The following is a 144,179-nucleotide window of genomic DNA, read 5'->3' as shown; positions in this document are numbered from 1 at the left end:
TACTGATTCCCAGAGACTGCGCTGGTATGTACTGTACTGTAATGCTGCCACATCACTGTAAATGCTGTTATTGCCAGTGAAGCAAATGAAAGGAGATGTAACCTGATGGAACCCATATGAATATTATGCTGGAGAGAAGAAAAAGAAGGTAAATGTTACTGTCGTGATAACCCTGTCTGAACTGTGAATAAACTGCTTGCTTATGTGATGAGAAGGCCTGGCGTGACAATGCTTTTTTAAAATCACTGATGGACCTGGCGCTGCCCGGCTATCACAACTTGGCGTCCGCGAACAGGATCGGTACCGAAGATTTATTTGACAATTTGGGGAAACCTTTATTGGGAGGGGCCCATGAAAGCCACCTATCTCTTTTGACCCAGCGAACTAGGGGAGACAAGGGCCGGCACGGGCAGGTTCTAAGTGTTTGGCACAATTGCCAGAAGATGTTAGAACATTCATGATCATCTGTGACCCAGGACTGTAATTCACAGGAAATAGGCAGCAGTATATGTGATTTGTATTTCATGTGATGTTTTGCATGCCATGTTTTTCTGCTCATGTGATTGTTATATTGTGTGTTTGCATGCCATGATTTTCTGTTCATGTGATTGTTATACTGTGTGTGATGTATACTGCAATTATGCTTGTTTATTGTGTGTTATGTTTTGACCTTGCTGTAGAGTATACAGTAAGAGACTGTTCCTTGCAAGACTTTTTGCAAGCTCATAGTTATATTGCGTGGGGACACGCAAGATTTTAGCAGGGGTGTATGTGGCATACTGGAATGTTAGGAGACGAGATATTGGAAAGTTCCAAAAGCCATTTAATTCTTATCAGTGAGTGGGGGAGTTTTATGGCCCCAAAACCAGTTCTGGCAGACCCTGCCACATGTAGGGGTTTAGGACAGGAAGTGCAGGGGGATTTTAGCAAAAGGAACAAAGCACAGGACAGTTCAGTGGGAGCTGAGGTCTGAGGATGGAGGGCACAGGCTAGTGTCCAGGAGAAACGCAGTCCGGGGACTGTGGAACAAGCATGGTCCGCAGTCCCTGGCATGATGGAGAGAAGAGCAGCGTGTGGGTGTTGCTATGAAGAGAGGGAGAGCCCATATCTGCAGTGTAACAGGAGAGCCAGCAGCTTCAGTGAGAGATGGAGAGTGCAGTGTGAGAGCCACAGTATGCAGAGTACAGTGGAAGGAACCAGGAACAAAGGACCTTCAGGTGTACCCAGAAGCAGGACGGGAGGTGTGAGTCTGCGGGAGAGGACGAGCTGGGTGAGTGATAGGAAATCACATTTGACGGAAGGCCCCCAGTAACATGTCCATGAGAGATCCCGTTTAGATAGAGCCCCTAGCGAATGGGGGAGAGCACACTGAAATGAATCTCAGTTTGCGGAAGCCGCACTACTGATTCCCAGAGACTGCGCTGGTATGTACTGTACTGTAATGCTGCCACATCACTGTAAATGCTGTTATTGCCAGTGAAGCAAATGAAAGGAGATGTAACCTGATGGAACCCATCAGAGCCGGCCATAGGCATAGGCAAACTAGGCAGTTGCCTAGGGCATTTGATATGCCTAGGGGCATCAGCAGCTTCTGCTGATTAAAATGATATGCGGCATGCCTATATTCTGTGTGTAGCATTTCGTATGCAGATACAGCCGCAGTCACACACAGAAGATAGGCATGCTGCATATCAATTTAATCAGCAGAAGCTGCTTGTGCATCCTAGCTACATTGCAATGCAAATAAGATGCATTTTCATTAAAAAAATGTGCCCGACATTAGCATTGAGGCAAGATTTATGAGGACACATCTGTATCCAAGCAGAGGCAGAGGTCACAGTGTTAGTGGCAGTGTGAGTGCTGTGTGCATGTGAGTGGGTTGGTTGTGCTGTAGTGTTCGGAATATGTGTAAGGAGCATTATGTGTGTCATATAAAAATGCATTAATAATGTGCAACATATGTGTTAAGGGGCACTATGTGTGTCATTATGTGTATAAGGGGATTAATAATGTGCGGCATATGTGTAAGGGACATTATGTGTAAAAGGGCATTAATAAAGGTTGTCATAATGTGTAAGGCGCATTATGTTTATAAGGACATTAATAATGTGTCTCATGTGTAAGGGGCATTACTGTGTGGAATTGTGTATAAATGCATTACTAATTTGTGGCATTATGTGTATAAGGTGCTCTACTATGTGGCATTGCATATAGAAAGGGCACTACTGTGTCGTCTAATGTGAATAATGAGCAATAGGGTGTGGTGTAATGTGAATAAGGGGCTCTACTGTGAGGAGTAACGTTTATAAGGTAAAGTGATACTACTGTGGGATGTAATATGAATTATGGACACTATCGCATGATCAAATGTGAATAAAGTTGCAGTACTGTGTGGCGTAATTGGAATTGGGGTTACTATTGTGTGGCCATGCCCCTTGCCAGCAAAAACACCCCCCTTTTTGGGCTGTGCGCCAAATGTGCAAACTGTTCCTATTTAAAATATAGGGGGTACAAACACCAAAATAAGGACTGCTATGGGTGAGGGGTGATGGTGCTGGGAAAGAGGTGCAAGGTCAGAGGCGGAACCAGCGGTGGTGCTAGGGGGCACCAGCCAAAATCTTGCCTAGGGCATCATATTGGTTAGGGCCGGCTCTGGAACCCATATGAATATTATACTGGAGAGAAGAAAAAGAAGGTAAATGTTACTGTCGTGATAACCCTGTCTGAACTGTGAATAAACTGCTTGCTTATGTGATGAGAAGGTCTGAACTGTGAATAAACTGCTTGCTTATGTGATGAGAAGGCCTGGCGTGACAATGCTTTTTTAAAATCACTGATGGACCTGGCGCTGCCCGGCTATCACAACTTGGCGTCCGCGAACAGGATCGGTACCGAAGATTTATTTGACAATTTGGGGAAACCTTTATTGGGAGGGGCCCATGAAAGCCACCTATCTCTTTTGACCCAGCGAACTAGGGGAGACAAGGGCCGGCACGGGCAGGTTCTAAGTGTTTGGCACAATTGCCAGAAGATGTTAGAACATTCATGATCATCTGGGACCCAGGACTGTAATTCACAGGAAATAGGCAGCAGTATATGTGATTTGTATTTCATGTGATGTTTTGCATGCCATGTTTTTCTGCTCATGTGATTGTTATATTGTGTGTTTGCATGCCATGATTTTCTGTTCATGTGATTGTTATACTGTGTGTGATGTATACTGCAATTATGCTTGTTTATTGTGTGTTATGTTTTGACCTTGCTGTAGAGTATACAGTAAGAGACTGTTCCTTGCAAGACTTTTTGCAAGCTCATAGTTATATTGCGTGGGGACACGCAAGATTTTAGCAGGGGTGTATGTGGCATACTGGAATGTTAGGAGACGAGATATTGGAAAGTTCCAAAAGCCATTTAATTCTTATCAGTGAGTGGGGGAGTTTTTATGGCCCCAAAACCAGTTCTGGCAGACCCTGCCACATGTAGGGGTTTAGGACAGGAAGTGCAGGGGGATTTTAGCAAAAGGAACAAAGCACAGGACAGTTCAGTGGGAGCTGAGGTCTGAGGATGGAGGGCACAGGCTAGTGTCCAGGAGAAACGCAGTCCGGGGACTGTGGAACAAGCATGGTCCACAGTCCCTGGCATGATGGAGAGAAGAGCAGCGTGTGGGTGTTGCTATGAAGAGAGGGAGAGCCCATATCTGCAGCGTAACTGGAGAGCCAGCAACTTCAGTGAGTGATGGAGAGTGCAGTGTGAGAGCCACAGTATGCAGAGTACAGTGGAAGGAACCAGGAACAAAGGACCTTCAGGTGTACCCAGAAGCAGGACGGGAGGTGTGAGTCTGCGGGAGAGGACGAGCTGGGTGAGTGATAGGAAATCACGTTTGGCGGAAGGCCCCCAGTAACGTGTCCATGAGAGATCCCGTTTAGATAGAGCCCCTAGCGAATGGGGGAGAGCACACTGAAATGAATCTCAGTTTGCGGAAGCCGCACTACTGATTTCCAGAGACTGCGCTGGTATGTACTGTACTGTAATGCTGCCACATCACTGTAAATGCTGTTATTGCCAGTGAAGCAAATGAAAGGAGATGTAACCTGATGGAACCCATATGAATATTATGCTGGAGAAAAGAAAAAGAAGTTAAATGTTACTGTCGTGATAACCCTGTCTGAACTGTGAATAAACTGCTTGCTTATGTGATGAGAAGGCCTGGCGTGACAATGCTTTTTTAAAATCACTGATGGACCTGGCGCTGCCCGGCTATCACATCTGCACATGTTATATCTGCTCCTCCCCCCCCCCCCCCCTCTACTGTGCACATGGTTTTGCCCATCCATTAGAGAAAAACTTTGCTGCTGCGATCAGATCTGAAGTAGGCCTTAAGCCTTGGAGAATTGTGGAGAGGGATCCAGTACCAACCAATCAGTTCATAGCTGTTATATTTCAAGCACAGCCTGTAACATGGCAGTTAGGAGCTGATTGACTCTCTCTACTGTATCACTCTCCAATGCTTAGTACATCTCCACTTATATTCCTTATCACACACTAGGGATATTATTTTTTTTCCAGAAGCCAATTAACTTGTCAGTATGTTTTTGGATTGTGGGAGAAAATCAGAGTACCCGGAGGAAACCCACATAATCGCAGGTAGAAAGTACAAACTCCACACAGTAATTACCTTGGTGGGAATCAAACCCAAGACATTAGCGCTGTAAAGCAGTAATGCTAACCAGTACAGCTACTATGCTGCCCACATATAAATGCTGAGTACTTACAGGAGTTTATGCATATATAACTAGTGTATTATTTATAGGATCTTGTTTATAGAGAGACTTTTTCTCAAAGAAGCAACCAACCAATAGATTGTTGCTTTCATGAGCTCACTGGAGACAAGAAAATCAAATTCAAATATATTGAGTTTTAGGCAACTGTGTAATGCACGCACAGCAACTCTAGACATCATAGGGGGTCATTTTGAGTTGATCGCACGTAGCAACTTTTTGCTGCTCGTTCGATCAACTACACGCCGCTTATGGTGGAGGGCTTTTTTGAATAGCAAGGCTGCGAACACTTGTGCAGCCCTGCTGTGCAAAAAAAGTTTTGTGTAGAAGTAGACCAGGGTAGGAGTTACTTACCCTGTGCGATCGATCCAGCGATGCAGGTCCCAGAATTGACGTCAGACATCCGACCTCCAAAAGTTTGGACACTCCTGTGTTCGCCGCACCATTCCCAGAAAACGATCAGTTGACGCCCCGGAATGCCTTCCTCCTGTCAATTTCTTGCGGTTGCCGCTGCAACAGCATTGCTGCCCGGCAACGGCTGTCACCATGCAATGCCATGCCTGCGTGATGCAGCCGCCACGCATGCGCATTTCCAATGCGATCGCACAGCTGTGAAGAAGTGCAGCATGCGATCGGGTTGGAATGACCCCCATAGTACACTGCATAAAAAGGCTGAATGCAGATTAGGTTAGTAGTCAAATATGACTAATCAGATGTGGAACATGCTAGCAGTGAACCGCATGTCAGGGATAGCCATCGACCAATGTTGATGATGATTGATGGTTATCTGTCATGAATCACTGCTGACTTAACAGCACTAAAGGCCCTGGGCAAAGAAATGCACTGGGGACACTGTCCACTAATTTATGGGAATGTTTTTTTGTTTGTTTGTTTTTTAAATAATTACTTACCCCTCCTGCGGTCATGCACTGTCTCTTCACATACTTCCAATGTCTGTCCGCACTCTGATTGCTGGATAGCTCCAACCATCCACCAATCAGCAAGCTGACAAGCTATTCACTGTCTGGTCTGCAGACTGGAGGTGGTAAAGAATGCTGTACTTTGATTGGTGGATAACTCCAGCCAATCAGCAAGGTGATAGCCATTTGGTGTCTTTCTGCAGCCTGGAGGCAGATAGAGAATGCTGCCTGGCCACTTTGATTGGGTGTAATTAACAATCAGAGCAGCCTGGCAGCATTCTCTACCTGCCTTCCAAAAAGCTCCAAAGGCACCAGCCAGGGAGGCAGATGACCTCTGGCCAAGCCACTCCTGCTCAAAGGCCCGTAGAATTGTGGGGCCCTGGGTATTTGGGGTGTGGTATTGAAAGTCGACAGTAACTAGGTCGACAATGTCTAGGTCGACCACTATTGGTCGACAGTAACTAGGTCCATGCCTGTACATTAAGATGGTCCTGCTAACAATGGCTGTGAAGCAGTGTTTTTTTGTTTGTTTGTTTGATAGACTTTCCATATTAGCTCACAATTTGCCTTTTCCCACAGCAGGGTTTTCCTCTGATGGGTGCAAATGCAAACCATCAGCACTTTCATGATATTGATGTTATTCATCAATAACTGACCCACTGATGGCCATTCCTACCCCAAATTTGGGTGTAGTATGCTATGCCAGTGGCCGGGATTCCGGCAGCCAGCATACCGGTGCCGGGATCCCGACCGCCGGCATACCGGCAGCTGGGCGAGCGCAAATGAGTCCCTTGCGGGCTCAATGCGCTTGCCACACTGCAGGGCATGGTGGAGCGACATGCTATTTATTCTCCCTTCAGGGGGGTCGTGGACCCTCAAGAGGGAGAATAGTTGTCAGTATGCCGGGTGTCGGGATTCCGGCGCCGGTATACTGAGCGCTGGGATCCCAACAGCCGGCATACCGAATACCACCCCCCAAATTTAAGTTTAGGGAAAGTCTTGTCAATGTGACACTCTTCTGAGGATATGCAGGGACAGTGAATGTGCATTGAGCTCCTATTTTGGGCTCCACTGGACATGCAGGTGCCAGGATCGAGCGTATGAATATATGTAAGCAGACATTTTGTTAGGCTTGCACAGAACCATTTTGTTACAAAAACGTACGTCCATCCAGCACAGCTTCAGTCACACAGACAGCAGCCATGTAAAGTGCTGTATATCGCACTGCTGTAAATAACTGCAGATAAATACGGTGCTTCAGACTCTTTGTGCCATCTTATAAATAAAAGATATTAATAATAATAAACCTGAAATAAAAACTGCACTCCACATTCAACACTTGTTTTTTGTATTTTTAAAAATGTCCATTGTTTCAATATGTATCAACCCTTTTGTGTGCCTGGCCAAACTCAGTGCTGTGTGTAAATATTTTGGAGATTAGTAATTATACCGCAGGGAATAGTCCATTATCCAGTGGTTATTTTGGACACTGTAACGATGTTACTGAGACTTTTCCATCTGGACTGAGCTGGCTCTTTACCAGACTTTTGTATCACATGAAAGAACGGCGGATGCATGGAACAAATACTTAAACATGTCAAGGTCATGCAAAGTGCTATATATACTGGCAGACCTGTCCATTTGCCATTTATATAAAATGTACTAAATAGTGGATTTTTTTCATGGATTCACACAATTTAGGAAAGGTAAAATTGAATTATTATTCTATATGTAAAACAGAAGTTAATATTGGAGGTAATTTACAAAACTGAAAAATCGGGGCCAGCAGTGCAAAAAGCCAGGGTCAGGCAGGGAGGGGTTAAGCATTGGGAGGGAGGGGCACTAAAGACAGGGGGCCCGGGGGAAGAGGGGGTGTATATTAGATTGTGCATACCTCCCAACATGAGGGACAACATGCTCTCTACCTGGTCTTCCCTCTTAATATGTGATTGGTGTCACGTGTTAAACCAATTATTTCATAAGAAAGGTACTGTAATTGCAATCATAAATTAAGAGGGAAGACCAGGTAGAGAGCATTTTGTACCTCCTGGAATGTTGGGAGGTATGGATTGTGTATATTACATTTAAACCAATGGTGTATATTAGGTTTAAAGTAATAGTTTAATAATGCCTGAGTACTCCACCTAATTGAGAGACAACTATTTTATAAACATTTCTTGTAGTGAAACAAAGACAACTTAAAAAAAAACCTTAAAATACACATATAAAATAAAATCTATAATTTATCTTGTCATATGCAAGAATAGCAGTAGCCTCTGTACTCCTAATGCACTAGGAGGACTCTCATTAGATGACCGTTTCACAGGGGGGGTCAGAGCGAACGGGTCCCTACTGCGCATGTGCCTTTGTGCATCTGCGCATGCGGCACAGCCGACGGCCGTGGCAGGACAGCGATCGCCATTGATTGACAGGCAGAGGCGATCAATGGGCGAGAGGGGGCGAAACGACGGCGTTTGGCCGCCATTTCGTAGGCGCGGTCCGGCCAACGCAGGCGTGGCCGGACCGAACGGGGGAGGGCCACAGCGGCTGCGTGACGTCATACGCAGCCGCTGCGGGCCAGGGAGCGAGGAGTAGCTCCTGGCCAGCTCGCTAAAGCTGCGCTGGCCGGGAGTTACTCCTGAAGTGCAAAGGCATCGCCGCTGTGCGATGCCTTTGCACTTCTGTGAGGGGGGGCTGGACTGACATGGCCCCGTGCCGGGTGTCCCCCCGCATGTCAGGAAAGTTGATCGTAGCTGTGCAAAATTTTGCACAGCTACGATCAACTCGGAATGACCCCCAGGCAAGGAGGAGGATAAGCTGGGATCCCTTGGTACTTCACAGCTCCCCCCCCCCCTCCCCTCGCTCTCCTATCTCTCCTCTCAAGGGCATAGCCAGAACTTTGTGGTCTCCATAGCAACATTTTGAAGGGCCCCCGTCCCAATGCTTCTAGAGAGACACTTCTGTGCAGCAGTTGTTAATTTTATGCCCTATAATAGTGCCCTAGTTCATTTTCTGAACCATAGTAGAGCCTTATTTAATGTTATGCCCCATAGTAGTGCCCTAGCTTCTTTTAAGAATCGCAGGAGTGCTTAAGTTCACCCTGTGTCACATTTCAGAGCTGCCAGTACACATTATGCCGCACAGTACCCCCAATTCACATTATGACATATAGTGCTCCCCGTTCATATTGTGCCTCATTACAGTGCCCCGGTTCATATTATATATTACAATGCCCTCCGGTTAATTTTATACCACACTACAATGAGCAGATCCAGGGGCATTCCTAGATATATTGCAGGCCCCAAGAAAAAAAATTGAAAGGACCTCTACATACCACCCAATGGCGAAAATGTATGTAACACATGTAACTTTGACAGGAAAGATGGGCCCCTCTCAGCTCTGGGCCCCATAGCAGCTGCACTTCCTGCACCCATGGTAGCTACGCCCTTGTCTCCTCTGGTATGGTAGCTCCATTGGTAGCTCATGAAACCTGACACTTCTGTGTCTCTGCTTGCACTGCCTACTGTCCTGCTCGCATTCTGGCTGCCTGGTTCTGCTGCTGCACAAGAGGGAGAGCTAGTAATGTCAGTGTGCTCAGGCTGCGACGCCTCCCCTAATCTGTCTATAGGGCCAGGAAGTTTGCATTGGAAGACAGAGACCCTTGCCTGGCCACACCTACAAAATGGGGGTGGCACAACTCCATTTTGAAAAACACTGCCCTGAGTTTCCCCTGTCCCGCCCCCAAACAGCCGCAGGATGTCAACCATGCTGCAGCTTGGTAGAAAGTTCAGTAAGTAGCTTGATATAATATGTTTACCCCACAAAATATTTTTTGACATGCTGAATAAACAGTCAAAAATCCAGCAAAACATTAATAAGATTAACAGACTACTGGCCTACACAAAGGATGCACAGTTCTGAAAAATATTAAGGCGGTAAGCTCCACTACCATCATGGATATTCAAATGAATGATTGAAACATAACTGTCCGTTCTAATACATGGCTTTTTTGGGGATAATCATTAGAGAATTGTGGCTGTTGCACTATGGGTGGCATAGTGGATAGCAAAACTGCCTCACAGCTCTAAAGTCTAGGGTTAGATTTCCACCAAGGATCTAACTGTGTGTAGTTTTTATGTTCTCCCTGTGTTTGCATGGGTTGGGTCTGGCTTTCTTCCATAATCTAAGAACATATTGGTAAATTAATTGGATTCTGAAAAAAAAAATTAAACCTAGTGTGTACGTGTGACATGCGGAATGGGAATATAGATTGTAAACTCCACTGGGGTACGGACTGATATGAATGACTAAATATTCTTTGCAAAATATATATGTGTGCTATATACATGACTGTTAATTATATTTTTCAATGTTTACATCTGGTAAATACATTTTTTCTGCATAAAGACAAATATTATTTTTATTGCCCATGGTGATTATTAATGTTATAAACAATTAAGAGCAACGTGCATACTATATACCCCAATAGCCACTATTCTTTGCTTTTGGAGAGTGACTTTACAACTGTTGTTTAGTAACTATTAGCTGCAATGCTTGGCATTTACTTTTTTTCTCTCTGTCTCCACCACATCAGTTTATCTCCATCTCTCTCCCTCCACACTCTCTCTCTCTCTCTCTCTCTCTCTCTCTCTCTCTCTTTCTCTCCAAAACACTTTCTTACCATCTCTCTCCTCTCTTCAGTGGTGTCGAGGGGGAGGCAAATACTATTTACCCAGGACATATGCAGGGGCCCAGTTCCCACTGCTCTGCCCAGTATCCAGACTCTAGGTCAACAGCACTTAGGTCGATGCCTATTGGTCGACAGTGACTAGGTCAACACCAGAAATAGGCCAACATGGCCATTAGGTCGACATGAGTTTTTCAAAATGTTTTTTGTTTTTTTTACTTTTTCATACTTTACGATCCACGTGGACTACAATTGGGAACGGTAACCTGCCGGAAGCATGGCGAGGGGGCACGTTGTACTAATTGGGGTTCCCGGTCACTTTACAAAGAAATAAAAAAAAAAAAAAAACATAAAAAACCTTTTTCCATGTCGACCTTGTTCACGTCAACCTAATGGCTGTGTCAACCTAATGTCTGTCGACCTAGACACTGTCGACCCTAAGTCCCATACCCGCTCTGCCCACTACCGCTGACTACACCTGTATAGCAACACAGACAAGCAGCACATTGAGCAGTGAGAGAGAGGAGACTACTGCAGCAGCAGTCACCTCTCACTGCCCACTACACTGCTGGGCTGCGATGTTATGCAGGCACGGCCAGTGGTAGTGGGCAGAGAAGAAGTGTGTCCCCCAAAGCCACCCTTCACTCCCTTGGAGCCACGCTGCTAGTTCTACCTCTGACCCTGCACCCCTTTGCCAGCACCAACACCCCTCACCAGGGACGTGCAGTCAGGGGAGGCAGGGGAGGCAGTGCCTCCCCTGTCATTAATGAGTAAGATAATACAAAGAAGATGCATATGACACATATTCTGTGTCATATGTATCTTCTTAATATTATTCTTAGGATTGCTCCCCTCTGTATGTGTTTGGGAGGCACCGATCGTTGTCACTGGGGAAAGAATGGGGAGCGGGGGGCGGGCACGGGCGGGGACTAGCCTTGGGCTGTAAAAGCCCATTGAAAATATATGGGAAAGCGGCACCATTAGAGGTGCCGCTTTCATACAGGGACGTGCTTTCAACCTATGAAAGCACGTCCCTGTCAGTGAGGCCACAGTGATTGGCCAGCGGATCCGTCACTGGATCCGCTGTCAATCACTGTGTGGGCGACGCTGGCGGAGGAGGTGCGGGCGGCTGGATGCGGCGATGGTGCGGGCGGCGGGATGCGGCGGTGGTGCGGGTTGCGGCGGCGGTGCGGCGCGGAAATGTACCTTTATCCAGCAGAGTTTGGCAGCGGAGCGGTTCCAGTTTCAAAAATGGCGCCTCAGTGTCATTTTTTAAATTCAAGATGGCCGCCGCGAGCCAATCACGGCTCGCCGCGTCATCGCCCCGCCCCCTCGGCTGACTTATATAAGTCAGCGCGAGGCGGAGGAGAGTCAGTCCGACGGCAGAGGAGGAGCTGTGAAGAGCTCCTGAAGAAAGAAGACGCTGCAAGTCCTGGCTGGGCGGCGGCTATGCAAAAGAGCTTAGCAGCCGCCGCCCACCAGGTGAAGAAGACGCTGGAAGCCCTGGGGAGGTGGTGCCCCCCCCCAGGTGAAGACGCCGGAAGCCCTGGGAAGGCGGCGGCCACGCAAAAGAGCTTAAAGGCCGCCGCCCCCAGGTGAAGGTCCGGTTTAATAAAGCTTATTTTCAAGACGTGTGGTGTTTTTATTTTAATATTTTCTTTACAGGTGGACTACAGGTGCCAGCGGGCCTTTTATGTCCGGGCATGCTGGCACTTGTGGTTATCCAAGTGCCAGCATGCTGGGGCAGGCTTGCTGGGACCTGTAGGCTACCTGTAAAGAACAATATTACTATTCTTTGCAGGTGGACTACAGGTGCCAGCAGGCCCTTTATGTCCGGGCATGCTGGCACTTGTGGTTCTCCAAGTGCCAGCATGCTGGGGCAGGCTTGCTGGGACCTGTAGGCCACCTGTAAAGAACAATATTAACACAATGAACCCCGCACCCACCGCCACCAGGGGTGCGGGGCATAGCACTGGGCTATCAGCCCAGTGCTGGTTATTGCTCGGGAGGGGGGACCCCATTTTTATTTTTTGGGGTTCCCACTTTCCGAGGAATTCCAACCCTGGGCTGACTGGCTGGGGGGGCAGATTAATGTTATGGCAGGGGGACCCCATACTGAGTGTCTCCCCTGCTATGGCATTACTCCCCCTGGCTGGTTCTGCCTAGTGCTGGTTTTACTGATGTGTCGGGGGACCACACTTTTTTTTTTTTCGGGAGGGGGGGGGGGTTTGGAGGGCTTGTTAGCTGCCAGTGCCTCCCCAACCAGTGACCTCACCGCACGTCACTGCCCCTCACCCATAGCAGTCCTCATTTTTGGTGCTCCTACTCCCTATATTTTAAAAAGAAACAGTGCACACAATTAGCATACAGCTCAAAAAAGGGCATGTTCTTGCTGGGAAAGGGCATGGCCACACAACAGTACCCCCAATTCAAATTACGCCCACAAGGTAGTGCAACTTTATTCACATTAAATCATGCGATAGTGTCCCTTATTCACATCATATATTTTACATCATATAGTAGTACCACTTTACCTTATATACGTTACTACTCAGAGTATTGCCCCTTATTCACATTACATCACACAGTATTGCTCCTTATTCACATTACACCATACCATATTGCTCTTTATTTACATGAGACCACACAGTGCCCTTTCTATATGTTACACCACACATTAGAGCACCTAATACACAAAATGCCACACATTAGTAATACATTTATACACATAATACCACACAGTAATGTCCCTTACACATATGACACACATTATTAATGTCCTTATAAACATACACTGTGGCTGTATCTGTATACGAAATGCTACATTACAGTGATTTCCAGGAATAAACTGTAATATAACATTTCGTATGCAGCTACAGCCACAGTCACTCACAGAATATAAGCATGCCACATATCATTTAATTCAGCAGAAGCTGCTTCTGTCCCTAGGCATGCTAAATGCCCTAGGTATTTGCCTAGTTTGCCTATGCCTAGGGTCGACTCTGTTCGGGCCCATCAGAGCTCTTGTGGCCCTGACTCTCTCCCCCTTTTCTCTCTTTCTCACCAGCCCTCTTCTTCCTCTCTTCCTTGAATCACTGGCACTGGTGGAAGAGTGAGACAGTCCCAACAAAAATCGGAACAGTTGGGATGTATGATACTGCATTCTAGTCTCCTTAGCTGATAAGGGGTGTGTTCACTGCATTTTAGTGATATTTAGCTCATATGACCCTAGCCATGTGGTGCTACATCTTAAATATTTAAATGTATATTAATGCCCAGATTTATCAAGCCTTAAGGAGAGAGTAATTGCACGGTGAAAAGGTACCAACTAACCAGCTTCTAACTGTCATTTTTCAAACACAGCCTGTAACATGGCAATTAGGAGCCAATTATTGGTTGGTACTTTAGGCTTGATAAATCCCTCCCTTACCCCCCCCCCTTCCTTGGCATGCGACACATACCTGCAGAGGCAAGCTGTCACCAGACAATCACTGCTGCTTCAACCGGCAGGTCAGCCCAGTTCGAAATACGTGAGAGGAGCTGCAGCTCCCCCTACATGCAGCCAGTCAGCCCAGCAGCCTCTCAATATAAGGAGGCAACTCTGCGCCGATTGATCGACGTGCAGGGGGGTTTACAGCTACTCGGAAACACCCCCCCTGCGTGCACGTGTGCCCGCAGCCCTGAAAAGGTAGATGACTCTCCCACATTCCGCCCGTTTCCTGCTGAGGAGGGCAGGATGGGGCTAAAAATCCCTGAAATATCGGCAGCTACGTGAAGGGAGAGGGAATCACGCCAATTAGCCCCACCCCCTACCTGGGGACCCACAAATCACTGGCATTTCCCCATCTTACGTGCGCAGCCTAATGACATCAGAGTCCGCCCCCATCCCGCGAAGTATCCTGTTGCGTCCATTCTCCGGGCTTCTCCCGAAGAGGAAACATAAAAGATAGATAAGTATGCATACCATATACTTGTCCAGCATTATCTTGTACAGTAAGTCGCTAGTTTCTTGTTCTTATCATTTGTTTTTGTACTTTGTTAGGCGCTGCAGAACCCTTGTGGTGCCATATAAATAAAGGATAATAATAATATAAAATATGCATTTAGGTACGCTGCATTCACATAAAAAATGTGTACGCTTCCATCCTAAAAAAATACTCTTAAAAAACATAAAATATTTTATTAACATAAACCATACCTGTCTACGTATTCATCTCCCCGCCCTGCAGGTAGCCAGTGGTCAAGGGTGGGGAAAATGACATCATCATGGCCCCGCCCTCCTGTCATGATGACTCTGTTTGTCCCATCCATTCCACTTAAATCGGAAGCAGAGCCAGCCTTAGGCATAGGCAAACTAGGCAAATGCCTAGGGCATTTGGTATGCTTAGGGGCACCAGCAGCTTCTGCTGATTAAAATGATATGCAGCATGCCTATATTCTGTGTGTGATTGCGGCTGTATCTGCATACGACATACTACATTGCAGTGTATTCCTGGAAATCACTGTAATGTAGCATTTCGCATGCAGATACAGCCACAGTCACACACAGAATATAGGCATGCTGCTTATTATTTTAATCAGCAGAAGCTGCTTGTGCATCCTAGCCACATAGTAATGCAAATAAGATGCATTTTTAGAAACAAAAGGCGCCAGATGTTAGCAAAGCTGCCAGATGACACATGCCAGGCATCTCCTGCAGAACTGGAGGCGGTGCTAGGGGGCACCAGCCAAAATCTTGCCTAGGGCATCATATTGGTTAGGGCCGGCTCTGATCGGAAGTGTCTATGGTGGAGAAAGGTGGCCTCCTCCGTAGGGACTCCCTTAATTTCATGAGACTCACAGACTTTCCTGAAGTATGAATGAAACTCTCCCTGATACCTGCTCTGTGTCTGTGGTGATAACAGAACTAAAAACGTTTAAAAGAAAAAAAAACTTTGTTCTTGATAAAGCATTTTTTTATGATTGAATAATAAAGAATGTAATATTATATATGTAAAAAGTGTTTTAACCATGAGAAATGCAGCAGATGAGACATCGGTTTTCAAGCATGTCTTAGATACAGCGTATATAACTGTGACCTAATATAGTCAAAAGGCAGCAGCATTACAGTGACGAACATGTTATAGTACTGAACACAATGCAATTACAGTTTGGATCCCGTTCAGCAGTTTATTCTGCAAACGGATTCTGTGGCTGGCTGTATTCTAAAATATAGTCTTGCTACATCCCTTGTGCGTATGAATCCACCAGCTACAGAAAACGCCTTGTTTTTGTCTTACTGAATCTTAATATGCAGCTATAGGTTATTCAAGTTCACATCCAACCAGTCCCCACCTGGAGCATTGCGTCCTATTGTGACCTTAGTATAGGGGAAGCTATGGGAAGTATGTGTGCCGAGAGAGGGTTCTACAGCTCCAGATAATATCCTTGTGTTATTTGGCATGTCTTACTTCTGTTTGGCTGGGTTTTACACCAACCTTATCAACAGGAGTTGCTCCTGTCCGGTTCTGAATAAAGTCAAATGCTCATGGGATGAATTAGAAAAACATCATGCAAAGAAAGGTTCACTGTGTTCCACTTTATATCTGTTATATCGCAGCATAAAGTAAATATGGCCAGATATTTCTCACACAGGATGTTTACAGGTGTTTCCTTTTGTAATCCACCCAGAAAATGATATATCCTATGGATATAATAAAACTTAGCATGGAGGATGTGTTCTATAGGCAATTGCCTATTGTTTAGATCATTTAAACGATGCTATATTGGTGCATGTTTCAAAAATGCAGGAAATTCAAAATATGCATTTATGGGTGTAACTGAAACACTGCTACTGCAGATGTCGTGTACTAAAATAATTATTGGGAAATGTTAGAAACTGAGGGGCACATGTATTAAGCCTGGAGAAGTGATAAAGCGGAAGGTGATAACGCAACCAGCCAATCAGCTCCTAACTGTCAAGTTACAGGCTGGGTTTGAAAAATGACAGGTGCTGACTGGCTTATGCGTTATTACCTTCCACTTTATTACTTCTCCAGGCTTAATGCATCTGCCCCTGTCAGTAGCGGATCTTGCCACGGGCAAGCAGGACTGTTGCCCGGGGTGCCGCCTTCTGAAGGGCGCCGGCGCCTTCCAGAGGGCGCCGCACCATGGCAAGATCCGCTACTGCTGTGCCCCCTGCTGCCCGCTGTGTCGCGCGTCTAGTTCCCCTTCGTGTAGAGGACCTTTACTGTGCGGTGCGCGATGACGTCATCGCGCACCGCACAGCAAAGGTCCTCTCCACGAAGGGAACTAGACGCGTAGCGTCTAGTTTCCCTTCGTGGAGAGGACCTTTGCTGTACGGTGCACGATTACGTCATCGTGCATCGCACAGCATTTCAGCGGCGCTACTACTGTACAGGGGGCGTAACTGATCACGCCCCCTGTATGAAGCCACTCCCCTATTTCCCGCCCGGGGCTCAAAAAGCCCTAGAACCGGCCCTGGCCCCTGTATTGTATGTGTAACAGCCCAGGGTTGGCAGGTATGTCTAAGTGGATGAAAGAGGTATCACAGATGTTAGGTGGATACGTGACAGACCTTAGTCAAAAAGACTTGAGGCTGTAGTTGCAGCAAGTCTTTTCGAATATGATGCCACAAGCTTGGCACACCTATCTTTGGGCAGTTTTGCCCATTCCTCTTTGCAGCACCTCTCAAGCTCCATCAGCTTGGATGGGAAGCGTCGGTGCACAGCCATTTTCAGATCTCTCCAGAGATGTTCAATTGGATTCAAGTCTGGCTGCATCAACAAAGTATAGAGCAAAAGGCTGTGAATACTTATATACATGTGATTTCTTAGTTGTTTATTTGCAAAAATCTAAAAAAAAAACACAACTTTTCACGTTGTCATTATAGGGTTTTGTGTGTAGAATTTTGAGGAAAAAAATTAATTTATTCCATTTTGGAACAAGGCTATAACATAACAATATGTGGAAAAAGTGAAACGCTGTGAATACTTTCTGGATTCACTGTACAGTATATCAATGTCTAAGTAAGCTGCATCAAATGCAGCTTACTTAGTAGTAAGGGTTCCTTGGGTAAATATACTCAGTACTTTCCATGTAAAGTAAATTCATTTCAGTTGCACTTACAACTCCTCCTTAAAGGTCACTAAAATATGTCTTTCAGCTGTTCTTGAACAGAGGGTGTCATTCTGACCCGTTCGCATGCTGCTTTTTTTCGCAGCCGTGCGAACGGGTCCGTAATGCGCATGCGCAGCAACCGCAATGCGCAGGCACGTCGCTGCCCGGCGACGGGGAACGCAGCACAGCAACTGAATTAAAGAAGAAAATTATCGCTGCCGCGATTGCACTGTGATTGACAGGAGGAAGGCATTCCGGGGTGGCAACTGACCGTTTTCTGGAAGTGGAGTGGAAAACGCAGGCGTGTCCAGGCGTTTGGAGGGCGGATGTCTGATGTCAATTCCGGGACCTGACAGGCTGAAGTGAACGCAGTGGGTGAGTAAGTCAGGACCTACTCCTAAACTGCACAGAATGTTTTTGCATAGTTCGGCTGCACAAGATATCGCAGCCTTGCTATGCAAAAATACACTCCCCCATAGGCGGCGTCTAGTTAATCGCACGGGCTGCAAAAAGTTGCAGGGTGCGATCAACTCGCAATGACCCCCACAGTTTGTTTGACTTAATAGCTGTTTTCAAGCAGGGACTGGTTTGAAAGGTGTTGCTTTGAAGTACTGAATGACACTGCTTTTTCCCTTTACAATGCACAGGGATTGGTATCAGGAGACCGCCGGTCACCATACCAATGCCGGGATCCCGTCAGTCAAATGGCCGTTGGGGGGGGCGAGCGCAACTAAGCCCCTTGAGGGCTCACTGAGCTCATCACAGGTTCTATTCCCACTATATTGGTGTCATGGACACCCAGGAGTGGGAATAGTCCCTGTCAGTAGTCAGTGTTCGGGATGCCGGCATTGGTATTGTGACCGGCAGTCTCCTGATTGCCGGTCACATAACCGCATCTCATGCAAAGCATGTGACAGATGGACACTTGGGCGTGGCACTTTGTTTGCCTGTTGCTCACAACAATAACAGTCTCTGTGTACTCACTCAGACCTTCTGTGGTAGATGTACTCAATAGCTGGACCTGTCTCAGTGGTTCCTTGCTGCATAAGATGGCTGCGGCGTCTGCGCCTTTCAGTATGCCTGGCGGTGTCAGGTCCCCGGCTGCGACGTTTCACCCGGTTCTCTGTACTCCGGTAGCACCCTGCTGCTTTTGCTCTGCAGCACTACTCTCACCACCCAGCATGACCACATGGTTTGCATCCATTACTCCGCTCCTCACTCAGTCGGGGGAATTCAAATGTTTGAAAAGTCGGTTGGGTGTCTGTTTTTTCCTGTCTATTAGATAGGAAAAAACAGACATCCAACTGACTTTTCAAACATTTGAATTTCCCAAAATGTGTCCAGCACCGCCAATCACTTCCATCAGACTCCACTCCTCCTTCTCCTTCTCCTTCCCACAAGGCTCCTCTGCTCCCAGATTCCCCTGTCCAATCAGCGCTCTCCAAAAGAACATGTCCAGGGTCCGTCTTTAACCCCTGCTGCACCAGCAGTTCACCTTTTCCGGCTGCAGACAGTGTAAATCAGCTTTAAAGGGACACACACACCTCTTTCCTGGGTGCCACATATGTATACAGCATGTAATGTATACAAGAAAATCAGTGGCGGATCTTGCCACAGGCAAGCGGTACTTTTGCCCGGGCGCTGCCTTCCGGAGGGCGCCGCACCAGGGCAAGATCCGCCACTGTGCCCCACGCAGTGCCCCGCTGTGCCCCCCGCTTTGAAGGGAACCAGACGCGTAGCGTCTAGTTTCCCTTCATTAAGAGGACCTTAATTGTGCGGTGCGCGATGACGTCATCGCGCACCGCACAGCAAAGGTCCTCTCCATAAATAGAAACTAGACGCTACGGTCTAGTTTCCCTTCATGTAGAGGACCTTTGCTGTGCGGTGCGCGATGACGTCATCGCGCACCGCACAGCATAGTGGCACAGACACTAGGGGTCATAATTGACCTCTAGTGTCTATGCTGTTCTATGGGAGAGACGTAATAACGTCTCTCCCATAGATCGAGGAGAGGAGAGAAGAAGAGCGGCGCCGGCGGAGGAGGTCTGCAGCAGTCTGGATCAGGAACGGGGATGGTAAGTATACTTTTTTTTATTTTATTTTTTCTTTCAGCGTCGCTACAGGGGGCATAAATGGGGGCGTAACTGACCATGCCCCCATTTGAAGCCACGCCCCTATGCTTTGCCCGGGGCGCCACAAGGCCAAGAACCGGCCCTGAAGAAAATATAATGTAAACAAGAAAAATATGCTACTATAACCCTTCACTCCCTACATTTTACTGTGATATTTGTATTTCTTACTTTGACCCTTGCAAATAACTTTTTAGGAGTTTGTATGACTGGTCTCTTACAACTATTAACAGTGTGCCACAATGGACAAATGGGCAGCTGTAGTTTTAAATAGCCACTGAAATGTAAGCAAATGCAACACAGCCAGACCTACAGGGCTTCTGCCACTAACCTCACAAGACTGCAGTTAAAATGCCGGCTATGGGATCCCAGCGTTCAGGATACTGACGCTGAAATCCCGACAGCCAACAATGCCGGCAGCCGGAATCCAGGGCTATTACCACTCGTCCTGCTGCCGGCATTCTGGCGGGCGGGATGCCGCTGACAAGATATTGACAACTGGCATCCCGTACGCTGGTAAAACGTATGTAATCTAACTCACAGGCCAGAATAGTTTTGTCAGGCAAGGCCTGGTCAGGTGCAATGATGCCACACAACAAATGATGCTGACGTCAGCACTATATATGGAAAGGGAGTAGTACTGACATTAGAAAAGCCTGATCAGGGGGTACATTTACTAAAATTCAATTTTGAGATCACTTTTATAACTCTACAAAATCATCTGAAATCAATTCTATTTGATTTTCTAAATCCCTGAAAAAAAATCCCTCATTTACTAAAAATCGATTATGCATTAGATTTTCAAATTTTCATGTTTAGAAGGGATTTTGGGTTGAGATTTTGAAAGCCCTTTCAAAATCGAACCTCAAATCCCCATTAAAATCCCCAGCAAAATGGAATGCAAAATCGAATAGAACTTCCTCATTGCTTCCTATTGGTCCAAATGTATCACACGCACACTAAAGGGTAAGCTCTCTTTTTACTAGAGATGAGCGGGTTTAGTTTTACTCGGATTTACTCGGATCTTCTTATTGGCTCTCGGAAGTCACGTGTTTTGGTTAGCCAATAATTCTGGCGTTCAGAACCCAGTAAATCCGAACCCGCTCATCTCTACTTTACTTTGTATTATATTTGAAAGCCTAACTGATGATTTAAAGTGTGTTGTTTTTTTAAAATACTTACAGCTGAAATAGTTGGCAATAAGTTTAGGCCAAATCTGCCTTCCTGCCTGCCTTCTACTTTCTGTGCTCACATAGGGGGTCATTCCGAGTTGATCGCTAGCTGCTTTCATTCGGTGCGTAGCGTTCAGGCAAAAAAATCGGCACTTCTGCGCATGCGTATGCGGCGCAATGCGCACACGCGTCGTACTATTACAACGAACTATGTAGTTTCACACAAGGTCTAGCGAAGCTTTTCAGTCGCACTGCTGGCCGCAGAGTGATTGACAGGAAGAGGGCGTTTCTGGGTGTCAACTGGCCATTTTCAGGGAGTGTTTGGAAAAACGCAGGAGTACCAGGAAAAACGCAGGCGTGGCTGGCCGAACGCAGGGCATGTTTGTGACGTCAAAACAGGAACTGAATAGTCTGAAGTGATCGCAAGCGCTGAGTAGGTCTGAAGCTACTCTGAAACTGCACAAAAATATTTCTCATACGTCCTAGAGAATGCTGGGGTCCACTTCATGACCATGGGGTATAGACGGTTCCGCAGGAGCCATGGGCACTCTTAAGACTTTTCAATGGGTGTGAAATGGCTCCTCCCTCTATGCCCCTCCTCCAGACCTCAGTTTTAGAAATGTGCCCAGGCAGACTGGATGCACTATGAGGAGCTCTACTGAGCTTCTCTGAAAAGACTTATGTTAGGATTTTTATTTTCAGGGAGAACTGCTGGCAACAGACTCCCTGCTTCGTGGGACTGAGGGGGCAGAACTTCCTGAAGAGTTTCATGGCTCTGCTTCTGGCTGAGAGGACACCATTAGCTCCTGAAGGGAACTGAACGCTAGCCATGCCTAGATGCTCACTCCCACAGCACGCCGTCACCCCCTTCACAGAGCCAGAAGTCAGAAGACAGGTGAGTAGAAGAAGACAGATCTTCTATCAAGAAAAGTGACGGCTGAGGTACAGCGCAGCTGGCGGGAGCGCAGCGCACCAGTGCTGCCCACACAAACAGGCACTGCAGGGTGCAGGGCGCGGGGGGGGGGGGGGGGGGCGCAATGGCAGCAAAAACACTTCTATAAACTGGCAAAAATGGGGCATAAGATGCCCAGGCACAGCCCTACCCCTGCCAGTATAAATATTCTGAAAATTTTCTGAGGTAAAAAGGGCAGAGCTTCTTCCTCAGGCAGCCAGCACACTGCTCAGTGCCATGTTCTCTCTCCTCAGGCTGCAGAGATATCGCTGGTCCTCCTTCACTTCTGACTACAAGTATCATGGTGCAAAACGGGGGGGGGCACAAGCGAATTTGGGGGGTCATTCCGAGTTGTTCGCTCGCAAGGCGATTTTAGCAGAGTTACACACGCTAAGCCTCCGCCTACTGGGAGTGAATCTTAGCTTCTTAAAATTGCGAACGATGTATTCGCAATATTGCGATTACAAACTACTTAGCAGTTTCAGAGTAGCTTCAGACTTACTCGGCATCTGCGATCAGTTCAGTGCTTGTCGTTCCTGGTTTGACGTCACAAACACACCCAGCGTTCGCCCAGACACTCCCCCGTTTCTCCAGCCACTCCCGCGTTTTTTCCGGAAACGGTAGCGTTTTTATCCACACGCCCATAAAACGCTGTGTTTCCGCCCAGTAACACCCATTTCCTGTCAATCACATTACGATCGCCGGAGCGAAGAAAAAGCCGTGAGTAAAAAAACTATCTTCATAGCAAAATTACTTGGCGCAGTCGCAGTGCGAACATTGCGCATGCGTACTAAGCAGAAAAACGCTGCGATGCGAAGAAAATTACAGAGCGAACGACTCGGAATGACCCCCTTGGTGTTTTACAAGTGTGTTTTACTGTGTAAAAAGAGCTGCATGTCAGTGGGCATTCTGTGTTCACAGGCATTAGATACTGGCGCTGGGGTTGTGAACTGGCTGCTCCTAAACTGTGTCCCTCTGACAGATTTTACTGTGGGTCTGTCCCCTATAAGTCCCAGTGTGTCTGTGTGTGTGTTGTACACGTGTGTAGGACATGTCAGAGGCAGGGAGTTCCTCCCCGGATGAAACGATTTTAGGGACACAGAAGTGTAATGTGGGTGGCGCTGCCGGCACACCAAGAGCCTGCATGGGTGAAAGAAATACATGATAGTATGCATCATATCAATAGGAGATTAGATAAGTCTGAATCTCATGCTGAGTGCTGGAGAAAATCTGTGGAAGATGTGATTTTTCAGGGCTCTGTTCTTCCATCAGCAGGCGACCCCTCTGGGTCACATAAGAGACCATTTGCGAATATTGTGAATACTAATACCGACACGGACACTGATTCTTGTGTCGACGATAGTGACGCCAGAGAAATAGATCATAAATTGTCAAAAAATATACAATATATGATTGTGGCAATAAGGGAAGTTCTGGAAGTCACGGAAGCCACTCCTGTACCTCAGGAGAAGGCTTATTTCTATAAAGAAAAGAAATCTAAGGTCACTTTCCCTCCTTCCCACGAGCTTAATACACTCTTTGAAGGGATGTGGGTGAATCCCGAAAATAAATTTCGTATTCCCAAGAGAATTCAGATAGCTTATCCTTTCCCGGTGGAGGACAGGAAAAAATGGGAGTCCCCACTGTGTTAGACAGTGCACTGTACAGGTTGACAGAGAAGGTAATTCTCCCTGCACCTGGCACGGCTTCACTAAAAGAGCCGGCAGACCGAAAGATGGAAACTACATTGAAATCCATTTATGTTGCCAATGGTACGCTGCTCGGGACCACAATTGCTTGCGCGTGGGTGAGCCGCGCTATTGAAAAATGGTCAGAAAGCGTGTCATCAGAAATTGACACGATTGATAAAGATGAGATACTCCTTAAGTTAGGGAATATCAAAGACGCTGCCGCATACATGCTAAAAGCGATGAAAGATATTGGACTCTTGAGTTCACAAGCCGCTACCATGGCAGTATCGGCGGGCGTTGTGGATTCGCCAGTGGAACGCGGATGCAGATTCCAAAAGAAATGTGGAGGCTCTCCCATATAAAGGTGAGGCCTTATTTGGCGATGGACTGGATGAGTTAGTCTCGGCGGCTACCGCAGGTAAGTCAACATTTTTACCCTCTGCGCCTGCACCAGCAAAAAAGACATATCACCCGCACATGCAGTCCTTTCGGCCCAATAAATACAAAAAAGCGAGAGGTTCCCCCTTCTTTGCGGGTAGGGGAAGGGGAAAGGGAAAGAAGTCCACAGCAGCTTCAGGTTCCCAGGAGCAGAAGTCTACCCCTACTTCTGCCAAATCTTCAGCATGACGCTGGGGCTCCCCTAGCGGGAGGCCGCTCGGGTGGGGGCACGTCTCAAACTGTTCAGCCAAGGTTGGATTCTGTCTGGCCTGGGTGTTGCAAATAGTGTCCCAGGGATACAAGCTGGAGTTTCAAGGCGTTCCCCCATGCCGATTTTTCAAATCGACCTTGCCAGCGTCTCTTCCAGAAAGGGAAGCAGTAACATCGGCAATCCAAAAATTATGTCAGGATCAGGTCATAGTCCTGGTACCTTTGTCACAACAAGGGGAGGGGTTTTATTCAAGCTTTTTTGTAGTTCCGAAGCCTGACGGCTCGGTCAGACCAATCCTAAACCTGAAAAATCTGAGTCTCTACTTGAAACGATTCAAGTTCAAAATGGAATCACTGAGGGCAGTGATTTCCAGTCTGGAGGAGGGGGACTACATGGTGTCGGTAGACATAAAAGATGCTTACCTGCATGTTCCCATTTATCCTCCTCACCAGGCTTATCTGAGATTCGCGGTTCAGGATTGCCATTACCAATTCCAGACGTTACCTTTCGGTCTCTCCATGGCGCCGAGGGTATTCAACAAGGTGATGGTGGAGATGATGGTTCTCCTGCGTCAAAAAGGAGCCAATATAATTCCTTATCTAGACGATCTCCTGATAAAGGCGAGATCCAGGGAGCAGTTGTTACAATACATCACACTCTCCCTGTCAATACTCCAACAACACGGTTGGATCATAAATTATCCAAAATCACAGTTAGAACCGACGACAAGATTGTCTTTTCTTGGGATGATTCTGGACACAGAAGTTCAGAGAGTATTTCTTCCGGTGGAAAAGGCTCTGAAAATCCAGAGAATGGTAAAACAGATATTGAAACCATCGAGTGTGTCGATCCATCAGTGCATTCGGTTGTTGGGGAAGATGGTGGCGGCCTACGAAGCCATACAGTTTGGCAGGTTCCATGCTAGGGTATTCCAGTGGGACCTGTTGGACAAGTGGTCGGGATCCCACCTACACATGCACCGGAAGATAATCCTGTCGTCAAAAGTAAGGATTTCGCTCCTGTGGTGGCTACACAGTTCTCACCTACTAGAGGGACGCAGGTTCGGGATTCAGGACTGGGTCCTGTAACCACGGATGCAAGTCTCCGAGGCTGGGGAGCTGTCACTCAGGGAGAAAACTTCCAGGGAAAATGGTCAAGTCAGGAAGCCTGCCTTCACATAAACGTGCTGGAATTGAGAGCCATTTACAACGGCCTTCAACAAGCGGTACATCTTCTTCAAGATCATCCCGTGCAGATCTACTCGGACAATGTAACAGCAGTCGCGTACATAAACAGGCAGGGCGGAACAAAAAACAGAGCGGCAATGGCAGAGGTGAAGAAGATCCTCCTCTGGGCAGAAAGACAAGTAAAGACTCTGTCCGCAATTTTCATTCCGGGAATAGACAACTGGGAAGCAGACTTCCTCAGCAGACACGATCTCCATCCAGGAGAGTGGGGCCTACACCAAGAAGCCTTCACAGAGGTGACAAGTCTTTGGGGAGTTCCTCAAGTAGACATGATGGCATCTCGTCTCAACAAGAAGCTTCAGAAATATTGTTCCAGGTCAAGAGACCCTCAAGCAATAGCAGTGGATGCGCTGGTGGCCCAGTGGGTGTTCCGGTCGGTGTATGTCTTCCCTCCACTTCCGCTGATCCCAAAAGTGCTCAGGATCATAAGAAGAACAAGAGTTCGAGCAATCTTCATTGCCCCAGACTGGCCAAGGATGGCTTGGTACCCAGATCTTCAGGAGTTGCTCATAGAAGATCCTTGGCCTCTTCCTCTTCGCGAGGACCTGCTGCAGCAGGGGCCGTGCGTGTATCAAGACTTACCGCAGCTATGTTTGACGGCATGGCTGTTGAGCGCCGGATCCTAGCCCGAAAGGGTGTTCCCAAGGAAGTCATCTCCACCCTTATTCAGGCCAGGAAAGGAGTAACGTCGAAACATTACCACCGTATTTGGAGAAAATATGTGTCTTGGTGTGAATCCAAGAAGGCTCCTATGGAAGAGTTTCAGTTGGAACGTTATCTCCATTTTCTGCAGGCTGGTGTGGAGGCAGGCCTACGATTGGGATCAATCAAGGTCCAGATTTTGGCTACCGACGTCGGTGAAGGCCCATTCCACTAGGAAGGTGGGCTAATCCTGGGCGGCTACCCGGGGGGGTCTCGGCATTGCAACTTTGCTAAGCAGCTACTTGGTCGGGGTCAAACACATTTACTAAATTCTACAAGTTTGACACCTTGGCCGATGAAGACCTCAAGTTCGGTCAATCGGTGCTGCAGGGTCATCCGCACTCTCCCGCCCGTACTGGAGCTTTGGTATAAACCCCATGGTCATGAAGTGGACCCCAGCATCCTCTAGGACGTATGAGAAAACAGGATTTTGATACCTACCGGTAAATCCTTTTCTTCTAGTCCGTAGAGGATGCTGGGCGCCCGTCCCAGTGCGTACTTTACCTGCAGTTTTGTTATTAGAGTTACACAAGTTGTGTTACATTAGTTTCAGCATGTTGCTGTAATTGGTTCATGCCTGTTGGCGTGTGTTCTGTTGAATGCCATGTTGTGCGGCATGGTTGAGGTGTGAGCTGGTATGTATCTCACCACTAGTTTAAGGTAAATCCTTTCCTCGATGTGTCATCTCCCTGGGCACAGTTCCTATAACTGAGGTCTGGAGGAGGGGCATAGAGGGAGGAGCCAGTTCACACCCATTGAAAAGTCTTAAGAGTGCCCATGGCTCCTGCGGAACCGTCTATACCCCATGGTCATGAAGTGGACCCCAGCATCCTCTACAGACTAGGAGAAAAGGATTTACGGGTAGGTATCAAAATCCTGTTTTTGTAGCCGCTCTGCGATCCTTTCGTTCGCACTTCGGCTAAGCTAAAATACACTCCCAGTGGGAGGCAGCATAGCATTTGCACGGCTGCTAAAAACTGCTAGCGAGCGATCAGCTCGGAGTGACCACCATAGGGCCTAATTCAGAGTTGATCGCAGCAGCAAATTTGTTAGCAATTGGGCAAAGCCATATGCACTGCAGGGGGGCAGATATAACATGTGCAGAGAGAGTTAGATTTGGGTGGGGCATGTTCAAACTGAAATCTAAATTGCAGTGTAAAAATAAAGCAGCCAGTATTTACCCTGCACAGAAACAAAATAACCCACCCAAATCTAACTCTCTCTGCAAATGTTATATCTGCTCCCCCTGCAGTGCACATGGTTTTACCCAACTGCTAACAAATTTGCTGCTGCGATCAACTCTGAATTACCCCCATAGTCAGTTGTTGGTAACAAAACCTCTGCTTGCTCCCTGTGTATTGCATAATCTTGGGGGAGTGGTTTATTTAATGCATGATGATGTAATAGACGGCATCAGACCACAATATTGGACACTTTTGCCTAATGATATAACATTATATGCTTCCTAAATTATCTATTTTTAATAGACCAAAGGTGCATTCTATCATGGATTGAGTAGCTATATATATAGTAATATACCCAACAACCTTTCCTCTGGCATTTGACACCTCAAATTTTGCCGGCAGTGATGATTTGCTGAGGATGTAGGCATCATGGCACGAACCAGGATAGCCAGTTACAACACTCATGAATTTAAGTTTCATTATATCATCCGACAAGTGTCATATACTGTGCGACACTGCTATCTATTGCACATTCATGGACTAGGGGGGTGATTCAGACCGGATAGCTGGGCTGCTAAAATTGTTGTCCTGCGATCAGATAGTCACCGCCCAAGGGGAGTGTATATTTGCCATGCAAGTGTGCGATCGCATGTGTACGCTGAGCTGCCAAAAAATCCCTCAGTCAGCGGACAGCTGCAAATCCATTCGCAGCTCACTCACCATTGAATGATTTTTCCTGTGTGTGCAGTGTGTGCGCAGCCCAGGACTTACTCCTACAGTGTGATGAGAACAGGCTGATCAGGTCTTGAGAACACCTGCGTTTTCCCTGACACTCCCAGTAAACGGTCAGTTACCACCCACAAACGGCCTCTTCCTGTCAATCACCTTACGAACGCCCGTGCAAATGAAATTTTCGCACCAGCCTGTCGCTGACCAGCGATGCCTGTTGTTGTTGGCCAACGCACATGCCCAATCTATTGCTGATCGCTCGCTGTGCGAAAGCGCACCGCAGAGATCAGGTCTGAATCACCCCCCAGGTATGATGCACATTGGTATAAAAATTTGCAGTTTTCAACTTATGAAATTGCTGATGTTGCTCTGATTATTGCTCCTAGGGTCCCTTAGTCAGGTGGTAATTTGCATACTCCAGGTAGGTGTACAACATACCATAACCTAGGACAGCTATTATTCCCACAGTCACACTGCTTCACATGCATTTGGATACTTAAAAAGTCATCACAATCAATTCCCTAGCAATAGAATGATGTTTAGAAGCTCAAATCGAATATCTAACTTCATTCTATTCATTTGGGAGTTTCAAATTTCATTTAGAGTTCTATTTCAGATCGAACTTTAGTAAATGAGAGGATTCTATATTGGTCTATGGGAAAACATCAATGTTTTTTAGAAATTCGATTTCTGTTGGAATGTGAGTTGAATGCTTTAGAATTGATTTGACATTCAATTTTGCCTTTAGTAAATATCTTCAATCAAAATTTAATGGAAATCGAATGCCAAAATCCCTTCTAAATCAAAATCGAACGATAGTAAATTTTGCCCCATGTTACTGGACAGGGTTCTCTAACATGTCTACTCTTTATACCGAATGCATAAAAAACACACACATACAGACCCATTTTTATTCATGACTCCCAAATACACCATATTCATCACTTTATTAAATACTGTGTAAAATGAAATCTTCTCTATTTCTAAGTCCAAATACTGTAGGAAAAGAAAAATTCCAACAAATAATGACCCACACGCACAACACAGAGCAGGATGCTAGAGCCCTGTGCCGACCCTGCAGAGGGGGCCGGACTGCTCCGACAGCTTTTACACCCTTTACAGGGTGTGTGCCTGGAATATCCTTTGGTTGCTCCAGGCAGCAGTGCTACTGGCCAGAAGGTGCCAATCCAGGCACATTGCTAGCCAGATGCATGGGCCATGTGATAGCTATGGTCCTCCACCCATGGATATAGCACTGCTCGCACACCCATCCCCACAGCCCCGCACTCGCCAACTACAGAAAGAAAAAAAATCAACATGGGGACATGCAGGGCTGCCGAGGCCTAGTGTGGGATGTAGCCTTGGAAGGGAAGAGGCCATGCTTAATCATGTGATATTTCCTATAGGGATGGACATCGGAAGTCCATAATCAAATAATGGCTAGGCTTCCACCATTAAACCTTTTAATGCGATGGAAAAAAGTAGTGAAAAGATTTGCACATGCACAAATAATTTTGCTTGCGCAATACCCCTGTAGCGCGGATGGCAGGGGGCAGGATAGAGGATGGGACTGGGAGTAGGGCGCGGAGAAGTCAGAGATGTGACCTTTTCAGACCCTACACATTTCTTGATCGTCAAAGGCTGTCTCTGTCTGCCTCCAACAATCAAGATGCCCAATGCAAAAAGCTGCAGCAGGGACGGCACAGCTGTCAGCATTTTTTTTTTTTTTTAAAGGTAAACATCAAAACACCATTGGATCACTACCATTAGGTAGCGGCAAACTTTGGAATGCTGCCATCAAATGGTAAAAACAATACCATCACCAAAAACCATTGATGGTCTGCAAACATTGACCATTGATGTTCACCCCTAATTTCCTATGATGTAACCTACTGCAAAGTGTAGTCATGGCATCACATGTGTGTGTGTGTGGGGGGGGGGGGGGGGATTTACCCCTCCCCTGCACTCCCAGCCCCCCTAGACAGTGTCAGGAGGCTTAGAGTAATGGTTCTTTATTCTGCAGCAGAAATGCCCCACCTTTTCCATGCAGCAGAGTACAGGTACTAGTGACAGTCAGTTGTGTTCTTTGATGACTTGTAGCTTGAGGTCTGCTTAGATGTTTGCTGTAGAACTCTTATACATTCCATTTTAGCCATTCAAATTGTTGAGAAGTTTGCAAATGTCCAAAATACACCTGGGTGGTGAAACCCTCCAACCATACTTGCCTATTCCTGAATTTTGGTGAGCTCCTTCAGACTCCCAGGAGGCTACACTAAACACTCCAGTTTCTGCCCACTTACTCAAGGCCAATGGGATCATTACCACATTTCATTGATCTTTCACATGGCCAAGCACCCATCCCCTGTATCTCCTACTTCTGACTCCGCCTATGGGATTTCCCTGACATTATCTGTATGTAAAATGTTCTGCATGTGAAAATTATATGGTTTCCATATATTATAAGCCAACTGTTATCAAACTATGCTCTGAGTATCAGCTAATCACATTCTCACACATCAACTGTACAGTGGATTTTTCTTTTTTAAATCCAGTTAATTTTGTAGCAGGAAGGAAAGTTTCCATAAAAATGTCACAGGTCGCGTAGCTTGCCTTGTGGGAAAACAAGATCTGCAACATCTGTTAGTTTTCCTCTTTCACTAAAGTGCCTTTTCCTGCACATAAATAAAAGACAATGAGCATCTATGACATTTAAGATGCAAATTACAAGTGTTCCACTACATGGTATTCTCAATCCAGTGTCAGGAAACTAGGAACAGGAAAAGGCGGTGGCACCCAGAATCTGCACACCATGGGTGGGTTATTTTAGATTTGGGTGGGTTATTTTATTTCTGTGCAGGGTAAATACTGGCTGCTTTATTTTTACACTGCAAATTAGATTGCAGATTGAACACACCCCACCCAAATCTAACTCTCTCTGCACATGTTATATCTGCCTCCCCTGCAGTGCACATGGTTTTGCCCAATTGCTAACAAAAATCCTGCTGCGATCAACTTGGAATTACCCCCCAAGTGAGAGGGAATGTGAGTGGAAAAGGCTGGAGCAGAGCTTCTGAGAGCTTTGTAGGGGTGAGAGTAGAAGTAGAACATAGAGTGGGATAGGGAGCCAGTGAAGTGACTGGTAGGTACTGAGACAGCAGAGGTAGAATTAAAGGACAGATCTACAGTAGACAGTAGGTTGAATTAACTGGTTTCCTCTACCTATTAAAAAAATAAAGCAACTCAAATTGTCAGTAGCAACACGACAGAATATATTATCAGCAAACAACTTGACTGGGGCACTTAGAATATTGCTCCCAAACACGGTACTCAAGGCACCCTAACATTCCAGGTCTTAAGTATATCGATGGCTCAACACAGGCAGTTACATCAAATTGACTGAGATACTAATTAAGTCACCCGTGGCCCAGTATGGATATTCATAAAACCTGTGCTGTTAGGTTCCCAAGTGTGGTCCTCAAGGCAACCTATAAAATACCCCAAGCCATACATATGTGGCAAATGTTTATGGACAGAATATACATGCATGGTACTTATTTAGCCATTATTTTCCCAGTCGCATAGCCGTTAATTTGTCCTAATTTTAATGTGAGAATTGAAATCATGTCCCAGATCCACACTCTCATGTTGCATTAGCCCAGGGGTAGCCATCCCTGGTCCTCGAGCGCTACCAACAGTTAACGTTTTCCAGGTCTCCTAACAGAATCACAAATGAAGTTAATGGCTCCACCTGTGGATCTTTTAAAATGTGTCAGTGAGTAATAACTACACTTGCGCATCTGCTAGGTGAGCTGGGAAACGTGAGCTGTTGGTAGTGCTTGAGGACCAAGGTTGGCTACTCTTGCATTAGCCAGGTTACAGTCATTAGGATGACATGTACCAAGTCAACATGGAAAAAGGTTTTCCACTTTTTTGTTTCTTAATTTTTTTTTTTAACTTTCATACTTGACGATCCACGTGGACTACAACTGGAAACGGTAACCTGTGCTGAGCACAGTGGTAGCAGAGCGAGGCACCTTGCCCGAAGCATGGCGAGCAAAGAGAGCCATGCGAGGGGACACAGTGCACTAATTGGGGTTCCCCGTCACTTTACGGCGAAAACAAGACCAAAAACCATATGTCGACCTAATGACCCATACCACCTCCAAAAAAAATAAAAAATATCAGGACAGGCACAGTGAAAAATAGTAACTGAGGAGTTTTACAGACGCTTCCTTTTACACCAGTATAATGTAAACATGTGCTGTATGGGGAAGTGTGGATGCCCAGAATTCCCCATTTGCAACTTGTGCAAGTCAGTATAATTTTCTATGCTTTTGACAGTGACAGACAGAACTACAGTGAAATACAAAAAGCCGAGTAAACTATGTACTGGCAGAATTGTGATTACGTTGGGGAGTTTGCTAAATATTTGTACACTGTACTTAATCTCTCTAGTAATATATACACACAGACACCATGCGCTGCTTGGCCCATGTTGAACACAGGAGTACGAGTACATGGTGTGCAATGGGATCGGTATGAAATACCTTCAATCAAAATCCAGACGGTCGAAATCCCGACAGCAATTGACAGGCGGTCAAAATCCTGACATTTAAAATGCCGACATGCATTTCTTTTTTGTGTTTATGTCAACATAGACACCATGTAAGTGTACCACTGCGCTCGTCCTGCTTCGGGCACGGTGCCTCGCTTCGCTCGGCCCACTTTTATATTCCCCTCCAGGTCCACTGGGATGGTAAAGTATGAACAAGCCGGTTTCAATGAAAAACTCATATTGCCATTTTGACCTAGCCAGTATTTTAAATGTCAGTATTTTGTCCATGTTGGGATTTTGACAGTCAGTCAATTGCTGTCGGGATTTTGATTGGAGGTAAATTGACTGCATCCCTTTGCAATTACTAATTCTCTAACATTACACTCTATACAAAAAGAGTCAGACATGGGGCATTACAGCTTCCGTTGCATAGTAGTTTTAAATATGGGATAGATACTCGTGGCACAAAACCAAGCTTTGAACTTTTGGCAAATGAGATCAGTGAAGTAGTGCAACGAATGATAAATCCTGCCAACGCAGCCCCCTCCCCTCTCAAAGGGTTAGCTCCAGAGCCAAATGCATACTACCCAGTAATCCAGGGCGGAGCCAGAACCTTGTGGGCCCCATAGCAACATTTGAAGGGGGCCCCCATCCCAATGCTTCTAGAGAGACTTCTCTGCAGCAGTTAAGGTTATGCCCTAGTTCATTTTCTGAACCATAGTAGAGCTTCATTTAATGTTATGCCCCATAGTAGTGCCCTAGTTTCTTTTATGAATCGCAGTAGTGCTTAAGTTCACCCTGTCATATTTCAGTACCCCCAATTCACATTATGATAAAAGCAAATTACACTTACCGATAATTTCATTTCTCCGCGGTACTTCATGGCAGCCCTTACTCTTGGGAATTGTATCCCATTCCTAAACTTAGACAGGGAATCCTCTCAACACTTTAGGACCACCCACCTTGGGTATATAGCCCTGCTCCTCCCCTTCCTCCATTAGTCTTTTGAGTGTCTCCTGTGACCAGGCTATATTTATACTTTACTAAGGGAGGGTATATTGTAGGCTGCCATGAAGTACCTCGGAGAAATGAAATTATCGGTAAGTATAATTTGCTTTTTTTCTCCTACACTACTTCATGGCAGCCCTTACTCTTGGGATATACCAACACTCAATATAGGGAGGGCAATAAAAAAATACCACAGACATCTTGTCAATGCTGAAAATTATAATTTGTTTAATTCAACGCTGCATCAAAGACACGTTTTCCAAAGTGTGCCTCAATAACATCCACCGCATAATGACTGGAGAATGTATGCATAGAAGACCATGTGGCTGCTGCACATATATCCTTCGCCGAAAGCCTTGCCTTCTTAGCCCAGGAAGCTGCCATGGCCCTGGTAGAGAGTGTGCCTTTAGCTGCTCCGGAACCTCCTGACCATTCTGTTTGTAAATAAACGCCAGGAGTTCTGTGATCCATCTGGAGATGGTCTGTTTCGTAGGTTTCTCACCCTTCCTTGCACCTGAATATAACACAAACAGGTGTTTCGTCTTACGGAACTCTTTCACTCTGTCCAGATACACTGAAATTGCTCCGATTAGTTCCAAACTATGCATTTTCTTCTCCTCCTCATTCTGCGGCTGTGGGTAGAATGATGGTAACACGATGTCCTGATTCAAATGGAAATCAGGCACTACTTTGGGCAAAAAAAATCTGGATTAGTCCTTAACACAAGTCTACCCAGAAGGAAATTAAGGTAGGGCTCCTCCGACCACAGGGCCTGTAGCTCTCCAACTCTTCTGGCTGATGTAATGGCTACCAGGAACACTACTTTCCAAGTTAGAAATTTAACCGAGACGTCCTGCAATGGCTCAAACAGAGACATTAATGAATTTAAAACTAAATTCAGATCCCACGGAGCGACCACCGACCTGAAGCGAGGTCTTATCCTTTTAATTGCCCGACAGAACTTCCTCACTAAGCTCTCATCAGATAATCTTCTCTCCAATAGGACACTTAGTGCTGCTATCTGGACCTTGATGGTAGATACCGCCAGTCCCTTCTCAAATCCATCAAACAAGAATTGAAGGACCTGCGATGTCTCTGCTTTCTGTGGGTTAAATCTTGAGCCCGACCAGGAAATTAAAGTTTTCCAGACTCTATAGTAGATCTTAGAGGATAACTTGCTGATTCAGTCGAGAAAGAAGGTAACAACTTGCTCAGACAACCCTTTATCTCTCAATTGCCGTTCAATTTCCATGCCGTCAAATGCAGTTGTCGCAAATTCGGGTGCAGCAATGGACCCCGAGGCAACAGGTCCGTTATTAGTGGCAACGTCAAAGGTTCCCCTGCTGCCATCCTCAGTACTGAAGGAAACCACGCTCTCTTCGGCCAATATGGAAGAACTATTATGACCTGCGCCCTCTCTTCTCTGATCTTCCTTAGAATACGTGCAATCATTGGAAACGGAGGAAAAACATATGCTAGTCTGAACCTCCATGGGAGAGAAAAGACATCCACCCCGCTTGATCCTGGGAGATGATATCAGGAGAAGAACAGAGGAACCTTCGTATTGATGTGTGTGGCCATCAGATCCACCTGTGGCTGGCCGAACCTCTGTACAATCTGATTGAACACTGCGTCGTTCAATTCCCACTCTCCTGGTAACACCTCTTGTCTGCTGAGGAAATCTGCCACATAATTGTCTACTCCGGGAACATGTAGTGCTGATAGGAATTCGAGATGACGTTCCGCCCAATGAAGTATGTTTGATACCTCTTCCATTAATACATGACTTCTGGTGCCTCCTTGCCGATTGAGATAGGCTACCACTGCTACATTGTCTGAAAATATCCTGAGATGTTTCCCCTGTAACTGCTTCTGGAAATATTTCATCGCCTTCCACACAGCTCTCATTTCCCTGTGGTTTGAGGATAATCTTCTCTCCTCGTGGTTCCACCTTCCTTGGCAGTTCTGTTGCAACAGGTGCGCCCCCCAACCGACTGCACTTGCATCTGTTGTTAGAATGAGGAAGTGACGATCCGACAAAGTCGTCTTCCTGTCGACCAGTTCTGTTTCCATCCACCAGCCTAGGGAACGTTTTGCCCCTTGGCTTAACCTTATGCGATGATTCAGTGAATAACGTCTCCGACAATAGCCTAGTATCTCTAGCTGAAGGCCCCTCATCCGCCATCTCGCCCACGGGACCACGTCTATGGAGGAGGCCATCATACCCAAAAGGCTCATCCCCTGACGCAGAGTCACACTGTTGCATTCTCTTAGCAAAGAATGCCAGATTCCGAATCTTCGAGCATCTTTCTTCTGAAAGACCTATTGTATAATTGGCAGTATCCACCTGTACTCCGAGAAACTGAATTTCTTGTCTTGGTTCTAGTTGACTTTTCTTCCAATTTATTAACCAGCCATGTTCTTGTAGGATCTGCAGGGTCACTTCTAACGCCATCTTTACTTCCTGTTTTGACTCTCCGCACACTAGTAGATCGTCAAGATATGCCCAAATTGCAATTCTTTGACCTCTTATTACGGTTACCAGTGCCGACAGCACCTTGGTAAATATCCTTGGAGACGACTTCAGACCGAAAGGGAGGCATGTGAACTGAAAATGCTTGCCCATGACAGAAAACCTCAGGTATCTTCTGTGCCGTGTGTGTACCGGCACATGAAAGTAAGCATCCTTTAGGTCTATGGACGCTAGGAAATCCTCTTTCCTTACCGCTGACAGAATGGATTTCATCGTCTCCATACGAAATTTTATCGTCTTTACATAATTGTTGAGCTGTCTGAGATCTAGTATCGTTCTGAAATCTCCCGACGCCTTTATCAGAAAAATTCTGGAATAAAATCCCCTCTTTCTTTCTGAAGGCGGAACAGGCTCTACCGCATTCACCTGGATCAATTTTTCCAAACTGTCTTCCAGAGCCTTTAGTTCCAGACTCGCAGCTGGGCTTCTTGAACTCACAAATTTGTCCCTCTTTGGAACTTCGAAGAACTCTATCCGGTATCCCTGAGATATCACATCCAGTACCCAAGTGTCCTGAATTGAATACTGCCAGAGACTGGCAAACTTCTGGAGCCTGGCTCCCACCGGAAAGGATACCGGAACTCTGCGACAGTCATTGTCTTCGTCCACCTCTCCTATAGGCCTGGCGAAAGGACTGCCTATTCGTCCCCGAGGAATACCTTCCCATATAAGCTCGCCCTGGCCTATAACTTCTCGCTTCCTTAAATTGTTGCTTAGAAGGAAACGGAAATGTATTCCTCTTGTCCTGAGGCAGCCTCGCTGACTTACCCCCTGACATATTTTGTATAATAGCCTCAAGCTTATTTCCAAATAACAGGGAACCCTCATACGGTAATGACACCAACCGGTTCTTGGAATGCATGTCCGCCGACCATGATCTAAGCCACAAAGCTCTTCTAGCCATAACACCAGCCGCCATGGATTTTGCTGCGAAATCTAACACATCCAAAGAAGCTTCGCACAGATACTCTATGCCCTTGAGCATAATACCCAGGCTTCTCTGCAAATATTGCCTTGAGATTTTCTCTTCAACATCTGTGGACAACACTGATCCCCAAACTCTCAAAGCTCTGGAAACAGATGCAACAGCCACACCGGATCTTAAGGATACTGCCGAGGACATATGTAATTTTTTCAGCGCACTCTCCATACGCTTATCCATGCCATCCTTAAGGACAGCTCCGTCCTCTAACAGAATCGTAGTTTTAGACACTATTTCTGCCACTGCCGCATCAATCTTAGGCACTGTGCACCAGCCCAGAAATTGCTCATCTTCTACCGGAAACATCCGATCCACTCGTTTAATACTTCCAAGTCTCTTATCGATGTTTTGCCACTCCTTAGACACTACATCCTTCAATGCTCTGTGAACTGGAAAATATCTGCTCCTTTTGGACTTATCTCCAAACAAAACATCCTTAACTTCATCTCCTTTATCCTTTTGCCTATAGTTCATAGTCTTAAATATATTCTTTAAGAGACTGTCAACGAGATCCAAATTAAACTCGCTAACTTCCTCCTTCTCTTCTGACCCAGAACTAGAGGAAACCTGATAATCAGCATACAAAAGAGGCTGACTCGTCCTGAGAGTCAATACTAGCCAGGGATCTAGATCTCTTATTTCCCTGCAAATCAGCCAGCTGTTCTCTCGTAACAAAAGACCTCTTCATCCAGTCCTTTAATTCCTGAATCTGACTGGTTTGACTGGCCTGCTGAAAGTCACTCTGTATACAGTCCTCACAGAACTTCACATTCTCAGTAGAAGAAAAGATCTTATCACATGCTGCACATTGTATATCCATATGCCTCTTCTTGCATAGCCTCTTCTTAGGAGGAGACACTAAAAAATGCAGTAGCACTACATTAAAATCCTAACCACGCAGAAAAAAAATCAAAACCTGAAAAAAAGAACATATCCTCTATGAGGACTTACCTCTTCCGGGCACTCATCGGCTTATGGGGAGAAGGCTCTCTATCCATCCTGCTGGTAAGCATACACCTGCCCAGCTCATAGGAGACTCTCACTCCTAGTGTGCAGCGCCATTATTTAAGCTCCAAAAAGAATCATAGAGAGCGGCGCTGAGCAGACCGTCCCAGCCTACAGGACGGCCGCCCGCCAACCGCTGTCTCACAGCGCTTCTGCCCGCCAGCCGCACTTCCCCTTCACCCCGCTGCCCTTCCGGCAACCCGCACTTCCGGTCTCGCCGGAGATACAGGCGCTGCGGCTAGCGGAGCAAAGCACCCGGTGAGACGGCTTCAGACAGCGGCGCTAGGGAGAGGGACCAGCAGCAAATACAGCGGGCGGAGACCTTAAGCTGAACAGCGGTGACTTACAACCGCCCCAAGCACACTCTGCCTTCTCCAGGGAGCCACCCTCTTCAAGTACGGCTACACAGAGGCGTATTACTGGGAATAGAGGTAAACGTTCTCAAAAACAAAACGCAAACCCCCTGTCAAGCTAGGAGACAGGAAAAAAGACTAATGGAGGAAGGGGAGGAGCAGGGCTATATACCCAAGGTGGGTGGTCCTAAAGTGTTGAGAGGATTCCCTGTCTAAGTTTAGGAATGGGATACAATTCCCAAGAGTAAGGGCTGCCATGAAGTAGTGTAGGAGAAATATATTTCTCCCCATTCATATTGGGCCTCATTACAGTGCCCCGGTTCATATTATATAACAATAAAATGCCTTCCAGTTCATTTTATACCACAGTACAATGAGCAGGTCCAGGGGCATACCTAAATATATTGCAGGCCTTAAGAAAAAAGTTTGAAAGCACCCCTATGTACCACCCAATGTCAAAAAGTGTATACAACACATGTAACTGACAGGGAAGGTGGGCCCCTCTCAGCTCTGAGCCCCATAGCAGCTGCATTGCCTGTATCTATGGTAGCTACACTCATGCCAGTAATACAGTATGAACAATGCAGGTGTAATCTGTACAGACAGATCTGATATTGTGATATAGAGCAACACTGCCTTAAAATGAAGCAGTATTCCTGCTCTGAGTGTCATGTGCTGTAGGAGGGAAAGCTTAAAGATTGTATTTGAATAAAGCTACTTTGCTTTGTCTATGGTAAAGATGGTTTTGCAACATTCCATCACTGGTGGTCAAGAATGCATGAGTCCGTTTCCTTATTTAGTGGGACACGTACTAAGCAGTGATAAAAGTGGAGACGTAAGCTAGTGGAGAAGTTGCCCATGGCAACCAATCAGCTGCTCTATTTACTTTTATAGTATGCAAATTCTGTTATATCAATGCTGATTGGTTGCTATGGGCAACTTCTCCACTTTTATCACTGCTTAGTAAATCTCCCCCAAACCCTAAGGGGGATATCCAAATAGACCCAGCAGTTTACTGGTGCTAATTGTCCCGCCGGGGACTATCCTATTAGCCCCAATAAGCCAACACAAGCGGCAGCTTATCGGGAAGGAAGGGGGGGGGGGGGGGGGGGTATGGGGGGTTACCTGTTGCTGCATTGGGAGCCGGCTCCTGACAGCTCACAGTGCAGCACTGCACCTCCGGATCACGATGTGACCGCTGCCGGGGGAAACAGGGGATGCGGGTGGTGTCGCTGCCCCAGCTTGCCCGCTGGGGGTCACAGTGCCAAGTGCTGGCTCCCAGGCCGTGGTGCCCTTCCTGCAGTCCCAGCCTGCAGCAATGGGCAAGGGACACTGCAGGTCACTGCTAAATACCACACGGGTTTCAGTGAACCAATGTTTTTTCAGGAGATAGAGCCCCTGAAGGAAAAAAAAAAAAAATATAGTCCAGTTTTTGCACCCAATGTTGTTTCACCTCTAAGACCCCTCCCCCCTAAGATAGGCATGGAGTTGCTGCTGGGTGGGTACTGCAAGGTAGAAGAGGATAGTTCTTACCACTGCTCCCAGAGGTTACTTACAAATAAGCCAATTTGATGACAAAATGTTGACACTTCCTGGCAAACTAGATAGTTCTTGAATTCAAACTACCTGAAGTCCGTGGGATACCAACATCACACAGCTGCCATATGTTAAATTAAACTAAGGTACTAATTACATCACCTGTGCTCAAGTATTGCTATCCTTAGAACCTGCACTGCTAGTGTGCCTCAGGGCAGTGGTTGGAAACACCTGGGCTAGAGGTGGCTATTGCCGACCTGGCAGTTTTTCTAGCCGTCACTGTAGATCAAACAGTGAGAGCTAGGAATAACATCCACCACTTGCTGCGATCTGTCAGGCTCATCTTTTATCCGAGGCATTCAGCTCCATTTGTTGGTATCCGGATGGAAGATACAGTCAATAGGTTTAATAGATTAAAAAGGAAGACACAGAAAAGGTAGACAGTGGGGTTAGTTAGGCCCTTGTTGGAGAGTTAAAATAACAAACCATGTGCTGACCTTTTCTTTGTTGACTATTTGCCTGTTGGCCTAAATCCATGTTGACCATTTACCCAACAAGTCTTTTGTACCACATTCTTTTTACAGTCTGGACTTTCCCATGCAGACAGCACAGAGTGGCCCATTATATTACAGTTTTACGGTAGTGCACACATGGAACTCTATGCCAGAACACCAGCTCTGTAACTGTTGGACCTACAGGTCCCAGCATGCCCTCACTTCCCATACAGACAGTACTACATCTCAGCCAGGGGTGTGAGGATTTTATTTGGAAAACAGTATACAGCAGGTTCAGATTGGGTACACTGTTTCCATGCATCATTTTACATAATAGTGGAGTTCATCTGATTAAGGAATAAAAACAGACAGTCAGTAGTGTAGCTGAGCGATGCTCATTGAACTAAGCCGTTTTCCGGTTTCAGCCTAAGTTCTTGACTGAAATTCAAACCTTCACTTTGTCATACATGCGGACACACTTCACATCTCCCATGGTGCATGTCTGGAATGGAAATAAGAATTAGGTTAGGAGACAGACCCTGTAGGATAGGTCCCTTCATTGCGACATCACAGAAGAGGCCGGAAGTACAAGTGCCCTACGACTTTACAGGCAGCACGGGAGCCACCATAGCGGCTACCAGGCAGCCCCAGAGGCCTTGAGACAATACACACAGTACCATAAAGTCTAAACAGGATTAGAATGCAATCATGATAAAATAATTTAGCATATAGTGTGCGGACAGTCTGAAATAATGAGAATTGTATTTAGCACAAACTAGAAAACATTTTCAAATACAAAGTTTTCAATAACCAGAATTGTCTTTTAAAACCTGCAGCCATAGCAAGTTTGTATACAAGGGGGGGGGGGGTTTCAGACATGCATAATATAGTGGACAGAAATAGATTTGATGAGAAAATAATGGTGTGCCACAAAATATTACAACTCCTGTATTTTGTATTTCTGGGACCATATATGGCAACAAAAGGTTTACTACATGACCAGTTCTCTGCCCCAACATAGGGCCCGACTCAGAGGTGCACACAGATTATGTGCTGCAGCAACTTCTCATGAAGATATGCAAATTGGAGTTTCTGCATTGCTCTTGTGCACAGCCATGTGACAGATGCCACAAGCCCTGCAACACCCACTTTGTATATACTCATTTGTGCTGGTGGAGCAGATCTCCAGACCACTGACCCCTCGAGCAGACCATGTCTGCCATATTAAGGTTCATAGACTTCATGCATAGCAAAGAAAAAAAAAGCCCCTCAACTGTGCAAACATCGGAGCTGCGTCTACTTCTGGATCAGAACCACAGGTCTATAGTACAAAGTTACAGTGACCAACTAAGGAATACAGTATATAGGGGCATAATAAAAATTATTAGAGATCAGCGATAACCCCAAGCATGTGGCAGTCGCATTGTAATAACTATACAAGTTTAGAAAAAGAACTTAGGAAAGTGTCTAGACAAGGTTACACAATACCACAAACACTTGGTTAAATACAATCTGAAGTTTCACATTCTTTGTAGATAGGAGCTGAAGACAAACCAACTGCATTCATTAGCTGCTCCAATCCATAACACAGGATGCATTGCAGTCGCAGTGGTCTGTAGCCAAAACCCCCATTTTCATTGGTTCTAGGGTTTTGCTGGGTGTGGTATAATAGAGCTACAATGTCTAGGTAGACAGTCACTTGGTCGACAGATACTAAAGGCAGACAGCATGAAAAGGTCGACAAGTTGTTTTTTTAAGGCCAAATCGTGTATATTCCATGTGACCACCATCTGTACAAACATGTACCCTCGCAGGCTCACGTCACAGGTTACTATTCCCAATAGATGTCCACATGGATAGTAACTAAGCAAATATTGGGAAAACCCAAACATGGGTTGACCTTTTGAACCAGTTGATCAATACAGTGTCGATCTATCATCCGGTTATCAGTTTTGCTCCCTATAATAAATGCTCCTTACAGTTAACACTTAAAAAAAGCACTCTGATCAATTACATGCACATGTTTGTAAGGAGTGCACCAGTGACGGATAGGCGAGATGAAGAGCAGATGGACAGAGCCACTAAAAGCTGGGTGGCTGTGGTCAGTGTTTTTGTTTTTTAAATGTAAAAGTAATTACCACCGCACATCAATGGCCTTTCTTGTAAGAACTAATGCTGGGTACCAGGGTCGGACTGGCCAGGGGAAACCACTGGTGGGCCCTACTGCTGGGGCCCCCTCTAGTGATCAGGTTCCAGACTGTTCTTGAATTATACACTATGCATGTTACCTAAATACTGCACAGGACTTGTACATCATCATGCACGCACTAGCAGTATTTATATATTTGTCAAGGGGCCCAGCCCATGCACTCACTAATTGTTAGGCAAAGCAATGTAGCAGCTGGTCACACCCCCTCTCTGGAGACTGACCACAAACTGAAACATGGGTCCCTACCACTGCATTCCCCGGTGGGCCCTTCATGCCCCAGACACTGCTGGGTACACACTGGCAGATATATCTACCAGTGTATACCCAGCTTAAAGTCCCATACATGACTAGCACTATATTGCTAAACTGTATATCGTTTAGCACATACACACTGAACGATATTGTTAGTTGAAGTCATCCCCTGAACATGCAGCTCAATATAGTTACAACTGAGATGCATGTTCGGTAGATCACAGATGAACAAGAATGATCAGCAGGTGGGTGCATTGTTCATCCATACAGCCTGGACAATACGAACTATAGATCTTTCAAAACGATTGTCCAGTGTATAAGTGGCTTTAATTACAGCAAAAAGTTACAATTCAGCTGCTGCTCTTTGTTACATTAATAATTGTGACAATGTGACCAGAGACCATCTTGCAACTTGTCATGACTTTTAGGCAACTTAAGTAATCGCCACCACAATTGAACAATCTACACTCAAAACTACCAGTCACATGCTCAGAGGTGCTGTCTGCGCCACATGAGTGCAACAGTAAGAGCAAAGTATCTGGTTCCATAGTAGGCCACAGTATCCACAAGCACATGCAGATTACTTTGTGCAGAGTAGTCACTTGTGAAACGATTGCGGCTACAATCTAATGCATGTTTGGCAACTTCTGGGCCCAACCTCTCCAGTAAATCCCAGCGGGAAGGTAAGTGTGGGAAGGGCAGGGGACAAGAGGAGAATCTCTTGTCAAGGCGTTACGCAGCAGGGAGTTGTATAATTACAATACAATTCACTTCAAAAGTGGGTAGGATCTGGAAGGGTTCCCAGCCGTCCGTGGAGTCTGGAATAACTCAAAGATCGGACCAATGGAGGCGCCCAAGTCTGCAGCCAAAGAGAACACCGGAGTTTGCCAATTATCCCCTCAAATATCTGCAGTACAACAAACTTCTCCAGCACTGACACAGGGGACACATTTCGTATTAAAGGGTCATTGCTATCCAATTAGTGAAGCCACAAATAAGTTACATGATACCCAGCGGATAAGGAAGGAGAAAGAATTACACCTCCCTACTCTTGGGAGCACCATACTGTAGTTATTTGGATGTACATAATATATGCAGACCAATTTTGAGATAGCTTTCATTAATTGGGTAACATTTATCCTCAATACAAAATATTTGTCAGCACCAGAGAAAAGAAGGTTGTTGTAAAGCCGCACTAGCTACGCACAGGCTGCAGTTTGTTTTTGCTGCGTGTGAGTTTAAGTTCCCGTCACATTGACTTGAAAGGTTTCTCTGCTGGCACCATGGCTGAGCAAATCCTGTCACCACAAATACGGCATCTGATAAGCCCATGAAGACCACCAGGCACATCAGTCCTTTTGAGGAAGAGTGGCTACATTAACAAAAAAAAACAAAAAAAACACACCCCTCCAGAACTTACCACCAGCAGCTGCCCATTCTTCAGTTCCCTTTTGATAGTGGTCTCTTTGCCATCCCATTTCTGCACCTGTGTTAGTACACCTTCATCACACGTTACCAGAGTCTGTAAAACAAACCATGTATTGAAATGACTGTTTCAGTTCTTGTTTTTTCTCAAATTGCACGAATAATGATTATTGTTAAGGAACAGAGATTAAGGTGGTGGTTGCCAAACTTTGCTCTCAAGGCACCCTAACAGTCCAGATTTTAAGAATATCCATGCTTGAGCATAGATTAAATCAAATTGATAGATAATATAAACAAACCAGCTGTGCTAAAACACCGATATCTTGTAAACCTGGGCTGTTAACTCTGTCCTCCAGAAACCTTAATAGTCCAGGTTCTCAGGATATCCGTGTTTGAGCACAGCTGGTTTAATTAGTATACCAGTCAATTAGATTTAATAATCTATGCTCAAGCATGGACATTCTTAAAATCTGGACTGTTAGGGTGCCTCGAGAGCAAAATTTGGGAACCACTGGATTAAGGAATATATGTAATGGGGTGAGAGTGCCATATTTATATGCGCGATTAAGGCTGTAAATTTAAGAGGAAATATCGACATTAGAGTTAAGCTGCCTGGCAGGAGGGTTAGGCAGTCACCAATCATCATAAACTACTAGCCCACATTATACAGATTTAGAAAACTGGACCGGCTCTTCTAATTGCAGGTGTACTAGTGTCCAGCGCAATCCAGGATACACGGCATTCAGCCTGGATCACATCTTCCTCCTCTCAGCTGCTTAAATTGAATTTAGAAAATATATTTTCGATTTATTCTTGACAAATAAAAATCTGAGCATGGAGCAGGGGCAGTTTATGTAATGAAGCGTCTGTGTACAGCCCAAGTGCTTACTAGACTCCTATTGCTGGTGCATGGGCTACTGCGCAGAACGCTAGGAAGTGACTCGCAAGCCATTTTCCCAGCAGTTTCTATGCTGCAGATGAGCAAATTTTTAGGAAGTCGGCATCCGTATTTTCCCAGTGATTACAGTGGTGTTGGCAGACGGGCAGTTATTGGTTGTGTGCAGGGGCTGACATGCACCACGGCACCCATTATAGATACACCCAAGGCAGGAGAGTGGCATTTATGTAGCTTGGTGGGGGGGGGGGGGGGGGGGGGGAGAAAACTCATTGTTGCAGATATTTTGGGTTGCGTTCGCCAGCCACACTTTAGTGTCTTGCTCAGGTGTGATGCAGAGCCTGTAACATTTTAGTGCACAGTATTAATTGGCTGTTTATTAAACCTCTTTTACACTAATAAATATCCCAGGTTTTACCTTGTGAAGGAGCAGCAACTCGGGATATTGTGCAGTGTAGAAGCACCCTGCTGAAATGATCTGGGTTAAGTGACCCAGCATTTTAACCTGGGTAGTGAGCAGCATTGACAGTGCAGTATAAATGGGTAAGCCGGGTTTATGCGACCCGATCACTGCATAGAGAAGAGGCGGTGCTTAGAGATCCAATGTCTAAGCATCGCCTATGCACACTGCGCCGGTGATGTCACCAACTCAGTATATTGCCAGTTCGGGCTGCCTGTCTAAGAAGAGGCATCGCCTAGTCACACCTGGGAAGAACCTGTGCACAAATCCTGGGTGTGACTCCGCATTTTAGTATAAAAGCTGCGTTAGTCTGTTGTGGTCACATCCACTTTATACAAATGCATAAAGGGAACAACTACATTTCCTTTCACCAAAATGTATTCTACTAGACTGGAGATTCAATTAGGAACATTGGGGCAGATGTATTAAGCCTGGAGACGGCATAAGGAAGTGATAAAAGCAAGGTGATAAACGCACCAGCCAATCAGCTCCCATATGTAAATAACAGTTAGGAGCTGATTGGCTGGTGCATTTATCACCTTGCACTTATCACTTCCTTATGCCTTCTTCATCTTAATACATCTTCCTCAGAGTTAGCATTTTCACCTCTAGCAGATAGAACACAGGTGAAGAATAAAAATTAATTTAATCCCAAAAACATGAGAAATCAGGTGAAAATATGCATAATTCGTGTATATTTGCAGTGGTGAAACGTTTTAAAGGACTCATCTGCATTTGTAAACAATGACCACCTCCTTAAGGCAGAGGTTCCCAAACGCAGTCCTCAAGGCACCCCAACAGTCCAGGTTTTAGGTATATCCATGGCTCAGCACAGAAGGTTAAATCAAATTGGCTAAGATGCTAATTAAGTCACCTGTGGAAAAGCATGGATACATTTAAAACCAGGACCGTTGGGGTGCCTTGAGGACAGTGTTTGGGAACCTCTGCCTTAAGCATAGAAGTTGGAGGAAAATATGTTTTACCCCACCCGGTCACTTTCCTTTTAAAGCATAAGAGGTATTTAAATGTGGGGCAGACATTGGTAAGATACAGCAGGAATTCAGTGGTTCTGGCTAGAAAAGCTGTATGTTGATACTTTAAGAGAAAAAAACAGAAGACTGCTTCTACAGCGCCTCAATTGCAGGAGGCTAATAATCAAATTACCCTGATACATGCGCGGCTGAAAAAAACTATGTGGGTGTTTGGTTGGAGAATATAGAAACAGACAAAATCAGCTGCGCAAAGTATCAGGGAAAGGACAGTACAATTTTAGGAGAACCGATGTATGTATATAAATTGATTTATTAATGAAAAAGCATAAAATAGCAGTAAAAGATGACATAAAATTGTTGGATATAAAAAGGCACACCTTGACTAAGTTTATCCGTTTAAACAGACACCAAATTGTGTCGGTTCTCTATATGGAAGTCCACAAAAGGAAATAAAGTCCAGCTGTTTGTTGGAAAGCAATAGATGGTAATAGCCGTAATGTTAATACTGGAAGTGAATGATCAGTGCAGTAGACATCCCATAATAATAAATTGGGGGAGTGATCCAGTGTTATTTATTGTTCAATTACCTCTCCTTAGGTGGGCTGGTCCAAAGCCGAGCGTCCTCGGCGATGTGTCCTGCAATGCCCACTGTGCGAATGCCGCAGGGGAGAGGGAGCCGTGGATTCACTGTAAAGTGTATGCCGTGTGCTGGTTTATCCGGCTGACGGGGAGCCGTATGTTGATACGGGCGGCTCGAGAATTCAGATCCGCGGCTATTCTGGGATCTCTGTGGAGATCCACAGAGATCCCAGAATATTCCGTGACTTTCTCAAAGGAATAACTTTGAGAAAGTCACGGGTCACGTGACGAAACTAGTTAGGCCACGCCTCCTGTCTGCACACCTGCCGAGGTATCCGATTTGAAAGCATTAGCGGGTTTGTTCTCCCCGCAAGCCGTCCTTCATCTCCACAGAGATCCCAGAATAGCCGCGGATCTGAATTCTCGAGCCGCCCGTATCAACATACGGCTCCCCGTCAGCCGGATAAACCAGCACACGGCATACACTTTACAGTGAATCCACGGCTCCCTCTCCCCTGCGGCATTCGCACAGTGGGCATTGCAGGACACATCGCCGAGGACGCTCTGCTTTGGACCAGCCCACCTAAGGAGAGGTAATTGAACAATAAATAACACTGGATCACTCCCCCAATTTATTATGGGATGTCTACTGCACTGATCATTCACTTCCAGTATTAACATTACGGCTATTACCATCTATTGCTTTCCAACAAACAGCTGGACTTTATTTCCTTTTGTGGACTTCCATATAGAGAACCGACACAATTTGGTGTCTGTTTAAACGGATAAACTTAGTCAAGGTGTGCCTTTTTATATCCAACAATTTTATGTCATCTTTTACTGCTATTTTATGCTTTTTCATTAATAAATCAATTTATATACATACATCGGTTCTCCTAAAATTGTACTGTCCTTTCCCTGATACTTTGCGCAGCTGATTTTGTCTGTTTCTATGTTGATACTTTGCCTATTCAAATAAAAGAATGCAGATTTTTCATTTTGTCATATTAGCAAGATAGCTGTATGACATGTATGCGATACCGTATTGTCTGTGTCCATACTAGAAAGATTTGTGTAATACCTACAATTCAGGAAATTGGTTGCTTCTAGGAAATAGCCTACACCCATTGGTGGATTTCCCACTAGGCTTGTGTCTAGGGGCGGTACGCCAGGTGTTCCTCCCCCCTATTAAGATTTTTTTAAGTATTTTATTTTGCAACTGACTGGAGCGGGACAGTGGACAGCAAATTGTGGTATGGGAGCTGGTAGTGAGGAGGAGAGGTTGGGACTGCTTTGGTGGTCGCGAGGCATCCAGACTGGCCCCCAAAATGAAAGGGGCAGTGACATGATTGCTCCAACCAATAATGTGTCTAGGGGTGGGCTGACCACCCAAAAATAAATTTAAAAAAAGTCATCATGTCAACCTTTTCCTGGTCGACTTAGACAGCCATACCCCCACTAGGTCATATCCTTAATAAAGGACACATGTGAATTGAATTACACAGATTGTCTTTGGCTGGTTTCAAGTATCCATTTCACCTGGTTTTAATCCGCCAAAAAACCTGTGCAAGTCATGTGTCCCTTATTGAAGGGATGATCTGCCAACCCTATGTAGTGTCACAAGGTAGCATGTAAGGATTTTAAGTGGCACCCACGGTATACTGTGCTGTTTCTCCTCTACTGTACCTCCTTCCCTGGAAGAGGATGATGCTTTCAGCATACGAGACCTTCTCCAAACTGGAGAACACAAGCTTATCTTACATATCCGGTGGAGCAGGAGACTCTGGAGAGAGGACCTTAACAGTTAGTCCTGCTCAGTCTAACAATACAACATTCTGATGCCCATCTCCAGACTTCAAATCAACCTAACAGGAGCAAGCCATATTCAAAGAAAAGGGCAGACGGGAGACTCACATTTTTAGTAGCCATCTATTACTTTTGTACATGTTTGTATGTTGTAATGGTGGTGGCACTCCAGACACTCTACTTTAGATGGGCAGCATTTTGCCCATCTGATCTAGGTCTCACTATTGCCATGTCCTTCAGTGCTTTACTACACATCAAAATGCTACTCTATCCAACATCCTCCTCTTCCACATTTGAAAGCTCCCCATCAACTAATCATATTGTCAGACACATAGGGGCATATTCATCATGTTAATTATCAGGGGCCAAGTGGCCCCTTGATAATTAACATTCTCTCTCATGGCGAGTGCTGGAGCAATTCATCATTGCTTCAGTGCAGAGAAAGCTGACCAGAGAATCAGTCTCTATGAATTCTCTCACTACTACTTTTGTAGCCGCAAAAAAAAAAAAAAAAAAAAGTCAGGACTAGCACGCCTGTGTGAACCAGGGTTTATGCAGGCACACAAAGCCCCCGGCGAAAGAAACCAAGCAGGGGCTGAGGGATCCAGATGGATCCCTCTTCCAATAGGTAAGCAGCAGGGGTGAGGGAGCATTTGCTTTTCTGTAGATGGTGTATGCTCCCGCAGTCAAGCTCTGAAAATATTGTATTTTTTTAGCTTAATGAATGAGGTCCCCATACTAGTGTATGGGGACCTCGGGCCAGATAGAGTGTGAAAGGTAAGCAGGAGATATCAGTGGTATCTCCTGTGTTACCTTCGTGATGAATGGCCCCAAAACTTAGTTTTTATAAAAAAGTGGGTGAAAAGGTTTATTTTCACCTACTTTTGTAGATATTAAGAGAGTATTAATATGCCCCTTAATCATGTCTTCTTTTTAATATCACTAGGACATGCTGAACTGCTATACTACAGATTTTTAGAACATATTATACAATATTAGCAATATTTTATTAAAAGAAGTTTGCTGTAGTATACTGTATATGCAGGTCATAATTTCATTTTGGTTAACAAGTGTCCAGACAAGCCACATCCAAACACAACATTGATCTCAGACAGCCTGTTACATGTTTCCTATAACAACTTGCTATAGGAGAGAACACTAGTTTCTGGAGGAATCCTTTTGGACCTCAAACTACATAGTAGAGGCTAAAGGCCCCCCATACATCAGCAATCAATTGGGACAAGTTGGTGTTTTGCAGATGATTGGGTAAACAAATCTGCAATGCATGGGGTTCACAGCTTCCAACCAAGAGTGGGATGGGTAAGTCAGGTTGTCCAACATGTTGTATTTCATAGATCAATTTGGGCTGTAGATTGCTGGTGTATGGTAACAATCAGCAGATTGTCAGACTATTTCTAGTAAACTGATGAGCTTTTAAAGATTGGCAGATGTGCATTTGCTGAAAATGATCTGCAAATCACTGAAATATCTGTATTGTATGGGTGCAGATTGGTGGCTTGGGGAATCTAAGTCTGTTTTTTGGGGATTGCAGCTCTATGGGGTCCTTAAGGCAGTTGAACAATTTAAATATGCTTGGGATAGTCATAAGGATATCCTTACAACAAAGGCTCAAATAGGGTTTTGAGGTTACCAAAAGGAAGATAAAGGGCAGACTAGATGAGCCAAGTGGTTCCTACTGTATCTGCCACCAAATTCTAGGTTTCCATATGTACTTAAAAAAAAAAAAAAAAAAGTTTGAAACATACAACTGAATTGCATGAAAGTAACGTCACTAGCAATTGAATCACCCCCTAGTAACCTTAGTGGCTGGATCTTTTAGTCCCTACCACAAACATTTATCAAATTATTTCTGTAATGAAGATATTTTCTCAGCATAGCAAAAACAGAAAAAAGAAAAAAAAGAAAAAAAAGGACAGTTTGCCATGCGTACACAGGGGTGTAAGTTTGTGTGCAAGGCGAGCCTGTCCACCTCACCTTTGTTTTCCTGTTATCAGCTGTAGTCTCATCAAACTCTTCTCCAAGTCTGAACTTCATCTCCGTAGTTTTCAAGGTACTTTCTGTTTTTAAGCAGATTTCATCACCATTTCTAGAAATGATCACATTTGGCTTGGCAATAGCACCAGCTTTCCTTGTGGCAAAGCCAACTCCTGCAAAGGAGAGAACAGGCTGGTGAGGACTGAAGAGTGCTGAAGGTGTGAGATAGATGGGAGATGTATTCCTGCACTCAGTGCCAAGTACAATGGATGGGATGGTGGAACAGGCTGTCATCTCCCAGATATACTGCGGAATGCATTTAGTATACGAATAAAATGAAATATACTTTCATCCTTAATTTTGCAGATGAGTTAACCATTCGCTAGCTCACAAATTAATGGGGGGGGGGGGGGGGGGGAATAAAAAATAAAAAAAACCACATTATATGCGAGAGGATACATCAAATTTATTCTAACAGATTACATTTAGTATACAAAAATCATTCTACATAATTGGAAAATACAACAGAATATGCTGGCGTAAAATCTAATATATATATATATATATATATATATATACATATACATATACATACACACACACACACACACACACATATATATATATGAAATTAAGTTTAAAGTTGCTTGTATTACATAAGCTTAATAGGTCATCAGCTACAAGGAGAATACTAAACAGGTTAAGGCAAACAGTGGCTCTCCTGCTGGTGAGGAACTACAAGCCCCAGCATGCTCTTAAAGACAGGGCTGGGGTTTCATGCATGGGCAGGGGGGAAGGTTCCAGCTCTACAACCTCATACAGTATATCCATAACACAGGTCTCCTTGGATATCTATAGTATAGAGGTTACACTTGATGGGCTCCTGTTTTTGCTCTTTCCAATTAATTAAGTTTTGTTATCACAATCTGCTTTGTATCGAAACTAATATAGAAAAATGTTAGTTTGATAGCTATTTAATGCTCTGACAAACTTATAAAATGGAGAGCTAAAGTGTATATTAGAAAAAAAAAATATATATAATAATAATTATAATAATAATCACCCCCCCCCCCAACAGGAGGAAACATTTTTAGCGTGTAATGGAATATATCATCCGCATGGAAAATAGAGCGTGGAGGTTCCTTACCCAGACTCTGCATGTACTCATCGAAGCCCTGGCTGTCACACAGCTTCCAGGTACCCACGAACTGATCCACCATGATGGGTTATACACTGTATGGATGTGAGCGGCGATGGGGAGAGAGCTGGGGGCAACGCAGAGAGCAGGGAGTCCTTATAAAGGGGCTGCGCCCTGTCCTGAGAGCCAGTGTGGACGGGGCGGGCCGCAAGGTGAGGTCAGTGGGTCAGTCCGCCCTCCCCTCCCAAATCACTGTCATTGTAAGGACTGGACCAGCTCAGCTGTTTCTGCAGAGCCTGGCTGGGGGCCAGCGATGAGATGGCTCATTTTGGGTAAAGAGGGATGCTTCCCGTGTAACACATGGCTGCAATAGTGATTAGCTCAGCCTGGGCAGAGGTGCATCTGATTAGTGGGTCAGATTTACCTGGCTGGGAGCTGAGGAATGTTCCAGCGCAGACTGACAGCACCAGCTCTGTCCCATGAAGCTAATCAGACACTTCTATAACTTTCACTACACAATACTTTTATGTATTGTGTTATCGAAAACTTTACAAAGTCCCAAACTTCTGGAAGTCATTTCAGCTCAGTCATGTACCTTTTTTTTTGGTAAATACATTTTTTGTGATTTTTTTTTTTTTTTACAACTAATTTACAACTAAGTTATTACAACTAATTTACCGTACATGTAAATCATACAGCAGGAGTAATAGACAATCAAAGCTTTAACTCATTAAAGGGAAAAAAAGATTAGCGCACTTTATACACAGCAGATTGTCAGTGAGTCAGACTTATTTTTAACCATGTTAAAAGTGAAGTGGTAAAAATGTGTGTGACAGGGCAGGATGAATAGAAGTGATGCAGTCACATTCATAGGGGTCACTTCAAATAGCAACAGTAAAACTTGCATCATAAACTTTCCATGCTATCCCTTTCCATGCTATCCCTTTCCATGCTATCCCTTTAAACTGACACACATTACTTATACCCCTTTCACACCGCACAAATAACCCGGTATCGACCCGGCATATTGCCGGGTCGACACGGGTCAGTGTGCGGTATGAAAGCGCCATGTCGGATTTCCCGGGTCGCCTGACCCGGTAATTCAGCCCGGGTTATAAAAAGTGTTATTCCCGGGTTGAATACCAGGTCAGTGGCTCTGTAAATGGATTCCCGGGTTGAGCCGATCCGGGACCCATTTACAAGATAGGGAGAGGAGGCGCTGGAGAGGAGTTCATCTCCCAGCGTCAGCTCCGCCCCCCGCTGCTATGGTAACCGACCCACCAATTTGCCGAGTCGGGAAGCCACCAGGAAAGGCAAGAGAGACTCCATAGACGAAATCCACCCAGGAAGTACCCGTTTCCTATTCCCGGGGTGGGATTCAGCATTGGAGATGTGGAAGGGGTATTACAAAGATTCTGTGGCTGCTGACTGCTGCAAGTCTACATTTCACCTGGTTTTAATCAGCCACAGAATCTGTGTAATCCATGAGCACACCCGGTTGAAAGGGATGGTGCCTAAGGCAGAGGTTCCCAAACGCGGCCCTCAAGGCACCCCAACAGTCCAGGATTTAGGTCAGGGGTGGGGAACCTTTTTTCTACCGAGGGCCATTTGGATATTTATAACATCCTACGGGGGCCATACAAAAATTCTCAACTTAAAAAATTACTCTGCCCCCCAGTAGGTCTGCCACTTAGAGGTACTGTGTGTGCGCGCCGGAGGCGCGCGGGCCAAAAAAATGGGTGTGGCCAGTTAAAATGGGACATGATACACATATGCCCCCAATAGTGCAGTGCCAGATCCACAATTTCCCCTACAGTGCCAGGTATACAAATGCCCTCACAGTGCCAAGTATACAAATGCCCCCACAGTGCTAGGTATACAAATGCCCCTCACAGTGCCAGGTATACAAATGCCCCTCACCGTGCCAGGTATACAAATGCAGTGGCAAACCCAGGATTTGCATGGGGGGGGTTTCCAGAACTGGGCGGAGCCAATCACGGGGGTGGGGACTGAGGTGACCCAGTATATGCTGGGTCCGTAAAACTAGGGTGTCTGTGTGTGTGTATATATATATATATATATATATATATATATATATATATATATATATATACTGTACATATATCTACACATATATATATATATATATATATATATATATATATATACACACATGTGTGTATATATATATATATATATATATACACACACACACACACACATACATATACACCTATACATAGCATATTAAACATGCATACATATATATATGTACAGTACATATATATATATATATATACACACGTGTATATATATATATCTATCTATCTATCTAGTGTGTGTTTATATGTATGTATGTATATACATGTGTACTGTATATATGTATGCACATGGATATATATGTACTATAATTAAAATAAAGTAAACTTTTATAGCACTTACAAGTGCCACCAGGAAGACCGCAGGCTGCAGAGGACGCTAGACAGCCATTAATAATACTCATGCAGCTATAAAAAAAAAAAAAAAAAAAAAAAAAATTTTTTTTTTTTTAGTGGAGGGGGGTTTCTGGGTGCTCGGAACCCCCCCCCCCCCCCTGGGTGCGCCACTGAAATGCCCCCACACAGTGCCAGGTATACAAATGCCCCCCCCCCCCCTCCACAGTGCCAGGTATACAGATGTCCCCACAGTGCCAGGTATACAGATGCCCCCACAGTGCCAGGTATACAGATGTCCCCACAGTGCCAGGTATACAAATTTCCCCCCCCCCCCCATGCTGCTTACCGCTGCTGCTGCTGCTGCTGCTTGCTGCTCCATTCGGCGGCCTTTCTTGTGTGTCAGGACAGGTAGGAGCGCGGCTATGTCGGGCGGCGGCATGTAGGACTTCAAACCAGCCACCGGTTCTAGAGCCAATCAGAGCTCGCGGACCGGCAGGCGTGGCTCCTGATTGGCTGCCGGTCCGCGAGCTCTGAAAGGCTCACGAACCGGCGGCTGGTTTGAAGTCCTACACGCCGCCGCCGCCGCTGCCACCCACATAGCCGTGCTCTCCTCCCTGTCCTGACAGCTGAGACACGCTGCCGCCGGACTTAGCGGCGGCGTGTCCCACTGACAGAAGCGGGTGGGCCGGAACAAACGGCTTCGCGGGCCTTATACGGCCTGGAGGTTCCCCACCCCTGATTTAGGTATATCCATGGCTCAGCACAGATGGTTAAATCAAATTGACCGAGGTGCTAATTAAGTCACCTGTGGCCAAGCATGGATACATTTAAAACCTGGACCGTTCGGGTGCCTTGAGGACCGCATTTGGGAACCTCTGCACTAAGGAAAAACTGGAGTTTTTTTAAAAGATGTAAAATTTCTGATATTTGCATTTTTTTTAAATTAATGATTGGAAAATGATAGGCAGCAAGTGTTTTCAGCAAATGCAAGTTTTTAGAATATTTTGGTGTACAGAAAAAACATACCTCCCAGCATGACCCTCTCCAGGAGGGACACAATGCTCTGCTTCTGGATTTTTTTCTATTAATTCAAGATTGCCGGCATCTGTTTCGAACAGGTAAATGGATAAGAAAGGTGTTTCAGCACAGGTGAGGGCAATCCTAAATTAAGAGGGAAGTTCAGGAGCAGAGCATTCTGTCCCTCCTGGAGAGGGTCATGTTGGGAGGTATGGAAAAATGTTTAATGTGAGTTTTTGTGTTTTTTTACAAGTTTTAAAAAGTCGAAAGAAAATAATACACTTGGTATCCCTTTTCCACTGCAACCCATCAACCTGTCAATTTCCCGGATCTCAGCTCCGTGATCGAGTAGGTTTAGTTTATTCTGACCAAAATCCCAGGTTTTGCACATTCAAGTGTGCATGTTCTAAAACCCCTCTGCCATGAATACAACACCTCCACATACCTGTGTACTTAATGCCACTGGATCAGCTGACCACCAGACCCACTGGAGACGCTATCAGGTAAGTGATCACCACACCACCAGGACACAATGTTTCAATGATATTCTAATCATGTTGACATTTAATCAGTGTTGATTTGATATTCTGAATGCTGACATGATGAATGTTGACAAAACAACCAGGACCCAAATAATTTTATCCTACTGTGTACAATTCTGGGCACCATACTACAAAAAGCATATCCTGGAGCTAGAAAAGGTTCAGAGGCAGGTGACCAAACTAATTAAGGGCATGGAGACGCTGGAATACGAGGAAAGGCTTGCAAGACTAGGCATGTTTACACTGGAAAAGAGGAGACTAAGAGGTGACATGATCAACATCTACAAATATATAAGGGGACAATACACACATCTTGTGCAGGACCTGTTTTTGGGGGTTCACTACGGCTGGCCGGCGGTCGGGCTCCCGGCGACCAGCATCCCGGCGCCGGGAGCCCGACCGCCGGCTTACCGACAGCTTGGCGAGCGCAAATGAGCCCCTTGCGGGCTCGCTGTGCTCGCCACGCTACGGGCACGGTGGCGCGCTACGCGCGCCACACTATTTTATTCTCCCTCTATGGGGGTCGTGGACCCCCACGAGGGAAAATAATTGTCGGTATGCCGGCTGTCGGGCTCCCGGCGCCGGTATACTGAGCGCCGGGAGCCCGACCGCCGGCAAACAGAAGACCACCCGTTTTTGGTTAGATCAACACAGAGAACTCGTGGACACTCGCTCAAGGTTAGAGGAGAGGAGATTCCGCACAATACGGCGTAAAGGCTTTTTCACGGTAAGGACGATACGTGTTTGGAATTCCCTGCCTGAGGGAGTTGTAATGGCGGACTCAGTCAACACCTTTAAGAATGGATTAGATAAATTCCTAATGGATAAGGATATCCAGGGTTATTGTGCATAGTCACGTACTATGGTTATTATAAAAAAGAGGGATAAAACGTAACGGCAGACATCAGCATCAGTCAAAATTTTATACCAAATAATCCTGCATAGGAGACCACAAATAGGTTGAACTCGATGAACAAATTGTCTTTTTTCAACCTTAGATACTAGGTTACTATGTTAGGAGACGTTATTGGGAGAATCCTAGTAAATATGCACTGTGAGTGTCATTTAATGAGCACACTCATCATACAACCATGGGGGTCATTCCGAGTTGTTCGCTCGTTATTTTTCTGTCGCAACGGAGCGATTAGTCGCTAATGCGCATGCGCAATGTGTGCAGTGCCACTGCGCCAAGTAAATTTGCTATGCAGTTAGGAATTTTACTCACGGCATTACGAGGGTTTTTCTTCGTTCTGGTGATCGTAATGTGATTGACAGGAAGTGGGTGTTTCTGGGCGGAAACTGGCCGTTTTATGGGTGTGTGTGAAAAAACGCTACCGTTTCCAGGAAAAACGCGGGAGTGGCTGGAGAAACGGAGGAGTGTCTGGGCGAACGCTGGGTGTGTTTGTGACGTCAAACCAGGAACGACAAATACTGAACTGATCGCAGATGCCGAGTAAGTTTGGAGCTACTCAGAAACTGCTAAGAAGTGTCTATTCGCAATTCTGCTAATCTTTCGTTCGCAATTTTGATAAGCTAAGATTCACTCCCAGTAGGCGGCGGCTTAGCGTGTGCAAAGCTGCTAAAAGCAGCTTGCGAGCGAACAACTCGGAATGACCACCCATACCTCCCAGTTTTTGGGATCTAAATTGCACATTTACTAACACTTAAAAATCAATATATAACAGAAAAATCATCTGTTAGTAAATGTGATTTAGCCCCTGAAACTCAACATCAATGGTGATCGATTTGAAATCAACCATTGCAATGTCCCTCTTTTACAGCTGTTGTTTGCTCTTTGCTATTGCATTATGACTTTTATTCAGTTATTGCAGAAATAAATAATATGGAGGTTTGAAGATTTATGGCTAATTGATTTGAGCATGATTTATATTTGTTCCCAGATTGCACCATGAATTTAATTTTTATTTTTTATTGAGCACTACAATGCCTACAGTCAGCTTGGAGTATTGGAGCCAGACACAGAGCAGTTAGTTTCTTTAGTTTTTTATTTTCTTTTTTTCCTCTGCACATATGGAATAGATATTCCCCTAACCGGGTGTGGTATGTTAGACTAGACTTAGGTCGACAGTGTCTAGGTCGACCACTATTGGCCGAGGTAAGTTGGTAAGTAGGTCGACATGGTTTCTAGGTCGACATGGTTTCTAGGTAGACAGGGACTCTAGGTCGACATGAAAAAAAGGTCGACATGGTTTAAAAAAATCCAATCAGTGCACCGTGTCCCCTTGCATGGCTCGCTTTGCTCGCCATGCTTCGGGCAAGGTGCCTCGCTCCGCTACTGATGCGCTAGGCACAGGTTACCTTTCCCACTTGCAGTCCACGTGGATCGTAAAGTATGAAAAAGTTAAAAAAAAGAAAAAATGTGAATACGCATGTCGACATTTTGCCATGTCGATCTAGAGTCCCTGTCGACCTAGAAACCATGCCAACCTACATACTGTCAACCAATAGTGGTCGACCTAGACATTGTCGACCTAAGTCTTGTCGTCCTAGAGACCGGATTCCCCCCTAACATGGTGAAACGGACACAGATTATTCTCTCAGCCTTGAAAATATCTTGTCTAGTTGAGTTTATTTTCATCACATTTGACACAATTATATGGACAGTACACTATGGGCACTGGCGTATTAATAATAGGTGCAGTGTGTGCAGAGCACATGGGCCCCGGAGGTCAAGAGGGGCCCACACTGCACACCCTGCACCCATTTTTTCAATACTTACCCTGCAGAGTCCCGTGGAAATCATTGGGAAAATGGCCACCGCACCATTTTCCCGGAGATCTACGCATCTGCACTAGACTCTGGGACAGCGCTGGGGTCCCCTAGTGACCCTAATGCCCAGAGTATACAGTGCTGCCGGCACAAGAGAAGGGGGTCCAGATGTAGTCTGCAAATGGACCTCCTCCTCTCTAGTTGCGCCCCTGACTGGATTCAGTATGTGTGACCGACGGACGGGATGCCGACAGTCACAATACTGAGGCCCAAATCCCGATCTTTATAATCCAGACAGGGGCGCGAGGTAAGTATACTCTCCCCTCAACTAGGTTACAAGTTTTTACTAATGGTGGTCAGATAACAGGAAGATACTACATTTGGACAAAATAAAAAAAACATGACCATTTTCAAGTTGACAATTTTTATGTCGACCTTTTGAACCTGTTGACTTTTTCTACCTGTCGACCTCTCATCTGTCAACCTTTTGTACCTGTCATCCTAATGCACGTCGACCATATGCCGACCTAATGACTATCTAACTATACCTTGTCAGTCTATTAATCCACATCCCGCCTTCTGTTATTTTCATATTTTGAACTTTATAGAAGTATAAAACTAAAATCCATATTTATGTATTTATTGTAATGATGTGCACAACTATTTTGATCTCTCTTTATTTTTGTCTATCACAATTAGAAATAAAAAGTTCAGATTACCTTTAATCCGAGCACCCCGAACTTCCTGTTTCGAGTTTATCCGAGCCCTGGCTTGTGTTTTCCCACCAGGCTCAGATTCCAAATCAAGGCAAAACATCATCCTCCCAGCGTCAGATTCTCGTTGGATTTGGATTCCATATAAGTACCTGGCGGCAGTGACGGCACCATTCCAAACCAGTCATGATGCTGTGTGCTGTGCTGTGCTGTGTCCATCCACAAGTGGCTGTGCTGTGTCCATCCACAAGTGGCTGTGCTGTGTCCATCCAGAAGTGGCTGTGCTATGTCCATCCACAAGTGGCTGTGCTGTGTCCATCTACAAGTGGCTATGCTGTGTCCATCCGCAAGTGGCTATGCTGTGTCCATCCGCAAGTGGCTGTGCTGTGTCCATCCACAAGTGGCTGTGCTGTGTCCATCCAGAAGTGGCTGTGCTATGTCCATCCACAAGTGGCTGTGCTGTGTCCATCTACAAGTGGCTCTGCTGTGTCCATCTGCAAGTGGCTGTGCTGTGTCCATCTGCAAGTGGCTGTGCTGTGTCCATCCACAAGTGGCTGTGTTGTGTCCATCCAGAAGTGGCTGTGCTATGTCCATCCACAAGTGGCTGTGCTGTGTCCATCTACAAGTGGCTGTGCTGTGTCCATCTACAAGTGGCTATGCTGTGTCCATCCGCAAGTGGCTGTGCTGTGTCCATCCACAAGTGGCTGTGCTGTGTCCATCTACAAGTGGCTATGCTGTGTCCATCCGCAAGTGGCTATGCTGTGTCCATCCGCAAGTGGCTGTGCTGTGTCCATCCACAAGTGGCTGTGCTGTGTCCATCCAGAAGTGGCTGTGCTATGTCCATCCACAAGTGGCTGTGCTGTGTCCATCTACAAGTGGCTATGCTGTGTCCATCTGCAAGTGGCTGTGCTGTGTCCATCTGCAAGTGGCTGTGCTGTGTCCATCCACAAGTGGCTGTGCTGTGTCCATCCAGAAGTGGCTGTGCTATGTCCATCCACAAGTGGCTGTGCTGTGTCCATCTACAAGTGGCTGTGCTATGTCCATCTACAAGTGGCTATGCTGTGTCCATCCGCAAGTGGCTGTGCTGTGTCCATCCACAAGTGGCTGTGCTGTGTCCATCTACAAGTGGCTATGCTGTGTCCATCCGCAAGTGGCTGTGCTGTGTCCATCCACAAGTGGCTGTGCTGTGTCCATCCACAAGTGGCTGTGCTGTGTCCATCCACAAGTGGCTGTGCTGTGTCCATCCACAAGTGGCTGTGCTGTGTCCATTAAGTGGCTGTGCTGTGTCCATTAAGTGGCTGTGCTGTGTCCATTAAGTGGCTGTGCTGTGTCCATTAAGTGGCTGTGCTGTGTCCATTAAGTGGCTGTGCTGTGTCCATAGAAGTGGCTGCATTGTGTCCAGTCCCCTTAGTCAAATTCTGTCACACAGTGGTGCTACACTGACTCTGCAGGAAATATCCCACCAACTGCGTTCACATATGAGCAGTGTGACTCCGTATTGTCAGTTGCGAAAAAAGTTAAAAAAAGTTAAAGTTTGTACAACCTGTGTGTGTAGTACCCAAGTGTGTTTGTTCACATACATATATAGGCCCTGTGAATCCGCGCAGTGTGAGCTGAGCTGTGAGTTAAAAATAGAATAAAAATATATATTGTTGTATAATTTGTACATTTCTGTGCACTGAACACCCAATATGCTGTACACAGTGCACTTTGTTCACTTCACATACATACAAAAGTGATCTGACTCCATGCAGTGTCATCTGAGCTGCGAGTTAAAAAACACATTATACAGTTGTGCTCTTTTTAAATCATAATGACAACAGAAACTACCCAAATGACCCTATCAAAAGTTTACATACCCCAGTTCTTAATACCGTGTATTGCCCCCTTTAACATCAATGACAGCTTGAAGTCTTTTGTGATAGTTGTGGATGAGGCTCTTTATTTTCTCAGATGGTAAAGCTGCCCATTCTTCTTGGCAAAAAGCCTCCAGTTCCTGTAAATTCTTGGGCTGTCTTGCATGAACTGCACGTTTGAGATCTCCCCAGAGTGGCTCAATGATATTGAGGTCAGGAGACTGAGATGGCCACTCCAGAACCTTCACTTTATTCTGCTGTAGCCAATGACAGGTCGACTTGGCCGTGTGTTTTGGATCATTGTCATGTTGGAACGTCAGAGACGTCCCATGCGCAGCTTCCGGGCTGATGAGTGCAAATTTTCCTCCAGTATTTTCTGATAACATGCTGCATTCATCTTGCCATCAATTTTGACCAACTTTCCAGTGCCTTTGTAGCTCACACATCCCCAAAACATTAGCGATCCACCTCCGTGTTTCACAGTAGGAATGGTGTACCTTTCATCATAGGCCTTGTTGACTCCTCTCCAAATGTAGCGTTTATGGTTGTGGCCAAAAAGTTAAATTTTGGTCTCATCACTCCAAATGACTATGTTCCAGAAGTTTTGAGGCTTGTCTCTGTGCTGTTTGGAGTATTGTAAGTGGGATGCTTTGTGGCATTTGCGTAGTAATGGCCTTCTTCTGGCGACTCGACCATGCAGCCCATTTTTCTTCAAATGCCTCCTTATTGTGCATCTTGAAACAACCACACCACTTTTTTTCAGAGAGACCTGTATTTCAGCTGAAGTTATTTGTGGATTTTTCTTTGCATCCCGAACAATTTTCCTGGCAGTTGTGGCTGAAATTTTTGTTGGTCTACCAGACCGTGATTTGGTTTCCACAGAATCCCTAATTTTCCACTTCTTAATTAGAGTTTGAACACTGCTGATTGGCATTCTCAATTGCTTGGATATCTTTTTATATCCCTTTCCTGTTTTATACAGTTCAATTACCTTTTCCCGCAGATCCTTTGACAATTCTTTTGCTTTCCCCATGACTCAGAATCCAGACACGTCAGTGCAGCACAGGATGAAAGATGCAAGGGTCTTTCAGGAGTCCAGAAACTCACTGACCTTTTATACACACACACTGATTACAAGCAAACAGATCACAGGTGAGGATGGTTACCTTTAGTAGCCATTCAAACCCGTTTGTGTCAACTTGTGTGCATGTTATCAGGCCAAAATCTCCAGGGTATGTAAACTTTTGATCAGGGTCATTTGGGTAGTTTCTGTTGTCATTATGATTTAAAAAGAGTAAACACAGTTATTTGACAATAAATGGCTTCACCCAACCACTAACCATGAGTGAAAGAAAAGTTTGTGAGTTATCATTCATATTCTCTGACAAATGGCCAGAAAATCACAAATTCTGCTAGGGTATGTAAACTTATGAGCACAACTGTATATATAGTTGTATAATTTGTTTGTACTGTTCTGTGCTATAAACCCAGTATGCTGCTGTACTCCAGTGTGCTTTGTTTACTTCACGTACATATAAAAGCGGTCTGACTCCAAAAGTGTGAGCTGAGCTGCGAGTTAAGAAAAAAGAAAAAAATATTGTTGTATTATGCTTGTACTGTTCTGTACACTGTACATTCATATAAAAGTGCTCTGACTCCACGAAGTGTGAGCTAAGATGCGAGTTACAAAAACTGTGGGGCCCAAATAAACCAAGCACTTTAGCACAAAAGTGAAAGTCCCTGTAGCTGAAGTGCTTGGTTTGTTAAAGTGTGCATGTATTTTTTATATCCAACATAAGGGTGAATGGGAGGGCCTACGAACAATTCCACCTTGTACCACTTTTCATTTCTGCCACTGCTGTGTAGCAATGTTTCATAAATGTGCTATAAACTGCTGTGTGTTGGTGCCACTGCTCTGTCGCTTACTAACCAGACAATTTGCTGCAGCCTTTGGCCTAAACTGGTTCAAAACAATATTGTGAGCTGTGAGGTGGTCAGAATGGACTAGAAATTTCTGGAAATTAATGTTATTGAGGTAAAAATAATATAGGGACAAAAAAGGCTCAAATTCTGCAATTTTAGCTTTTTTTTAATACATTTTTTAAAAAGAACCAAACCAGCAAAAATGTCCGGCGCACATCTCTAAACATAACAGATGAACTTTAGATTTTCATACTGCCTGGGCTATTGCTCCAGAGACAAGGAAGTGTATGCTGCTTGTTGCAGTGTCCTTGTATGAGTTACTGATATATAGCTTCATTGTAAATCTCCTGCTGCTTCTGCCACATTAGCTTTTTACTGTGTGAAAGCTTGGTTGCCATCTTGTGGTTAGACATGAATTCCCAGCTGACCACCAGGCTGTGTTAATCACCACTAGCCACTAGAAATGTTTGTATAGTAAAAGTCCCTTATAAATAAAAGCTTCTCTGTGTCACTTCTACCATCTTGTAATGGGGGTAATTCTAAGTTGATCGCAGCAGCAAGTTTGTTAGCAATTGGGCAAAACCAGGGCCCTCATTCCGAGTTGTTCGCTCGTTCTTTTCTTTCGCATCGGTGCGATTTTCCGCTAACTGCGCATGCGCAATGTTCGCACTGCGGCTGCGCCAAGTAAATTTGCTAAGAAGTTTGGTATTTTACTCACGGCATTACGAGGTTTTTTCTTCGTTCTGGTGATCGTAGTGTGATTGACAGGAAGAGGGTGTTTCTGGGCGGAAACTGGCCGTTTTATGGGAGTGTGTGAAAAAACGCTGCCGTTTCTGGGAAAAACGCGGGAGTGGCTGGAGAAATGGGGGAGTGTCTGGGCGAACGCTGGGTGTGTTTGTGATGTCAAATCAGGAACGACAAGCACTGAACTGATCGCACTGGAAGAGTAAGTCTGGAGCTACTCAGAAACTGCAAAGAAAAATCTTTTCGCAATATTGCGAATACTTCGTTCGCAATTCTGCTAAGCTAAGATTCACTCCCAGAGGGCGGCGGCTTAGCGTGTGCACTGCTGCGAAAAGCGTCTAGCGAGCGAACAACTCGGAATAAGGGCCTATGTGCACTGCAGGGGGGGCAGATATAACATTTGCAGAGAGAGTTAGATGTGGGTGGGTTATTTTGTTTCTGTGCAGGGTAAATACTGGCTGCTTTATTTTTATACTGCAATTTAGATTTCAATTTGAATACACCCCACCCAAATCTAACTCTCTACGCACGTTAAATCTGTCCCCCCTGCAGTGCACATGGTTTTGCCCAACTGCTAACAAATTTGCTGCTGCGATCAACTCAGAATTAGGCCCAATATCCTGGTCTGTAGTGTACCCAGGGGCATTGCAATTCTTCAGCTGCCAGAAGAACCATAACGTGAAATGTGCCCGTTAACAGGACCTGGAAGATTTGCCATGCAGTACAGTGTTCTGTGATAAGTAAACATTACCATTTTAATAATTACATCTAACTGTTCCCAAAAGATAATTAACGCACAGGAATTTTTGGGACAAATGCTATAGGTACCAACCAAGAGGACATTTACACTCTCCTGTCTCCTATTTGTTTCGTAAAATGGTGGCGATATATAAATATTAATAAATGATAATAATAATAATAATGCTTCCTAAAATTAGCTCTTCCAGAAAGACCTACATGCCCTCAAAATAAATGTAGAAATCAACAAAACAAGTCACGCCAATTGTTTCCAATGCATTGTAGAAATCTAGTAATTGGTCAGGTCACTGAGCGCCTGGTTCTGAGATGGACGCAAACATGATTTATCCGCAGTTGAGGTATTATCGGTGATCGCATGCGTCTAAGTCGTACTGCGCATGTGCAGAGCTGCGGATTATGGGCGTCTAAATACAAATCCTGGCGGCTGTGACAAAGCACATCCAGAAAGGAGTAATCAGGAACCACAGACTAATGATGCCGCAGCTATGAGAAATGATCATCTTGTTATTGCTTTGCAGGGATGTTTACTAGATAGTGCATGTTTCCTTGTCTCCTGTGTACAAACCAAATCACGTTGCATCATCATTCACAGAAGGCAAAGCCCCAGGGATCTGTCCCATCATAAGGAGGTTTCCTGGGTTTCTGTGTCCACAGTAATGCATCTACAAATAACTCTGTAGGGAATATTCATGGGAAGCATCAAAGTAACACATCCAATATGACAGAGGATCTAGAAGCAGATGGACAGATTATATTTCTGAAATAAAAGTATTATTAAGTAAATGTATCTTTAATAGTAACGGTACAGCATATGGAGCTGAGAGGTCATATGAATTATTTGTAATACTATAAGTACTATATGTCATATATGCATAACTCCCAACTGCCCCGATTTTGTTGGGACAGTCTCGTTTTTCACAATCTGCCTTGCACCCATGTGCCACAGTGTCCCGCAGTGATGGGGAAGGGGGGGCAGTTGGGAGATCCCCCCTGTCACTCGCTGTTCTGAGCAGAGCAGCGGTGAATAGATGCTGTGCGCATGTGCACAGCGTCTATTCCCTAGCAGAGAGGGACAGGGGGCTGCCAGCAGTTCACAGAGTGCTGGCCATGCCCCCATAATTATGAAAACAGGGGGCATGGCTTGCGATCGTGGTGCTTTCCGTGAGGCCATGGCCCCTAGCCAGAAGCCACACACCCTGATTTTGGGCGCGCGCCTCGGGCGCGTGAAAATGTCCCTCATCTAGGCTCAAAGAAGCTGGCACACAGTCGTTTCAATAATGGGTGCAGTGTGTGTGGTGCACACGGGCCCCTGAGTCCAGAGGGGGCCCACACTGCACACACTGAACCCATTTATTTTAATACTCACCCCTCCGGAGTCCCACACCAACATCACCGGCCCTGTTAAAACCCTGTGAAAATGGCACAGCAGCCATTTTCACGGAGTTCTGCGAGTGCGCAGTAGAGAAATCTCGGGGAAAATGGCCACCGCGTCATTTTCCCAGAGATCTGCGCATGCACAGTAGAGTCTGAGCCCTCTAGTGCTCAGACTTTACATCTCTCCTGCAGAAAGGAGGGGAGCCATACGGAGGAGGCAGCACACGGGCCTCCTCCTCTCTTTAAGCGCCACTGAGCTGGGAGGTATGTATATGGATAAAATAAATATAACCAAAAAATTGGAACTGCCATGACTAGGCATTGCTGGGGATCCTGTCTGATATTACCTGTGTGAGGTCCCATAAAAATAAGGCCATTTTAGAAAGGGGCGTAAAGGCCAGTGCAATTTTAAATAAAGTATACTTAAAGAGGAGCAGTTTGAGGAGTGACAGTTGAAGCGTATGAGAGAGAAGAGCTGCCATCGTCATTGAACAGCTCAGAGAGATAAGAGTAAGGAGAAAAATAGGCAGGAGACAGGAAGAAGCAGCAGAGACAGCGAGAGTAAGCAGAAGAGATTGATGCAGCCGTGAGAGAGGAATATCAGCAATATACTGAGAAATGCACGGTGTCAAATCATGATGCTGCTGACACCCTTAGCCAAAATAGCACAACTAGTGACACAGAGACAACAGAGTTTATAGCCGTTACACCTAAGATGACCTACTGTACTGTACCTACCTCGGAGGGCAGCTGCCTGTTGGACTGAGGGGCAAATGTACTAAGATTTGCAGAGAGTACCAGCTCCTAACTGGCATATTACAGGCTATGTTTAAAGGCTTAGTACACCAGCCCCCCTGGTTGAGAAATATATGCATATACCGTACATACATTAGCCGATGTGTAGACCTTCGATATTTAATGTTTCCATTTCCTTCATCCCATCTTAACTTAAGTGCTTACGACATTTTATGTCTCTGGGGTACAAGAGTGTGGTATTAAATTAGACAGGTAAATCTGTTTTTACTCTACTAAAGAATTCTGTGTAAACCCCATTGGTGGCTCTCCCCTCAGGTGCTAGGTTCACCAGGCTACTGGGTGAGCTCACTCTGAAGCAGGCCATGCAGAACTGCCCATGTGAGAAGCAGTCCTCTTTCAAGCCAATTTCTGACACCTTCAGTGACTGCCCCTGGGACTTGTTGCTGGTCATTGTAAAGCAGACCTTGAAAAGGAAGCACAACGGAATATGCCTACGCTATATAAGAAACTGTTAATAAATAAATAAAACTCTTGAACTTGAAGGGGTAATCTGATGGTATTAGTGGTATATGGGCTATAAACACCGACTCCCACCAAGCACAGCCGGTGAACACTGTGGCCTCAAGGACGTTCCTGTGGGGGCCCTTTATTCATAGCCTGGTGCCATTGCAGAGTTTGGGTGGGTTGAGGTTCCATAGCAAGATCACTTTGAGGAGAAGCATGTGGGCCGGTAGGGTTCAGGATGTTGAGCAAATTCACGGGCTAGTGGACTGCATCATACGTTTGCACCACCGAGTCCACAGACCTTAATTTCATGTCTCCCCCTTCGAACAACTGAAGTAGAATATGACTAATGAGTGTAGCTTTGTTGTTCTTGGGGGTGAAAATGGCACCCCCACATCCAAATTTGCCCCTTTTGGGGTTGATTAGGACACAATCCTGAATTAAGGTTTTAGGTATTTGTGTAGGGAAACTTTGTAAGTCAAAACCAAGTCGATATCTCCTTAGACCTAAGAGATATTGAGGAATCCGTGAAAATTTTATCCCTTTTCACCTTCTTAGAAATTTAGAAAAATCCCTGCTTAGTGGGTGCTTATGTCACGGAAGGAATATACTCCCCGGATATCGTGTTACCAGGTCCAGGGGTGTGGGCTGGGCATTGATGAGTCAGTTAGGATATTTGTTTCTATATATAGTAAGATATATATTTACACCTCAATTATACAGCATCCTTAATTCTAGCCCTCTAACAAAGAGAATGTGCATACTGTATCTAAATGTAGTTTCTCCACCAATGTTTTATGTTTTTACCTATCAAGTTCAACTAAACAAGTAGGTAGTTGTAGAAAACCTTGTAGAGGACTTCAACTGAAACTTAAAACTTTTACTTATGAGTGGTGTATGGAAGGAATCACTGACCTATCTATAATGGGTGTACGGTGCACACAGGCTCCTGTGCAACAGAGATGTCCCCAGGAACTTATATGGGCGCCATGTTTCTGGAGACCAGCTCATGCTCAGTAGACTCTGGCATAATGGCACAGTCTACTGAACCACAGGGGAAGAGGGGGCCCGATTGGAGCCTGCACATGGACCCCCTCCTCTCTTAAAGCGCCTCTGGACAGAATAGAAAGTTTTACATACCAGCAATAGGTTTATGTTCCTTGAGCCTTCATTTATTGTTCCTAGCTCCTCACCTTTCATGATAGATATGAGTCGTAGTAGCAATTTACAACACTGTTATAGCAAAGATCTATCAAACCAACCCAATAGATGTATACTAAAAAGGACAGAACAATCAGACGAAAAGAATGCTGCAGCGAAGTGGTTTCCAATACTGATCTTATTTTGGTTCTTTACAATTATTATTACCAGCTAAGTTCTGTGTTCCGTCTTGTGGTGCCTGCACTTATTCCATGAAGTGATATGAAGTAATGAGAACCTAGCACTTGGCTTTATTTCTAATATGGCAAAGTACAGGAAACCTAATCACTGCACAGGAGGGAAATATGATTATCTAGAGGAAATGAGCCCATAGCATGGTGGAGATGGACTATTCCATTGTGTATCATAACACAATGCACAATATAATAACATCCGATATAAAGCACAAGAACATCTATCTTTTGCAGCAACATTTGTCACTACTACATGCTGTAAGTGCTCTCTACACTGTGCCAACCTCCCACTCAGTGTCACTGATGCTTCCTTACGGTCACGTGGTCCTAATGCCTGCTGTCCAGCCAACTCCACACATGCACAGCACATATTGGCAACTACAATTCTGAGCTGGATGCAGCCGAGGCTCCATGTCTATGCCAGTCACTTTATGCTAATACCACTACAAGCCCTTCCCTTCATCTGTGCGTATGAATGTGGAAAGACTAAGATGCCCACTTCGAGCGTTTCCACTCCAGACGCTGCAATCATCTTCAGATGTCGTCATCAGTTGCATCATTGAAACTTGCACCAGCCCTATGCTAGGTAGAGATTTTCCATCTGAATACAGCCTCCAGTGTAGTAATTGAGCATTTGTGCATGCATTCATTTCAGCAACACTCCCATAACATGCCCATAAGATGAACCATCTCCGTATGTCTGAATAGACACCTCCCTGCCCCCACCCAACCACTGTCATACTAAACTAAATATGCCACCGTTAATGACCCTTGCTGTCGGCCGTACAGGCAGCTCAATTTGGACTGTCATTCAAGAGCTCAGCTGCGGCATGACTTCACTGAGCGATATGGCCGTCATATCGCTCAGTGTGTACGCACTGCCGCCGACCGCCCCGGCCCAGGAGGGGAAACACTAAGCAGCATCGCTCATAGAGCACGTCGCCTAGTCTGTACCCACCTTTTTTCTCGTAAGCTTCTCAAGTCTGGATAAGTAGTTCTGAGTAGTTAAGAGAAATGTAGCAGCCTACAAAGATCTCCATTATCTTGACGTACATGTTACTCAGAGAGTCTCCCAGATCTCTCTATTCTAAAAACTGAGATTGGCTGGGCTCTACTTCAATCCTTCTGCCGAGCCAGTCACTCCTGATTACCTGCCTTAGGGGGTCATTCCGAGTTGATCGCTCGCTGCCGATTTTCGCAGCTCAGCGATCAGGTGAAAAATCGACATTTCTGCGCATGCGTATGAGCCGCAATGTGCACGCGCGTCGTACGGGTACAAAGCCCGTTGTGGTTGTGCACAGGTTGTAGCGAAGTTTTCAGTCGCACTGACGGCCGCAAGAAGATTGACAGGAAGGGGGCGTTTCTGGGTGTCAACTGACCGTTTCCAGGGAGTGCTTGCAAAAACGCAGGCGTGTCTGAAAAACGCAGGCGTGGCTGGGCGTTTGCTGGGCGGGTGTATGACATCAATTCCAGACACGAATAGACTGAAGTGATCGCAAGCACTGAGTAGGTTCAGAGCTACTCAGAAACTGCACAAACTGTTATTGCAGAGCTCGGCTGCACATGTGTTCGCACTTCTGCTAAGCTAAAATACACTCCCCAGTGGGCGGCGGCATAGAGTTTGCACGGCTGCTAAAACTAGCTAGCGAGCGATCAACTCGGAATGACCTCCTTAGTTCCTCAAGCCTCATAGCCCACACTAGTGCCTAGACTAAACAGACATTACATAAGTGATAATAAAAAAGAAGCCATGACAATAAGATTAGAGAACAAAAGCTTTAATATGTATACCGAGCAGAGCACAGTCGCCCATAACATGTCACAAATGAGCTTTTCATACACACTTTCCGAGGGAATAGACAGTGCTATGCTCATTGAAATGCTCTTACATTTTACTAAGCAATTATGTCCATGCACCACACCGAAGGTTTCATTTTCTGTCGAAGATCCGAACGCATTTCACTTCTCCATATGATAAGGTCTATAAAAGTAAATCATTACGAAGGGTAAATATAGAAACTAGGAACAAATGAAAAATGTTAACAATTTGTTTTAAACATGAAGCAATGTGGACACTTCTCTTAAAAACGTGAATTGAGAACGTTATTCCTTATAAGATTCTACAAGTTACAACAATCATTTTTGATACTAAAAAGGGGTATGCCGACATGACGTCAGCATTCACTATGTCTAAATCAGAATGTCAAATATTATGATGTCGACACAGCTAAAATGTTGACATTACCATAGGAGTTATGGTTAAGGGTTAGGGTGGGTTACCTGAAAAATGCCTTGTCGATGTTACATAGTTACATAGTTGTTGAGGTTGAAAAAGACAGATGTCCATCGAGTTAAACCCGTATAATATTTATTTTTTATTTTTTATCTTAATTAAATGCTGTATCCCTGGATATATTTTTTTCCGCTAGGAATTTAACTAATCCATTTTTAAACTTATTGATAGAGTCCACCATTACTACCTTCTCTGGCAAAGAATTCCAAATCTTTACTGCTCTTACTGTGTAGAACCCTTTTCTCCGTTGGGTATGGAATTTTTTTTCTTCTAACCTCAGGGGGTGTCCTCGTGTCCTATGTAGTGTTTTTTTGATAAACAAGTCATTTGATAAATCCTTGTATTGTCCCTTAATGTATTTAAAAATATTAATAATGTCTCCTCTCAATCGCCTTTTTTCCAGTGTAAACAAATCTAACCTTTTAAGTCTTTCCTCATAATCCAGTGCCTCTAACCCCTTAACCAGTTTGGAGGCTCGCCTCTGCACCTTTTCGAGTTCCAAGATATCTTTTTTATAGTGTGGTGCCCAGAACTGTACACAGTATTCCAGGTGTGGCCGCACCAATGATTTATACAGTGGCAGGATTACACTCTCATCCCTTGTCTCCATTCCCCGATCAATGCATGCTAACACCTTATTTGCTTTTGTTGCTGCATTTTGACATTGCGTACTGCTACCAAGTTTATTATCGATGAGCACTCCCAAATCTTTTTCAATTACTGTTATCCCTACATTTTCCCCATTTAGTTTATAGGCTGCCTGATTGTTCTTAGTCCCAAAGTGCATAACTTTACATTTGTCTGTATTGAACCTTATTCTCCATTTATCCGCCCAGACCTCAAGTCTAGATAAGTCATTCTGTAGAGACTCAACATCCTTGTCTGAATTAATTACTCTACATAGCTTAGTATCATCTGCAAAAATTGATACTGTGCTTTCCAGGCCCTCTCTTAGGTCATTAATGCATATGTTAAACAACAATGGTCCGAGTACTGAACCCTGTAGTATTCCACTGAGCACTGAAGCCCATTCAGAGTACATCCCATTAATCCCACTCGCTGTTCCCTATTGAACAGCCAATTGTTCACCCAAGTACAAATAGTGTCCCCTACCCCAAGCTCCCTTAATCTGAGAATTAGTCTGTTATGTGGAACTTTGTCAAAGGCCTTAGCGAAGTCCAAAAAGATCACATCCACTGCATGACCCTGATCAATATTATCGCTCACTTTCTAATAGAATGTTGTGACCATGTCGTCATTTTGTCTGTGTCGACATGCTGAACATGTAATTATTTGCACCTTGTCAACATTTGCACCATGTGTGTGGACATGATGACTGTCGGCCAAATATACTGAACCCAAAAGAGGTTCTCCATCCAAAATTTACCAATACCTGTCCCCATAATGACATTTGCCTTTTATTCCCACTTAATTAGATGATAATTCCATAATTGGCAGAATGCACCAGTCAGACCCCTGTTTCCCATCACGCGTGGTATGCAGGCTGCTGCTGCCATGTATCTCCTCTGACCCCAGTGGTATAATATAATGTACCATCACATAGGCAAATACAGCTCCCAGTCACTGCGGAGGAGCCAGCATTTTGATGTTAATCCCTGGAAGGGTAAGTCCCGGGTGCGGCACGCATCACTCTAATGACGCCTGTTGTGCACATGGCAGTGTTATCACATCACATAACTGAACAGGATTGGTGGGTGCACTCTACATTCCCCTGTTGCTGCTCCATTATGCAATGGATGGTGGTGAGGTGAACTGCAATGCTCTCTTTAATGAAGAGTTCGATCATCAATGAGAGTTTTGGGGGTAAATTTACTAAATCTCAAATCTCCGGTTTCTATAGACATCTATGGAAAAAAATTTTGATTGTTGGACAAATGTTGTAACTTGTTCTAAAGTCATTTTTTTTGGTCGAGTTTTTCTGTTTTGACTTTAGTAAATCTCAGAGCCGGCCATAGGTATAGGCAAACTAGGCAATTGCCTAGGGCATTTGATATGCCTACGGGCATCAGCAGCTTCTGCTGATTAAAATGATATGCGGCATGCCTATATTCTGTATGTACCATTTCATATGCAGATACAGCCACAGTCTTACACAGTATATAGGCATGCTGCATATCATTTTAATCAGCAGAAGGTGCTTGTGCATCCTAGCCACATAGCAATGCAAATAAGATGCATTTTCATAAAAAAGGTGCCCGACGTTAGCATTGAGGCAAGATTTATGAGGACACATCTGTATCCAAGCAGAGGCAGAGGCCACAGTGTTAGTGGCAGTGCGAGTGCTGTGTGCATGTGAGTGGGTTGGTTGTGCAGTAGTGTTCGGAATATGTGTAAGGAGCATTATGTGTGTCATGTAAAAATGCATTAATAATATGCAACATATTTTTAAGGGGCACTATGTGTGTCATTATGTGTATAAGGGCATTAATAATGTGCGGCATATGTGTAAGGGACATTATGTGTAAAAAGGCATTAATAAAGGTGGTCATAATGTGTAAGGCGCATTATGTTTATAAGGACATTAATAATATGTCTAATATGTGTAAGGGGCATTACTGTGTGGAATTATGTGTATAAATGCATTACTAATGTGTGCCATTATGTGTATAAGGTGCTCTACTATGTGGCGTTGCGTATAGAAAGGGCACTACTGTGTCATCTAATGTGAAAAAAGAGCACTAGGGTCTGGTTTAATGTGAATAAGGAGCAATTCAGTGTGATGTAATGTGAATAAGGGGCTCTACTGTGAGGAGTAACGTTTAAGGTAAAGTGGTACTACTGTGGGATGTAATATGAATTATGGACAATATCGCATGATCAAATGTGAATAAAGTGCAGTACTGTGTGGCGTAATTGGAATTGGGGTTACTATTGTGTGGCCATGCCCCTTGCCAGCAATAACACACCCCTTTTTGAGCTGTGTGCCAAATGTGCGAACTGTTCCTATTTAAAATATAGGGTTTACAAACACCAAAATAAGGACTGCTATGGGTGAGGGGTGATGGTGCTGGGAAAGAGGTGCAAGTTCAGAGGCGGAACCAGTGGTTGTGCTAGGGGGCACCAGCCAAAATCTTGCCTAGGGCATCATATTGGTTAGGGCCGGCTCTGGGGAGAGTGCAGGGAGGCAGAGGGACCTTCCGGTCCCTATGATAGCAGCAGCGGAGGGAAGTTTATCTTCCCTGCAGCTGCTAACACTCTCTATCTGGCTGGTCGCATCCTGTGCGACCAGGTCAGATAGAACACTTGCAGGCATGGTCACATCTGATGCGACCATGCCCGGCAAGTGGTTAAGGTGCATACCCATGGGGGGTCATTCCGAGTTGATCGCTCGCTAGCAACTTTTTGCTGTGCTGCGATCAGATAGTCGCTGCCTATGGGGGAGTGTTTTTTCGCTTTGCAAGTGTGCGAACGCTTTTGCAGCCAACGGCACAAAAAAAGTTTTTTGTAGTTTCTGAGTAGCTCTGGACTTACTCAGCCGCTGCGATCACTTCAGTCTCTTTGGTCCCGGAATTGACGTCATACACACGCCCTTCAAATGCTTGGACACGCCTTCTTTTTTCCAAACACTCCCAGAAAATGGTCAGTTGACACCCACAAATGCCCTCTTTCTGTCAATCACCTTGTGATCGGCTGTGCGCATGGATTCTTTGTTAAATCCATTGCCCAGCACGATCCTCTTTGTACCCGTACGACGCGCCTGTGCATTGCGGCGCATAAACATGCGCAGTTTGGCCAAGATTTAACCTGATTGCAGCGCTGCAAAAAGTTGCTAGCGAACGATTAACTCGGAATGATCCCTATGGTGTGATGTGTGCTTACAATTTTGATTATATAGTCAAAATCGTAAGAAAAGTTAGCACATATCGCACTGTGTATACAGCTTGCGATACCGATGCGTGCTCCCGCTGGGTCGGTATGGCAAGAAAAAATAGACTGTGCAGGCGAGACAATTTTGACTAGAAAGTGTACAATCTAGTTTCTAATATAGGCAAAATTGTATATAGTCAAAATCGCCCAGTGTGTACAGTCAATATCGGTGGTTCTGGGCTCCGTGGAGTTAAAGGGAAATCGCAAAGTCAAAATTGCCATTTAGTAAAAATCTCACTATGTGTATGCACCTTTAGCCTTACTCAGGTGTGGTATGAACTGTTGACAATCGGAATGTCAATCATGTTCACAATATCGACACTGTCGTACTGTTGACATTGCTAGAATATGTACATGGTGCATGTTGACATTCGGCTTGCTGACAGCGTGTCCAGCTCATTTTAGCCCTAATCCTAGCCCAGCCATAACTTCAGCAGTGCAGCCTATCCCTAAGTCTACGCCTAGCCCTAACTACAGCCTAACCCTAACACTAAAATGTACTGTTGACATTCTGCATTGTGCTGGGCCTCATTACACGCTACTTACAGTTATCATGCGGCCATCTTTTACTCCTCGTGTCATCAGATTCTCTTTGCCATCCACCATCTGCTTTTGCTTCAATACTCCATCTTCCAAAGTCACAATGGTCTGTAAAATGCAAGTAAACAAACGCAGCAGAATGTGAGGTATTTTCCTATAAAGACACTTTCTACAGTAAACCCTGGGCACACTAGCAGACAGGCTTGGACTGGCCCACAGGGGTACAGAGGAAACCACCGGTAGGCCCCACTGCCTGGGGCCCCACCTCCTGCTCTAAGGATCAGGTTCCAGACTGTGCACTTGAATTATACATTATACATATGTTACCTTATACTGGACTATGGTGTATTTTCTAGAGTGCATTGCTGATAAGTTATCTGGTACATTATCATGCATGCAGCAGCTGAATTTACTGTATATATTTATGAAAGGGCCCAAACATTGCACTCTCTAATCATTGGTCAAACCAATGTGGTGGAAGGCCACACCCCCTCTGCAGACTGGCCACACCTCTAAACATGGGCCCCTACCACAGCATTCCCCCGGTGGGCCCTACATGCCCCAGTCCGACACCGCTAGCAGAACTATCATTGTTTCAGGAATTCAGATGCTATGTGGCCTGTTACCAGGGCACTGAGAAAGCTCCATGCAATTGCAAATCAGTGGTTCTGCAGGCAATCTCTAACCTCCCCCCGGCTTATGAAGCTCCTTCCAGAGATCAGGCTGAGGCCTCATTATTCTGTTTCAGCCACTATGGACTGATCATGTGGGATTCGTTCAGGATACCAGTGTTCGGCATCCCGGCAGTCGGAATCCCAACCATTATGGATCAAAACGCTGGTGCCGGAATCCCGAACAAGCTCTGCCGGGACTCCTGCTTGGTAAACTGCAGGGGATGGTGTTAGGTTTAGGCTGCTGTGGAAGGGTTAAGGTTAATCTGGGGGGTGGGAGGGTTAGGGTCAGGCTGTGGGGAGGGAGGGTTAGGGTTAGGCTGTGGGGAGGGGAGGGGTAGGTTTAGGCTGCGGGAGAGGGTGGAAGGTTAGGGTTAGGCTGCGGAAAGGGAGGGTTAAGGGTTAGGGGGGCAGGATTAACATACTTACCCGATCCCTTTCGTGAATCTCTGCTTTGGGATGCTGGTGTCTGTCATATGACCACCGGCAGGGCTGTTTCTAGCCAATTTGGCTCCCAGTGCGAGATTTAAAAATGCGCCCCCCCATGGCATAAAAAAATGTGCCCCCCCCATACACCTAGATTTAAAAAAAACTTGTGCGCGCACCCAGCAAGGGGTGTGGCCTCATCTACATGGGTATGGCCTCATTTATATGGGCATGGCCTCGTCTGAAAAGACTACCTCACAATCCAGTTTTTGACCCTGCTCCAACAGATCACGACCACCACAGGAAAAAAAAATTCTACCATATTAAGCCCCACACAGTAATGCCCCCTGCACCATATTATACCACACACTGCAATGCCCTTGATACATTAAATCCCCACACTACGGCAGGCAAGAGTCCCCATTTCACACATTACAGCAGGTGTCCCCATTTTACACATTGAGAGAGAGAGAGAGAGAATACTTACAGAGGCGATTACCGCTCTTCGGCCCGCCTCACCAGTCGCTCCTCGTGCCGGCCTTTCCCTCCTCCTAACTTGGATCCCCCTCTGTACTCTGCTCGGGGGGGGGGGGGGGGTTCGCGGAGTGACGGGGGTTGCGTCGTGACGTAACGACGCAACCGCGTCATTCCGTGAAACTCCGCCCCCCGAGCGGGTTACTCAGGGAGAAATAGGAGGGGGAAGCAGGGAGCCACAGTTAGCACTGCTCGCCTGCCCCAAGAAACGGCCCTGACCACCGGCATTCCATCCGCTGATGTAGGCCTTTACAAAATGTTGCTGTGAGGCCCACAAATAAAATTCCATAGCAAAGCGCTTTGTTTCTGTCAAGGACTAGATGATCAGAGGACTTTACATCTTGAATTAATTGTCTGCCTTTCTGATGTCTTGGGAAGCCAGGCAGTCATTAAGAAGTAGACAAGAGTTAAGGTCACATTTATCATTGAATATTTGCAGCTTATTTCCCGAAAACACACTTTCAAGGGTAACTGCAAATATGACAGAGGAACCTCAGCAGATAAATGGGGAAAAAAATGACATTTGAAAAACAATACACAATGGGACCAGTATCGCTCATCCCACCGTGAAAATCTCTGAGCCCGCAATGCTAGGCCTTGAGGTCCTCACCTTAACGTTTCTGCCATCTGCAGTGGCTTCTTCAAACTCTGTGTTTAATTTAAATGAAAGCTCCTTTGTCTTAAATGTGCTCACTGTTTTAATACACCAGGTATCTCCATTTATACAGATGGTCACGTCAGGTTTCAGTGCAAGAATGGCTTTCCGGATGACAAAACCCACTCCTGCAAAAATAGCACAGAATTATTTTTTTTTCACACACTCTCTAATATGCAACAAAAAAACATACACATAATACACATAGACTAAGAGCTTGTGCACAAAAGCAGAACTATCATGGTAGCACAAGATATATCTGCAACAGGTACTGTAGCTAATGGATGTGGGGGGGGGGGGGGGGAAGGGGGGGAGTGTTCCCTGTTATAGCCCAATGGCTTACTGGAGCACTCTCTACTAATCGGGCAATAGATGTCATCATAGTAAGTAAAACCTTGTTGAATAACAGTGCAAACTTTTTGCTATCAATAACCATGAAAGCAGCCAAGGAGTAATCATTAAAGGGAGCTTCAGAAAATTAGGTGGTGAGAAATTGCTGCATGCACATTGTGGCCCTATGGGGCTCGGAAAATTTTTGTTATGTCCTAGGGGGCCTTCCTTTGGGGCCCTGTGATAGCGGGCGATGGTGAATGGTGACGGAGGGTGGATGACAGATTTGAAAAGTGACTAGAGAAGTCTAAATGATCACACCACTGTAAGCAACAATTTTATTTGCTGAGAATGTATGTACAGACTGGGAGGGCCCAAAGAACCAATATACTAAGTACAAAAGGTAATTTCAGAATAATGTATTTCCCCATAGGCTCAAAAAATGTGTACAAGGGTCCATGTTTACATTATTTTTTGGCTTCTCAGTATAAAAGTAATAACCAGTCAATGGTATCAACTCTTCATAGACAATGGCGCGTTTTGAATGGCCCCACCACTGTAAAATAGTAATGATAACTGCTAGAGAGGTTCAAACAGTTTATTGCTTCTCTAATGGTTTGATTATTTTTTACGCAAGTTTGGAAAATCTCTCTAACTTTTACTAGACTAAAACAATGAGGCTAAATGCATGACAGTCAGAGACATTGGAACATCTTTGAGTCGATATGACCATGATTGCATCTTTTAGATTGTAAGCTCGCAAGAGCAGGGACTTCTTTCCTCATGTGCCTTTCCTTTTCTTACTTACACAATCTTATACTCCATACTCCCTCTGATGGCACCTAACCCTGGGTTTTCTATACCTGTCCTATATTGTCTTGAACTGTAAGTGCTGTTTTCTTGTTTACTCATTTGATTATGTACTGTGTAATGGGCGCTGCGGATCCCTTGTGGCGCCATATAAAAAAAGGATAATCATAATAGTAAGGAAAAACATATATCTGCTAAATGAACTGGACATTTGATTCAAGCTTCTTGGTGGTTTAATGCATTCTATCCTTATTTTTATTTTTTTAACCTAAGCAAATAAGTATTATTTTTCTATAAATGTACCTGCGCATGCTCCCGCATCCTTTTAGCATTTTTTGTGGTTGGATTGCGTATTGCGATCCAACCTGAATCGGGCCCCATGTCTTGTGTGAAATCTCCCCGTTCCTTCCAAGAAAGCGGACACACTGCAACTGGAGAGGAAGGACTGGGTAAGGAAGTGGCATTCTAACGTAGGCCAAGCACAGCAAGGACATGTTCAGGGGCATATTGGGTCACAGAGAAAGCGGGAAAGTTCCAGCTGGGCTGGTCCCATGCTCCAGCCAGGCCCATTCACACAGGCCCAGGCTGATTTATATGTCTGCTAGGCCGCCTTCAGCATTTCCGGGATTTATGTTCCACTGTGGAACGCAAAATAGAAGCTGTCATCCACTAAGGCTAGCGGGCACTTCCGGATGCCGTTAACCACGCGGGAGAGGCAGCATAGAGCTAAACTTCCTAAGCGGAGGTGGTTTCCCTTCACCTAAAGGAATTTCTCGGCATGTTACATTGCTTGCAGCTGTCCCCTGATGTAGTGACACCTGACCTAGTAAATCTGCTTACCGTCAGTATACCACACTGGAAGGCCAATGGAATATTCCCCACATTTCGCTGTGTAGTGTACATCTTATAAATTTCAGGTAATTGTGGTAGTTTAGGCTTGGGTCTACCATACTGTTTGTTTATATGTCCAGGAGGCTACCGGTCTAATTTTAGTTTTGTTTTATGTTTTTAGAGACACACACAAAATAAATTGGATGTACTGGCTCCTGGGGGTTGGTTAATCAGACGCAGATGTAACATAGTATGGGAGTGCTGCTCAAAGTGGCTGTGTATAGTGATGCCTAGTTGCTCACATTGGAGGCCATACTCAGATGGATGAGCTGCACGTAGCTTAGGGCTGGTGAAAGTATCAATGGTGCGAGCGATGGTGCACAAAGCATGATTTCAGGGTCTGAAGACACTGACAGGTGGCGTCTGAGTCCTTGTATTCGGAAGGACTGATGTATACCAAGGAAAGGCATTGTAGTGGCATTAGCCAACTTGAGCAAAAGACGCAAAGAAGGCAGCAACTGCATCCAACTCAGAATCATTCACTATGAGGAGGAATCCTGGCCACCTGACGGACCACATTCCCTCAACAGACCCTACCCACATTAGGCCTGCTTCCTTACATTTTCTGGGCTGCCTTTCTATCTCAATAAACCCCTGGGCATGTTCTGGCACTTTCAAAGGACTACAGATGGGGATACAGATGCATGTATGCCCGAGAAAGCCATATTATTTCCAAATGATTAGAGGCAGGCATAAATTACTTATGATAATGACATCAACAGGACTCATTACATTTTTGTAGTTGTCTCAAGTCTGCAAATGCGCTCCTACTCCTGACACGGGGGGTCATTCCAACCCGATAGCTCGCTGCAGTTTACCGCAGCGCAGCGATCAGGTCGGAACTGCGCATGCCAGACAGCCGAAGGCCATTCAGCCCCCTCTCGCCCAGCGATTGCCTCTGAGGCAGAGGCGGTCGCTGGGCGAAAGGGGTCTGAACGGCGGCGTTAAGCCGCCGTTTAGGGGGAACGATCAAACCAACGCAGGCATGGCCGGACCGTTGGGGAGGCAGGCCGCGGCGGCTGCATGATGTCACACGCAGCCGCTGCGACCCGGCCAGCGAGGACTGGCCAGGAGTTACTCCTGAAATGCAAAAGCATCGCAGCTGTGCGATGCTTTTGCATTTCTGCAGGGGGTGCCGGCACTGACATGCGGGGCGGACTAGCCCTGTCCTGGGCATCCCCCCACATGTCTGAGTGCCTAATCGTAGCTTTGCTAAATTTAGCACAGCTACGATCAACTCGGAATGACCCCCACTGATAGGTACTTTCTTCACTTACTGCTGCTTGTATTTTAACATTTTCTTTTTCCTTTTTCTTTGTGACACAAGACAGACAGTTGTTACTGCTGTAGTAGAGAGGTTTTTGAAGTTTCATTGATGCTGATAAATAGCACGCTATTTCTGATGGTTTAATAATGAGTACGCATGATTCTGGTGCAGCTATAAACAGAAAAACTGCAGCTCCAGCCTCCAGCGCTAACTTTCTAGCCAATGAGTATAAAAGACTTGCTTTCAGACTATAATCAATCTTTATGGATATTCACAGATCCTTTGGAAGTTCCCTTTTACTCACGGTAAACTGAGTTGTGTGCACACACAGATAATAAATCTCCGCACAGAGGTGATAAGGTAAATGAAAGGTTCCTTTATTTGCTGTAGAAATACAATAGTTCTCACAGTTTGAGAACAAATAAACATACAGGTTATATATAGTGGAGGCCTGAGCATATTCCTCAATGACTTCCACTGTGAGGGAGAAGGGACAGACTTAGGAGAGGAGAAGCGGGCGGGGAGGGGGCAGTGCAGGGGCGGAACTACTGGCGGGGCAGGCAGTGCATTGCACTGGGGCCCCGCCGCACTCAAGGGCCCACAGCCGCCGGCCGGCATTACATGAATGAGTCACAATGACTCATTGTATGTCATGCCGCAGCCGCACACCAGCGCTCCCGTGACCCGCCCGTCATAAGGAACGATTCTGGCCACCCGCACACGAAGGAGGGAGGAGGGTCCGTCCCTCCCTCCCTCATATACAAACAGGTCACAGTCTCTCAGTGAAGGAGAGAGCCGCAGCAGCGCTTTGTTACTGGTGGAGGCGCTGCTGCTGCTGCTCCTCTGCTTCACTATAGGCTGTCTCTGAGAACAGCCTATAGGGAAGCAGAGGGGCAGCAGCAGCAGCAGCAGCGCCTCCACCAGTAACACAGCGCTGCTGCGGCTCCCTCCTTCACCTCCCTCCTCCTTCTTCTCTACTGCCCGGGAAGCTGCACCGAGGAGCCTGAGCCAACAGAGAGGGTAAGTATAATTCTTCTTTCTTTCTTTCTTTCTTTCTTTCTTTCTTTCTTTCTCTTTCTTTTTTTATTTGTTGGGACTGCCTGCCGCAATGTGTAAAAAGGGGGGACTGCCTGCCGCTATGTATAAAAATGGGGAATCTGCCTGCCGCAATGTAAAAAATGGGGAATCTGCCTGCCGCAATGTAAAAATGGGGAATCTGCCTGCCGCAATGTGTAAAAATGGGGAATCTGCCTGCCGCAATGTAAAAATGGGGAATCTGCCTGCCGCAATGTGTAAAAATGGGGAATCTGCCTGCCGTAATGTATAAAAATGGGGAATCTGCCTGCCGCTATGTATAAAAATGGGGAATCTGCCTGCCGCTATGTATAAAAATGGGGAATCTGCCTGCCGCTATGTGTAAAAAGGTAGAATCTGCCTGCCGTAATGTGTAAAAAGGGCACGCTATCTGCCGTAATGTGTAAAAAGGGCACGCTATCTGCCGTTATGTGTAAAAGTGTATGGTGTCTGCCGTAATGTGTAAAATGGGGACGCTGTCTGCCGTAATGTGTAAAATGGGGACGCTGTCTGCCGTAATGTGTAAAAAGTGCACGCTGTCTGCCGCTATGTGTAACGAGGGCACGCTGTCTGCCGCTATGTGTAACGAGGGCACGCTGTCTGCCATTGTGTAAAAAGTGTATGCTGTCTGCCGCTATGTGTAACGAGGGCACGCTGTCTGCCGTTATGTGTAAAAAGTGCACACTGTCTGCCGTTATGTGTAAAAAGGGGAATCTGTTCGCTGTAAGGAGTAAAAGGGTCTCTACCTGGTGTAGTGGTGCTACTGTGCGGCGTAATTTGAAGAATGGAGACTACTGTGCACCGTTTTATGAATTGGTATTATTTTGTGGACACACCCCTTCCCCACGAAGCCACGCCACTATGTATTTTTGCGCGCGCCTACGGCGCGCACTGCCCATGGGGTGGACTTGGATGGGATGGGGGGGGGGGGGGGGGCCAAAGCATTTTGTTGCACCTGGGCCCACCGCTTGCTTGTTCCGCCACTGGGGCAGTGGGTGGGCAGAACAGAGCAATGGGACTGGGGACGGGGCAGGATGGAACAACCAGTGGGACTCTGGATGGGGAGGGCAAGGAACTGCAAAGCAGAGGATGCGGAGGCCGAGCGGGGAGTGGGGATACCTGAGGTGACAAAGAATATGTTGGGTCTAGACACCTAGTGTGTGTGTATGTATATGTATATATATATATATATATATATATATATATACAAATAGAGAATTCAGCACTCACCATAGCAAGCTCACTTGTCCTCACAACATCAATAAATAAATGATGGGGGTTTAGTTAGTGAATTGGCCAATGCACGGAAGCCTGCATACCGCTCCACGGTACCCCACCTACATGCAGGTCCTACACTATCACAAAGCCTTAAGAATTAAAACCTGGCAACTGTATCACATAATATAACTGCAAATATGCCCACTAAGTTTAATGTATGCCTGCCTCATATATATACCCCCATGGTTTCCAGATGAATGAAAGAAGTGGCACTCCATGCATTTTATTCACAGTGAATGTCGTTTAATATCTCGCCAGGCTTAAATTTTACTTTGTGATCAATTATACATCCATACAGTGTGTGTGTGTGTGTGTGTGTGTGTGTGTGTGTGTGTGTGTGTGTATATATATATATATATATATATATATATAAAGAGAGAGAGAGAGAGAGAGAGAGAGAGAGAGAGACCGAAAACAGATCAGATGGAGCCAGATAAAATCAATGCAAGTTCTGTACTCAGTGCCTCCAGGACCGGAGCTACCTCCTTGGTAGCGTGTTTTATGCCACATAACGTAGAAGACGGCAATACTGGGATACTAAAACACAAACGACAACGTTTTGGAAACTTTAACTTACATCCTTGACAAAAGAACATAAAGGATCTGTAATGTGGGAACAACTACATTTCTCTATCGTCCTAGTGGATGCTGGGGTTCCTGAAAGGACCATGGGGAATAGCGGCTCCGCAGGAGACAGGGCACAAAAGTTAAGCTTTAGGATCAGGTGGTGTGCACTGGCTCCTCCCCCTATGACCCTCCTCCAAGCCTCAGTTAGGTTTTTGTGCCCGGCCGAGAAGGGTGCAATCTAGGTGGCTCTCCTAAAGAGCTGCTTAGAAAAGTTTAGTTTTAGGTTTTTTATTTTACAGTGAGTCCTGCTGGCAACAGGATCACTGCATCGAGGGACTTAGGGGAGAAGAAGTGAACTCACCTGCGTGCAGGATGGATTGGCTTCTTAGGCTACTGGACATTAGCTCCAGAGGGACGATCACAGGTACAGCCTGGATGGGTCACCGGAGCCGCGCCGCCGGCCCCCTTGCAGATGCCGAAAAGAGAAGAGGTCCAGAAATCGGCGGCAGAAGACTCTTCAGTCTTCTTAAGGTAGCGCACAGCACTGCAGCTGTGCGCCATTGCTCTCAGCACACTTCACACGGCAGTCACTGAGGGTGCAGGGCGCTGGGGGGGGGCGCCCTGGGCAGCAATGGAAACCTGTTATTTGGCAAAAAATACCTCACATATAGCCTCCGGGAGCTATATGGAGATATTTAACCCCTGCCAGAATCCGTTGAAGAGCGGGAGACGAGCCCGCCGAAAAGGGGGCGGGGCCTATCTCCTCAGCACACAGCGCCATTTTCCCTCACAGAAAGGCTGGAGGGAAGGCTCCCAGGCTCTCCCCTGCACTGCACTACAGAAACAGGGTTAAAACAGAGAGGGGGGGCACTAATTTGGCGTTAGACATATATATAAAGATGCTATAAGGGAAAACACTTATATAAGGTTGTCCCTATATAATTATAGCGTTTTTGGTGTGTGCTGGCAAACTCTCCCTCTGTCTCTCCAAAGGGCTAGTGGGTCCTGTCCTCTATCAGAGCATTCCCTGTGTGTGTGCTGTGTGTCGGTACGTGTGTGTCGACATGTATGAGGACGATGTTGGTGAGGAGGCGGAGCAATTGCCTGTAATGGTGATGTCACTCTCTAGGGAGTCGACACTGGAATGGATGGCTTATTTAGGGAATTACGTGATAATGTCAACACGCTGCAAGGTCGGTTGACGACATGAGACGGCCGACAAACAATTAGTACCGGTCCAGACGTCTCAAAAACACCGTCAGGGGTTTAAAACGCCCGTTTACCTTAGTCGGTCGACACAGACACAGACACGGACACTGAATCCAGTGTCGACGGTGAATAAACAAACGTATTCCTCATTAGGGCCACACGTTAAGGGCAATGAAGGAGGTGTTACATATTTCTGATACTACAAGTACCACAAAGATGGGTATTATGTGGCAGTGAAAAAACTACCGTAGTTTTTCCTGAATCAGATAAAATAAAACAGATACGGCCGCCCTCAAGGAGCCAGCTGATATGAAGCTGGAGTAATATCCTAAAAAGTATATACACACATACGGTGGTTATACTGCGACCAGCGATCGCCTCAGCCTGGAAATGCAGTGCTGGGTTGGCTTGGTCGGATTCCCTGACTGAAAATATTTTAGTGATATAGAGCATTTAATAGGATGCAGTCTATATATATATATATATATATGCGAGATGCACAGAGGGATATTTGCACTCTGGCATCAAGATAAGTGCGTTGTCCATATCTGCCAGAAGATGTTATGGACACGACAGTGGTCAGGTGATGCAGATCCCATACGGCACATGAAAGTATGGTCGTATAAAGGAGAGTAGGTACTTGGGGTCGGTCCATCGGACCTGGGGGCCACGGCAACAGCTGGGAAATCCAACCTTTTTACCCCAAGTCACATCTCAGCAGAAAAAGACACTGTCTTTTCAGCCTCAATCCTTCCGTTCCCATAAGGGCATGCGGGCAAAAGGCCAGTCATATCTGCCCAGACATAGAGGAAAGGGAAGTAGACTGCAGAAGGCAGCCCCTTTCCAGGAACAGAAGCCCTCCACCGAGTCTGCCAAGTCCTCAGCAGGACGCTGGGGCCGTGCAAGCTGACTCAGGTGAGGTGGGGGGTCGTCTCAAGAGTCTCAGCGTGCAGTGGGATCACTCGCAAGTTGACCCCTAGATCGTACAAAGTATTATCCCAGGGGTACAGTTTGGAGATTCGAGACATCTTTTCCTCGCAGGTTCCTGAAGTCTGCTTTACCAAAGGCTCCCTCCGACAGGGAGGCAGTATTGGAAAAAAAATTCACAAGCTGTATTTCCAGCAGGTGATAATCAAAGTACCCCTCCTACAATCAAGGAAAAGGGTATTAGTCTTCCACACTATATTGTGGTACTGAAGCCAGACGGCTTGGTGAGACATATTCTAAATCTGAAATTTTTGAACACTTGCATACAAAGGTTCAAATCAAGATGGAGTCACTCAGACAGTGATAGCGAACCGGAAAAAAGGGGACTATATGGTGTCCCTGGACATCAAGGATTACCTCCATGTCCAAATTTGCCCTTCTCAACAAGGGTACCTATGGTTCGTGGTACAGAACTGTCAATATCAGTTTCTGACGCTGCCGTTGAATTATCCACGGCACCCCGGGCCTTTACCAAGGTAATGGCCGAAAAGATGATTCTCTTCAAAGAAAAGGGCATCTTAATTATCCCTTACTTGGACGATATCCTGAAAAGGGAAAGGTCCAGAGAACAGTTGGAGGTCGGAATAGCACTATCTAAAGTAGTTCTATGACAGCACGAGTGGATTCTAAATATTCCAAAAATCGCAGCGTTTTTCCGACGATACGTCTGCTGTTCCTAGGAATGATTCTGGGCATAGTCCAGAAAAAGGTGTTTCTCCTGGAGGAGAAAGCCAGGGAGCTATCCGAACTAGTCAGAAACCTCCTAAAACCAGGCCAAGTATCAGTGCATCAATGCACAGGAGTCCTGGAAAAATGGTGGCTTCTTACGAAGCAATTCCATTCGGCAGATCTCACGCAAAAAAAATTTCAGGGGGATTTGCTGGACGAATGGTCCGGATCGCATCTTCAGATGCATCAGCAGATAATCCTGTCTCCAAGGACAAGGGTGTCTCTTCTGTGGGGGCTGCAGAGTGCTCATCTTCTAGAGGACAGCACATTCAGCATTCAGGACTGTGTTCTGGTGACCACGGATGCCAGCCTAAGAGGCTGGGAAGCAGTCACACAGGGAAGAAATTTCCAAGGAATGTGGTCAAGTCTGGAGACTTTTCTCCACATGAATATACTGGAGCTAAGAGCAATTTCCAATGCTCTGAGCCTAGGAAGACCTCTGCTTCAAAGTCAGTCGGTGCTGATCTGGTCGGACATCATCATGGCAGTCGCCCACGTAAACAGACGGGGCGGCACAAGAAGCAGGAGGGCAATGACAGCAAGAACTTTTCGCTGAGCAAAAAATCATGTGATAACACTGTCAGCAGTGTTCATTCCGGGAGTGGAAAACTGAATTTCCTCAGCAGGAATGAATTCCACTCGGAAAAGTGGGAACTTCATCTGGAAGTTTCCACATGATTGTAAACCGTGGGAAAGACCAAAGGTGGTCATAAGATGGCGTCCCACCTGAAGCGCCAGGTCAAGAGACCCTCAGGCAATAGCTGGGTCGCTCTGGTAACACCGTGGGTGTACCAGTCGGGTATGTGTTCCCTCCTCTGCCTCTCATACCCAGGGTATTGAGAATTATAGGAAGGAGAGGAGTAAGAATTATACTCGTGGCTCTGGTTTGGCCAAGAAGGACTTGGTAACCGGAACTTCAAGAGATAAGAAGGGTCTTGATTCAGCAAGAATCATGTCTGTTCCAAGACTTACCGCAGCTGCGTTGACGCAGGGGCGGGTGAACGCCGGATCCTAAGGGAAAAAGGCATTCCGGAAGAGGTCATCCCTACCCTGGTCAGAGCCAGGAAGGAGGTGACCGCACAACATTATCACAGTTTAGGTGAAAATATGTTCCATGGTGTGAGGCCAGGAAGGCTCCACGGAAGAATTTCAACTAGGTTAATTCCTATATTTCCTGCAAACAGGAGTGTCTATGGGCCTCAAATTGGGGTCCATTAAGGTTCAAATTTCGGCCTGTCGATTTTCTTCCAGAAAGAATTGGCTTCAGTTCCTGAAGTCCAGAAGTTTGTCAAGGGAGTACTGCATATACAACCCCTTTTGATGTCTCCAGTGGCACTGGGGGATCTCAACGTAGTTTTGGGGATTCCAAAAATCACATTGGTTTAAACCACTCAAATCTGTGGATTTGATATATCTCACATGGAAAGTGAACATGCGGTTGGTCCTGGCCTCGGCCAGGCGAGTGTCAAAATTGGCGGCTTTGTCTCACAAAGCCATATCTGATTGTCCATTCGGACAGAGCAAAGCTGCGGACTCGTCCCCAGTTTATCCCTAAGGTGGTGTCAGCGTTTTACCTGAACCAGCTTATTGTGGTACCTGCGGCTACTAGGGACTTGGAGGACTCCAAGTTGCTGGATGTTGTCAGGGCCCTGAAAATATAGTTTTCCAGGTCGGCTGGAGTCAGGAAATCTGACTTGCTGTATTATCCTGTATGCACCCAACAAGCTGGGTGCCCCTGCTTCTAAGCAGACTATTGCTCGTTGGATTTGTAGTACAATTCAGCTTGCACTTTCTGTGGCAGGCTTGCCACAGCCAAAAATATGTAAATGCCCATTCCACAAGGAAGGTGGGCTCTTCTTGGGCGGCTGCCCGAGGGGTCTCGGCTTTACAACTTTGCCGAGCGGCTACGTGGTCGGGGGAGAACACGTTTGTAAAATCCTACAAATTTGATACCCTGGCTAAGGAGGACCTGGAGTTCTCTCATTCAGTGCTGCAGAGTCATCCGCACTCTCCCGCCCGTTTGGGAGCTTTGGTATAATCCCCATGGTCCTTTCAGGAACCCCAGCATCCACTAGGACGATAGAGAAAATAGGAATTTACTTACCGATAATTCTATTTCTCGGAGTCCGTAGTGGATGCTGGGCGCCCATCCCAAGTGCGGATTATCTGCAATACTTGTACATAGGCCCTCATTCCGAGTTGTTCGCTCGGTATTTTTCATCGCATCGCAGTGAAAATCCGCTTAGTACGCATGCGCAATGTTCGCACTGCGACTGCGCCAAGTAACTTTACTATGAAGAAAGTATTTTTACTCACGGCTTTTTCTTCGCTCCGGCGATCGTAATGTGATTGACAGGAAATGGGTGTTACTGGGCGGAAACACGGCGTTTCAGGGGCGTGTGGCTGAAAACGCTACCGTTTCCGGAAAAAACGCAGGAGTGGCCGGAGAAACGGTGGGAGTGCCTGGGCGAACGCTGGGTGTGTTTGTGACGTCAACCAGGAACGACAAGCACTGAACTGATCGCACAGGCAGAGTAAGTCTGGAGCTACTCTGAAACTGCTAAGTAGTTAGTAATCGCAATATTGCGAATACATCGGTCGCAATTTTAAGAAGCTAAGATTCACTCCCAGTAGGCGGCGGCTTAGCGTGTGTAACTCTGCTAAATTCGCCTTGCGACCGATCAACTCGGAATGAGGGCCATAGTTATTGTTAACTAAATCGGGTTATTGTTGTAGTGAGCCATCTTTCAGAGGCTCCTCTGTTCTCATACTGTTAACTGGGTTCAGATCACAGGTTGTACAGTGTGATTGGTGTGGCTGGTATGAGTCTTACCCGGGATTCAAAATCCTTCCTTATTATGTACGCTCGTCCGGGCACAGTATCCTAACTGAGGCTTGGAGGAGGGTCATAGGGGGAGGAGCCAGTGCACACCACCTGATCCTAAAGCTTAACTTTTGTGCCCTGTCTCCTGCGGAGCCGCTATTCCCCATGGTCCTTTCAGGAACCCCAGCATCCACTACGGACTCCGAGAAATAGAATTATCGGTAAGTAAATTCTTATTTTTATTGTTTTGGGATTTATTGTCCCATGAGTGCGGCCAGCTACATTCTTTTAAATTAATTATATTTATTTCAGTAATTGCAGGAAGAACACATAAAATATAAACGTATATAGTGCTGAGGACTCAGAGGACGGTGGTGTGTATGTACCAGACCCCTCAGTCCAGGACCTGTACCTGTCCGGAGCTAGAAAGCGGGCAACGAAGATAGTAAAGGACCAGCTACACCCCGGCCACAGCATGTTTAACTTGCTTCCTTTAGGCAGGCGTTACAGGGCCGTCTCCGCCAGGTCCACCAGAAGCCTCAAAAGGTTCTTTCCCCAAGCGGTCCGCCTGATGAACTCCTGAACATTGACTGACTAGACGTCCATGTAACTAACTTGTGTCCCTACGGTATGCATATCTGTATGACTTTACTCCCCCCCCCTTCCCTGCCCCCCTCCCTCCCCCCGCCGCTTGTATACCTGGCCAATAAAGCTGATCCTGATTCTAAGGTCCTAACTCATGTTTGTTAGGAATTGCTTAGTAGTGTTGGTCATGGCTCAAGCATCATCATTATGGCATGGTGGGTACAATAATGTTACAGGGATTACGGTAATTTAGAAAATTACTACAGGTGGGATTACAGGGGAAAAATAATACAGGAGGGATGTCAGGCTGGGTGGATTATCACACCTGAATAATGATTACTAGGCACCATAGTTGTTTGTGCCTCCACATCAAGTGACCAAGGGGTCTATTCATTAAGCAGTGAAAAGTGTAGAGAATTGAGCCAGTTGAGAAGTTACCCATGGCAACCAATCAGAATTGAAGTAACATATATTATTTGCACACTATTGTACAGAGCAGCTGATTGGTTGCCATGGGGCAACTTTTCTACTGGCTCACTTCTCCACACTTTTCACTGCTTCATGAATAGACACCCGTTTTCTTAACAATCTTAAGTTAATGTCTATCTGATATTGGTAAGCACCAGGGGCAGATCTGGACCCCTAACAGAAAGGTAAAGACTCACCCCTGAACTTGCTCATAAGGGAAGGAACCTCATATGCTTCCTTTCCACTGGTGTATCTACTATAATGGGTGCAGTGTGTGCATCGCATACGGGACCCCCAGGGTCCAGGGGTGCCCACACTGCACACCCTGCACCCATTATGTTTAATACTCACCCTCTGGAGTCCCGTGGTGCAGCAGCAATGCTGCAGAAATCACTGGGAAAATGGCGCCTCACCATTTTCTTATTTTCATTTATTAAGAGTCGTGTGGTAATGGCTGGAAAGTGAGTATCAGTAGTAGGAGGGGCGGTTGGCTGAAACTCTGCCTAGTGTGGCAAGGAGCCTGGCACCGGCCCTGGACGCATCTCCACTTGTGACTGACGAGGCATAACTAGGCCGTCCTGGCGTGTCTCACACTTGGCAAAGTTCAGCAATAAAACTACAATCTGCCTAGATTTGGATGTATGCGTAAAATCGTGTTTCCGGGTGTATCATGTGCATTAAATATAGTCTGATGTATAGTGAAGATGAAGTATAGTGATGATGATGATGATGGTGATGAGTATATATCCACACATACAGATAGAGAGTGCATCCCAGTGATACATACAACTCTGCATACAAGTAAATACACTCCTTTATTTCTGCCCAATTAGTATTCATCTCTGCATCAGTCCCTTTATGTTCGGGGGAGTGAGTGGCATTTCTGTCACTATAGAAGTTACTGAACCCTATGGTAAACATGATCTCTATACTCACTGGAGAACAGGATGAACCTGAAATACTACACGCTGCATTGAGGTTCTCCCTAACCTTTACATAGCACACAGGTAATATTTACTATAGAGTTCATTAACCTCTATAATGTCAGGGCTGTTTGCTGCACAAATCATTGATCTTCCCCAGTATGTAGGAGGCCTGACTTTCTAAGAACACACAAGTTCATGAGCCGTCGGAGATATGGGACACATGCCCACATTGGCTTCTTAATAAAGTGTCCTTGTTGTGTGCATTCTGAAGAAGCTAACTGGGGATGGAAATGCAGGAGAAATGGGTGTCAAAATTTTTGACAGGGCAGTAACTAGGGGCCCAAGACCAAAGGGGCGGCACCATCACTGACATGTGGCACCTGGATTTGGCTTGCAGGATAGCTGGGATGGCAGCCTCCAGATCCATCAGAGAACTGACCGTGCATCCTTAGGACACGCTAGTAGCACATCTTCCTGGGCCCAGCGGGGCCCGGTCTCCTTGGTTTTCATTTCACATTCCCAGTCAGCGGCAAAGCGTAATCACAGTGGACCACTTGTCAAACCTGGTTCTTATTATGTTATGAAGAAGAAAAAGGGGGAGAGGGAGTGATGAGCTTTAAGTCAGTAAGAAGCGCATTTCGAAAAAAAAGAAAACACATGCAAAATTTATGGCCCTCTTTTTCAGGGGAGTATTAAGAGAAGAGGGGTCCTGGGTGCAGTTTCAGTCCGGGGGCCCTCTTCTCTGGCTAGGAGCGCAGTAGACTAGGAGCACTAGTAGATTCTACTGCTGTGCCAGAGCCTACTGCACAGCAGCGGTGGCGGCAGCCACTGGGTTGCAGCGCCAACTACCTTGTGCGCTGTACATATAAACACATCTACATGCACAAATATACATGTGTAGATGTATGCCTCCCAACTGTCCTGATTTTCGCTGGACAGTCCCGTTTTTTGGGGACTGTCCCGCTGTCCCACCCGTGGGCCGCAGTGTCCCGCAGTGGGGAGGCAGTTGGGAGGCTCCTGTCAGTCAATGCTCTGCCTAGCAGAGCAGTAGTGAATAGACGCTGTGCATATGCGCACAGCGTCTATTCACTAGAGACGGAGGGACAGGGGGCATGCCAGCAGCTCACAGAGCACTGGCCATCCCCCATAGTGATGAAAAATGGGGGATTGGCCTGCGATCGTGGCACTCCCACGAAGCCACGCTCCCTTTTCTGTAGACCATGCCCCCTTTTTGGGCAGGCGCGACTTCACAGTGCCATAGTGTCCCTCTTCGTCTTCTCCCAATGTTGGGAGGTATGATATATGTTATATTTGTGCTGGCCTGGCAGTGCATCCAGATTGGCAGCGGTGCTGTGTACCACAACTGCCGTGCAGAACCCGGGACTTGGCATTAGGCTTCCCTCTCCTAAGCCCACCCCCAGACTATCATTGGCTAGTTTCACTGGAGTCTGGGGTCGGGCTTGGGAGAATGAAACCTAATGCCAAGTCTCGGGTTCTGCATGGCAGCTGTGGTATACAGTTAGCATGTCAGACAATTTGATTTAACCATCTGTGCTGAGCCTTGGATACACCTAAAAACTGGACTGTTGAGGTGCCTTCAGGACTGCATTTGAGAACCTCTGGAGTAACCTGATTAATGAGAGAATCAGAACTGAGAGTGTATGCACACTATGAGATGCCTGTTATTTGATCATTGCAGATATACTTGAGTTATGAGAGAATTGGAAGACAAGAGCATTGGTGCACTCTAAACTTGCGTTAGATGTCAAAATGGCGTCCTTGATGGATGCAAATGTCCCTGCCGCTACATCTTTGTAAACTGCGGCTGTGCAGAAATATTCAAATGCTGCAGGAGGTGTCTTGTGTAAATAGTAGCCCACTGCTGGCGCAGCATCGTTTGTGTCTGAAGGCGCAGCGTCGGATCACCATCGCAACCATCGGTTGCAGCATTGGACATCTGAGTAACCCTCAGGTTACTCAGGATTAGTGTGGCCAATCCTGGAATCAGGATCGGCGGGATCCCGGGATTTTGGCCTAAAATTGTCTGGGATTCAATCCCGGGATTGGAGCTACCAATCCAGGGGATTTCGGGATTAGAAAGCCCACTTGTTTTTACAATACTGGGCAGCATTGAACGTCCTCAGGAGGCTTAGACGCTGCGCAGCTATCCCTGCCCCGGCTGTGCGCACTGCACAGCGTGATGTGCAGTCAGAGGTCACGCTGCGCATTCTGATGCCAGCCGCCCGTGCTGCCCGGACTTCACCTCGCCGCCCATAACCTGCAGCAACTGAACCTGTCCGCACTCGGAGGATGGTGAGTAGTTCTGTTGGTTGGGCGTGTCTGGGAAGGGGGGGGGCACTGAGGATTTTAATATTAAAATCTTCAACCCAATCACGGGTATCCTGAGAATCCCAGGTATCCCGGGAATCCCGGGATTGATTATTTTTCAATCCCAATACCCGGAATTGGCCTCCCTACTCAGGATGTTTGCCTAAATTATGCTCCCAGGACATGCTGTCATCAGGGCACAGTTACCGCCATCACAGCTGTATCGACTATCGGGGCACATTCCCACTGCATCTACAGTCCTCTAAACAGATAACTCTGCAAACATTGGAATAGCGTCCACCTGTGCATCAGCCCCTAATTCACATTCTGCCAGATGAGGCATTTGGGGCTACATTAATTAGTTACCCATTAGACATGTACAAGAACGAGAGCAGAATTGTGAATGAGAGAGAGCAAGAGTGTCAGCTCTTGAGACAAATTAACTAAACAGCTGTTTTTGTACTCTTCTAGGTTGGCTTAATTTGGGCTAATTTCGAAGAAGAGCCTGGAAAAGTGGCCCTGGCATTTTGGCGCTCATTCCGAGTTGTTCGCTCGCTAGCTGCTTTTAGCAGCATTGCACACGCTAGGCCGCCGCCCTCTGGGAGTGTATCTTCGCTTAGCAGATTTGTGGACGAAAGATTCGCAGAATTGCGAATAAAAAATTCTTAGCAGTTTCTGAGTAGCTCGAGACTTACTCCTACACTGCGATCAGCTCAGCCCGTTTCGTTCCTGGTCTGACGTCACAAACACGCCCTGCGTTCGGCCAGCCCTCCCCAGTTTCTCCAGACACGCCTGCGTTTTTCCGCACACTCCCAGAAAACGGTCAGTTTCCGCCCAGAAATACCCACTTCCTGTCAATCACACTCCGATCACTTCAACGATGAAAATTCTTAGTTCGGACGTGAGTAAATCTACTAAGTTATGTGCTAAATTACTTAGCGCATGTGCACTGCGTACCATGCGCATGCACATTTTTGCCTTAATCGATCCGTTGCGAAAATCGGCAATGAGCAAACAACTCGGAATGACCCCCTTTGTGCTGAACCTACTTTCCTTTGTCCACAGTAAATATCTGCAGCAAGGGCTATGGGTTTCTAAGGATGGACAAGAGGGTCAATGTACTAAAGGTTCAAAAATTAAAATAGGTGATTTGCCCATTGCAAAAATCAGATTCTGTCTATCATTTCTCTGTTGCATCCTTAGAAATGATAGACAGAATCTGATTGGTTGCTATGGGTACCATCACCACTTTTTTCATTTTTAGAACCTTTAGTAAATTTACCCCAACGGTGTTTATAATTGGGTATATAAAGCCAGAAGCCATGAACAGCATGTATACCTCACTAGAGAATAATTATAAACTGATTTGGCCTAGTGGGGTAAACTCTGTTTATGCTATTGGGGTTGATGTAGAAGACTATGGGGGTCATTCCGAGTTGATCGTAGCTGTGCTAAATTTAGCACAGCTACGATCAGGCACTCAGACATGTGGGGGGAAGCCCAGCACAGGGCTAGTCCGCCCCGCATGTCAGTGCCGCCCCCCGCAGAAATGCAAAAGCATAGCACAGCAGCGATGCTTTTGCATTTCAGGAGTAACTCCCGGCCAGCGCAGCTCCTGCGGCTGGCCGGGAGAACCTCCTCGCTGCCCAGGTCACAGTGGCTGTGTGTGACATCACGCAGCCGCTGCTGCCCACCCCCCCAACGGTCCGGCCATGCCTGCGTTGACGGGACCGCGCTCCCTAAACGGCGGCTTAATGCCACCATCCAGCCCCCTCCCGTCCAGCGACCGCATCTGCCTGTCAATCAGGCAGAGGCGATCACTACAATACAACGCCCTTCGGCCGCCCAGCATGCGCCGGCGCTCTGTGGCGCTGGTGCATGCGCACATCCGACCCAATCACTGAGATAAACTGCAGCAAGCGATCGGGTCGGAATGACCCCCTATATTAAAAATGCTGGATTTGCACTTTGTTTTACTAATGAGAAAACAGGTCTGATTATCTGTAGGCTACTATTTGTGTTAGCATTCACTTATTGCATTATTCTATAATCATATACATCACTTTGCAAGATGCAGGCATCAGTCGTTAGCATTGCTGTCCACTAGACATTTTTGTGTGCAAAACATGGTCAGTGCACGTCGTAGGTGCGCGCCAAAAATATAGGGGCATTGCTTCATGTGGAAGGGGTGTGGCCACAGAGCTCCCACATTACGGCAGGCAGAGCTCCATTTTACACATTACGGCAGGCAGAGCCCCCTTTTACACATTATGGCAGGTATAGTCCCCTTTTACACATTATGGCAGGTAGAGTCCCCTTTTACACATTACGGCAGGTAGAGTCCCCTTTTACACATTACGGCAGGTAGAGTCCCCTTTTACACATTACGGCAGGCAGAGCCCCCTTTTACACATTATGGCAGGTAGAGTCCCCTTTTACACATTACGGCAGGCAGAGCCCCCTTTTACACATTATGGCAGGTAGAGTCCCCTTTTACACATTACGGCAGGCAGAGCCCCCTTTTGCACATTATGGCAGGCAGAGTCCCCTTTGTTAAACCATTATTTTGACGTCTTCAGTCGTCTGAATATATGTTTATTCTGAAAAATAATAAAAGTTAAGTTTTAATTACATCCACATACTTACTGTATTAATTATGTTTTAAGTGTGCCCCAGATAGACCAAACAGTCTACTTTTGCTTCTCTGCACAACCCCACGAAATGTAGTTTCCTGGACTATTTTCTGGGAGCACCACCAACCAGTCACAACTGTATGAGAATCCTTGAAATCAGTTGCGTTACGTTGGTCAGTACAATATCATTCACATCATCTCTATTATCTACCAATAACATAGTATTCACAATCTTGTCCTGTGCAGAATCCATACCCCAACTTCTTTCAGAGTCCCCTTTTACACAGTACAGCAGGTAGAGCCCCCATTTACACAGTACGGCAGGTAGAGCTCCCTTTTACACAATACAGCAGGTAGAGCACCCTTTTATACATCACGGCAGGCAGAGACCCCCTTTTACACATTACGGCAGTTAGAGTCACCCTTTTTACACATTACGGCTGGCAAAGTCCCCTTTTACACATTTCGTGAGGCAGAGTCCCCTTTTACACATTGCAGCAGGCAGAGTCCCCTTTTCACACATTGCGGCAGGCAGAGTCACCTTTTCACACATTGCAACAGGCAGAGCCCCCTTTTTACACATTAGGCAGGCAGAGTCCCCCTTTTTACACATTACAGCGGCAGACTCCCCCTTTTACACATTACGACGGCAGAGTCTCCTTTATACACATTACGGCAGGCAGAGTCCCCTTTTCACACATTGCAACAGGCAGAGTCCCCATTTTACAAATTAGGCAGGTAGAGTCCCCCTTTTTACACATTACGGTGGCAATGTTATGATTCCAATACTCTGGTCTGGGGAGATCTTATAGCAAGGACCTGAGTACTGGAACGTAATGCTGGGAAAGAGAGTGGGAATGGGAATAGCCCCTGGCGCCCTATCTCCGTTGTCTCGCCCGTGCTGTCAGAACTTTCTTGCGAGACTATGGTTGCTTGAGCCCATGGCAGCCGCGTTTGAAGGGCGGATTACGTCTGCCCAACTCCGATGCCCCCTCAGGTCTTAATGGGAGACAAAGAGAGATCCGAGACAGGGTGATAACAAGGGGCCCTCTAACTAAACAACAAAGCCAGGGGCTACAAACTAACCTAAAACTAGAGTATGTGCGGAAAACCGCCAGGGAAAAGGACAACCAAAATACCCACTTGTCCACTCTCCTACCCGGCACCGCCGAGTTCCGGAGAGGACTGTGGAAGCGGAAACCTCCGCAAATGCTCCAAAACAGAATACAAAATAAAGCGGCCTAGGCCGCAGCACGCGGCAGAGCCGCCACTTACGAAAACCACACGAGATCCTCTAGCGACTGTTGCGGGTAAATGAGGACCAGAAGACTCCTTGGGATGAGATGACAAACACCAGGATTCAGAAACTCTGAGGACAGGAATGACCGGACACAGCAGAACTGGAACAGACGTTCAGCAAACCAAAGCAGCATGCAGGAAGCTATAACCGGCGTCTGTGTGAGGCACTGAGAAGGCTTAAAACCTTGAATCCTCCAATCAGGGTTTCAGAGCCTGATTAACATAAATGTCGTGCAGCTGCCTTGCTGCACGACCAGAAAACATGTGTCTTTAATTAACTGATCGACCCTGCAACGGGGAACGCGGTCCGCCCGTGGCGTCCCCATTGCTAGGGTCCTGGCGGCTCGGCGCGCCCGGCGTCCTAGCGTTGCTAGGGAGCCGGCGGCTCAGCGCGCACGGCGTCCTAGCGTCGCTAGGGACCCGGCGGCTCAGCACGCTCGGCGTCCCTAGTTGCTAGGCGCCGGGCCGCGAAGAGAACTCGGTCCGTGGCGCCTAACAGTACCCCCCCCTTGAGGAGGGGTCAATGAACCCCTAAAGCCAGGTTTTTGAGGAAATTCCAGAAAAAATGATCTCTTGAGTCTAGGGGCATGAAGATCCTTATCCAGGACCCAAGACCTTTCCTCCGGACCATAGCCTTTCCAGTGAACCAAAAAATAAAGCCGGCCCCGGGACATTTTAGAATCAAGAACCTTCTCTACCAAGAACTCCTGTTGTCCTTGTACATCCACTGGAGATTTACCCTGAGAGGTCCTCCGAGGAAATCTACTGGAAGAAACATATTGTTTCAACAGGGAACAGTGAAAGATATTTCCAATTCTGAGAGATCTTGGTAAACGTAGCCGAAAGGCAACTCGGTTGACCTTCTTAATGATAAGAAACGGTCCAATAAATTTGGGTCCCAGTCTAGCCGAGGATTGTCGAAGCTTGATGTTGCGAGTTGACAACCACACCTTATCTCCCACCTTAAAAGTGCAAGGACGTCGGAGCCTATCAGAAAATTTCTTTTCTCGGAAGGCCGCTTTTCTGAGAGCAAGGTGCACTTTTCTCCAAATTGCTCTGAGATGGGAGGTTAAGGTCAGCGAGGAGACTGGAGAATGATGAAAAAAAAGAATTGGCTCTAGGGTGAAAACCAAAAACTGAAAAGAATGGAGACTCTTTGGTGGAGGAATGACAAGAGTTATTATAAGAAAATTCAGCCAAAGGGAGAAACTCGGACCAATCATTCTGGAGTTTGGCCGAATACAAACGTAAATACTGTTTTAATGACTGGTTGACTCGTTCGGTTTGCCCGTTAGACTGTGGGTGGTAACCAGATGTTAAAGATAGTTTCATCTTCAATGAGGCACAAAAACGTTTCCAGAATCGTGCGATGAATTGTGGACGCCGATCAGAAACGATATCAGTGGGCAAACCATGAAGCCTGAACACATGGCGGAGGAACAAAACTGCCAACCCTTGAGCAGAAGGCAATCGGGGAAGAGCAATAAAATGAGCCATTTTACTAAAACGGTCCACTACCACCCAAATGACTCGGAATCCGGCTGAAAGGGGAAGGTCAACCACGAAATCCATGGAAATATGAGACCATGGCCTGAGAGGAACAGTTAAAGGCATGAGTTGCCCGATAGGCAACGAACGAGGAACCTTATGCTGTGCACAAACCTGACAGGAATGGACGAATTCCTTAACGTCTTTAGAAAGACTAGGCCACCACACTGAGCGAGAGACTAACTCCAAGGTCTTAGTGATACCCGGATGCCCTGAGACTTTGTTGTCATGAAACTCAGTTAAAACAGTGCCTCTCAAAAATTCAGGGACATAAAGACGACCAGCAGGAGTAAGTCTAGGAGCTTGGTGTTGAAGCTGGTTTAACTGAGTATATAAATCCTGTGTGAGGCCTGCCCGGATGACCGAAGATGGAACTATGGGGGTAACAACAGGATTGCTATTGTGAACCGGAAGAAAGCTACGTGACAGGGCATCAGCTTTTGTATTCTTGGAACCAGGCCTGAAGGTGATTATAAACCTGAAACGAGTAAAAAATAATGCCCAACGTGCCTGCCGAGCATTAAGCCGTTTAGCTGATTCAATATATTGCAGGTTCTTATGGTCAGTAAAAACTGAAATAGTATGTCTAGCTCCCTCCAGCCAATGCCTCCATTCCTCGAAAGCCCATTTTACTGCCAGTAACTCCCGATTACCAACGTCATAGTTGGATTCAGCGGAGGAGAATTTCCTGGACATGAAGGCACAAGGATGTAACTCCAGAGACTCCGGATCTTCCTGAGAAAGGATAGCCCCCACTCCAACCTCTGAAGCATCAACCTCCACAATAAAGGGCAGTTCCGGATTAGGATGTCTGAGGACAGGAGCCGAGACAAAGGCTTGTTTCAAGGCCCGGAAGGACAACTCAGCTTCATGCGACCAATTGGAGGGATCCGCTCCTTTTTTAGTCAGAGCTACTATGGGAGCGACCAGGTCAGAAAAAGTATGAATGAACCGCCTATAATAATTTGCAAACCCTAAAAAGCGCTGAATTGCTTTTAAATTAGTGGGTTGCGCCCAATTAAGGATGGCCTGGAGCTTCTTCGGTTCCATAGAAAATCCCTGGGGAGAAATTATGTACCCTAAAAAAGATACCTCTGTGATGTGAAAATCACACTTCTCCAGCTTGGCATATAAATGATTCTCACGTAACTTTTGAAGAACCAGACGCACCTGGGTAACATGTTGTTCCATCGACTCAGAATATATCAAGATGTCGTCTAAATAAACGACCACGAATTTCCCTAGGAAGTCACGGAGAACATCGTTAATGAGGTCTTGAAAAACCGCCGGAGCATTTGACAGGCCGAACGGCATCACCAGGTATTCATAGTGACCCGACTGAGTGCTGAAAGCCGTCTTCCACTCATCCCCAGATTTAATTCGGATGAGTTTGTAAGCTCCCCTAAGGTCAATTTTAGAGAAAATCACGGCGGAACGTAACTGATCAAAGAGTACAGAAATTAACGGCAAAGGATAGGTGTTTTTAACAGAGATCTTATTCAGTACCCTAAAATCAATGCATGGTCTAAGCGAGCCATCTTTTTTCTCCACAAAGAAAAAACCAGCACTTAAGGGAGATTTTGATGGTCTAATAAATCCCTTCTTTAGACTTTCCTGAATATAATTATTCATGGCCGTGGTTTCTGGCCCGGACAAGGCATATAATCTCCCCTTAGGCAAAGTGGCACCTGGAACTAGTTCAATTGCAGAATCATAGGACCGATGGGGAGGCAGAATGTCCGCATTGCCTTTGGAAAACACATCGGCAAAATCCTGGTATTCCACAGGAATGAGCTCTGGGACGACTGCAGCAACCCTGACTGGATAAGAAATACATTCTTTAGCACAAAAAGAACCCTATTGGGAAATCTCCCCGGACCGCCAATCAATGGTGGGATTATGAAAGGCAAGCCAAGGGTGACCCAAAACTACAGGAACTGCCGGGCAATGTGTAAGGTAGAATTCTATATCTTCAGAATGTAAGGCTCCTACTGTAAGTACTACTGGAGGTGTACGGTGAGTAATTACCCCGTTGGAAAGCGGACCCCCCATCTAAGCCGTGCATGGTGATACATCTATCTAACGGTAAATGTGGAATGCCTAAGGCCTTAGCCCAAGTTAAATCCATAAAGTTTCCTGCAGCTCCACTGTCGACAAAGGCCGCCACCAATGAACTGAGGCTGCCAAAGGAAACCTTAACAGGGACTAATAGAGAGTTGTTTGAGGAGATAAGCTGCAGACCTAAGTGAACCCCCTCACAATTCACCTGGTCAGAGCGTTTCCCGACTTGTTCGGGCAGTTACGAGCAAAATGTCCCTTACCACCACAGTACAAACAAAGTTCAGAATTTTGTCTTCTGGTTCTTTCCTCAGGAGACAGCCGGGAGAGACCCATCTGCATGGGCTCCTCGACGTCTTCTGGGAAGGTATAAACACAAGGACTAGGCCTTACAGTTGTTCCTCTTTCAGCCCTCCGCTCTCGGAGACGACGATCAATTTTTATAGCAAGCTCCATGAGTTTATCGAGAGTCTCAGGAGCGGGGTACTGGAGGAGACTGTCTTTAATGAAATCAGATAAACCGAGGCGAAACTGACTGCGCAGGGCCGGGTCATTCCAGCCACAGTCGTTCGACCAACGGCGAAACTCGGTACAATAAACCTCCGCTGGATTTCTACCTTGTTTGAGAGCGCGCAGATGACTCTCAGCTGACGCCTCTCTGTCTGGGTCATCATACAAGAGCCCTAATGACTTAAAAAAGGCGTCTACATATAACAACGCAGGATCCTCAGCTTTTAAACCAAACGCCCAGGTCTGAGGATCCCCCTGGAGTAATTAAATAATAATCCCAACCCGCTGGGATTCAGTACCAGAGGATGCAGGTCTTAAACGAAAATATAGCTTACAAGCTTCTTTAAAATTAAAAAAATCCTTTCTGTCACCGGAAAAACGGTCGGGTAAATGCATCTTTGGTTCTGGGACTACCCTTGGGGAGGCTCGCAAAAGATCTTCCTGCGATCTCACCCGAAGAGAAAGATCCTGAACCATCTGAGTAAGTTCTTGCATCTGGTTGACGAAGAGCTGACCGGGATTTGGTCCTAAACCTGTCGGATTCATGAGGCCGATAAACTCTCACAAAAACAGAATGAGAAAAAAAAATTAAACCCCCTTTAATTTTAAGTTTTGTGGGCCGGTTATAATGTTATGATTCCAATACTCTGGTCTGGGGAGATCTTATAGCAAGGACCTGAGTACTGGAACGTAATGCTGGGAAAGAGAGTGGGAACGGGAATAGCCCCTGGCGCCCTATCTCCGTTGTCTCGCCCGTGCTGTCAGAACTCTCTTGCGAGACTATGGTTGCTTGAGCCCATGGCAGCCGCGTTTGAAGGGCGGATTACGTCTGCCCAACTCCGATGCCCCCTCAGGTCTTAATGGGAGACAAAGAGAGATCCAAGACAGGGTGATAACAAGGGGCCCTCTAACTAAACAACAAAGCCAGGGGCTACAAACTAACCTAAAACTAGAGTATGTGCGGAAAACCGCCAGGGAAAAGGACAACCAAAATACCCACTTGTCCACTCTCCTACCCGGCACCGCCGAGTTCCGGAGAGGACTGTGGAAGTGGAAACCTCCGCAAATGCTCCAAAACAGAATACAAAATAAAGTGGCCTAGGCCGCAGCACGCGGCAAAGCCGCCACTCACGGAAACCACACGAGATCCTCTAGCGACTGTTGCGGGTAAATGAGGACCAGAAGACTCCTTGGGATGAGATGACAAACACCAGGATTCAGAAACTCTGAGGACAGGAATGACCGGACACAGCAGAACTGGAACAGACGTTCAGCAAACCAAAGCAGCATGCAGGAAGCTATAACCGGCGTCTGTGTGAGGCACTGAGAAGGCTTAAAACCTTGAATCCTCCAATCAGGGTTTCAGAGCCTGATTAACATAAATGTCGTGCAGCTGCACGACCTGAAAACATGTGTCTTTAATTAACTGATCGACCCTGCAACGGGGAACGCGGTCCGCCCGTGGCGTCCCCGTTGCTAGGGTCCTGGCGGCTCGATGCGCCTGGCGTCCTAGCGTTGCTAGGGAGCTGGTGGCTCAGCGCGCACGGCGTCCTAGCGTCGCTAGGGATCCGGCGGCTCAGCACGCTCGGCGTCCCTAGTTGCTAGGCGCCGGGCCGCGAAGAGAACTCGGACCGTGGCGCCTAACAGGCAGATTCCCCCTTTTACACATTACTGCAACAGAGTCCCCCTTTTACACATTACGGTGGCAGAGTCCCATTTTTACACATTAGGCAAGCAGAGTCCCCCTTTTTTATACATTAGGCAGGCAGAGTCCCCCTTTTTTACACATTAGGCAGGCAGAGTCACCCTTTTTTATACATTGCAGCAGTAGAGTTCCCCTTATTACACATTAAGCAAGCAAAGTCCCCTTTTTACACATTAGGCAGCAGAGTCCCCCTTTTTTACACATTAGGCAGCAGAGCCCCCTTTTTTACACATTAGGCAGGTAGTCCCCCTTTTTTACACATTAGGCAGGCAGAGTCCCCCTTTTTACATATTACAGCAGTAGAGTTCTCCTTTTTACACATTAAGTAGGCAGAGTCCCCTTTTTACACATTAGGCAGGCAGAGTCTGAGAGAGAGAGAGTGTGTAAGTACAGTATTATTCTTTCCCGAGATGAGCTGGCAGGCCTCTCCTCTTCTCTTTCCCACCCTATGCTGCGCTCTTCACAGTGCAGGACATTGTGGGTGGGCTGGGGGCGGGCTGGGATAGACGTCATCTCTCCCAGCAAACAAGGGGGAGCAGAGGGGTAGCTGCAGCACTGCAAGGCTACTTATGTAAAAGGGGGACCGGGCAATGCATCTGGGTGCCGGGCGATGATCGTGGGAGTATGCGGGCCGGACCCCACAGTGCGGCCAGGCAGGTGATGCTGGTGGTCCTGCGCTGTGTGCCAGGCGCCACTTGCACACACCTAGTTATGGCCCTGTTCGTTAGATGTCCATATACTCTGCACATAGGCTAATACAGGTTGAGTATCCCATATCCAAAATGCTTGGGACCAGAAGTATTTTGTATATCGGATTTTTCCGTATTTTGGAATAAATGCATACCATGATGAGATATCGTGGGGATGGGACCTAAGTCTAAGCACAGAATGCCTTTATGTTTCATACACACCTTATACACACAGGGGGTCATTCCGAGTTGATCGCAAGCTGCCGTTGTTCGCAGCGCAGCGATCATGCTAAAAAGCTAAATTTCTGCGCATGCGTATGCACTGCAATGCGCACGCGCGACGTACAGGTACAAGGTCCTTTGTGGTTTTGCACAGGTTCTAACGATGCTTTCAGTCGCACAGCCAAACATAGGAAGATTGACATGAAGTGGGCGTTTTGGGTATCAACCGACCGTTTTCAGGGAGTGCTTAGAGAAACGCAGGCATGTTGGGGAAAACGCAGGCGTGGCTGGGCGAACGCTGGGCGGGTGTGTGACGTCAAAAGCCGTCCCTCCGGGCTGGTCTTGTTTTGCACAAAATTATTTTGCAGGCGCTCTGTTGCACAAGCGTTCGCACTTCTGCAAAGTGAAAATACACTCCCCAGTGGGCGGTGACAATGCGTTTGCACGGCTGCTTAAAGTAGCTAGTGAGCGATCAACTCGGAATGACCCCCACAGCCGGAAGGTAATTTTAGCAAATACTTTTAATAACTTTGTGCATTAGACAAAGTTTGTGTACATACATACAATTCATTTATGTTTCATATACACCTTATACACACAGCCTGAAGGTCATTTAATACAACATTTTTAATAACTTTGTGTATTAAACAAAGTTTGTGTACATTGAGCCATTAGAAAACAAAGGTTTCACTATCTCACTCTCACTCAAAAAATTCCGTATTTCGGAATATTCCGTATTTTGGAATATTTGGATATGGGATACTCAACCTGTATACTGTAGTAACTCTCATTATATGAAACCCCATTGAACAGTTCATTATTTAATCATGGTTGTATTGAATTAGCATTGTGGACATTTATGGGGAGGGGGGGATTGTATTGTTCTGTTTGTATTCCTTATGCTAAGGTACACTTTGGGCCTAATTCAGACCTGACCGAAGATGTGCGGGAAAAAACACACATCTACGATCAAACTCTTTGACATGCGGGGGAACGTCCAGTACAGGGCAAGTCCGCCCCGCTTGCCGGGTCCTGTCCTTCCCCCACCCACACACACACCGAGTAGCCTAGCCTGGCCGCAGCGGCTGTGTGTGACATCACGCAACCGCCGTGAACCGCCCCAGCAACCGTCTGGACATGCCTTTGTTGTCCGGACAGTGCCGCCCCCAATGCCGCAGCAACGCCATCCCTACGCCGCCAACATGCCATGACCTCCCCGCAACCACCTGTGCCTGTCAGTCAGGCAGAAGGGTTGCACAAGTGCATACCTCCCAACTTTAATTTTGCAGGAGGCAGGACTATTGCGCGGTGAAGCACTCGCGGTTCTAAAAAGGGGATGTGGCCTTGGGTGCGAGGGGCATGGCCTTGGTTGTGAGGGGCGTGGTTTTACCAAATGGACCATTTTCCAGCCTGTTGGGGGCGTGTCCAGCACTCCTCGAGTAGCTAGGCAGCCCCCTGCTCCCCTCCTAGCACTAAATACGCACGCGCACAGCATGTATTCAGTGAGCACCAGCTGCTTTGCAGAGCAGCGGGTGATCAAAGACTCCCCCAACTGCCCCTCACCCCGCCCGCGGGACACTGCTACCCGCGGGAGGCAGCAGTGTACGAATAGAGGGACTGTCCCGCTGGAATCGGGACAGTTGAGAGGTTTGCAAGTGATATACCGTTGCATCTCACTGAGTGCGCACGCGCAATGCGGCTTCTGCGCGTGCGCACACTGCACTGGCCTTCAGCCTGCGTATGATGTCGTTGCAGCGACCAGGTCTGAATTAGGCCTTTTATTCAGTCATCGTGTGGGGAAGGGCTGAAGGATTGATAGTGATTCTGCTGCATAATGTGAGTATGTTTCAGGGATTATGTCCCAGGGCCCTTTGAGACATGAAGTAATGAGAATTTGTATAGGGACTGTGTAAATAAATACATTTCCTTTATGTACAGTAGGTGAGGTAGAGCCCATTATGCTCCCTGTCACCATTTCACCTGCTATAGTCACTTTGCACCTGTTCATCTCTATTATACAGTACCTGCACATTTTGGATTACTGTTTATCCTGTTTGTCTACCCTGACTCCCAGAATACTGGCATGGAAGAGACTGAGATATACAAATAGAAGCAGAGAACAAAGATAGATAGATAGATAGATAGATAGATAGATAGATAGATAGATAGATAGATAGATAGAGTGTCGGACTGGGGCATGAAGGGCCCCAGAGAGGCTTGAAATACACAATAGACTTGTGCAGTGTAATGCAACGTATCTACCATGTATAATACATCCCTAGAGGAAGGAGTGGGGCCCCAGGTAGTGGTGCCCACCGGTGGTTTCCCCTGTACCCCTGTGGGCCAGTCCGACCCTGGATAGATAGATAGATAGATAGATAGATAGATAGATAGATAGATAGATAGATAGATAGATAGATAGTTGATGAGGTTGAAAAGAGGCAAAATGTCCATCGGGCTCAACCTGTATTCTGTATTAAGCTGTGCACATTATAATGCACCAGCTGAAGTAATAGTTTAGTACCAATTGACAACTATATTTTGTACCACTCCCAGATACTTAATGTCAAAATATTAACTGCTATAGCCTTGGATACTTTTCTCAGCTAAAAAACTGTCCAATCTGTTTTTAAATGCATTTACAGAGTCCGCCATTATTACCTTCTCCGGCAGGGAGTTCCAAATCCTTATTGCCCTTACGGTGAAGAACCCTTTCCTACATTTTCTCTCCTCTAGCCTCAGTGAGTGCCCACATGTCCTATACAGAGTTCTATTAATAAACAACTCCCCTGCTAGCTCCTTGTAATGACCCTTTACATATTTGAAGTTATTAATAATATCTCCTCTTAGACGCCTCTTTTCTAGTGTATAGTATACATATTTAACCTAGTGAGCCTTTCCTCGTACTCCAGTGTCTCTAACCCTTTAATCAATTTAGTAGCTCGCCTTTGAACTCTCTTTCGAGTTCCCCGACCTTTTTTATAATATGGTGCCCAGAATTGAACACAATATTCCAGGTGCGGACGTACCAATGATTTGTACAGCGGCAGGATTACATCCTCGTCCCTTGACTCAATACCCCATTTTATGCAAGCAAGCACTTTACTTGCCTTCTTTGCTGCATTTTGACATTGTGTACTGTTATTAAGCCTATTATCTACGAGCACCCCAAAATCTTTTTCCACTACTGTTACCCTTATATTTTCCCCATTAAGTGAATAGGATGCAAGTTTTTTTTTTTTTTTCAATATTGAACCTCATTCCCCATTTAGACGACCAGGTTTCAAGTTTAAGTAAGTCATTCTGTAGAGACTCCACATCTATTTCTGAATTAATTACCTTACACAGTTTAGTATCATCTGCAAAGATTGACACTGTGCTTCCCAGGCTTATTCCTAGTTCATTAATAAATATATTGAACAGTAGCGAGCCAAGTACGGACCCTTGTGGTATTCCGCTGACTACTGGTGCCCAGCTGGAGAACATCCCATCGGCCACTACTCGTTGTACCCTGTTATCCAGCCAATTTCCTATCCATGTACAAATAGTATTTCCTAGCCCAAGTTCCCTTAATTTGATGATCAGTCTCCTGTGAGACACTGTATTGAAGGCTTTTGCAAAATCTAAAAAGACCACATCCGCTGCTTTTCCCTGGTCAAGATTATCGCTCACATCCTCGTAGAAGCTAATTAAGTTAGTCTGACATGATCTGTCCCTCACAAACCCATGCTGAATCTTGGTAATAAACTTAGTATTCCGCAGATAATCCTCTATGCTATCCCTCAAAATTCCTTCCAATATTTTACCCACTATAGAAGTTAAACTAACTGGTCGATAGTTCCCAGGATGATTTTTAGATTCCTTTTGTAATAATGGCACAATATCTATCTAAGATATATAGATAGATAGATAGATAGATAGATAGGTATCTCAAAAGGAAAAGGGGAAGGGGGAGGTTAGTTGCACAGGAAATAAATGGGAGGATGCCCCTAATTGAAATGCAACATTAATTGTTCATAGTTTTTTTAGGGGGTGCTACCACAGATCATGTCATGGTTGAGGATAAGGAAGAAAAAGAGAAAAAGGATCTGTCTTCGGTGCACAAGAGTTTAAAATGTAACTTTTAATTAGTTCCTTAAAAATATATGACACATTTGAACTTTGACGTGTTTGGCTGATTAACTAGTATGCAAAATATTACAAAACACACAATCAACAAATATGTGAGAATATGACAACACTGTGAATTACAAAAAAAAAAAAAAAGAATGAATCAAATAAACATAAATTTGTTAAAAAAAAACTGAGCGTTTGTTTTTTTGTCTGTCCTATTAAATCACTGTCTAAGTATAAATCAGTGCTGCTCTGTATTTATTTATAATTTTTGTTGCACATTAGCACAATTATGTTGGAGCTGTTAAGGCCCGTACACACTGGTCGATGTATCGGCCGTTCTCTTGAACGGCCGATACATCGCGGGACCGTCGGCCAGTGTGTACGGGCGATACGTCTGTGAACTCCGTCGTTCACAGACGTATCGCGTCGGCCGCGCAGCACAGCCGACAGCCAATATATCTAACGATATATTGGCCCGTCGCTGTGTGTGTACGGGGCGGTCGTCCGACCGCCCGTACACATGCTGCGGCGGCCGGCGGTGATTGACAGGTGAACTGGGCGGGCGCGAGCGCGTGCCCGCCCAGTTCATGACGTCAGTCCCCCGACGGATCGGGCTGTGTGTATGCACAACACACTGCCCGATCCGTACATAGATATATCTGCAGATCAATTGATCTGCAGATATATCTAATAGTGTGTACCCACCTTTACTTTCATGTTTCTCTAGAAGCCTTTGGCATAATGCCCAGACTCCATGGAGTTTGGATACAAATTATATGTTGCAGTATTCAACGGTATAACACAGTGTCTCACGGTATGCTGTAATCAACTAGAATGACCTATATTGCCCAGACAGATATCACATCCTATATTAACCTGTAGATATAGAGTTTCAAAATGCCTTGCACACTTAATATTCGATGTACTATTTATATAGTTCCCCTCTCATCTCCTATATAATAGCCCAGATCTGTGACTCTGTGCCTGTGTGTATAACGCTGGGCGTGGCTAGCTCTCATTGGGTTAGCCGCAGGTCTATCACACCCAGTCCACAGCTGATTGGGCGAGAAACGCCCTCCCACACAGGTTACATCCAATGGGTGGCTCTGTCCTTTGGCTGCTTTGTGTGTTCCCAGAGCAGGATTAACAATAGGAGCTCTCATTGGGTTAGCAGCAGGTCTATCACACCCAGTCCACGCCCTCCCACACAGGTTACATCCAATGGGAGGCTCTGCCCTTTGGCTGCTGTGTGTTCCCAGAGCAGGATTAACAATGGGGCTGATGGAGCTGCAGCTCCAGGTCCACACCCCAAAATAAGCCCACTGCATCTGCAGCAACATACCCTCCAACAATTTACACATAAAAATTGCTACAAATTCGAAAAGGGGGCATGGCCACGGGTAAAGTGGTGTATCCACGCCCCTTTTCCTATACTTTCAATGGACGTTTGCAGAGCCAAAAATCGGTAGAGACCATAAAAAAAGGTCCTGTACCTGCCAAAAAGGTACAGTTGGAGGGTATGCCACTGCATCTGCAGCAAGTCTCTGTACTGTAGATAGGGAAAAAAATCCTTTTACTACAGCATCCTATGTCCTGTGACGTCACACACAGCCGCTGCAACTCGGGCAGCGACGAGTAGCTACTGGGCAGCACGCCAGAGCTGCGCTGGCCGGAAGCTACTCCTGCAGTGCAAAAGCATCGCCGCTGTGCGACTAGCCCTGTGCTGGGCGTTCCCTCGCATGTCAGTGTGCCTGACCGTAGCCCTGCAAAAAAATTTTAAAAAAGGTCCTGTACCTGCCAAACAGGTGCAGCTGGAGTGTATGCCACTGCATCTGCAGCAAGTCTCTGCGCTGTAGATAGGGAAAAAAGAATATGCTTTTACTACAGCGTCCTATGTCCTGATGCCAGTCCGCCTGCCCCCTCCAGCATCACCAATCCCCACTCCCTAGCCGTGGCGCAAGTGGAACAAAAGCTGCTGCAGCCACTGGCATAGATGTGTGTGAAAGCTGCGCAGTGTAAGACTTTCATAGCCCTCCCTGCGCCGCATACTCTCTGAGCCCCGGAGCCTCCTCTGCGCGTGATGTCACAGAACTGCCTCCCCACGACAGCTGCGCCCAGATCCCCAGAGGCCCTGACTCCACAACACAGCACCTGGCCTGCCGGCCTGGAAGCCCCCAGATGGCTAATGTAACGGATAGAGTGGGTGATATCGTGGAGGGCAATGTCTGGATGCTAAATAAATGTAAAAGGTGACAGTGGGTCACTGACACTGCACAGCACTCTCACCTGTTACATTGATTCAGAGAGTCAGTCAGTTCTGTCAGCCAGTCACTACTGTTAGCGCTTGTGTCCCAACGCACCGCATTACAGGGAAGTAGACACACTAAATAAACTCCATTCCGGCGCTAAGGGCTGCTGGGAGCTGTAGTTTATTGAGTGCATCTTCCCTTTAAAGTGGTGCATTTGGACACCAGAGCTAACAATAGTGACTGCTGGCTGCTGTGCGAGTCTCCGGGAGAGCCATTGCCAAAGGGAGGACAGATTCGCAGTACCCCTGGGCCTCATCAGCGGCAACCTCAAACCCCTCTTCCACCACCCGCGGTGGCTACGGACCCCTTCCCCCACCTGCAGCACCACCGCACCTGCCCCTCCCCCACCTGCGGCACCCTCGCAACCGCTCCTCCCCCACCCGCGATGGCTCCGTACCCCCTCCCCCACCCACGGCAGCCGCCCCTCCCACACCCGCTGCACCCCCATACCCCTCCTTCATCCGAGTCTCCCCCACACCTGCCACTCCCCCAACCACAGCACCTACTAGGTGATTCATCAGGCCCTGCGTGCGCTGTTTACGCTGTTGCAATGGGCTACGGCCCCTTAACCATCGCTCGCCCTTTCTCCGTGCAAAATGTAACCAATCACAAAATTATGATTGGAGGTAATACTCCATATAATAAAAATATTGCACGCCACAAGGGCGTGCAAGAGTTAAGGGGGCGTAGCCCCTTACAACGGTGTGAAGAGCGCCCGTAGGGCGTGATGAATCACCTAGTTTACAATATTAGGTCCATTGAGAGGTTTTGGCTAGCATACATCCCATAATGCGTTACTGTGGTATCTCTTTGAGCACACTGTTGGGTATCTCACCTCTCACTTATAGTGTCAGGTGTCAGGCAATTCACCTCTCACCTTTAGTGTCAGGTGTTTGACTAATGCTGTAGAATGTATCTCTCACATATGGTTGCGAATATGTTAATATATTATTATCCACATGTACTATATGGCTTGATCTTTAGACACCCCAGTGTTCAATATTATATATACTGTTATTTCACCTCTCACTTGTAGTGTCAGGTGTCTAGTATATATAGGGGGTGAATCTATAGTATCTCATATATGCAGAGTCAGATATGATTTCTATCCACCTCTCACTTCCAGTGTCAGGTGTCTGACCTCACCCACATATGTTATTCTGCTCGATATTCCTATAAGTTGTATTTCCAATAAATGGAATTATGTGCTCATAAGTATCTATCTCGCATAGTGGATTCTCACTACATTGTATAATTATTAACACCCTCTGTTGATAGTGTAACAAATCTTATACCTGTCATAAGGGGAAAAATATAAATCTGAGTATATAATACTATATTCATTCGTGCAAGGTTTGGGATAACAGGATGATGTGATATTACTCTTTCAAAAGTATCTGAGACACAAAGGATGTGAAGGGATTTGATTTCAATTAGTAGTGGTATATTGTTTATTGAGTCCACTATATCTGTTATTCATCTCCCTTTGTAAAGTGGTCAAAGGGACATTCTTTCTTGCTGAAACGATATACCTTATCGGGACTAAATCACTAACTATACAGCCGGATACTATGGACCTATATATGCATGTACTATTCGTAGCCGCATTAATATAAATATTGACACAGATGTATTGGACAGCCAATTAGCAATATATACATTATATTATGCTGTAACAGTTTTTACAGTGCATTACAAGGATTATAAACATATAAGGGAAATAATCTGTCATAGGGGCATATTTATCACAATCCGCATTTTTAATGGAGATGTGATAAATATTTTTTGTGTAAATTTGCAATGTGAAAACTAATATTTTCAGGCAAATTCACTAAAAAGCCAATAAGAGCCCATCCTGACAAAGAGCTGAAGTAGTGAGATACTGTACCGCTATCAAACTGCTTCCTGGATTGGGTCCCTAGCAGTCAGTGCGTGTGAGCGGTCATCGGCCAGTGTGTGCGTCACCAGAAGGGACTGAGAGGAAGTGTGTGGAATTCTGACATAGTAGACCATAGGCTACTCTAGGTTAACACTATATATATATATATATATATATATATACACATATATATATATATATATATATATATTAGATAGATAGATAGATAGATAGATAGATAGATAGATAGATAGATAGATAGATAGATAGATACTGACATGCATTGGTCTATGTCACTGCAACATGGCAGATGGCTGTACAGTATTCACTTCACTTTATTATATATTGTTTTACATAAACGGTCTGCAAATTGTGATTTTTCTACCATCCTTAAAATGCATATCTGGTACTTTTTTGGGGAATTTTCTATTCCAACAGTAAGGGGTAAGATTCTGTCTATAATTTTCTGGGATGCAATAGAGAAATGATAAACAGAATCTGATTGGTTGCTATGGGCAACATCACCACTTTTCATTTTTAGAAGCTTTAGTAAATTTAACCCTAAGGGTAGTTTTCAATTGCTGGCGCTAATTTACCTCACAGCAAGAAACAGGCTTTTATAATTTTTGGGTGATAACACATAGGATCCAAATAAATTCCAGGACCCATTTGTTATCTCTGAAAAACAGGCCTCTAGGGCTGCTTATCGGGGAATCTGCTTCACGTGCCTTAGTACGCAAAGCCTAAATGCTGGTGGTCAGGAATAAATGGATAGCCCCCAGGGGATCCATTAGCTGCTGTTAATTTTCACAGCTACAGTAATAGGATGCCTCCCCTAAACATGAATCAGTATAGTTACTTCTTTTTTTCTATGGAAAATCAACCAAAAGCTTCACACTTTTCTTGATCTGATGCTTTGACTTGGACAATGCATCTTCAAATATATATAGATCATTACTGTGGCTTACCAAGTGCCTCCAGGTATTTGTTAAAGTCCTCATTGTTTCCCTCAGCCAAACTCCAAGTCCCAATCAATTCCTCGGGCATGATGGCGGTGATTTGTAGTATAGTGAGGTGCACAGGAGAAGCAGAGAGCGAGTGGGATTTCTAAGAGAATCTGCCTTATAAACACCTGCAGGGCTGAGCTCTGGGGATCTCATTACATACAGTATACTGTGACTAGAAAACCTCCCTTTGCCCTCTAATACTGATTCAGCACTTCTGCTCTGACATGTTACGCACTGTAACCTCTTAGTTGTCCAAACAAAAAATATCCTAGCATGTATTTCACTCAACTCTCACACTCGGCCTATTCTGACAGCAGCTTGTATCAATGCTGTAGAATCTTATCTGTATCTATAATATAGTTTATGTGCATTATCAAGTAGCAGTAATATGAGATAGTGTATCTTTAATGATCTAACAGCACAGAAGGACGTGTGACCAGGAAGTAGGGAGAGAAGGGCAACAGTAACGAAGAGATGATGATGATGTCTGTGTCTACCTGTAATAATGCAAGACATACTTGCCGACTGGCTGCCCCCTCCAGGTCGGCACAGTGGGAGGGGGGACGCAGCATTAAGTGGGCGGTGCGGGGGCTTGGTGGAACAATTGGGTCATTGTGGCCCCAACATACAAGATTACCAGCAATGTAGACTGGGAGGCATAACTATGATGACGTAATTTAGCGCAATTGTGTCATCACCCACCCAGACAATGGGTGCGGGCAGACTCCGGGAGACTTCAGTACTCTTCCGGGCAGTCGGGAGTACACCCCAAGATTCTGGATCCTCCCAGCTGTTCCTGGAGAGAAGGGAAGTATGATGCAAGTATGACTAATGGACCAGAGCAAAAGGGGATCAGTTGCCATGAGAGTGTACTCATAATATAATGTAAAAATAACCCTAATTAAATGTGCTTTATGAAGGTATCAATACCCTAATTTCACACAGTAAATGCTATTTATTGCTCATAAAGCATTACTTAAATATCTGAATTTACAGGTATCCCCTATAATAGGACTCGTAAGCGAAATATAAAGAAAATAAACAAGACGAACAACGTGAAAGAAAAAGAAAGAACATTTTGTGAAATAAACATTCATTAAAAACAAGGCTGTGTCTTCATTCTTAAATGAGGGTCAGTAGGATTTACCGACGATTGGGATGCCGGCTGCCAGTTTACCGATCATCAGTATGCCGGCAGTGGGGCGAGCGCAAAGATTCCCCTTGCGGGCTCGCTGTACTTGCCACAGGTTCTGTTACCACTCTATGGGTGTCGTGGACACCGCGATTGGGAACAGCCCCTGTTAGCCGAGATTCCGGTTGTCTGCATTTCCAGGGGTCGGGATCCCGGCATCGGTATCCTGATCGGTGGGATCCCAACTGCCGGCAACTCAACTGCATACCCATAAATGTATTAAATATAAGGGGTGTATTCATTATCCTTTTAGTTTAATAATTTATTCAAATTGTATTTTTTCCCTTAAATCCTCATTCATCATAGCTGTAAGAAAAGAGATATGACTAATATCTCCTTTGGTACAACCTGCTTTTGATCATTTCTACACTCCCTATACTATAGTATGAGGATGTAGAAATTGGTACATTAATCAAACTCTGAAAAAAACATTTTTTGGGGAGTTGATAGTGTAACTCAGTGGCGTAACTCCCAGAGACAATAGAGACATTTGCCGCTGGGCATCAGCTGTCAGACTTGCGCAGAGAAAGAAAGATCATGGTGGGCGGGGCATCTGAACTAGAAAAGATCTCTCTCCACTCATTTCATAGTGATTTGCTGCAGTCACTGCACACTGCTGTCCAAGCTCCTGAAAACCCCCTTAAAGACCCTTAAAACTGAGTCTGGAATGTGTTTGATAACAGATCAAGGGGGTCATTCCGAGTTGATCGCTCTCTAGCAACGTTTTGCTGTGCTGCGATCAGATAGTCGCCGCTTATAGGGGAGTGTATTTTCGCTTTGCAAGTGTGCGAACGCATTTGCAGCCAACAGCACAAAAAAGTTTTTTGTAGTTTCTGAGTAGCTCTGGACTTACTCAGCCGCTGCGATCACTTCAGTCTTTTTGGTCCCGGAATTGACGTCAGACACCCGCCCTTCAAACGCTTGGACACGTCTGCGTTTTTCCAAACACTCCCAGAAAATGGTCAGTTGACACCCACAAACGTCCTCTTTCTGTCAATCACCTTGCGATCGGCTGTGCGAATGGATTCTTGTCAAATCCATCGCCCAGCACCGATCCGCTTTGTACCCGTACTACGCGCCTGTGCATTGCAGTGCATACACATGCGCAGTTTTGCCAAGATTTAACCTGATCGCAACGCTGCAAAAAGTTGCTAGCGAGCGATCAACTCGGAATGACCCCCCAAGCGTGTACAATAATCTACAGTTCTGCTGTTGTGTCTTATGTGAGTAGAGAAAAGAGAGCAGAAGTTGGTTTTCAGAAAATGCACTAATTATTATAATAAAACTTTTAAGGGAGGTATTTATCAAAGCTTGGAGATAGATAAAATTATGACATAAAGTACCATTCAATCCTAACTGTCATTTTTCAAACACAGCCTGTAAAATGTAAGGCAAAAGTTGATTGGCTGGTACTTTATCTCTCACAATTGTATCTCTCTCCAAGCTTTGATAAAACCCCTCCTCAGGTCTCTTTTTATTATCATTTGCATCCAGCATCTGAAAATAAAGATTCTTTATTGCCACAACTAGCTGCAATAAAGAATCTTTATTCTCCCAGATGTACCATTGGCAAGCAGGGGCGTATCTACCACTTGGCCAGGATAGCAGTTGCCAGGGGTGCCGGCCGAAGGTGGGTGCTGCCACCCGTGGCCAGGGGTTAGATTCACATCCAGATGCAGCTCGCCTCCCCACAGAGGCATCATCCACTATTAGAAAAAGCCATGATCACGGCCGCGTTCGTGATAAGAGCTGCAGCTACAGAGAGTACTGCTTTGCAGAGCTCTCTACATACAGTATGCATGCCTACTAGCAGCAGCAGTAGCTCCCTTCGGCCTCACAGTGTGGTACCTGTCACGCTCAGGGTGAGATATACAGTAGTTGTGTCTCTGGTTAGATGTATATATGCATGGAAATGTATATATGTACTATATACTGCGCACAACTACAATGCAGCACAGATATGGATAGTATACCTGACGACACAGAGGTAGAGCAATGGACTACTGTACCGTACTGCTATATATATATATATATATATATATATATACTGGTGGTCAGCAAAATTCTGCACTGTCCTCCTACTATATACTGCGCACAACTACAATGCAGCACAGATATGGATAGTATACCTGACGACACAGAGGTAGAGCAATGGACTACTGTACCGTACTGCTATATATATATATATATATATATATATATATACTGGTGGTCAGCAAAATTCTGCACTGTCCTCCTACTATATACTGCGCACAACTACAATGCAGCACAGATATGGATAGTATACTTGACGACACAGAGGTAGAGCAATGGACTACTGTACCGTACTGCTATATATATACTGGTGGTTAGCAAAATTCTGCAGTGTCCTCCTACTATATACTGCGCACAACTACAATGCAGCACAGATATGGATAGTATACTTGATGACACAGAGGTAGAGCAATGGACTACTGTACCGTACTGCTATATATATATATATATATATATATATATATACTGGTGGTCAGCAAAATTCTGCACTGTCCTCCTACTATATACTGCGCACAACTGCAATGCAGCACAGATATGGATAGTATACTTGACGACACAGATGTAGAGCAATGGACTACTGTACCGTACTGCTATATATATATATATATATATATATATATATATACACTGGTGGTCAGCAAAATTCTGCACTGTCCTCCTACTATATACTGCGCACAACTACAATGCAGCACAGATATGGATAGTATACTTGATGACACAGAGGTAGAGCAATGGACTACTGTACCATACTGCTATGTATATACTGGTGGTCAGCAAAATTCTGCACTGTCCTCCTACTATATACTGCGCACAACTACAATGCAGCGCAGATATGGATAGTATACTTGACGACACAGAGGTAGAGCAATGGACTACTGTACCGTACTGCTATATATATACTGGTGGTCAGCAAAATTCTGCACTGTCCTCCTACTATATACTGTGCACAACTACAATGCAGCACAGATATGGATAGTATACTTGACGACACAGAGGTAGAGCAATGGACTACTGTACCGTACTGCTATATATATACTGGTGGTCAGCAAAATTCTGCACTGTCCTCCTACTATATACTGCGCACAACTACAATGCAGCACAGATATGGATAGTATACTTGCCGACACAGAGGTAGAGCAATGGACTACTGTACCGTACTGCTATATATATACTGGTGGTCAGCAAAATTCTGCACTGTCCTCCTACTATATACTGCGCACAACTACAATGCAGCACAGATATGGATAGTATACTTGACGACACAGAGGTAGAGCAATGGACTACTGTACCGTACTGCTATATATATATATACTGGTGGTCAGCAAAATTCTGTACTGTCCTGCTACTATATACTGCGCACAACTACAATGCAGCACAGATATGGATAGTATACTTGACGACACAGAGGTAGAGCAATGGACTACTGTACCGTACTGCTATATATATACTGGTGGTCAGCAAAATTCTGCACTGTCCTCCTACTATATACTGCGCACAACTACAATGCAGCACAGATATGGAGTGTTTTCAGGCAGAGAACGTAGATATTTGCAGCACACTGAGCACAGATATTTGCAGAACACTGAGCACAGATATTTGCAGCACATTGAACACAGAAACTGAGAGAACGCAGCCACGTCCTCTCGCTATCATCTCCAATGCATGAGTGAAAATGGCGGCGACGCGCGGCTCTTTATGTGCAATATGAATCTCGCGAGAATACGACAGCGGGATGATGGCGTTCGGGCGCATTCGTGTTAACCGAGCAAGGCGGGAAGATCCGAGGGTGCCTCGGAACCGTGTAAAATAGGTGAAGTTCGGGGGGGTTCGGATCTCGAGGAACCGAACCCGCTCATCTCTAATTTAAATCATATAGTGTAAAGACATTGCACAGCAATGCCAATGCGCATTTCACTAAGAAAGCTTTTTCGGGGCTACAATAGTATCTAAAGCGCACCATGACCATGAGTTAAATAGGCATCTTGACCGATCAGGTGCTCCAGATGATTAGCATGCAGCCAGGGCTGGCTCTACCATTAGTCAGCTGCCTAGTTTGCTGGGATCTGGAGGGCGTCACTGAGTCACATTTGTACTTAATGTAGGTAGCGGCTGTGGAATTTATAAGACCCTGCCTACCTGAGGAGTTAGGAAATGGATATTGGTGTTGGTGATGGGCAGTAGGCTGAAGTTTTGCCTAGGTTGCCGAGAAACCTTGCATCGGCCCTACATACAGTCAATCAGCTGAGTGGCGTGTTCACCTGTAATCCATCCTAGTGCATAGGATTACAGGAACAGCTGAAGGTAATGAATTTGTGCAGCAGTCATTTTCTATGATGCAAATATACTGTATAGTACTGTAAAGAGACACATTTTCCTACATTTATGTAGTGTGTCAGGAATACTAGTAGATTTCCAATAGGTAATATCAAGATCATATAAAAGATCATACTGTACATTTTTATATAGTAAACTACAATGGATTTTAATGTCAATTATATACACAATCCACGTACAAATCAGAGAGATTAATAGACAAATGGGCACATAAAATAATGAATTTGTGCAGCAATCGTCTTCTAGGCGTCTGTGCCTAGAAGACGAATAATGAATTTGTGCAGCAATCATCTTCTATTTACATAGTAAATAGACACATTTTCCTACATTTATATAATGTGTCAGGAATACTAGCAGATTTCCGATAAGTAATATCAAGATCATATCATGTATTTATATATTAATTTACAATGGAATTTAATATAAATTATACACACAATCCACGTACAAATCACAGGGATTAATTGACAAGTAGACACATATATATCTCAGCATAATATAATGAATGTGTGCAGCCAGAGGCGTCGGAATGGGGGGAGCAAGGGGGCAGCATGCCCCCCCAAAACATGTCCAAGGTGCAGGCGTGGAGCGCTTACCCCCAGATTACCGCGGAGACTCGGACTACAAAACTCCAGCACTGCAATGTGCTGCCCCGTATCGTGTCCAGCGGCCCCTTCACAGAGGCATTACAGGCAGGAGGCGAGGCTGTCGCAGCAGGTTTAGCATGGTCACGCCTCCTCCCAGTAATGCATCTGTGAGAGCCGACTATAGGACACGGGGCAACAAGCTGCTGCACTGGTGTTTTGAAGTCAGATACTCCGCGGTGATCTGGGGGTAAGCATGGGGGGGGGTAATTGTGGGGGGAGTGCCAAAATTTATTTTTATGTACGCCCCCCCCCCCACCCACCCACCACCACCACCACCACCACAGTATGGATACATTCTCCACTATTCACAGTGTTCAGGAATACTAGTATATTTTGGGCCCATAGGCACATATTGCTCAGTATAATATAAAATAATGAATGTGTGCAGCAATCGTTTTCTAGGCTGCACTTACATAGTAAATGGATTCACTTTCTTACATTTATAGAGTGTCAGGAATACTAGTAGATGCCCAATAGTATGACCACCAAGAAATAATATACATAATCAACAGAATTGATGCTTCATTGGTCTGAGAAAAGATAACAACAAAATGTAAAAACTGGTAACAAGGATGGGATTTTGAACTATGTCACTTGACAGATAGCATTATTAAATGCTTGTACTCCAGATGATGGACAATTGTGTCTCCGCAGCCGAACATGAGTTCAGAAAGTTGTTATTTGTCATGCCAGTTCCAGTTGGTGATAACCCTGATTTAAATCTAATTTTGAAAAGAAAGAGGAACCTGTGAGTCTAATGTATATATAATATCATCTGTAGTAGGAGTAATATGGCAGTCCAGGGCCGGTGCCACCATCAGGCAGTTTTAGGCAGCTGCCTGAGGGCTCCGGCCACTGGAGGGCGCCGCTACATCTGTCATACTGAAAAATGAATCTTTCTTTCACAGATTGCTCTAGCCAGCGGCGGCTGTGGGTCTAACGATCCACAGCCAACGCTGTCATTAGATCCCTGCTTGTGGGGAGTGTTGCAGAGGGTATGAGGTTTTCCAATGGCTGCTAATGCGGAGTGAGATGGAGAGAAAAGGGAGTGGTGGCGGTGGCGAGTGGTTGCCCACCTACCGCTGCTCTCCTCTGGAGGGGGGAGAGGCCAACTACTGCTCCGGGATGCACGGGGGTGGGGGTGGGGGGGTGGAGTTACTGATGACTGCTAAAGTGTGTGCTGTGGGACGGGAGAGTAAGGGGAAAATGCCGGCAGCTGTGTTTCTTGTAGGATGGGTTAGGAGAGAGATGCCGTTGAGTGTGTCCCTGGGGATGGAGGAGCGTGCCGGGCGCTCGTGTATTGTCAGGTGCGGGGAATGCGCTGGCCACCGCCGCTGCTACTGCTATTGAAGCGGCCAGGCAGACGGAGAGAGAGGGGTGCCGGTAGCCGGTTGGTTCTAAATCAGAGTGGGAGAAGGGACCTTCTGACGTCACTAGGGGAGGAGACACGTCACCAGGGGGAGGAGCCACGGCCGAACAGGGTACCCGCTCGCCACGCTTCGTGCTCGGTGGCATTACTAAAGGTAATAGTTGGTGGTGTGGATAGTAGAGGAACTATCTCGCTGACCTAGTTCCTCCCACTTGTGTCGTGGCTCCTCCACCTGACGTAAAAGGTCCCTTAGGCCACTTGGATCTAGCATCAATCGTACCTTCCGTTGCTGCTGCTCATCTCCCATGTGTGGTGGGACAAGGGGATTCACTGGAAACTTCTGCTACTATGAAGGGGGAAGGTGCGTTTGCCACCACTCCTGTGTAATGTGGAGGGTTTCTGGCCACCGCTATGGATGGGAAAAGGGGAGTTCCTGACGCACATATGTATTGGGGGAGGGGTATAGGAGGTTAGCTGCTACTGCTGTGTGTGTCTATATCTATCTAGATAGATAAATAAAATATATATATATATATACATGTATATATATATATATATATATATATACATGGTAGAATCTGAGCAATCACATGCTCCAGATAGACACGGCACTCCAGGACTGCACATAAAAAATGTTTAATGATCCAGCTTTAAAGCACAAGCATATTGCAATGCGGCATTTCGGGCCATGCAAGGCCCTTCATCAGGTAATGCTGGTGCTGGCAATAAAATGAACAAACATACATAAAACATTAAACTCACCTATATAGCATCCCCATGTCGGCGTCTTCAGCCACGGAACAGCGCGGGACTTCCGGTCAGTGCGGGACGCCTGTGTGATGACATCATCGGGAAGCTGCGGTAACCACAGCAACCCGATGCCTGGAGTCACGGGCGCTGTCACTGGCCGTGCTGCCTGACAGGGGGAGGCTATAAAACATAAATACATATGGCAAAGTGAGAACACAGAACCAAATAACGTGCATACAAACAAAATACAATGTACTATAATAAGTGAATATACTTCACCTAACATGGCAATACATACACCTTAGGCAGAGGGAAGATAATCTAAGTGATACAAACCCTAATATATGTAGCCTCTGTGTGGGTACTATATGTACTGCACCGGCTATCAAGTAATGAATCCAATTCACCAGAACCTGATTAAATATTAAAAATCGCTAAACACAGAACTACTTCAATTGTAAATAATTCCAATTAATCTTCTCATTGATTCCTAGTGGTTGCAATGTGTTGAGCCTAATGATCCACTTAGCCTCCAATCTATGTAGGGCTAGAACTCTATCACCTCCTCTAGGTAATTCAGGAACGTGATCAATAATTTGATAACGAAGGTCAGATAATGCATGGGACTTCTCGCAGCGATGTCTAGACACCGGTTGTTCATTTATGTTACCTGCTAACGCCTGGCTGATATTTGAGCGATGTAACGCCATTCTTTCTCGCAACGTGCGGGTCGTCAAACCCACATACATTAATTTGCAAGGACAGATAATAACGTAAATTATAAATCTGGTCGTGCAATTTACAACATGTTTGATGTCGAATCTGCGTTTGGTACCTGGATGACTAAACCATGTTCCTGTAATTAAAGCTGAACATGTAATGCAGGAAGGGCATCTGTAGCACCCTGGTTTTTTTAACCGATCCAAAGATGCCTGATTTAGGACTATAATCAGTAATGTCAGTTTTCACTAATATGTCGCGTAAATTGCGACCTCGTTTGTAACTGGTCATGACCTGTGTGTTCTGAAAGCACGGTAAAGATTTATCTTATAATTATAGGCCACAATGCTCTGCTGGCACGGGGTATGACCGGGCTGGCAGTAGAATATCTCGTGGACCAAATAAACCTATTATGGTCATCTTTCTTCTCAGATGATTCCTGAAGTATATTCATCCGATCTTTGCTCAAACCCCGGGACTTAGCTTTTCTCAAATCTCTGATGTCATATCCCCGACAGCAAAATTTATTCACAACCTTATCTAAGGCCTCATCCAACAGTTCAGGATCACTAGTTATGCGAGCTACCCTGAGCATTTGGGAATAGGGTAATCCTTTCTTTAATGCCACTGGGTGATGACTACCGGCATCAAGAAGTGAATTGCGATCCGTATCTTTATAGAACACAGTGGTACTCAGTGTACCATTATTCAAATGGACTGTAACGTCCAAAAAATTAATTTGATCAGGTTTACAGACAAACGTGAATTTGATTGGACCTGGCATCTGATTAATATTTTGCACCATCTCACAAAATAGAGCAGCAGTGCCCTTCCATAGCATAAATACATCATCTATATATCTAGTGAACCAAATAATATTGTCACTGTATATAGCATTTTCAAAAATTAATTTCTGTTCTTGGTCAAACATGAAGACATTGGCATAGGCTGGTGCCACGCTACTGCCCATGGCACAGCCTGCCCGTTGGAGATAAAATCTACCATTGAACAGAAAGTAATTTTTGGTGAGTACCAATTCCAATAATTTGAGAAATAAATTTTTTTCAAGACCAAATTCAACATCAAGATGACTAATAAATCTATCCATGGCTTCTAACCCCTCTCTATGTGGGATAGACGTATAGAGGGCGGTAACGTCCATGGTACATAATAGCGTATCTTCTGGCAATACATCAAACTCTCTGATCTTCTTGAGGAACGTAGTGGTGTCTTTAAGGTAAGTGTATCGTGTGGTCACATGCGGTTGGAGGAGGGCATCTAAAAGTTCTGCTGTCGGTTGGTATAGAGATCCCCTTGCCGACACTATGGGGCGGCCCGGGGGATTGGTAAGGCTCTTGTGGACCTTCGGCAGTGTATATAGGCAGGGAATGATAGGATTCTTCGGAATAAGTACATCCTTGAGCTTCAGATCCAGCAAATTATCTGAGACCGCTTGGTCCAACACCGTATGGAGTTCTTTCTGAAACCTCATCGTCGGATCATTCTCTAATCGCATATAGGTGTCAGTACAAGCTAATTGGCTCATAATCTCCTGGACGTACTGTACTCGATCTTGCAGTACGATCCCCCCACCCTTATCGGCCGGACGAATTATGATCGAAGTGTCCTGACTCAGATCTTTCAAAGCTTTACGTTGATCGTATGATAAATTGTGATAAATGGGTTGTGGGGTGCTGATGAACCTATTAACTGAGTCATCCATCAAGCGTCCGAACGTTTTTAACGATGCATTGTGGGAGATCGGATCAAATTTAGAGATATGGTATTTCCGAATAATGAGATTGGCTGGATCAGATGGTTGTTGACTGTTTGTGTGTTGATAGAATTCCCTCAGACGTAATTTTCTATTCATCTGATGCATGTCGGCTTGCCATTCAAAAGAGTCATGATGGTTGGTAGGGACAAAGGAAAGTCCTTTATTTAATACTTCTTCCTCGACAGGTGTGAGGTGTCTTGAAGATAAATTAAAAATCAGGTTTTCTTGGACTTGTTAGCTTTTGTTGATCCTTTGACTTTGGATCATTAAACATTTTTTATGTACAGTCCTGGAGTGCCGTGTCTATCTGGAGCATGTGATTGCTCAGATTCTACCATGTATACAATTTCAGACAAGGGCACCCAGGCAGATGGACATTAGTTAGAGTGCCGGATCATTTGGATACTATATATATATATATATATATATATATATATATATATATATAGTGTGTGTATATATATATATATATATATATATATATATATATATATATAATAGTGATGTGCACCGAAAATTTTTCGGGTTTTGTGTTTTGGTTTTGGGTTCGGTTCCGCGGCCGTGTTTTGGATTCGGACGCGTTTTGGCAAAACCTCACCGAAATTTTTTTGTCGGATTCGGGTGTGTTTTGGATTCGGGTGTTTTTTTCAAAAAACCCTAAAAAACTTAAATCATAGAATTTGGGGGTCATTTTGATCCCATAGTATTATTAACCTCAATAACCATAATTTCCACTCATTTCCAGTCTATTCTGAACACCTCACACCTCACAATATTATTATTAGTCCTAAAATTTGCACCGAGGTCGCTGGATGGCTAAGCTAAGTGACACAAGTGGCCGACACAAACACCTGGCCCATCTAGGAGTGGCACTGCAGTGTCAGGCAGGATGGCCCTTCAAAAAAATTGTCCCCAAACAGCACATGATGCAAAGAAAAAAAGAGGCGCACCAAGGTGGCTGTTTGACTAAGCTAAGCGACACAAGTGGCCGACACAAACACCTGGCCCATCTAGGAGTGGCACTGCAGTGTCAATCAAGACAGGATGGCACTTCCAAAAAATTGTCCCCAAACAGCACATGATGCAAAGAAAAAAAAGAGGTGCACCAAGGTGGCTGTTTGACTAAGCTAAGCGACACAAGTGGCCGACACAAACACCTGGCCCATCTAGGAGTGGCACTGCAGTGTCAATCAAGACAGGATGGCACTTCCAAAAAATTGTCCCCAAACAGCACATGATGCAAAGAAAAATGAAAGAAAAAAGAGGTGCAAGATGGAATTGTCCTTGGGCCCTCCCACCCACCCTTATGTTGTATAAACAGGACATGCACACTTTAACGAACCCATCATTTCAGCAACAGGGTCTGCCACATGACTGTGACTGAAATGACTGGTTGGTTTGGACCCCCACCAAAAAAGAAGCAATCAATCTCTCCTTGCACAAACTGGCTCTACAGAGGCAAGATGTCCACCTCATCATCATCCTCCGATTCCTCACCCCTTTCACTGTGTACATCCCCCTCCTCACAGATTATTAATTCGTCCCCACTGGAATCCACCATCTCAGGTCCCCGTGTACTTTCTGTAGGCAATTGCTGCTGGTGAATGTCTCCACGGAGGAATTGATTATAATTCATTTTGATGAACATCATCTTCTCCACATTTTCTGGAAGTAACCTCGTACGCCGATTGCTGACAAGGTGAGCGGCTGCACTAAACACTCTTTCGGAGTACACACTGGAGGGAGGGCAACTTAGGTAGAATAAAGCCAGATTGTGCAAGGGCCTCCAAATTGCCTCTTTTTCCTGCCAGTATACGTACGGACTGTCTGACGTGCCTACTTGGATGCGGTCACTCATATAATCCTCCACCATTCTTTCCATGGTGAGAGAATCATATGCAGTGACAGTAGACGACATGTCAGTAATCATTGGCAGGTCCTTCAGTCCGGACCAGATGTCAGCACTTGCTCCAGACTGCCCTGCATCACCGCCAGCGGGTGGGCTAGGAATTCTTAGCCTTTTCCTCACACCCCCAGTTGCGGGAGAATGTGAAGGAGGAGATGTTGACGGGTCACGTTCCGCTTGACTTGACAATTTTCTCACCAGCAGGTCTTTGAACCTCTGCAGACTTGTGTCTGCCGGAAAGAGAGATACAACGTAGGTTTTAAATCTAGGATCGAGCACGGTGGCCAAAATGTAGTGTTCTGATTTCAACAGATTGACCACCCGTGAATCCTGGTTAAGCGAATTAAGGGCTCCATCCACAAGTCCCACATGCCTAGCGGAATCGCTCTGTTTTAGCTCCTCCTTCAATGTCTCCAGCTTCTTCTGCAAAAGCCTGATGAGGGGAATGACCTGACTCAGGCTGGCAGTGTCTGAACTGACTTCACGTGTGGCAAGTTCAAAGGGTTGCAGAACCTTGCACAACGTTGAAATCATTCTCTACTGCGCTTGAGTCAGGTGCATTCCCACTCCTTTGCCTATATCGTGGGCAGATGTATAGGCTTGAATGGCCTTTTGCTGCTCCTCCATCCTCTGAAGCATATAGAGGGTTGAACTCCACCTCGTTACCACCTCTTGCTTCAGATGATGGCAGGGCAGGTTCAGGAATGTTTGGTGGTGCTCCAGTCTTCTGTACGCGGTGCCTGAATGCCGAAAGTGGCCCGCAATTCTTCGGGCCACCGACAGCATCTCTTGCACGCCCCTGTAATTTTTTAAATAATTCTGCACCACCAAATTCAATGTATGTGCAAAACATGGGACGTGCTGGAATTTGCCCAGATGTAATGCACGCACAATATTGCTGGCGTTGTCCGATGTCACAAATCCCCAGGAGAGTCCAATTGGGGTAAGCCATTCTGCGATGATCTTCCTCAGTTGCCGTAAGAGGTTGTCAGCTGTGTGCCTATTCTGGAAAGCGGTGATACAAAGCGTAGCCTGCCTAGGAACGAGTTGGCGTTTGCGAGATGCTGCTACTGGTGCCGCCGCTGCTGTTCTTGCTGCGGGAGGCAATACATCTACCCAGTGGGCTGTCACAGTCATATAGTCCTGAGTCTGCCCTGCTCCACTTGTCCACATGTCCGTGGTTAGGTGGACATTGGGTACAACTGCATTTTTTAGGACACTGGTGAGTCTTTTTCTGAGGTCTGTGTACATTTTCGGTATCGCCTGCCTAGAGAAATGGAACCTAGATGGTATTTGGTACCTGGGACACAGTACCTCAATCAAGTCTCTAGTTGCCTCTGAATTAACGATAGATACCGAAACCACGTTTCTCACCGCCCAGGCTGCCAAGGCCTGAGTTATCTGCTTTGCAGCAGGATGACTGCTGTGATATTTCATCTTCCTCGCAAAGGACTGTTGGACAGTCAATTGCTTACTGGAAGTAGTACAAGTGGTCTTCCGACTTCCCCTCTTGGATGACGATCGACTCCCAGCAGCAACAACAGCAGCGCCAGCAGCAGTAGGCGTTACACTCAAGGATGCATCGGAGGAATCCCAGGCAGGAGAGGACTCGTCAGACTTGACAGTGACATGGCCTGCAGGACTATTGGCTTTCCTGGGTAAGGAGGAAATTGACACTGAGGGAGTTGGTGGTGTGGTTTGCAGGAGCTTGGTTACAAGAGGAAGGGATTTAGTGGTCAGTGGACTGCTTCCGCTGTCACCCAAAGTTTTTGAACTTGTCACTGACTTATGATGAATGCGCTGCAGGTGACGTATAAGGGAGGATGTTCCGAGGTGGTTAATGTCCTTACCCCTACTTATTACAGCTTGACAAAGGCAACACACGGCTTGACACCTGTTGTCCGCATTTGTGTTGAAATAATTCCACACCGAAGAGCTGATTTTTTTTGTATTTTGACCAGGCATGTCAATGGCCATATTCCTCCCACGGACAACAGGTGTCTCCCCGGGTGCCTGACTTAAACAAACCACCTCACCATCAGAATCCTCCTTGTCAATTTCTTCCCCAGCGCCAGCAACACCCATATCCTCATCCTGGTGTACTTCAACAGTGACATCTTCAATTTGACTATCAGGAACTGTACTGCGGGTGCTCCTTCCAGCACTTGCAGGGGGCGTGCAAATGGTGGAAGGCGCAAGCTCTTCCCGTCCAGTGTTGGGAAGGTCAGGCATCGCAACCGACACAATTGGACTCTCCTTGGGGATTTGTGATTTAGAAGAACACACAGTTCTTTGCTGTGCTTTTGCCAGCTTAAGTCTTTTCTTTTTTCTAGCGAGAGGATGAGTGCTTCCATCCTCATGTGAAGCTGAACCACTAGCCATGAACATAGGCCAGGGCCTCAGCCGTTCCTTGCCACTCCGTGTCGTAAATGGCATATTGGCAAGTTTACGCTTCTCCTCAGATGCTTTTAATTTTGATTTTTGGGTCATTTTACTGAACTTTTGTGTTTTGGATTTTACATGCTCTCTACTATGACATTGGGCATCGGCCTTGGCAGACGACGTTGATGGCATTTCATCGTCTCGGCCATGACTAGTGGCAGCAGCTTCAGCACGAGATGGAAGTGGATCTTGATCTTTCCCTATTTTACCCTCCACATTTTTGTTCTCCATTTTTTAATGTGTGGAATTATATGCCAGTAATATATCAATAGCAATGGCCTACTGTACTGTACTGCTATATATTATATACTGGTGGTCAGCAAAATTATGCACTGCCCTCCTACTACTGTGCACAACAACTAAAATGCACCACAGGTATGGATGGATAGTATACTTGACGACACAGAGGTAGGTAGAGCAGTGGACTACTGTACCGTACTGATATAATACTGGTGGTCACTGGTCAGCAAAATTTTGCACTGTCCTCCTACTATATACTACAATGCAGCACAGATATGGAGCGTTTTTCAGGCAGAGAACGTATAATACTGGTGGTCACTGGTCAGCAAGACTCTGCACTGTCCTCCTACTATATAATACTGGTGGTCCCCAGTCCCCACAATAAAGCACACTGAGCACAGATATTTGCAGCACACTGAGCACAGATATGGAGCGTTTTTCAGGCAGAGAACGTAGATATTTTCAGCACACTGAGCACAGATATTTGCAAGCACACTGAGCACAGATATTTGCAGCACGCTGAGCACAGATATTTGCAGCACACTGAACACAACTGAGAGAACGCTGCACACGTCCTCTCCCTATCATCTCCAATGCACGAGTGAAAATGGCGGCGACGCGCGGCTCCTTATATAGAATACGAATCTCGCGAGAATCCGACAGCGGGATGATGACGTTCGGGCGCGCTCGGGTTAACCGAGCAAGGCGGGAGGATCCGAGTCTGCCTCGGACCCGTGTAAAGTGGGTGAAGTTCGGGGGGGTTCGGATTCCGAGGAACCGAACCCGCTCATCTTTAATATATATATATATATATATATAAGTGATGAGCGGGTTCGGTTTCTCGGAAACCGAACCCCCCAAACTTCACCTTGTTTACACGGGTCCGAGGCAGGTTCGAACCTTCCCGCCTTGTACATGTGCTCAGTGAGAACCTGCTTTCATCTGTGAAGAGCACAGGGCACCAGTGGCGAATTTGCCAATCTTGATGTTCTCTGGCAAATGCCAAACGTCCTGCACGGTGTTGGGTTGTAAGCACAACCCCCACCTGTGGACGTCGGGCCCTCATACCACCCTCATGGAGTCTGTTTCTGATCGTTTGAGTAGACACATGCACATTTGTGGCTTGCTGGAGGTCATTTTGCAGGGCTCTGGTAGTGCTCCTCCTGTTTCTCCTTGCACAAAGGTGGAGGTAGCGGTCCTGCTGCTGGGTTGTTGCCCTCCTATGGCCTCCACCACGTCTCCTGGTAGCGCCTCCATGCTCTGGACACGACGCTGACAGACACAGCAAATCTTCTTGCCACAGCTCGCATTGATGTGCCATCCTGGATAAGCTGCACAACCTGAGCCACTTGTGTGGGTTGTAGGGAGGTCATACAGACACGTGGAGGCCACACACACTACTGAGCCTCATTTTTACTTGTTTTAAGGACATTACATCAAAGTTGGATCAGCCTGTAGTGTGTTTTTCCCCTTTAATTTTGAGTGTGACTCCAAATCCAGACCTCCATGGGTTAATAAATTTGATTTCCATTGATAATTTTTGTGTGATTTTGTTGTCAGCACATTCAACTATGTAAAGAACAAAGTGTTTAATAAGAATATTTAATTCATTCAGATCTAGGATGTGTTATTTTAGTGTTCCCTTTATTTTTTTGAGCAGTGTATATATATATATATATATATATATATATATATATATATATACATACATACATACATACATACAAAGCGAAGCGGATCGCACACACTTCCCAACCTTAGATGGGTGCATGGTGAAAATATTGTATTTCATGATCTGTGGAATATCCACATAAACCAGCACACCATGAATAGCAGCAAATTCAATTCATTTTAATCCAATGGCTTTTTCAAAAAGTGCATTGTGAATTTGTGCACGCATAGGCATAGGCAACAGATAAAAAGTAACTGATACTTAGCAGTTCAATGCATCAGGACAAATGGCAGCTCCTACAGCTGTTTCGGTGCCGCAGTACCTTCATCATGGGAATAGCCATCAATGTGTCATGCCGTGGCCAAACACCACATTATATATATATATATATATATATACACAGATATAATTAACAATCAACAATACATAGCGCAAACACCTGTTCACTCCATTCCAACCAGCGCCCAAGTGCTCACCAATCCAAAGCAGGGAAGAGGCTCACCACACTCCTCCCCCGTCGCCGCATCACGCCATGATCCCCCAGCGCCTCGTGGTGTGTCTAGAGTTTGCCGGCGGCCATTTCCGGTAGCCGGAACCAACTTCACAGGTGAGACTCTCAGGGACAACAGTGCGGGACACGCCACCCAGATGTGATGCGGCACCCGCTCTGACGTCACCCGCGTCATCAACTGTTCGTCTCTGGCTCCATTGGCGTTGCTTAGCAACTCACAGTGCCACCCACTAATGTTCACTGACCAATAGCGCGGCTACAGCGGCAGGACGCCGCAGCAGTGCTCCAGTTCCCCACAACAACTGTAAACAAATCACTACATTGTTAATACAGTGCATACAAAAAATATATATTTAGCACCTGGAGAATGACACGTCACACAAGGTATCTTAGTCTGCAGAAGTCTGTATTTCCTATTCCACTTGTTTCCTTATGTTGATCGGAAAGCACCGATGTCCTTGAGCAATTGGTATAATGGTATAGCGGAGTGATCAATGGGAAGATTAACTTGAGTTGATAGTCTTTCAGTTTTCAAATGCCAGTAAAAAGAGGATTCTACTCCTGTAGTAAAACATCCACAACATTTTGTATTGCCTTGGGTTCATATATCACAGAAGTGGAATTGGGATTTTCCTATACAGTAAGTGGAATTGGGAGTGTCATGTATAACGGGTGGAATTGGGAGTGTCATGTATAACAGGGGTGGAATTGGGAGTACCATGTATAACGGGTGGAAATGGAAGTGTCATGTATAACGGGTGGAATTGGGAGTGTCATGTAAAACAGGGGTGGAATGGAGAGTACCATGTATAACGGGTGGAATTGGGAGTGTCATGAATAACGGGGGTGGAATTGGGAGTGTCATGTAGTATAACAGGAGTGGAATTGGGAGTGTCATGTAGTATAACAAGAGTGGAATTGGGAGTGTCACGTAGTATAACAGGAGTAGAATTGGGAGTATCATGTAGTATAACAGGAGTGGAATTGGGAGTGTCATGTAGTATAACAGGAGTGGAATTGGGAGTGTCATGTAGTATAACAGGGGTGGAATTGGGAGTGTCATGTATTACAGGGGTGGAACTGGGAGTGTCATGTAGTATAACAGGAGTGGAATTGGAAGTGTCATGTAGTATAACAGGAGTGGAATTGGAAGTGTCATGTAGTATAACAGGAGCGGAATTAGGAGGATCATGTAGTATAACAGGAGTGGAATTTGGAGTGTCATGTAGTATAACAGGAGTGGAATTGGGAGGATCATGTAGTATAACAGGAGTGGAATTGGGAGTGTCATGTAGTATAACAGGAGTGGAATTGGGAGGATCATGTATAACAGGAGGGGAATTGGGAGGATCATGTATTACAGGGGTGGAATTGGGAGTGTCATGTATTACAGGGGTGGAATTGGGAGTGTCATGTATTACAGGGGTGGAATTGGGAGTGTCATGTATTACAGGGGTGGAATTGGGAGTGTCATGTAGTATAACAGGAGTGGAATTGGGAGGATCATGTATAACAGGAGTGGAATTGGGAGGATCATGTATTACAGGGGTGGAATTGAGAGTGTCATGTATTACAGGGGTGGAATTGGGAGTGTCATGTAGTATAACAGGAGTGGAATTGGGAGTGTCATGTAGTATAACAGGAGTGGAATTGGGAGGATCATGTATAACAGGAGTGGAATTGGGAGGATCATGTATTACAGGGGTGAAATTGGGAGTGTCATGTATTACAGGAGCGGAATTGGGAGGATCATGTAGTATAACAGGAGTGGAATTGGGAGTGTCATGTAGTATAACAGGAGTGGAATTGGGAGTGTCATGTATTACAGGGGTGGAATTGGGAGTGTCATGTAGTATTACAGGGGTGGAATTGGGAGTGTCATGTAGTATTACAGGGGTGGAATTGGGAGTGTCATGTAGTATAACAGGAGTGGAATTGGGAGTGTCATGTAGTATAACAGGAGTGGAATTGGGAGGATCATGTATAACAGGGGTGGAATTGGGAGGGTCATGTATTACAGGGGTGGAATTGAGAGTGTCATGTATTACAGGGGTGGAATTGGGAGTGTCATGTAGTATAACAGGAGTGGAATTGGGAGTATCATGTAGTATAACAGGAGTGGAATTGGGAGTGTCATGTAGTATAACAGGAGTGGAATTGGGAGTGTCATGTATTACAGGGGTGGAATTGGGAGTGTCATGTAGTATAACAGGAGTGGAATTGGAAGTGTCATGTAGTATAACAGGAGTGGAATTGGGAGGATCATGTATAACAGGAGCGGAATTAGGAGGATCATGTAGTATAACAGGAGTGGAATTGGGAGTGTCATGTAGAATAACAGGAGTGGAATTGGGAGGATCATGTATAACAGGAGTGGAATTGGGAGGATCATGTATTACAGGGGTGGAATTGGGAGTGTCATGTATTACAGGGGTGGAATTGGGAGTGTCATGTATTACAGGGGTGGAATTGGGAGTGTCATGTATTACAGGGGTGGAATTGGGAGTGTCATGTAGTATAACAGGAGTGGAATTGGGAGGATCATGTATAACAGGAGTGGAATTGGGAGGATCATGTATTACAGGGGTGGAATTGAGAGTGTCATGTATTACAGGGGTGGAATTGGGAGTGTCATGTAGTATAACAGGAGTGGAATTGGGAGTGTCATGTAGTATTACAGGGGTGGAATTGGGAGTGTCATGTAGTATTACAGGGGTGGAATTGGGAGTGTCATGTAGTATTACAGGGGTGGAATTGGGAGTGTCATGTAGTATAACAGGAGTGGAATTGGGAGGATCATGTATAACAGGAGTGGAATTGGGAGGATCATGTATTACAGGGGTGGAATTGAGAGTGTCATGTATTACAGGGGTGGAATTGGGAGTGTCATGTAGTATAACAGGAGTGGAATTGGGAGTGTCATGTAGTATAACAGGAGTGGAATTGGGAGTGTCATGTAGTATAACAGGAGTGGAATTGGGAGGATCATGTATAACAGGAGTGGAATTGGGAGGATCATGTATTACAGGGGTGGAATTGGGAGTGTCATGTATTACAGGAGCGGAATTGGGAGTGTCATGCAGTATAACAGGAGTGGAATTGGGAGGATCATGTATTAGGGGTGGAATTGGGAGTGTCATGTAGTATTACAGGGGTGGAATTGGGAGTGTCATGTAGTATAACAGGAGTGGAATTGGGAGGATCATGTATAACAGGGGTGGAATTGGGAGGGTCATGTAGTATAACAGGAGTGGAATTGGGAGGATCATGTAGTATAACAGGAGTGGAATTGGGAGTGTCATGTATTACAGGGGTGGAATTGGGAGTGTCATGTAGTATTACAGGGGTGGAATTGGGAGGATCATGTAGTATAACAGGAGTGGAATTGGGAGTGTCATGTATTACAGGGGTGGAATTGGGAGTGTCATGTAGTATTACAGGGGTGGAATTGGGAGTGTCATGTAGTATAACAGGAGTGGAATTGGGAGTGTCATGTAGTATAACAGGAGTGGAATTGGGAGGATTATGTATAACAGGGGTGGAATTGGGAGGGTCATGTAGTATAACAGGAGTGGAATTGGAAATGTCATGTAGACACAGGGGTAGAATTGGTAGTGAGGATTGGAAGAAGAAAGATTCCCTGTAATGGGCACACACGGACCAATATACTTTCCTATAGTCAAATATCTTTTGATAGATGACCACAAATTCTAAAATATAGCTTTTATTGTAATCATTAAAACATACGCGAAATATGGTGCATGTGAAAAATAAATCATGAAAACTAAATTAAAGTGAATTAAAAAGCTTAACCACTGTATTTGTGTTTCTTCACTGTCTCCAGTATCTTAAACAATGTTTCAATATTTTTTCGCTGTGCTAGTTGCCAAGTGTCTTGTAATGATACATATGTATCCAGGAGCCACAAGCTCCTGAGTGTGATTTTTTTTATTTTTTTATTTTTACCACCACTAATAAGGTTTAATTTCGTATTCGCAGTGTGCGCATCACTGACTAATAATACACTCTATTGTCACTACTTATCTGGTGGACCATATACTTTACAGAAGTGCCTCCTGATGTTCATTCTACGTACTGAAGCTACTTTGAATAAATTGAATAACACTGTCCCTATGCTATTGTCCTTCATGGGTTGCTGTATGATGAATGTTGTGTATTGGAGCCTCTCCTTATCTAAAGCTCCCCTTATTCCTATCTGACAGAGGGATAATATACAGATAATTACATTTATTCACATTCCCTCTGCTTGTTGTGTGTGTCATTGATATTATAAGTGCTGTATTTGACATGGTGGTAAACCATCTTTATATTTCCTTATGTCAGCACCAATTACACATACACAATGTATTCTGGAGTTTAAATAACACATTCATCAACCAGCTAATATCTACCATTAATGTGAGGACAATTGTTCATTCGATATGACATTTAGCACGTAAATTTTTACATATATATGGTGTGGTGACACCGTGTGTTTTAACTGTAAGGCTGCCCTTATATTGTGATTCACACACCCACAATATATTGGGGACCTCTATGTGTCCCCTTAACGAGATGTTGCTCGCCCGCTGTGTATCCGTTTAGTGCAACACAGTGGCACCTGGGAGCGGCATTAGCTTTGGCTCCCTCACGCCGCGTGTATCAACGGAAAGCCGCTGACCGCGGCTCTCATGTGTGATACCACCCGCGTGGCTTGACGTGCTGAATACAAGCCGTCTCCAGCGGTGTGTGTGGCTATTAGCACCCGCAGCGTTCTATTACGAGCATACACACTTCTGTACAAATCACTATTGCTACGACAGGCAATACAATTTAACAGTGGCTAAGCTGAGTATAGATAGGACACATAGTATCTGCGTCCGATCTCCTATCCTATCCTGGATATTTTTTCTTGCAGGATCCGCCCACCTTGGGTATATAGCTGTATTCCTCTGTCTTTTAAGTGTCTCAATAATCGGTACTGGAAGAAGAAAAAAAAAAAAAAAACAACAACAACAACAGGGAGGGCAATTCATGGGCTGCCATGAAGTACTTTCAAAGAAATGTAATTATCGGAAGTATAATTTGCTGTTTTCTTTTTCTTACTTCATGGCAGCCCTTACTATGGGATATACCAAAGTAGAATCATGGGAGAGACAACAATAACAAATAAGCAGTAATCATGCTTGAATAGTTTATTCATCCTAAGGCCTGTTCAAGGATTTGATCCCCAAAGTTGGCATTAGCAGGTACTTTCATATTCTGACTTGTAGCCATGAGATTTATCTCTGGTTGTGCCGCTATAATACATTTACCTACATATCGAGTACCCATCTGTCTTGAATATTTCCTCTACATTGGTCATCAAATTTCCAAATTCTGCCCCCTACTGGTATTAATGTAAGGGAACCTGCATAGTCATTGTCTCTGACTGCCTCTTCTATGACACAACATACCGGCACCATACCTATCCCCATAAGGGCGACTAAGCTTAAAGGACCTAGCAACTGTTGTCTAGCAGATGGGTTCTGGATATTTACCATGCCTGTCCTGAGGAAGCCTCACAGATTTGCTGCCAGTCATTCTTTAAATCATAGATTCCAGTTTATTACTGAATAACAGTAATCGCTCATATGGAAGCGTAACAAGTCTGGTTTTTTTTAATGAGTGTCAGCTGACCATGGGGGTCATTCCGAGTTGATCGCACGCTTTTTGCAGCCCGTGTGATCAACTATACACCGCCAATGGGGGTGTTTTTTTTTCCCATAGTAAGGCTGCGTTGGCTTGTGCAGCCATGTTATGGGAAAAAATTTGTGCAATTTCTAAGTAGGTCTAGACATACTTACCAGCTGCAACGTTTTCAGCCTGTTCAATCCTGGCTCTGATGTCAAACACCCGCCCTGGACACGCCTGCGTTTCTTCAAACACGCCTGCGTTTTTCTTACCACTCCCATAAAATGGGTCAGAACGCTGTGTTGCCACCTAGGAACGCCCACCGCCTCTCTATCTTCAAGCGATCGCCGCTGCAATTGCTTTCTTCGTTTCCTTCATCGTTGCGCAGTGATGGACAGCGACGCGCGTGCACACAGTCCCCGTGCATGCGCAGTAGTGACCCGGTTGCAGCTGTGCTAGCAAAAGCACGCTGCGTTCTGGTTGGAATGACCCCCTATGAACGTAACCACAATGCCCTCCTAGCCATGACACCTAATTTTATAGATTTAGCTGAAAAATCCAGCACGTCGAGGGAGGCGTCACACAAATAATCTATAGCTCTCAGAATGATTGCCAAATTTTTCAGCACATAATCTCTTGGTCAGTTTGCACAGTAGAACACCCAACGCTCTGGAAACAGAGGCTATAGCAATGCCTGACTTCAGCAAAACATTATCAGATATATGTAACTTCTTTAAGGTACTTTCCATTTTTTTTTATCCATGGAATCCTTTTGTATAGCCACATCCTCTAGTGGTATTGTAGTCCTAGTGGTTTCTTCTGCCACCGCGGCATCTACTTTAGGCATGCTATACCAAGCAACAAACTCATCATCACTGGGATACATACAGTTAACTCTCTTAGGATTAGCAAGGCGTTTGTCCAACTATTGCCACTCCTAACATATACTATCTGTCATAACTATATGAACAAGAAAAAAATCTATTCCTCTAAATTCTATCGTCAAATAACAAATCTTGCTCATTCTGATGGACAGTTTTATTATAATTCATTATCCTGTAAATGTTCCTTAGCATAATATCAACCAGCGCCATGGTAAAGGTTCTGTCATCCTCCAAAACTTCTCCTGACTGCTTGGAAATTTCTTCACAACCTCCCACAGACACAAAACCATAATCCAGGCTACTCTGGGACCTAGACCTCTTAAATTCTCGCATAAATTCCTCTTTAGATACAAAGGGGTATATTCAATTGAAGTCGAAAGCTGCCGTCTGTCGAAAAGATGGCAGTTTTCGACTTTTTAAGGTCAAATCGTAATTAGACCTATTCAATATAACCCAAAAAATTTTCGACAAGTCGATGAATTCGACTTGTCGAAAAGCACGTGGATCAGCGAAATAGCTGTTGATCCACGTGCTTGTGTCGAAGTCGGTTTTGGCCCCCTTTTCGACCATCTCAGTTCGACTTTGAAAAAAGTCAAATGAGATGGGGACAGCAGCGCCGGAGACGGGGAAAGCCGAGACAGGGACGGGGTGAGCAGCGCTGGAGGACAGCCGCCGCTCACAGCGGCGTCCACCCGGCTCCAGCAAGCGAGACCTCGCTTGCTGGAGCCGGGTGGACGCTGCCGTGAGCAGCGGCTGTGAGAGAGGGGGAGACGGGGAGCGGCGGCGGCTGTGACAAGGGGGACGGAGCGGCGGCTGTGAGACAGGAGGGACGGGGGAGAGCCACGGGCAGACGGGGAGAGCAGCGCAACAGCAGCGGCTATATAGCTGCTGCTGTAGCGCTGCTCTCCGCCCCCCTCCCCCCCCCATCTCAATTCGACTCTCAATTCGACTATTGTAAAAGTCGAATTGGGATGTCCATTGAATAGGCCAGGTCGGATCCATTCCGACAAATGAATGTTGGAATGGATCCGACTTCAATTGAATATACCCCAAAGGATTTCTACATCCATTCCATCAATTCTAATAGTTGATTAGATGAACTAGCCAGAGGTAGAGACTCTTTAACACAATCACTGCACACATTTTCATCCTAATCCCCTGTGAACATTTTATCACATGCAGGGCAAATCCTAGACAAATTCTTTCTCTTGAAGATTTCTTCTTAGCTCCTGAAGCAGACACACTGCAATATAATAATAATAATAATAATAATAATAATAAGTAGCTAGTTACCACCCTAGCTAATCCTGGGATAAAGAAATAACCAGCCCTCTATGAGACCTTACCTCAGCTGGGCATTTAGAGGCTTTTGGGGAGAAGGCTCATCAGGGCCGGTTCTAGCCCTTGTGGCGCCCCGGGCGGAAAATAGGGGCGTGGCTTCATAGTCATACAGGGGCCCCCTGGAGAGTTGTGCCCCCAGTAGCGCCATTTGTGCCGCTTAAAAAAAAAAAAGGATACTTACAATCCCCGCTCCTGAGTCCCGGCCATTGCAGACCTCCGCCGCTCCTCTCCTCGGATCTATGGGAGAGACGTCATGACGTCTCTCCCATAGTACAGCATAGTCACGAGAGGTCAATCAATGACGTCATTGCGCACCGCACAGCAAAGGTCCTCTCCACAAAGGGAAACTAGACGGATAGCGTCTAGTTCCCTTCACTGCGGGGGGGCCAGCAGGGGACACAGTGGCGGATCTTGCCATGGTGCGGCGCCCTCTGGATGGCAGCGCCCCGGGCAAAAGTCCTGCTTGCCCGTGGCAAGATCCGCTACTGAGGCTCATCCATGCTGACCGACTTTCCTGAGCTTGGAGGGCACCAACACTGTTCCAATACTGCTGCTGCATGCAGCCCAATGCGCTGCACCGTTTTAAAGCACTTTCATGCGGCTGCTTTGCGGCTATGAGTGGGGATACTAGCTGTGACCATCTAGGCAACTGACCGCCCACTCACCGACATTACCAGAGCACCATGTGGCCGCGCACCTGCGACTATACTGGGGAAGAAAAAATGAGGTAAGCCCTATTTAGAAAATAAAAAAAACTACCTCTATCTAGCTAAACTACTCAGGAGACAGGAAAATAAGACAAGGGAGGAAGGGGAGGAGTACAGCTATACCCATGGTGGGCGGATCCTGCAAGAAAAACCTCCCATCTAGACTATAGTAACCTATAGGAAGGGCTACCATGAAGTAAGAAAAAGAAAATAATGTAACAAAATATAATATACGAAAGCACAATATATAATTAAGGTGCATGTGGTATCAACTGGCACCCAATAATGCCATAGGAAAGAGGTTACGTTGTATGATAATTTTACAAATACTATGGAATACTGTGACTTTCAAGCTTATAATTTATATTTTGTACATTTTTTTTTATATCTGTATTGTTACTTTAGGTCACAACCACATTCTAGCTGTATATTCTAGCTTGTATCTTCATGAAAATTCGTTGATTTTCTCTTTTTCATATTATCAGAATCTGAATTTTTTTTCACCTCTTTGTAACAATATTTACACATTTTGTAATGGTTGAAAGGACAGTAACACACAGGGATCTTTAACCCAGTATAGATTTTTTTCCCCTCCATATAGCTACAGTAGGTGAAAGGTAATTCTATTTTTCAGGGGGGGGGTTTCTGTGTGTTTTAGCTCTTTTAAATACGTTGGGGCTGATTTAGAGTTATGCGCAATGCCGATATTTACGGATTTCGGTGATTAATCATCTAAGTCGCATTGTGTATGCGCTAAGGTACCTTAGCGATGTATATCACAGTGCGATATATTTGTGCAGTGATTGATAGTTGGGAAGTGTTTGGTGAAGGTAACGGAGAATGGCGGTAAAAATAGGATTTTGGTACTTACCAGGTAAATCCTTTTCTTTGAATCCATAGGGGGCACTGAAGTACTCTTGGGATATGGACAGTTCCGCAGGAAACAAGGCACTGATTAAATTAAATTTGGAACTACTCCTTCCCTCCATATCCCAGAGTACCTCAGTGTTTTTTTTACTGAGCCGAACAGGAGCTATAGAGAGGTTGACAATGGAGAATTACATATAACAAAACGGACAACAATAAAGTTGACACATAAAGTTACTGACAACTAACAGTTGACACCATAACCGATAGAACTTGATAATTTGAACCAGTCGGTGAGAGTGTGTTACCATAAGATCCCCTGAACTTACCACAAACCAGGAAAAACTGCTCTGGGTGGGCGTCCAGTGCCCCCTATGGATTCAAAGAAAAGGATTTACCTGGTAAGTACCAAAATCCTATTTTCTTTTTCATCCACTAGGGGTCACTGGAGTACTCTTGGGACGTACCAAAGTTTCCCCCGTGGGCGGGAGAGCTGTTTGGCACCTGTAACACTAGGCGGCCAAAGCTAGATGCTGATGCCGCAAAAGTATCAAACTTGTAAAAGCGCACAAACGTGTGCACTGAAGACCATGTAGCCGCACGGCAAAGCTGTGTCGTAGAAGCTCCACGACCAGCTGCCCATGATGTTCCCACAGAACGTGTGGAATGAGCGGTTACTGATGTAGGTGGCTGTAACCTAGCATGAAGGTAAGCCTGACGTATGGTCAGTTTTATCTATCTGGATAAGGTCTGCTTAGAAGCTGGCCAACCCATCTTGGCAGCATCGTAGAGAACAAACAACGTATCCGTCTTACGAACTGTAGACGTTCGGGATACATAAACGCGTAGTGCGCGTACCACATCCAAGGTTTCAGAATCTCCTGTTAACACAGGAACTACTATTGGTTGATTGATGTGAAAAGAGGACACTACTTTTGGTAGGAAAGCGGGATTCGTCCGAAGTTCCGCTCTGTCATCATGAAACACTAAATCCGGTGGCTTGCATGACAAGGCACCCAAATCTGAAACACGCCCTGCCGAAGCCAAGGCTAGGAGAAAAATTGTTTTCCAAGTGAGAAACTTAATATCCACTTGTTGTAAGGGTTCGAAATATAAAGACTAAGAAATCTAAAACCAGATTCAAGTCCCATGGCGCAGTAGGTGGAGTGAATGGAGGCTGTACTCTGAGGACACCTTGCAGAAAAGTGTGTACCGACGGCAATAGATCCAATCTTCTCTGAAAGTAAATTGACAACGCAGATATCTGCACTTTTAGTGTGGATAAACGCAGACCTCCATCTAGCCCCATCTGTAGAAATAACAAAAGACGGGATCACTTGAAAGATGAAGTTGGAAACTTCCGAGCTTCACACCAACCTATATAGGCATGCCAAATTCTGTAATAATGGGCTGCCGTAACCGGCTTCCTAGCTCGTAACATGGTTGGTATAACTGATTCTGGAATGCCCTCTCTTCTTAAGAGGGTGGTCTCAACAGCCACCCCGTCAAACGCAGCCACGCTAAATCGGGGTAAAGGAACGGACCCTGTTGTAACAGGTCCGAACGCAGTGGGAGCGGCCAAGGATCGTCTGCGAGTAGTCCGCGGAGATCCGAGAACCAAGCTCTCCGAGGCCAATGAGGCGCCACTAGTATGACTGTGATGGACTCTCTTTTGATCCGTTTCAGCAACAGGGGGAGCAGCGGAAACGGTGGAAACAGATACACGAGGCTGTATGGCCACGTGATTGTGAGAGCATCCACCGCCACTGCCTTTGGATCTCTCGTTCTGGACACGTACTGGGGAGTTTGATGATTGTGGCGAGATGCCATCAGGTCCACTTGAGGGTGACCCCACCTCTGGACCAGCATGTGAAACACCTCTGGATTTAATGCCCATTCTCCTGGATGAAAATCCCGACGGCTGAGATAATCCGCCTCCCAGTTGTCCACTCCCGGAATGAATACTGCCGACAATATCACTTGGTGATACTCGACCCAATTGAGGATTCGAGCTACTTCCCGCATTGCCATGCGGCTTTTCGTTCCTCCTTGTTTGTTGATGTATGCGACCGCCGTCGCATTGTCTGACTGCACCTGAACAGTCTGAGACCGAAGCATGTGCACTGCTTGTCGTAGCGCATTGTAAATTGCCCGGAGTTCCAGGACATTTATAGACAGCAATCTTTCGTGATCCGCCCAGAGACCCGGAAGCTGATAATTTTGAACTACAGCTCCCCAACCTCTGAGACTCACGTCCGCCGTGAGAATTATCCAATTCCAGGCGCCGAACCGTTTCCCTGTGGTTAGATTCTGTACTTTGAGCCACCAGAGTAGAGACACTCTGGCCCGTGGCGACAACCTCACCCTGCTGTGAATCTGCAGATGCAAGCCCGACCACTGTGCGAGCACATCCAGTTGAAAAGGACGTGAGTGAAATCTTCCGAACTGAAGCGCTTCGAAAGCCGCCACCATTGTGCCTAAGAGGCGAATGCACAAATGAACCGAGACTGTGCGTGGCTTGAGCACTAATTGTACCAGATGACAAATGACCTGTACTTTCTGTTCTGGTAGGTAAATTCTTTGATTTACCATATCGAGAATCATACCTAGGAATTGAAGTCGTTGAGATGGAATTAGATGTAATTTCTTGAAGTTGACAATCCAACCGTGGTGAACCAGTACATTGTATGTTAGCAACACCTGTTGGAGGAGCATTTGTTGAGACGGAGCTTTGATGAGCAAATCGTCCAAGTACGGAACTATTATCACTCCTAGGGATCTGAGATGAGCTATCATCACAGACATCACCTTGGTGAATACCCGAGGCGCTGACGAGAGGCCAAACGGTAAAGCCTGAAACTGGTAATGGTTCTGCTGTATTGCAAATCGCAAGAACCTCTGATGAGGCGGCCAAATCGGAATGAATTCCTGTGGC

General features: G+C 45.7%; 2 protein-coding genes across 2 annotated transcripts; both read right to left on the bottom strand.

Moving 5' to 3' along the window:
• Positions 1 to 40,676: 40,676 nt before the first annotated feature.
• On the bottom strand, positions 40,677 to 52,317 carry LOC134928352 (myelin P2 protein-like). Its single transcript, XM_063923997.1, has 4 exons — positions 52,186 to 52,317; positions 51,039 to 51,211; positions 44,307 to 44,408; positions 40,677 to 40,927 (listed from the first exon to the last, which is right to left on the bottom strand). The coding sequence occupies exons 1-4, from the start codon at positions 52,256 to 52,258 to the stop codon at positions 40,871 to 40,873; spliced, it is 405 nt and encodes a 134-aa protein (XP_063780067.1). The 5' UTR covers positions 52,259 to 52,317; the 3' UTR covers positions 40,677 to 40,870.
• An 18,399-nt stretch (positions 52,318 to 70,716) lies between these two features.
• On the bottom strand, positions 70,717 to 114,346 carry LOC134929367 (fatty acid-binding protein, adipocyte-like). Its single transcript, XM_063925034.1, has 4 exons — positions 114,140 to 114,346; positions 77,886 to 78,058; positions 75,651 to 75,752; positions 70,717 to 70,904 (listed from the first exon to the last, which is right to left on the bottom strand). The coding sequence occupies exons 1-4, from the start codon at positions 114,216 to 114,218 to the stop codon at positions 70,854 to 70,856; spliced, it is 405 nt and encodes a 134-aa protein (XP_063781104.1). The 5' UTR covers positions 114,219 to 114,346; the 3' UTR covers positions 70,717 to 70,853.
• Between the last annotated feature and the right edge of the window lie 29,833 nt (positions 114,347 to 144,179).

The sequence above is a fragment of the Pseudophryne corroboree genome, chromosome 5 (assembly GCF_028390025.1).
Source record: "Pseudophryne corroboree isolate aPseCor3 chromosome 5, aPseCor3.hap2, whole genome shotgun sequence".
Classification (NCBI taxonomy): domain Eukaryota; kingdom Metazoa; phylum Chordata; class Amphibia; order Anura; family Myobatrachidae; genus Pseudophryne; species Pseudophryne corroboree.
Note: the sequence above shows the minus strand (reverse complement) of the source record. Positions and strands in the feature narration are given on the sequence as shown.

What these genes read in the sequence shown, in the direction of transcription:
- LOC134928352 (XM_063923997.1), bottom strand. Translation starts at nt 52,258, where the DNA reads ATGGTGGATCAGTTCGTGGGTACCTGGAAGCTGTGTGACAGCCAGGGC. An exon ending in CTGATAACAGGAAAACAAAG is followed by an intron (nt 44,409 to 51,038) that starts GTGAGGTGGACA and finishes TTTGTTTTACAG; the next exon opens with ACTCTGGTAACGTGTGATGA. An exon ending in AGAATGGGCAGCTGCTGGTG is followed by an intron (nt 40,928 to 44,306) that starts GTAAGTTCTGGA and finishes TTTCCATTCCAG; the next exon opens with ACATGCACCATGGGAGATGT.
- LOC134929367 (XM_063925034.1), bottom strand. Translation starts at nt 114,218, where the DNA reads ATGCCCGAGGAATTGATTGGGACTTGGAGTTTGGCTGAGGGAAACAAT. An exon ending in CAGATGGCAGAAACGTTAAG is followed by an intron (nt 75,753 to 77,885) that starts GTGAGGACCTCA and finishes TGCATTTTACAG; the next exon opens with ACCATTGTGACTTTGGAAGA. An exon ending in AAGATGGCCGCATGATAACT is followed by an intron (nt 70,905 to 75,650) that starts GTAAGTAGCGTG and finishes TTACTTTTATAG; the next exon opens with ACCTTATCATATGGAGAAGT.